General features: G+C 35.4%; 6 protein-coding genes and 3 long non-coding RNA genes across 34 annotated transcripts in view; 1 reads left to right on the top strand and 8 right to left on the bottom strand.

Annotated features, from left to right (window-relative positions):
* The window catches only part of LOC129922018 (uncharacterized), a 16,218-nt gene extending 14,429 nt beyond the window's left edge, over positions 1–1,789 (bottom strand). For 2 of the 4 annotated variants that reach the window (XR_008773980.1, XR_008773982.1), the window contains exon 1: positions 1,652–1,788. This is a non-coding gene — a long non-coding RNA (uncharacterized LOC129922018). Of the gene's footprint in view, positions 1–514; positions 714–1,651 lie in introns of those variants that run through there. The other 2 variants (XR_008773984.1, XR_008773981.1) reach the window with 2 other exon arrangements.
* A 16,425-nt stretch (positions 1,790–18,214) lies between these two features.
* LOC129922028 (uncharacterized) lies at positions 18,215–19,333 on the bottom strand. Its single transcript, XR_008774008.1, has 2 exons — positions 18,857–19,333; positions 18,215–18,682 (listed from the first exon to the last, which is right to left on the bottom strand). It is a non-coding gene; the product is annotated as an uncharacterized LOC129922028 (long non-coding RNA).
* Positions 19,334–32,075: 12,742 nt separating this feature from the next.
* LOC129921957 (mitogen-activated protein kinase kinase kinase 13-like) lies at positions 32,076–50,116 on the bottom strand. The gene is made up of 8 exons (XM_056005338.1): positions 50,085–50,116; positions 49,178–49,286; positions 48,016–48,117; positions 47,626–47,723; positions 39,500–39,576; positions 39,027–39,411; positions 38,730–38,841; positions 32,076–32,327 (listed from the first exon to the last, which is right to left on the bottom strand). The coding sequence occupies exons 1-8, from the start codon at positions 50,114–50,116 to the stop codon at positions 32,076–32,078; spliced, it is 1,167 nt and encodes a 388-aa protein (XP_055861313.1).
* Positions 50,117–55,817: 5,701 nt separating this feature from the next.
* On the bottom strand, positions 55,818–61,421 carry LOC129922015 (uncharacterized). 2 transcript variants are annotated; one of them, XM_056005895.1, is made up of 3 exons: positions 61,177–61,421; positions 57,191–57,298; positions 55,818–56,505 (listed from the first exon to the last, which is right to left on the bottom strand). In XM_056005895.1, the coding sequence occupies exons 1-3, from the start codon at positions 61,376–61,378 to the stop codon at positions 56,495–56,497; spliced, it is 321 nt and encodes a 106-aa protein (XP_055861870.1). In that variant the 5' UTR covers positions 61,379–61,421; the 3' UTR covers positions 55,818–56,494. The 2 variants fall into 2 exon arrangements, with proteins under 2 accessions (XP_055861870.1, XP_055861869.1); XM_056005894.1 differs by lacking the exon at positions 61,177–61,421 and adding an exon at positions 59,221–60,243.
* Positions 61,383–63,605, bottom strand: LOC129921956 (probable peptidyl-glycine alpha-amidating monooxygenase pamn-1). The gene is made up of 7 exons (XM_056005337.1): positions 63,379–63,605; positions 63,212–63,279; positions 62,697–62,781; positions 62,363–62,436; positions 61,687–61,737; positions 61,486–61,542; positions 61,383–61,397 (listed from the first exon to the last, which is right to left on the bottom strand). The coding sequence occupies exons 1-7, from the start codon at positions 63,392–63,394 to the stop codon at positions 61,383–61,385; spliced, it is 366 nt and encodes a 121-aa protein (XP_055861312.1). The 5' UTR covers positions 63,395–63,605.
* A 211-nt stretch (positions 63,606–63,816) lies between these two features.
* On the bottom strand, positions 63,817–66,282 carry LOC106066264 (probable peptidylglycine alpha-hydroxylating monooxygenase 1). 8 transcript variants are annotated; one of them, XR_008773967.1, is made up of 8 exons: positions 66,211–66,282; positions 66,050–66,100; positions 65,883–65,935; positions 65,337–65,556; positions 65,123–65,181; positions 64,787–64,841; positions 64,049–64,139; positions 63,817–63,896 (listed from the first exon to the last, which is right to left on the bottom strand). XR_008773967.1 is itself a non-coding variant. In XM_056005898.1 (7 exons), the coding sequence occupies exons 3-7, from the start codon at positions 65,359–65,361 to the stop codon at positions 63,859–63,861; spliced, it is 240 nt and encodes a 79-aa protein (XP_055861873.1). In that variant the 5' UTR covers positions 65,362–65,556; positions 65,883–65,935; positions 66,050–66,126; the 3' UTR covers positions 63,817–63,858. The 8 variants fall into 8 exon arrangements, 3 of the variants coding, with proteins under 3 accessions (XP_055861873.1, XP_055861874.1, XP_055861872.1); XR_008773970.1 differs by having other exon boundaries at positions 66,050–66,087; positions 66,211–66,275; XR_008773966.1 differs by having other exon boundaries at positions 65,883–66,087; positions 66,211–66,275.
* A 28-nt stretch (positions 66,283–66,310) lies between these two features.
* Positions 66,311–70,014, bottom strand: LOC129921954 (peptidyl-glycine alpha-amidating monooxygenase B-like). The gene is made up of 7 exons (XM_056005336.1): positions 69,608–70,014; positions 69,391–69,452; positions 68,908–68,962; positions 68,688–68,778; positions 68,405–68,490; positions 67,009–67,085; positions 66,311–66,409 (listed from the first exon to the last, which is right to left on the bottom strand). The coding sequence occupies exons 1-7, from the start codon at positions 69,630–69,632 to the stop codon at positions 66,311–66,313; spliced, it is 495 nt and encodes a 164-aa protein (XP_055861311.1). The 5' UTR covers positions 69,633–70,014.
* Positions 70,015–71,019: 1,005 nt separating this feature from the next.
* LOC129922014 (peptidyl-glycine alpha-amidating monooxygenase B-like) lies at positions 71,020–143,447 on the bottom strand. Of its 15 annotated transcripts, XM_056005889.1 has the most exons (14): positions 142,682–142,830; positions 93,238–93,292; positions 92,362–92,452; positions 91,678–91,763; positions 91,391–91,468; positions 90,479–90,530; positions 90,309–90,369; positions 88,335–88,407; positions 85,221–85,306; positions 77,230–77,399; positions 71,664–71,918; positions 71,427–71,510; positions 71,185–71,258; positions 71,020–71,078 (listed from the first exon to the last, which is right to left on the bottom strand). In XM_056005889.1, the coding sequence occupies exons 1-9, from the start codon at positions 142,688–142,690 to the stop codon at positions 85,293–85,295; spliced, it is 519 nt and encodes a 172-aa protein (XP_055861864.1). In that variant the 5' UTR covers positions 142,691–142,830; the 3' UTR covers positions 71,020–71,078; positions 71,185–71,258; positions 71,427–71,510; positions 71,664–71,918; positions 77,230–77,399; positions 85,221–85,292. The 15 variants fall into 15 exon arrangements, 6 of the variants coding, with proteins under 6 accessions (XP_055861864.1, XP_055861863.1, XP_055861866.1 ...); XM_056005891.1 differs by lacking the exons at positions 71,020–71,078; positions 71,185–71,258; positions 71,427–71,510; ... (3 more) ...; positions 88,335–88,407; positions 142,682–142,830 and adding exons at positions 88,448–88,812; positions 94,870–94,959; XM_056005892.1 differs by lacking the exons at positions 71,020–71,078; positions 71,185–71,258; positions 71,427–71,510; ... (3 more) ...; positions 88,335–88,407; positions 142,682–142,830 and adding exons at positions 88,448–88,812; positions 94,482–94,664.
* LOC129922025 (uncharacterized) lies at positions 98,336–102,232 on the top strand. The gene is made up of 2 exons (XR_008774004.1): positions 98,336–99,189; positions 101,449–102,232. It is a non-coding gene; the product is annotated as an uncharacterized LOC129922025 (long non-coding RNA).
* Positions 143,448–144,179: the final 732 nt, after the last annotated feature.

Below are 144,179 nucleotides of genomic sequence, written 5' to 3'. Positions count from 1 at the left end.
ATTGGTTTCCCTTGCTGATTTAGGCAACCCATATAAGGTAGGCATTAGAGTTTAGTGGACTCTAAGCCTTTTTCCAATTAATATCGAGAGAAGATTCTCCCGACAGAATAATAATTGTTTTGCCATTTCTTCACTAAACATTGTGTAGGTTGATGCTATGTGTTCAAATTGATCCAAGTAATTTTCAAGAGTTTCCTCTTTGATGTTAAAGTTATGGAATTTGGAGATGTTTGTTGGGTCGATATGTTAGGGTTTACTTTGCTTCTACTTTTGCTAATTCTATCCATTCCTCACTTTCTTTTTGTTTGGTTTCTAATTGTTTTTGTTTGAGTTCTAAGTCTTTTAATTCTTTTTGATGAGCTCGTTGAGCTGCTCTTTTATCTCTTTCTCTTATTCCCCAATATATGTTTCTAGTTTATCCCTCTCTTTCTTTTCAGCTTTTTCTAATTCTAATTCTAATTCAATAAATTGTGAGAAATTAGTGGAGGGATCAACAAAGGCTATGGCACCTTACCCGAAAATAAAGGCAGCTATCCAGAGAGATGAAAGGGGCAGTCCCCCAGAAGGTTGTGCGCAGGGCTAACTACTTTGTCATATAAAAAACAAATACTGTCCTAAAAGCTTCTACTCACAAGAAAACCTGGACAGATCTCAAAGGAAAACAGCCTTGGCCTGGAAAAGACATGATTTTTGTTTTGCAACATGGAACGTGCAAAGCCTTTATAGAGTAGGTGCGCTAGCCCAACTTACTGAAGTGTTAAAGAAATAAAGGATACCTCTTGTAGCCATACAGGAAACCAGGTGGAAAAACAAAATCATTCTCAGAACTAAGGAGTATACTATATTTTATAGTGGTGGAAGCATTAACTTAGGTACAGGTTTTGCTGTAAAAAGAAAATGGCAGGTAATGTCATTGGACTTAAACCTGTAAGTGATAGACTCTGCTCACTACGTTTGAGAGGAAAATTCTTCAACATATTATTCATCAATGTCCATACCCCTACTGAAGATGCAGATGATAACACAAAAGAAGCCTTCTATGATGGACTGGAAAGAATTTATGATGAAGCACCAAAGCATAACATCAAAATAAATCCTAGGAGATTTTAATGCAAAAATTGGAAAAGAACCAGCATACAGGCCAACAATTGGCAAAGAAAGCTTACATGAATAGTCCAACAATAATGGCATAAGATTAGTGAATTTTGCATCAGGAAAAGGAATGTCTATCTGCAACACTAAATTTTAACATGAGAGTATTCACAAGGTAACCTGGATCTCACTCGATTTAACACCCAGAATCAAATAGATCATATACTCATAGATAAGAGACATGGATCGGATATGCTAGATCAGAAGTGTGCAAATTACGGCCCACAGGCCACATGAGACCCGCCTAACTGTTTTATGCGACCTGCGCATACCTAGGTCTAGATCTTGAATCTTCATCTAGTCTATCTCTATAGTCTATAATTTATTTCGTAGAGTTATTTATTATATAGTAATATACTTATTATATAGATCTAGATCTACTCTATAAACTATAACTCTACTACTAGATCTAACTAGATCTACAACTACTACAAGTTACAAGTAGTACAAGTGACTAGTCTAGTCTACTACTTCACTACTTACTACTAGAATTACTTACCCCAATCATTATTTATATCCATATTCTACAGCTGAAGCATTAATATTCCCATTAGAATCTTATTCATAAGCCTAAATATGTTTCATTTTGAAGGCTTTCAAAAAATCCATTCCAACATGTTGCGGAGATGAGATAATCATAAGCCATGATAAGCACCTAAAAATAGCTTCACTATCGCTCTTCTAGGTCAGAGTTAGTAAAGGTATAAATCGTTATTTAAAAACTAGCAGTGCGTGCGTAAACGAAACAACCCAAAATCGGCGACTAATCGGCGCCTTCGACATAGCGGTCACGCTCTAGTTGTCTACCTACAGTGAAGTCCAGAAGGGCGTAGGCGCCATTATCCCATTGGTGGTTAGAAAGGCTTTTATCTAACTACCAGTCCTGGACGTAGGGCTCTTCACCTCTGTCCTGTCTGAGGCAGGGGCGTAGCTAGGAATTTTTCATCGATTGGGGGCCCGGGGGGCTTGGCCTCTTTGGGGGCCCCTGCAGTTGCTTAATATTAAACTTTCAATGTAAAAAACACTCATTAGGGGGCCCCCCTCAAGTGGGGACCCGGGGGGATTTTGAAATGCTCCCCCCTCCTACCCCCACTTTAGCTACGCCACTGGTCTGAGGGCTCCCAACGGTAGACGGCCATATCGATTGACTGGGCCAGACCAGACCTAGACGTGTACACAGCGCACCGTCCCCGTTCCTGGGCCCCACTCGCTACAAGTGGCCGAGAACACTGCTAACTTGGGGAGCTTGTCTCATATTCCTATACTGTAACCGCCACTGTTCCGTGCAAGGACCGCCACTCCAGCTAACGAGACACTGATGACGGCCCCCTTGTGGAACGGCGTGACGGACTTTTTGGACATTCGCAACTATAAATTTCAATATTGTAAAAGGAAAGTTTCTCTTTCAGACCTTGCGATCTATGGGGCAGATGATGTTAAGGTCATCTGTTTCTATGGCCAACTTTTAACGAGCAGGATGTCATGTGGCCAGCACAACGACCAACCGCCTTTAATTTCCCAAATTAAGTCAGGTCACCATTAGATTTGGGTGGACCGAAGTTCAAAATCCCACTCTTCACAAAGCCGAGCGCTTAACCAATATGCCACCGCGCCCCCCTCCCCAGTACAAATTTGTTATTTTTTTTTTTTATTGATTCATGTATTTTCTTCGCCAAAGAATAATTGTGCTAAAGTTTCAACTTGATCCAAGAATGGGAATGGGAGAAATGACGTGTTCAAACTTTTTACCAGACAGACAAGATTTGGTATACGCTTTGTAAAAAAACAGGTCTATTGTGTAAGTGATGTGGAATTTTTTTTAAAGTTTCGGACACTTCTTTCGAAATGAAGATCATTCATTCCAGGCCAAACCTCATGCGTGACGTCGGGGGATGACGTCATTGACGACGAGCATTGAAGTGCATACCGCTCGAACAGGGGCCACCAGGGGCGTAGCTAGGAATTTTTCATCGTTGGGGGGCCCAGGGCTTGACCTCTTTTGAGGCCTCCGCATTTTGCGTAATATTTTTTTTTATACAAAAAAAAACACACTAATTTGGTTGCCCTCCAAATTGGGGGGAGGGGGGGGTCGTGGGAATTTTCAAATACTCCCCCTCCCCTTCCCCAATTGTTTTTACAAAGCTTATATCAACTGTCTGTCTGGTCAAAAAGTTTGTAGTTTTGTTTTTCTAAAAGTATTTTTTTTTTAAATTTTCTTGTTCATATATTAATTTTTAAGCGATGGGAATTTCAAGTCACTGTCCACTGAAAGAAAACCTAGATAAAAGTCAGCGCTATTGTGTCGCTAGTGCAATGTTTCCCAAACTTTTTCCTTAAAGGAACACTTCGCACGTTCTGAGTATTTAGCGAAACTTTTCGCTTATTTTTTTTTCACTTGGTGGCCTTAATATGGATTGTGTATATGTGTGTGTTTATATTGTTACGATCTTCTCTATCAGGCCTTTTGCAAACACTGCCAACAACACAACACATCTAAAACAACTTGACTACAAAAGCTTCAATAAACAAAGTGGCGGTTTAATGACAAATTACATCAACAACAGCCAATAAACACAATTGGCTACACTAACTGAAATGCTTTTCTTCACAACAGAACTGCCTAACTAATCCCTACAAGTCTCTCTAGCTCGCACAGCTACATCTTAGAGGACTCTCAAGGTACTGCACAGTCTTTCTCTTGCTGTCTTGGACTCAACTGTCTTTCTTTACACACGAGTCTCTCCCCCGTAAAGGCTATCTGTCACATGACCTCAGCACAGGTCATACTTGCGTGCACTAGCCCTTGACCTGTGTGATTGGCATGAGTAATGTATGTCAGTAGGCCGCACACACATTAACCCTTTCAGTCCGCCACTAAAGTTACTACAATATGGTGACGGTGGGAAGAGTTTAGCGGTTGTCCCTAATTAACATGCGTAACTAGATTAACACATGTATTTGATAAGGACGTAATTATATTTTTGAGAAACGTCTGTAATTCATAAGATAAAATAAGAAGTATTCTTATAGCAACCCAATTCATTATAGTAGAAGTAAATAAGAGATTGTTACGTAAGACTTTGGTCCTTTTTTATAAGATGTCCGGCTAGATTAGGGTCACTTTATACATGCAAGCCCAAGGAGCACAGAAAGAAGGACAAAGCCTTCAAAAGGAGGACAATGAAAATAAAACTTAAAAAAAAAAAGTTTTGCAACTTAGTTAATGAAACGTGTCATTCAATCTTAAATTGCAAAAACAACTCATAGGTAGCCTACCCATTTCAGACCTTGCTATTGATAGGGAGGGGTAGATGACGTTAAAGCTCATCTATTTCAATGGCCGACTGTTTCAACGAGGGTTTTATATGACCAATACAACGGTCAACCGCCTTTACCTTCCCCAACTAATGTTAAGCACCCATTAGAGTTGGGTGGACTCAGCAGGGGCGTCCTAGGAATCCACGTAGAACGCAATTTTTCTGTTCTCTAAATGATTTGTGTAGTTCTGGTCACACACATGATTATATTTCACACCTATCTCCCATTCAATTCATCATTTGAGAGTGAGTTTATGTGATTAAAGCAGAAGATATAAAGCAGTGGTTCCCAAACTTTTTTGTCTCGTAGACCCCTTGCCATTTTTTTCTGGTTTTCGGTAGATCCATTGCTTAACTTGCAAATTTTTTGCAAATTCATAAACATTTTTTAAAAATAATTTCTAAATGTTGTTAGTTGAAGAGTGAAAATTGTAAAAATACATATGAAGTCATATAGAACTATTGCTGGCTGCCTGGTCGTGCGGTTTGCGCGCTGGACTGTCGATCAAGATTTATCGATGGTCCAGGGTTCAAACCCTGCCCACTCCCATCCCTCGTCTTCCTGCGGTAGGTTTGGACTAGGAAGTAATTATCTTCAACTCTCAAGAAACATCCGAAACATATAAAACAAACATTTATATTGAAATTTAAACCAATTAAAATAACAATTTATATGTATTGCTGGAATCACTAAACACACTAGAAATGTGTTTTTTTTAAGGCTTATCCTCCGTTGCTATGAATATAATGTTTCATATAGGAATTTGTTGTTCTATGAAGTAGTCCTTCCAACATTAAATATTAATTAGTTAATTTTCTTGAAATATCATTGTAAAAGGTTTCGCAAAGAGCAGTTTCTTATGTATTTCTTGATTTTCACGTGTGGCACAAATATTGAATCTGCGGAACTGTTTTCATTAACCTTGGTTTGCTACCCACCTAGCAGACGGAAAACAGAACTCAAACCTTTGCTGCCTTGTACCTATACCCAAACGTGGGAAAGGTTTTGTGGGTCACTGTGACGAACCGTTTTAGCTCACTCGAGGTATCACTCAGGTCTAAGCATTTAATTAATTTATTTACTCGCTATTAATCATCAATTTTATTAATTTAGCCAATCAAGCGCTAAAAACACCGCCACCACCCCTCCAATCAAACCCCACCCCCTTTGGCAGCGATGTCACATTTTACTATCCCCACCTTGACACGTGCCACACTAGACTCTTGACAAGAGTACGCTCCCCTTTTCCTATCTTGGCAAAACTCCGTTGACCCCCCCCCCCTTGTTGGGAGCGGCTGGTCACTTCAAAGTGCCCATTCAACTCAACGCCTCGGGCAACACTGTTCGTCTGGCACTAGCCTTTATCAAGGCATAATCTCCATTGATGTACCCAGCTCTGATAATCTCCCCTTCATGATCCACCTGACCACCTTGACTGATTTCCTGGGCTTTCAACTCGCGCCCTCGCGCAATGTCTATCTCCCGGAAACTCTCGTCACGGTCAAGCGTGGACCCCTTTTGCCAAAGACGTCAAATAGTCTAGACCACCTTTGCACCTATCTCCCGCCACTCACCCCCCCCCTTGGCTATCCACGTGTATATGGACAAACTTCATCGTCCGATCTCATTCACGCTGGAGAGCCCAGAGGGAGCACGTCTATCTCTTGCTTGAGCTCTAGACTATTTTCACTCCCTTATTTCACTTTGGATTGGTGGTATGTAACTTAGTAAAGTGCTTGAGAACCATTTTACTTAGTAATGTATATATGTATATTTGTGCATTTATTACTACATTACTTGTGTATATATTTGTGCATTCTTATCATGGATAATGTAAGTAGATTACTGTATACATATATTTTATATCATGACTTTTGTGGCTAAATGTTCAAACCATCTGGACTAGAATTTATTAACAATTCTTACCAGATGTATTTAGCTCTTTAACTATTATTAATTTAACTCTGATATATTAGCGCTCAGCACGAGCCTTTATTATATTATCATTGATTAACTCCTTGGCAGGGAGTTATCAAAGCATTTCTGTAAACATGTCTTATTACTGAGTATGTATTTACTTATGCTCTATGTTTACTTATGTGAGAGCACGGGCGAGTATCACACGTTGATCCCCCCTTCTCCTTTCATCTCATTTATCTTAGTGATGTATGTACTTGCTATTCACCGTGATTGGCTAGCGTCACTTATATTACTAATCACATATCACTTATTACTGTTTGTTATTTCCCTTTATGGGAGTCCCCATTATTATTGTTATCTCCCTTGATGGGACACTATATTCATTTGTTAGGTCCCTTTGATAAATATGAAACTAGCTTATGGTTTCTACACATCAGTCTGAAGATGTCCTTCACGGAAAGGCATCTACCTCCCAGTGTTATCATTATGGCTAAACCGACGCACACATCGTATCATTGCAGCTTTTATCTATAGGCTACATCCGCCTGAAATCTTAGCAACCTAAAGCTGATAGCAGATTTGCTGGCACCAGATCTGTAGACATCAGACCTACTCATCCTTCAAGAGTCCAAGTAACAACGCTAGCCACAGACTCGTCACTGGCTTAACTGATTGGTAGACGCAGCTTAGCTCTGCAACCATACAAGTTGGACTGCACACGGAGCCTGGATCCACTACGCCAGCCCACCAGCAGACAGCATCAGTATCAGCCACACCAGTCTCACCAGTGCAGCACCGGACCAAAAGCTAAGCAACCAGCCTGATGACACTCAGACCATTTGGTTCTAATATCTGATGATGATAGTCTCCTAATGTAAATACACTAGATCCCATTCTAGCATCTGTACAGCATTTTACCTTTTAACTATCCTTTGTATAATAAACTGTACATAATTTTACATCTAAATATAGTATTTGTTGCCTGCATTATAACGCTGTGCTTGTAGTTTATATGTGCAAGTAAGGATTCTCAAACTATAAAATCCCCTAGACACCCAAAACGGCCAAATCTTTAATCCGACTTGTCACAGTCACCCTGTGGAAAAATAAGGAGACGGCGTAGGCGACCATTAGGCAGTTTGTAGCACACAGCGCTACACTATATCAAACCTCTTAATGTTGATCCCAAGCTGTATAGGCCTACCAGTGGTTTGGACTTCTTTGGTGTGAGGAAATATTTCAATCAGGTTTTTCGTAATAGTGGCTAGCCCTAATCACACTGCACACGTGCGTCGGTATGACTTCCCCCTCCCCTGCATTTTGATAAAATAATTGATGGTATTACCGCAATTGGGGGGAGGGGGGGGGGTTCTTGTAGTCTCCTTTGTTCAAATGTTCAGTGTGTTCACGTGTTATTAGTGTGTTGGCAATCTTCTGTTAGTTTTTTTTTCTCTTCTTGTTCATGTTAATAAAATGGAATTGTATCTTAAACATTTTTGGTTGTAATGGGGTTGTTCCGAATCTCGATCTACTTTTCAAAAAGTCACGCTGTGGCGTGTTTACAGAGGCTAGGCCTTGTTATTTCCATTACTTTTCAACTGCTAATATCATAATATATAACATGCTAAAGTCAACTGAATAAATGTATGAATAGTTCAATTATTTTAAGCGTATTAAAGAAGGAACAACTGCTGCTACAATTAGTTTTTTTTTGTGGTATATCTCAATGTCACTTTACCATTGAGATGTAGGCAGTATAAGTCAACTAGCCTCTGTCAAAAGTACTGATGCAACAAACGATAGCATATTTGGTCTAAACCCAGTTAATCTATTTGAATGGAAGTTCTTTTTCTTTTTTTTTATTTATTTAAATTTTTTGTGAAATCTATATCCAATAAATCCAGAAATACGATGTTTACAAACGATCTTGCAAGATAAAAAAAAAAGGCTGGTTGTAAACTACACACACACACACACAAAACACGCAAATATATATATATTCGCGCGTGTGTGTGTGTTTTTTCCGGTCCTATCCCCTTTTTTTTTATAAACTTCAGCTATTAGTTCAACTTATGTATTTCATATACCGATAGTTCCTGATATATTATGCATATCAATGACATAATAAGAATTATTAAAATGTGTGTTGTATAGGCCTACATGTATTAGGCCCTATTATGTTTTTTTAAGAAATTCAGTAAGTTACTTTATACGAAATGTTACAGCAAAGTTTAAAAAATGCGTAGACGAAATAGATCTAAAGACATTGTAGGCCTACTTGGCAAGTAACAATGAAAGGATGGGGTAAGACAAATTTGGCCTGTGTTGTAGTCGATCTATAATTATCCTTGACCTTCAGGTGTGCTATTTATTCGCTAGACAATCAACCCTATTATGCACAAGGAGACGGCAGTCTTTTCATCATTACAGCAACTAGTCGACATATCGAGACACCGACTACACGATAGACTAGGCCTATCTGACCAATCCAACACAAACTAATGGTCAACTCTCCACCGTTTAGCGATCTAGCCTGTTTATTTTAAGGCAGAAAGGGATGGGTGTGGGTGAAAGTGTTACTGTTTTTTTTTCTAGGTTTGATCACCTGAATGCTCTGAGCATATAGCTTTAGTAATGTCAGTGTATGACCTGTATGACCTATAGACCAACGCTTCCGAACCATCTGTCAATTGTTTAACTATCTTTTTAAGTGAAATTATAAAAAGATGTATATCTTAGATTTTCCTATTATTAAAATATTAACAAATTATAGTTTGGCGCTAATTAATTAATTAAAAATTAAAACCACTAAATATTGTCATAAAACACTTCATATTCCCACTATAAACAAACAAAAACTAAGTACGGGGTGAGATGTAAACACAACCACGACGTGACTAGGAAGAAACATCCCATTAGATCATAAGTGATACTATGGTCTATCATCATTATCATCTTTCCTTTGCGTTCCTCATGGAACCTAGGGCCTCAGTAAAAGCACACCACATCCACGGTCTCTTGCTAGTTTTTTAATGGCTTCCCAGCTCTTCCCGGTCCTCTCGGCTTCATCTAGTACACTGCGTCGCCGCACGTCTTTTTTGGTCTCCCTCTACGTCTTATGCCTTGGGGGTTCCACTCTTAAAGCCTGTCTAGCTCTGTTGTTGGTATCTTTTGTAAGGGTGTGACCAATCCATCTACTTTATTTCTAAGATCTGCATATCTTGATTTCTCTGTCAACCAATCTCACACAGGTGTTTTTTTAAATTTTGTCGTACAGGTATATTTTTAAGATATTTCTCAGACATCTGTTGATGAAGATCTGTAATTTTTTTTTTGTTGATGCTTCAGTTGTTCCCCAAACATGGTCTATAGACTATACTACTCTATACCATATATACGCATTTTGTGTTTTCCAAACACTGTCAAAGCCTGTTACCGTTTGTTCAGAAGAGTGGTCATTCCGACGTGACAACTAGCTATTGATCTGCACTGTCCACAGGTTGTGACGTTGCAGGTCAGTGTTGAGGCTTTTTATAACGAATGGCCTCGGTCATTCTCGAAGTTGAGAGAAGTAAAAAAGTATATAACAAGTTCTAGGACACAGAACAGGTTGACTTCACTTGCTGTTCTATCCATGAGCGATGTTCTGTTGTCACAGATAAATAAATAAAATACTGTAGACATCAATTATAACAATAATACTAACAGAGACTTTGTGTTTATACAAGTAGACATAGAAGACTTTCCTTTTTTTTATTTCGTAATATCCTTTCCAGTACTTTCTCACAAAAACATTCACAACAAACATTGACGTAATATAAACATATTAGCACAAGCGAAAAACAGCAAACGTTTAGAAATAGATTCACTGGTTTCTGAATTATTTCATTAGAAGACCAAAAGAAAAAAAAGTAAATAAATGTTAGATTGATCTAATATTAATTGATAGACATTAAAATAAACATCGCTAATTATCAATGTAAACTAGTTTTAATTAACTAGATTGGTTAGATTTATTATTACACACAAGATAGATGGCTGCTCGGTCATGTTCTATGCGCTCCACACTGTCGTCTAGACTAGCGGTTCTCAACCTTTTAAGCTCGGTGACCCCTTTTTACAATTCCTCACTTTGCCACGACCCCTCCCCCCTTACACACACACAGCAATAGAAGAGTAGACAATAACAATCCATATTTTCGATGGTCTTAGGCGACCCCTGGCAAGTCGTCAATCGACCCCCAAAGGGGTAGCGATCCACAGGTTGAGAACCCCTGGTCTAGACGATCTTGGTCTCGAATCCTGAGACCACCAATCCCCCAGCCGTCACGCGTGAGACCATGACCTCCGTGACTCCATATCGAAGGTGCGGGGAGACAGAATTCCAGTAGTGAAGTTTCAACTTGATCAGAAAATAGGTGCTGGAGTAATAACGTGTTCAGATTTTTTTCCAGACGGACAGAGTCAGTATGTCAGGAGAGAGGGGTGTAAGATGTGAGACTGTGTGCAAGTTGTTTTTTATTGTGAGACATGAGAATTGTGTTGTTAACATTTTTTTATTCAGGGGAGACTATGTGTGTTGGGCCAGAAGTTCGAGTGCTAAGCTGGTCTTTGTTAGGAGCGGGATTCTGTTTGTTTATAAAGAAGTGGTTCTCAAACTGGGTTTTTTTTTGTTAGGAGCGGGATTCTGTTTGTTTATAAAGAAGTGGTTCTCGAACTGTGGTCCACATACGACCGTGGGGAGGTCCGAAAAAAAAAAAGAAAATAGTTTACAATTAAAATAATTTCTTCGCTGATAGCCAGTTAATTCGATCGGATAATTCGAATAATAATCGACTCGCCCATCTCTATTGTTTATTGTCTTTTACGAACTATTTTATGACGACCTAGGCAACAGATTTGAAGACACTCTTCACCTGATATACCCTATTGGACTCTACTGAACTCTTTAGCGCGTAGACAAACTCTAGATCCCAATAACAGATTGTAGTGTAACTGAGTTGATTTTCTGCGTGCGTCCAGCGTGTCTGAAGGTCATGGCCATTGTGTATGTGTGTATAGACTGCATCAGTGGTATGCTAGACGTGCTGGTGTCATTCACTGTTTACTGTAGTCTAATTTTGTCGAATAAAGCCATGTTATTGGTATTCTAGTCGTTATCATTTCATTACACAGATCAATCCATACTAATGCAGGAGCAGCTAATTGAGATATCAACACACACACACAATAAAAACACACACAAAAAGAGGAACTTACAACCAATGTTTGAACAATGATATGAAAGATTCTGGTTTCAAAAATAATTCCAATTTTATACCCTGCATTATGGATCATTCATTGTACAAAGTTGTTGGCTGATTTCCCGTCTTTTATTTGGATACATTGCCGCCAAGAATCTCATGACATTAAAAAAAAAAAGGACTTGAAATTTGCGGTTGCTATTTATAAAAACATTGACCCGGACACAAATACACTCCTAAAATCTCGTGACAGTTATCCAAGTATTTATTTTAAAACTTACTTTTAACAAAAGTTACAATTTCATAAATCAATCCTTCCCCTTTACTTTTTTTTTCTACATTTTAAAAATTATCTACTATGTAGTTCTGTAGCTTTGTCACTTTAAGATTCGAGGGCAAATTTTGACTATTCAAAGGAGTCCCCGGATCAAAAAAGTTTGAGAACCTCTGTTATAGAGTATGAAAGGGATATTATTTTTTCTCTTTTATTTAGTTTGGTTCTTATTACTGGTAATGATTAGGTCTGTTGACAAATTGTTATACTTTAAAATATTATTACATAAATTGCAATATTAGCCTAGGCGCCCGAGTACTATATGTGTATGGGTGTATTTACTATCTTGTTATCGGTTTTAATGAGATAGGCCTACTTGTATATGTGAATCGGCTGATCTGTAACTAAATCTAAGTTTGTACTCCATTGGGGAGTGTTGATATAGTCGTCGTTCACATTCAAGCAATCTAGAATGGTCAACCCATGTACCATCTCTTTCACATTTATATGTACTAACCGCTATCAGAATCCTACTCTTTATCCAGTGTGTTGTTGCATTCACCCACACAAAGCCATTTGTCTACACAATACACTCAGCTCATCCGCATCTTTACACACGCTTTAAGGACCAGCACCCGAATTGCTCTTTCTTTTTAAAAGATGAAACGAAGTTAAAATAAAAACATTTGTAATACATGAAATATCATTTGGCTTGGTTAATAACAAAACATGGATTGATATACATGGCTCCTTCTGTCTCGTAAGACAATGGATGCGCCCAGATGAGTCAATGGCTTTGGTTACGTCTTGAGACGTGGCAGAATCTGGAGTGGCTGATCAAGCCAATTCTGGATCGGCAGAGTTTGCCACAGTTCGAGCATTTATATTCATCTGTCCTAGGGCTCACTGACAGGGCAGCTTTCTTTTTCTTTCTCTTGACCGATGCAGCTTCATTTCTTGTGCATTTAGCAAAGTTCGTACCAGCACGTACACTCTGTTTCCATGCTGTCCGGTCTTGGGCTATCTCTTCCCACATACTTTGGTCGATGCCCATGGCTCTCATGTCTCGCTTGCAGACATCTCTGTAAGTTAGTCTTGGGCTATCTCTTCCCACATACTTTAGTCGATGCCCATGGCTCTCATGTCTCGCTTGCAGACATCTCTGTAAGTTAGTCTTGGGCTATCTCTTCCCACATACTTTGGTCGATACCCATGGCTCTCATGTCTCGCTTGCAGACATCTCTGTAAGTTAGTCTTGGGCTATCTCTTCCCACATACTTTGGTCGATACCCATGGCTCTCATGTCTCGCTTGCAGACATCTCTGTAAGTTAGTCTTGGGCTATCTCTTCCCACATACTTTGGTCGATACCCATGGCTCTCATGTCTCGCTTGCAGACATCTCTGTAAGTTAGTCTTGGGCTATCTCTTCCCACATACTTTGGTCGATGCCCATGGCTCTCATGTCTCGCTTGCAGACATCTCTGTAAGTTAGTCTTGGGCTATCTCTTCCCACATACTTTGGTCGATGCCCATGGCTCTCATGTCTCGCTTGCAGACATCTCTGTAAGTTAGTCTTGGGCTATCTCTTCCCACATACTTTGGTCGATGCCTATGGCTCTCATGTCTCGCTTGCAGACATCTCTGTAAGTTAGTCTTGGGCTATCTCTTCCCACATACTTTGGTCGATGCCCATGGCTCTCATGTCTCGCTTGCAGACATCTCTGTGAGTTAGTCTTGGGCTATCTCTTCCCACATACTTTGGTCGATGCCCATGGCTCTCATGTCTCGCTTGTAGACATCTCTGTGAGTTAGTCTTGTGCTATCTCTTCCCACATACTTTGGTCGATGCCCATGGCTCTCATGTCTCGCTTGCAGACATCTCTGTAAGTTAGTCTTGGGCTATCTCTTCCCACATACTTTGGTCGATGCCCGTGGCTCTCATGTCTCGCTTGCAGACATCTCTGTAAGTTAGTCTTGGGCTATCTCTTCCCACATACTTTGGTCGATGCCCATGGCTCTCATGTCTCGCTTGCAGACATCTCTGTAAGTTAGTCTTGGGCGGCCCTTGGGTCTGGCTCCCTCTGCTAGCTCAGCGTACAGGATGTCTTTAGGGATTTTTCCATCTGGCATGCGAGTGGATCTGGCATGGATTGATAACTATACAAAAATATTACGTTTTTTTTTCTTCACTTGAAAAAGAAAATGACTTGCTCCACCTCCCCCACTTAGTCAAGAGCTCGCACCCCCTATCGCGAGCTCCGAATTTACGGCTGTGCTACACAAACTCACAAATATGTATATATTTTTTTAAAAACTAAAATTACACATTGAGTCACTATCTCTTCTGTAGAGGTCTAGTAGCAAGGTAATGTAGGTGTTATCCCCTGGAGTTACACATGAACAGGGCTAACGTAACACTAACGATTAACATGGCCAGGGGAAATGTCCCTTTAATGGGTGTGTGTGTGTGGACAATGAAAACTCTGGTTGGACCGTTATAATTTTTAAAAATATAATAATCTTACAATTAAACATTGCTTTTGAAGTTTTATTTTTAATACATGTCGTGGGAAATTACCGCAAGTATTCAAGAGTTGTATATATAAGAAACCATAAACATAATCTTTTGAGGAAATATAAATTAAAGTGAAATCACAGATTTAATTACAAAGTAATATTTGGACCGTTATATTGGAGCATTTAACAAGTAACCCTTATATTTTAATGTTTCCAGTGATATATAAATAAAATATAAATACAATTTTTAAGTAAATAATTTTATGTTAAGTCAAATTTTCGAGAAATTCTGGCTGTCATCCAATGGTCTGTAAAGAGAAAGTAGCAATGTTAAATTAGTCTAGTTCTTGAAATATTGATAGTAAAATTACGTTTATTTTATAGTTAAGTTGTTTTCAGTTCGTTTACATCGGTTATAAACTGAACAGCTTGCCAGTAGAGATCACAATAAAATAAGAAGACGTGTATTTCTATTGTAGACTGTGTGACATAGAAGTAGTCATACACACCGCTTAGTTCAGCAGCTCGAGGTCATTCTTAATATGCATCAGGAAATTGTTTTTTCGAAGGATTTAAAATTTGAGTCGAATAGAATGGACCTCACTTACCAATCGTAAACAAACAACATTTAGCCACGTGATAATATTGATAAAATATTGAAAAAACTGTCAGCCTGTGTGTATTACGTAATTTGTATAGAAGAGATAGAGAATCACGTGGCTAAATATTGTTTGCTTACGATTGGCGAATAAGGTCCATTCCTTTAACTGAGCGCCCTAAGTTAGTTTGGAAACATTCTCATACACATGTATTCACTTTGCCCATTCCATTATTCTATAAATGAGATTGGACCCTAGTGCACTAAGCATGTTATAACATTAAAAACGCGCAATGCAAAATTTTTTGTGAAGGTCTTTATAGAATAGTAATAGACATATTAAACAGTAATGAGGAAGGAGTCGATTATTTTTGAAGTTATCCTATTGTAAAAACTGGCTTTTAGAGAAGAATTTATTTTAATTGTATAGTTTTCATCTTTGTGTGGAACTTCCTTCGTCACGTGGAACTTTGAGATCCCGGGAATACAGTATGAAAAACACTGAGTTAAGTGCTATGTGAAATAACAATGCTTGACTAGTCACCTTTTGTCAAGTTTAATGTACAGCAACACAGCTAGTTTCTAAAGGCTAGCCACGCGAGCGAAACTCGTGCACTAAAATCCTAGCCTATAGCACATGATAACAAAAACACGACCCAAAATACACATGTCGACATGGCGACTTGAAACATTTGCCCGTATAGGATCATCACACACATGCGCATAAACACAAATACAAACACACACACACACACAGATACGAACAAATGAAATTATTTCTTATGAACAAAATCATGTTTTGGTTCTATGATGAACTAAGAGAGGCAGAACAAAAATTGATAATTGAAGAGACCAAGCAGTACACGTGCCCTAGACTGTTGGACCGCTGGGATACCACACATGATCTGTCGACCATCTTTCTCCATTCCTCTCTATCTTTTGCCTTGGCTAGAATCTCTTTCAATTACAGGCCCGTCCATTCATTTACGTTGTCTTTCCAGAGTCCCATCGCTTTCTCCGTCTGCCTCTTTCTTTTTTTCTGGTACTGTTTAATAAAGGAAGGTCTTTGCAAGAAATGGGACCTTGTGATATGGCCATAAAGTTTAGAGGGTTTTTTTTTACAGTTGTTAGCAGGTTGTCTTGGAATCCAATCGCCATTGTGATCCTAATTCTTATCGGTTCTTTTGTGATGCTGTCTTTGTGTGAGCTGCCTAGGATCCTTGTATATTCAATATTTACCATCTCAATTTCATTGCTAGGATCTTCCTCTCTAGTTCCGCAGTCAGCGTCCAAGATTCACACACATAAGAATGTGGCAGTGACCAGGGAGCGTGTCGGTCTGAATTTTTTTGTTGAGGGCTATGCCTTTGTCTTTTTAAGTTGTTTCGCGTTTTTCAGATGCAGCTGCCATTTTTCTCCACATTTCTTCACATTCCCATATTAACATTCTTATCTTCACAATTTCATTTCCACATTCTTATATTCACATTCTCATATTAACATTCTTATCTCCATTTTTTCATCTCCACATTCTTATCTTTGCTTTCTAGTCTTCACATTCTTCACTCTACATTCGATGTTTTAGTTTTTAATAGGCCTACATCTAATAAAATGTGATTGAAAAGTTTTAATTTAATGTATTAACTGAACAAAATAAATAAGTATTTTAAAACATCTTTAATAATGCAATGCAACGCGCATTCTATTCAAACTCTTTCAGTATCCATTGGGATTCGCGTAGGCTACCACACTTTGGAAAAACTGTGTTAGAAGAGACAATTTGCTGGCCGAGTCTAGATGAAACATTGAGGAATGTGTATGACCATTTCAAAAAGTGTAACAATTACAAAGTTGTTTTTTTTTTTAGGGAGAAGTCGTTGACCGTAATACCCTGTAGACTACAAACGTTATTGTCACGTGATTTAACTTTTATTACACTGTGCTAAACGAGGGAAATAGGGAAGATGATGACATTGACCTAATTCGTGTTGGGGTGGGAAAGTATCACATAACAAGAAAAATAGAAAAAATCACTTTAAAAAAATAAAGCTTATATTTAGAATAATTGTATCAATTGTTTTGTATTAGTCATGTAATCCAATTTGTAATAGATCTAGATTTTTCTAGACTAATAATAATAATAATTCTAAGCGATTAGAAATATATGTGAGAATTAACGTGTGCAGGCTTTTTACCAGACAGACAGAGTGAGTTGATATAATCTTTAAAAAAAAAGAGTTGGCCTTCCATCTTTTAACAAAGACATCCAAGTGGCTACACATTTTTTTCAAATAAATTTACTAATATCTAAATCTGCAAGGCAATAAAATATATGTTTGAGAAAATATCTATCAGCATTTAAGAAGGCCTTTTGTGTGTCTATGACATTCGACAAATATAATATAATAATACAATAGATCTATAATTTTCATTTGGGGAAAGTTCTACTTTTAGAGTTTGAACCAAGTTTCTTAAATTTTGTTAACAGAGTATGACGTAGATAAATCAAAAGAGACTCGATCGGATAGGGAATTATCTCATTGGGAACAAGAAAAGGCGCTAAAAAGGGCATGTGTTAAATGAAAAGGGCTTTTGTTTTGACTTATTGTTACAAAACTTTTTTTGCTGTTGGCGCGCTTGGCCAAATCACCAGGAAGGAGGAGACGGGCCGCAGTCTGGATCTCATAGATGTGATGGTGATGTGTTTGTTGTGGTGCGCCAAACAGGTCATGAGGAGATATCATTTTTATTGCTTCACTCTTACGGTGTCTGTTTAGCTTTGACACGGCCTAGTCCATAGCTATATGACAGTCACTGGTACAGTTATATTTGTAAGGTGGTCCTTTCGAAGTAAGCCTATTTAAGAACGGAGGCCCCTTTGATTGAAGAACTATTCAAAATAGTGGTGACAACCACAGGTTGGTAGTCGTCATTTATTTGTAGGCAGCATGAGTGAAAGAGGTACTTGCAAGACGATTATCAACTTCTTAATGCATTGGTTCAGCAGTTATCTTCACATTTGTATTTAGTTTATCTATGGGCGACATGTAGCTTCTTTAATGCTAAAAAGGAATACAAGACCTAGCTACCCCACCTAAATGTCTTTGAATTACTTCCTAAAACATGGGGTCTATTTTATTTTTAGAATGCACATTTCTTAAATGAAACGAAAAAAAGACATCACAACTAAATTCAATAATTTCTAGTTTATTAGCTTACAGGCCTATTAGTTTATAACAAGTCAGGTTCAATGCCTAGAAACCCATCATTTATTAATGGGAAGCATTATTCAGATTGTCTTTAGAATAATCATCAAAGATTTTAAAACCATATACACACAATACATAATAACCGTTTGCAGCACTAATTGACAACAATAACAACTGAATCATAGTCCTACAAATAACAAGAAATAAAATGGCTGCCTCTAGAATGATTGTAGCAATCAGGAGAACACAAAAGAGTTCTACTGTCAATGTACAAGTGTTTGAATGTAAAAAAAAAATGGATTATGAATAATAATGTAATATAATATATACAAAACTGTTTTTTTTAAATGTACTAATCACACAGCAACTTTAAAACTTAGTCAACAAGAAAGGCTTTAAAAAAAAAAAAAAAAAAAAAAAAAAAAAAAAAAAAAAGCCAAAGAGTGCTACCTGGTCGTGCGGTTTGCACGCTGGACTGTCGTTCGGATTTATCGACGGTCGAGGGTTCAAACCCTGCCCGCTTCCATCCCCCGTAGTCCTGCGGGAGGTTTGGACTAGGAAGTAAACTATCTTCAACTCTGAAGGAACATCCGAAACATGTAAAACATTTTACCAAACATTTACCAAATATAATTTGTAAAAAATAAGTATTAAGCAGATGTTCACTCAGCTTGTTTGGTTTCTTCAGACTTATAAAATGAGAAGCAAGACAAACTAAATGTAAATAAAACAAACCAAAAAGCAAACATAAAAAAAAAAAATTAATTAGAGGTCCACAGAGGACATTTTTGTTCCCCCCCCCCCCCCACACACCTTTTCCCCTAAAATTGTAACAACAGTATGGCAAAAAAAAACAACAATTGTTTCATGATTTTCCTATGATTAATGTTTTGTATATTTGAGAGTGCAAAAGTCAAACAAAAGCATAAAATAACATGAACTCTTTTCAATAAGAGGTAGAATCAAGGTGATAGTCCAGCCAGCGAAACCAATGTTTTGAAGAAGCAAGTTTTATCCAGCAAAACTTGAGTTTTTCTAATGAATGGAATAGTGACAAAACTATGTGGCCAAATTAAACAATTATAATCTGGACATGTAATACAAATGTGAAATGCCTTAAGACCAGTTCCAGACTGTCACTGTGTTATTTTATAAATGTCACTGGGTTGTTTTATATGTTATGAATGTGGCTGTGGTTATCAATGTAGGCGTGGTGGTGACATTGGGTTCTTGTTACAAATCACTGAATAATGAAATGACGCTGGGTGTAGCAGATACAATAAGTAGTTTAATATAACACCACATAGTGAATACACCATACAATTCGACCCAGGAATGGTCAGTATTAATCCAACAGTAATATACGAATATCACAACTTAGTACTTATTCTATAACCAACTACTTTAAACATCTAACTCTACTGCTTATATCTTAAGTGACTCAATACAAGTGCTTGCTACAAGATCTCTATGTGGACTGACTTTCTTTTAACTCTCTGGTTCACCTAAGGTCAAAAGTGTTCACCTTAGTGCAACATGGGTTGTGAATAAGATTCACAATATGGAATTAACATACACAATACAGAATTAGGGTTTCTACTCTATGGCACCAACTTTGAGGTGGTGACATTACCTATCACCCCCCTTTTGAAAAAAATTTTGAAGAAATTTTTTTCAGCTTGACGACATAATTATCATAAGTAGGATCAATTGGAATTCTTGGGGTCTATCAAATGTACAATTGCAGAGTTCAAATAGAACTACAAACTTCAAATAAAATATATAATATGACAGTGTTACACAAAATATTTGCTGAATCAAAAAAAATTCATACAAGGGCAAAATTCTCTAATTCATCATATTCTTGTAAGGCAATTCAAATAATTCTCTGAGTCAAATACTTAACATCCCAAATAATTCTTTACATGTAGTTCTAATATATACATCAATATTCAAATGTGTTCAATATTTACAAGTCTTTTTCATAATAATATGTGCAAAGTGTGACGAAAATTTCAATGACAATCTCCTATGTCACAATGTGAAAAATTAATACAAGTTTTTATTCACAATATCTATTTATAAAAAATAAATCTTTGACACTATAGAAATGTTAGAAGTCTGGTTTTTGACACCAATAGTACAATATGTACATATCATGTAGAAAATGTTACAAGTAAGTCTCAATATGTAAGTGATAAGTATAGAAAAATTCAATATATGTGTCAAAATTCAACATCAAATTGTTTAATGATCATTGTTACAAATTCAATGTATCCATTTACTTCAATATGAGGTTTGACATCTCCATAAAAAATTGTTGTGCATTAATATTACACAAGTAAATATGTATAATTCAAGTATCAAAATATCTGCTCAAAAGTATGAACATCAAATCAAAATCATAAGTATCCTTCATAGTGCTTTTACATGCACCTTAGGTTTCAATTAAGTATTTCTCTATATGCCAGTTCAAATAATTTGTAGCTAGTAATGGCAAAAGTTTAATGTTACATTGTTTATCAAATAGTTATTGAGTACAAAGTTCAAAAAATCTTTGTCAAAAAATTCAACTGAGAAAATGTGTCAGTTGTGATACAATCTTTGAGTTTACATTAATTTGTTCAAGCATATATATACAAGCATAACATCATAATGGTTTAGTTGTATTTATTTTAATCTGTTGTGAAAAAATGTGTAAGTCCGATTTAAAAAATAATATCAAGTGTCTCTTTCAGTACTTGAAATATCAAAAAGTTTGTACAACAATCTTCTTGTTTACATCAATGATTGTTACAAAAATATATAGTCCATAAGAATAGTTTGACCAAAATGTTTTCAAAAAAATACAAGTGTATGTCAATATTTAATTACACTAATTGACATTGAATAAATAAGTTACATTATGAATCAATCTCCTTTTTCAATAGTATTGAAAAATGTGACTAAGTTATATAATTGTGATAAATGACATAGTAAAAAAAATTGCAATCTAGTTTACAATAGCTGTGGAAAAAAATTTGTCAAAGTTGTTCTCAATACAATGAGAAAAAATAATGTTTACATTGCATGGAAAAAATTAAGCTAGGTACTGAATAAGTTGGGAAAAAAATTCAATGTTTGTTTACATTGTTGAGTACAAAAAATGTTATTCTTGTTGACAAAAGAATGTGAAAAAAATTGTTGGTTACAATGTAGTAATCAAATTCCAAAGTTTGTTTACAAATAGAGTTTTTTTTTTTGTTTTTTTTTTAAATGGTTTCTAGTTCAATGTTTAAAAATAGTACTCATTGTTTACAAAATAATGCTCAATATTTACAACATAATGCTCAATGTTTACCAGATGCGATGTATTAAGTCAACAACACTGATATTAATTGTGAGTCCCTTAATTGGTGTTCCATATATTTTATGTAATAACTCTTTGTAATGGCCAAAGTTTTTTATTTGTACCCACATTGATTCTCCAAGTTCTGGATGTTTCCAAACTTTTTTATATCCAAAATCACAAGTTATATCTTGTACTATTTGAAAAATTTCTTTCTGAAAATCAGAATCAGACAGGTCATAAAACCATATTGTTTTATGTATTACTGGCTTTTGATGCACTTTAACTTTTGGATAAGATCCAATAATTACTGGACTGATAGTATTTTCAAGTACTACAACTTTTATTTTTCCTTTTATAAATGGTGATTTGATTTCAGCAATGGCAGTTTTACATTCTATCTTTCTAGAGTTTGGTAAGGTTACAATGGCTATATCATTCAAATAATCTTCTTTTTCTACTAAATTGGGCTCTACAAAAGTGATTGTGGATTCTTCATCAACTATGCATACAACATCCTGATAATTGACTTCTAGATCATATACTTCTATCTGTTTGCTGTTTTTAAATGTCAAGGCTAATATTTCTTCTGTTATTATTACTTTAGGTGAGCTAGTGTTAATGTCATTTTGTATTTCTTGTTTTTCAGCTTTATCTTTATCATCTATTTGTATTTCATCTGTTTGTATTTCACTATCATTTGTTTGTGTGTTAATTGTTTGGCAATCTTTATTTAGTTTAGATGCTTCTGTTAGCAAGTGAGTTTGACATTCTACATCTATTTTATTTGTATTTGTAATTGACTGATTATCTTTAGTTGCTTCATGTATACTGACATTGTTGTAATCATGTGAATTAGTAGTTGATGCTAACTCAATGTTTTCTTGATTCACACTATTAGCCCATTTTACTAAGGCTTCTTCTGATAGTTCAACTATATTCTCTATGTTCCCTATAATTAGTTCTTCAGCTGGGTTGTTCATTACTATGGCTTTGTATTGACCAGTGAACCATGGTGATTCAATGAAAACTAATGCTGTTTCACATACTTCCCATAAGTCTTTATTCGCATAAGTCAGTGTGACCTTGTCTTCAAGTATCTGTTCAGGTTTTACTAGTGATTTCTTCACAATGATTGAGGTGCAGCCGCTGTCACGTAATGCATATACCTTAATGCCATCCACATAGGCAGGATACACTTTTAATTTGGCTACCTTTGTCTGTATATATGCTACTGTTTCATATTCTATTGGTCTTTCAGTTGCTACAGCTGCCATGTTTTGTCTGGTATGATTGTTATTGTGGTAAGTATGTTGTCTATCTTGAAATTGATCTCTTCTAGACATTCTGTTGTTTTGCCATCTTCTGTTTGTTTGATGTGATCTACTGTTAGTTGGACTGTAGCTTTGCCATGTTCTTCTGTTATATTGTTGTTGATAGGATCTATTATAGTTAGGACTGAAGCTCTGGAAAGTTCTGTTATCTCTTCCATATTTATGGTTTCTATTTACATATTGCTGTTTTTCTGATGCCATTCTCTTTCTGCACTCTGCTTTGGTGTGACCCAATATGCCACAGAAAAAACATTGTATGCTCTTGGCATATTTAAATTTATTTGTAGTTCTTGGATGGTTTTCTGTCACTGTTGCAGCTACATTGTACAATTCCCTTTTGTCAATGGTGATGTTTGGGTGTGAGTCTTTGTATGTTGTTAAGTTTGATATCAATTCAGCTTCATTTTTTATTTTTCTCTCCTTCAGGAATGAGAATGCTGCATCTGTAACATTAATTAGCACATTCTCAATGAGAAAGAAATCTAATATCTGTTTGGGGTCATCTAAGTTGCAGTTTGCGAGTTGTAGCCACTTTGTCATGTTCTGGCGCATGTCATGTATTGTTCTTTTTAAATCTGCATTCTTGGCTAGTTTTATTTCCCTAAAAAGTTTTCGATAGTGCTCCTCCGTTTTGCCAAAATGTTCAATTAGTCTTTGTTTTACTGTGTTGTAGTCTTTTCTTTGCTCCATAGTTAGTGTGTCGATGATGTTTAGTGGTTCACCTCTTAGGTTAGCTAGCAGTTGTTGAGCCATTTGTGCACTATTCATATTTGCTGTTTGACAGATGTATTCAAATTGAATAATGAAATTTTCCAATGTGTCTTCTTTTGGGTCAAAGTTCCTAAATTTGCTATGATACTGATGATGAGATGAAGTTTGACTTGCTGAATTGTCTTTATTTTCTTTTGCTAGCTTGGCCATTTTTTCTTCATGTTCTTTTAATTTTATTTCATGCTGGCGTTCTTTTTCTTTCTCTAAGTTTTCTTGTTCTTTCTCTCTCAGTCTTCTTTCATGTAGTCTTTCTTCCCGTTGCTTGTCTTTTTCTACTCTAATTCTATCTATTTCAATTTTTATGAATGCAGCTCTATCATCTTCTTTTAACTTTAGTTTTTCCACTATCTCTATTAGTTTTTCATACTCAGCCATTTTCAAAGATTCAAATTAGTAATATAGTTTAGTAATAGATATGTGTACACTAGGTAGTTGTAAATGAATATTGTACGATAAATAATTATTATAGCTCAAATAGTAATTGCAGGTAATAGTAGATATATATTTTGTGCGAAACAATTGAGGTTATGAGGTATCTTAAGTTATTCTTGGTACTTTGTCTAGTTCGTAATGTAATACTTTACTGATCAATTATATGATTATGTTTTTCTAGTATCTCCCCTTGCAATGTAAAAATTTATTGCAACAAATAATTCACAATTATGTGAGCCTTATTAGTCTGATAAATAGTGATCAATGTATCAATAGTATCAAAATAGTTGAATGTGCTCAAAGTATATTATATACAATCAATCTTGTCACAATCTCAAATCAAAATATATCCCATAGTGTATCAAGTGTGTAGTGTAGTGTTGATAATAATAAAAAATAGGTTGAAATAAGAAGTAAAATAAATATATATATTAATAAGTAATTAGACAAACATAAATACACTATAGATACTAAACAGTCTGCTTTAAAGAGACATTACAAGATAGTAGAAATAGTAGACAAAAGAATTACAATGAGAAATAACTATGACGCAAAAGAAATTCAACAAATGTAAACAGGACAATATCAATACAAGAGTTTAACAATATGATAGATACTTAACGAAATACAAACTTGACTAATACAGCTATACGATCAAGTATTTACTTTATCTAAAGAGTCCCTACCAATACCTGGATGCTTACTTGAAAAAAAAAATATAAATGCTCAGACTCAATAGATAATTAAATTTAGTCCCTAAAGTCAAATGTATATATAAATACAAATGTAAACAATGAAAAAAAATTGTGGTGTAGTTCAAAGAGAACTAATCAATATTCATTAATACTAAAGGGTAATTAAAGTTACTTCCCTTAAATATTCACTTGATGCTTGACTTGTACATAAAGTTCCGGTGATGCTCCACATAAAATATGTCCACAGTACAGTTCATAAGTAATCCACTTGCTAAATCCGCAGCACAACGGTACAGTTCATAAGTAATTCACTTGCTAAATCCACAGCACAATGGTACAGTTCATAAGTAATTCACTTGCTAAATCCACAGCACAATGGTACAGTTCATAAGTAATCCACTTGTTAAATTCACAGTTCATAAGTAATCCACTTGTTAAATCCACAGTACAATGTTACAGTTCATAAGTAATTCACTTGCTAAATTCACAGTTCATAAGTAATCCACTTGTTAAATCCACAGTACAATGTTACAGTTCATAAGTAATCCAATAAATACTTCATATGTTTGACAGATAATTCATTAAACAATTCATATAGTTGACAAGTAATCCAATAAATAATTCATGTGCTTGATAGGTAATCCACTGTTTCGTACAGTTGCTGAAACAAATATAAATAACTAAAAATGACCTTAGGTAGTGACGACAAGAGAGGTCTAAGAGTGAGAGCGCTCTCTTATTAAATGTGCTGTTAGACAGCGACAATAGGAGTGTGTCATTAGAATTATGACGAGCACTCGATGTAGATTCTTGAATATGTCAGCTACTTCGACTGACCATATATCAGCTGTCTTCAAACGATGACTTGAATGACTTGTAGTACTAGATTTTCACCCACACCGGTTGTAGTATCACGGTTGTCTAGTTTCACCCACACAGGTTGTAAGATCAGGGTTGTCTAGTTTCGTCCACGCAGGTTGTCTCAGCATATCATGTTAAAGTGACTTTGAACAATGCTGTCATAAATGTCGTTTTCGGCCGCTTCTGACACCAAAAATGTCACTGCGTTATTTTATATATTATGGATGTGGCTGTGGTTATCAATGTAGGCGTGGTGGTGACATTGGGTTCTTGTTACAAATCACTGAATAATGAAATGACGCTGGGTGTAGCAGATACAATAAGTAGTTTAATATAACACCACATAGTGAATACACCATACAATTCGACCCAGGAATGGTCAGTATTAATCCAACAGTAATATACGAATATCACAACTTAGTACTTATTCTATAACCAACTACTTTAAACATCTAACTCTACTGCTTATATCTTAAGTGACTCAATACAAGTGCTTGCTACAAGATCTCTATGTGGACTGACTTTCTTTTAACTCTCTGGTTCACCTAAGGTCAAAAGTGTTCACCTTAGTGCAACATGGGTTGTGAATAAGATTCACAATATGGAATTAACATACACAATACAGAATTAGGGTTTCTACTCTATGGCACCAACTTTGAGGTGGTGACACAGACAAATGAAGCAATGTGTGTGTTAAAATAAATAAAAGGATCTATACAAAGAAATAAACACTTACAAATGTATGAAAGAAGAGTAATAAGACACAGAAAAACTGACATAAAAAATTCATTAGTAAAAATCAATAAGATAATGTAATATACAATATTTAACTTTTTTTTTTTCAGGTTATGTAGTAATAAATGTTTCTATGACAAAAATTTTTTTTTCAGATTGAGAATAATTCAATTTAGAGATGATGACAATGAAAATTGATCTATTAAAAAAAACAAAACAAATTTAAGTCTCAACAAAAAAATTTTTTTTTTGTAGGACCAAAATGTATTTCTAATAACTAGAGGCCCCCCCCCCCCTGAAAAGAAAACTTAAATCTATTTTTTTTCTTTCTGTTCTATCAACATTTTAAAAAGCCTACAAGTTTGTTTTTTTGGCCTATGAAAAGTTGGACATGAAATAAAATCATGCATTGCTTAAGAAAGATGTGGACAAAACTCACAAGGAATGATTTAGATCAGCGCTGCCCAACCTTTTCCAGCCTGAAGGCTGAATTTCTAATACAGGTCATGGGCCACATTTAAAAACAAAATGAAATTTGCCTCTGCAGTTTAATTGATTATGCACTATGAGCAGAAGCTTCAAAAGCCAAACAGCACTGCACCATGGGCCAGATATGGCCTGCAGGCCCTATGCTGGGTATCACTATTTTGGATTTTGGATGCATACATGCTTTTAGGAATGCAAAAATAGACTTGAAAAAATGTGCATCTATTTTTATTCTTATCTCGGAATGACAATAGTGGTTACCATGTTATAAGATACATAAAAAAACAATTAAAAAAAAACGTGATATGTTAATTTTAAATTATTTTTGATATTTTAAAGATTTGATAAAATATTGTCATTAAATAAATAAACTTGAGCTAAACAAATAAATGTAACATTAGCAAAGATGAAAATGAGGAGAAAAGAAGCAAAGAAAACTGCCAATGAAATCATTGTTTGTAGTTATTTAGGAGGACTTTTCCCCTCTTGAAAACATGCACTGGCTGAAAATCCTTTTCATATTGGCTGTTAGCAATAGTCATCAATAAATACTATTTTCCTGTGCTTTAGCTTATTACCAATATGCAATAGTTCCTTGTACATTGGCTAAGCCAATATAGCTACACTAAGTGCAGCAATCGGCCACGCAAACCTTGAATGCAATTAGGTTTTGAAAATGAGTCATCTTAAAGTTCAAAGGAAATTTTTTTTTTTTAAAGAGACAAAAGTTCCTAGTGGCTGGCTTAATTAAACTGAGCTCCCAATAAGCAAACAACGCCCAAGTGGACTTATTAGATATTTGAAATACAAACTACTGCACCTGGTTAAAATTCATACTGATGAATTCACTCAGTTTAATTTTTATTGTGTGTTTTGAGATCAAACACACACACACATAAAAAGTTGACTATTTTCAATAAAAAGAAAACAACCATAAAAAAAACAAAACAAAAAAAAAAACAAAAAAAACCTAGCAGCTCTATAATCACAATTGAAACTTGTAACCAACTTTTGAAGAAGCCTATCACTAACTTCATCTTTTAATATACAGTATTTATGATTAACAGGTTATCTTTGTAAAGAGTTTGAGAAAGTAGGCCTCAATTTTGGTAGACATTTATGTTTTTCAAATACAATAATAACAAACTGTCTGTTTGTTATGTCATCATTGAAATAAAGGTTTGGCACCACTGAACTCTCTCAAGTCTAATCAATAAAGGTTAGGCTTCAGTGATACTTTGTTGACACTCTTTTAAGTCCAATGGCTACTAGACATCTGAAGGGACATAGCAGCTAGAAATCATTAGTGCTAAAGTTAGTTCACTTTAAAAATAAATTAAAATTTATAGCAAGGAAATGAGCATCATACACTTAGAAGCCTTTCTTCACAGGCCCACTTAGTTTTATTTCCAAATGTTCCCACAAACATCTGATGATTCTATCATTGGCTCTATCCCCATATGAAGTGCCACCATTCAAAATGATCATATCCCCACAGATGTAGTGGATCCAGTAGGCCTACTAATTATAAAACTGATCTACAATGATTTTGGTAACTCATTGAAGTTTAAATATTATTGACTCCCCTGATAAAACTAAAAAAAAGGGAGGGGGTTGAGAGGGGATTTTGGAAGGTAAATTTCATATGCACAAGATTCACATAGACTTATTCAAATTGATTATTTATACTAGAAACAGAAAAAAAAGATCTATGTCATCAGTGTACATTATCTAAGAAGCAAAAATCAGAGAAATGGGAAAATGTGTGAAAATCACTAATATTTGGAGCAGGAATTTAACTAAATACATTTCAAAATTAGAATCTAAAGGTACTAATGTCCTTTGATCAAATCTCATTTAGATCAAAACAATTAACAATGCAATTTTAAAAAAAAATCTATTAATCATTAAGCAGTTAGTTCAATTGAAACATCTGGTATTTTAGAAAGGATGAGTTCACAGAACTGTTAGAATGGACATACAACAACAAAAATTAAACAAATACTGCTCATCCTCCTCCACACAATGCATCAATGGCCCAGGGTTAGCTTTGAAAAGTTATTCTAGACTTGTATAAACCATTGACAAATCTGATATAAAATGACAATTTTTGATTCATTGATTTAGTGCATGCTTTTATTTAGTTTAGATGAAGTTTCTATTGGCAGAAAATGCACAAATTTGCCATCATTTTAATATGATTTTCCCTAATAGCAATGCATTTTACTTTTTCTATATGTGACAAGCATAATACAATCAGGATATGGTGAGGTGATGCTTACATAAACATTTAAAGTTTTACTATTAGTATAAGATAATTAGAATCATGCCACAAAAAAAAAAATTTACATATTCGCATCAATGCAAAGAAGATGAGCATAAGTAGGGAAAATCAAAACTCTTTAGTCTTGATGTATCAGTGGCAATGACAGACAGTTTGTGTATGGTAGCCAAACTAACTAAATAGCTTATTCTAAGTGTAAAAATATACAATTAAAGTTTATTCTAAGTGGGAAGCGTGGTCCAGAGGCTAAGTACGCTTGAACTTGGCTTGGCTACCTATGAAGGGGGCTCGAGGTTCGACACTTGACTCAGGCATAGTTGTGTTTACTGAGCGCCTAAAGGCAGCACGGAAAACCTTCTCACAGATACCCCCTCACTGGTCCATGAATGAGATTGGACCATAGCATTATAAGCATGCTATAGGCATGAAAGTAGCACTATATTAAAGCAATAATTTATTTATTTATTTAAGTGTAAAGATATAAAATTAAGACATTTTCACAGAAATTCTGTTTCTCCTGACTTGCTGTAGTGGCGACATGTCAATTGTTGAGTTTTTTTTTAATTGAGATTGTTACATGACTTCAATTCAGATTTAAACTGAATGCATTCCATGAAGGTCCTCATTTCTAAAGATGGTGCACAATGATAAATGAATCCGTTTATGTGCAATTGATGGTGGTCTCAGACCAAGAGCAGTGAAAACATTGGTTTGATGCACTGTTACATCCTCCAAGTAATGCAATTCAAAGATGCTGTCTTTGTGTTTTAAGATGTTTTTGTTATAGTGAAATTTTGAATCCATGACGTCACAGGACTAGTTTACTGCTTGATTTAAACAAATGGCAAAACAGCGTAAATGGTAGTCTATCCAACTTGATGGATGTCCAAACAAAACATTGTAAATGGTTGTCTAACCATTTGTATCGATGTCCGAATGATGTTTATCTAGCACAGTTCACCGAACACACTAATTGTAAGTGATAGAACTGATGACTTCTGTCTGGAGGAAATAGAACTAAGAGAAAAACTACTACCAGTGTGTACTAGTTTCTAGAGATCTGGTTTTGTGTATAGTTGATGAGACAGTCATGTCAGAGCATTCATCAGAACTTGAACTAGTTTCTGTATCACATTTCTAAAATGAAATAAAAATATAGTTAGTAAGTGAAGCAGAATTAGAGTTACTTAGAGCTAATAGTGAATAATAAAAAATATTTGAAACTATTCATACTTTTTATACACAGCTATTTGACTGCAGAATTACTTACATTTTTCCAAGTTTACAGAGACAGCAGCTCATACATTATAGACCTCCCCCACCCCGCAGCTGATGGGGCAGATAATGAAAAAAAAAAACTACACTTGAATTGACTGGCAGAAGAGACAGATGTGATTAAATATCCACTGTTGAATCTGCATAACATGTAGTTCGCAATCTCAGAGTTTTCTTGAATCAACTGTATCTTTTGACCCACACATAATTCAGTTCTGTAAGCATCTCTGTCTGCAGCTGCACATATTGGGCAAGATTCTACCATATTTGACAAGTGTGTCAACAAAAAAGCTTGCTTAGGCATTCATACTTTTCTGGCTTAACTAATAAAATGCAATGCAAGCATGTAAAACTGATAAGCCGCAGTGAATTCAGAAACAAAACAACATGAGATTCTGTACACTCTAGCATACACTTGATTGGCTTTCTGTGAGTACAAGATCTACTACAGGGTGGCCATACTTTGTCATATTTGCATTTAGAACAAAGATATGCTCTTGTACCTTAGTGAACTGATCACTCCCTGTGACCCTCTAAGAGCCTTGCTTTGGGCTAAACACTTCTAGTTTTGCCAAGTTTCTTCCTCAAAAGTTGAGTTGTTTTTTTTCCAGTGCATGCAAGCATTGACCTTAGACAAGCAACATGCTTCATTACACTCAAAAAGAAAATTTTGACTTGTCTGCTCAAACCTTTTAAAAAAATTGTTTGTCATTTTAACTTTTTTCTTTAAGCCATGTTATCACAACACCTTGAGCCTACATTATGTGTGTTAACAGCGCTATAGAAATTGAAGATTTTTTTTTTCAAATGATTTTGTTCTACTAGATGCGCGTCTTTCATGCAATAGATAAACCTTGGAGGTGTGAGGCCCCTAAAACCACAAGGCCCTTGGCAGTCACCCACACTTTGAACCATGCTGGGGCAGATGATATAAAGGTCGCCTTGTTTCTATGACAGATGGTTAACAAGTGTGTTAAGTGGCCAGCACAATGACCAACTGCCTTCTGTTTAGAAGCCAAACACTCACTCTGCCACCATGCCCCCCAACCTATACTTTAGCCCTCTTAATTTTCTTTTCTATAACCTGAGGCAGTGTTTGCTTTTAAACTCTCTAATTAGCTGCATGAATGTTTTCCTTCTTTTCCCCCACAATTCTTCTATTTTCTTTTGAGCAGTACGCTACAACAGACATAGCTGTACATCTCTTTAAGGAAAGTTTTCATGAAAGAGAAGTAGAGATGGCACAAGTTAGTATACCCCAACCTTTCACATTTTAACATGTGCTTTTACTTGAGGAAAAATATGCAGTATATGTTCCAGGCCATTTCAGTGTAGCCTCTTGATGTTCAGAGATAATGCCTCTTTCTATTTTATTTAGTTTTTCAAATTTATTTATCGACAACTAGTTGGAATGGAAAGCAGGGCTGCCTAGTCATGTGGTATGCGCCCTGGACTGTTATTCCAATAATCCCTGGTTCAAACTTTGCCCGGTGCCATACCCTATCATCCTGCAGGAGGTTTGGAAAATAATCTTCAAATTTGAAAGTACATCCAAAACAAACAAGACTAATAGTTCCTACTTACTTCAAATATTCTGTCAGGGGAGTTGACTTTATTCTTCATCTTCCTGACAGTCTTCTCCCTATGACAACCCATCAGGTATATTTGTAAACTTTGTCAACTCTGCTTGTAAATTTTCTGCACTACCCGTAGACAACAAGCCATTATCGCCACTGCCATCTTGATGACCAGAGCGATTGCTAGTCATGTCCTCCTCAGACAACACACCTTCAGAACTGAGAGTTGAGAGAGATTGGCAACAGGGAGGGTGGCTACTTGATTCATCATCCTCACTAACGTCTCCTACTTCTTCTGAGCATGAATCTTCAGAGTGCTGTGGGGACAGTTCAAAATGGTGTGATTAAAACATACAGTTGTCATTTAGTTTGAAGTTATAATTACTGTGGATGAACTTATTTTTTTAACATTTGTCTTTAAACCTAATCTAAATTTTTCTTTAAACCTAATCTAAATTTGTGTTTAAACATAAAATCTCATCAGTTTTCTTCACAGATTTTATCTAAAGAGAAGAACTGACTCTCGTGTGGAGATTTTGATCTCCCATCGAGCGCCTCCCCAGGTGGCGGATAGGGGAATGCCCTCCAGATATGGTGGGTACCGGGGAAATAAAATACCCGGGGTGGACCAAAATCAAACCTGCTGCCTTGCAGGAAGTGGAGGGATCCATAAAAGCTAGGGTACCTTACCCGAAAATAAAGGCAGCTATCCAGAGAGCTGAAAGGGGCAGCCCCCCAGATGGTTATGCACAGGGCTAACAACTCTGTCATATAAAAAATACTGTTACGAAAGCTAATACACACAAGAAAACCTGGACAGATCTCAACGGAAAACGACCTAGGCCTGGAAAAGGACATGATTTTTGTTTTGCGACATGGAACGTGCTTAGCCTTTATAGAGCAGGTGCGCTAGCCCAACTTACTGAAGTGTTAAAGAAATATAGGATACCCCTTGTAGCCCTACAGGAAATCAGGTGGAAAGACTCGGACATTCTCAGAACCAAGGAGTATACTATATTTTATAGTGGTGGAAGCACTAACAACTTAGGTACAGGTTTTGCTGTTAAAAAGGAAATGGTAGGTAATGTCATTGGATTTAAACCTGTAAGTGATAGACTCTGCTCACTACGTTTGAAAGGAAAATTCTTCAACATATCATTTATCAATGTTCATGCCCCTACTGAAGATGCAGATGATAACACAAAAGAAGCCTTCTATGATGGACTGGAAAGAATTTATGATGAAGCACCAAAGCATGACATCAAAATAGTCCTAGGAGATTTCAATGCAAAAATTGGAAAGGAACCAGCATTCAGACCAATAATTGGCAAAGAAAGCTTACATGAAGAGACCAACAATAATGGCATAAGATTAGTGAATTTTGCATCAGGAAAAGGAATGTCTATCAGCAGCACAAAATTCCAACATAAGAATATTCACAAGGTAATCTGGATCTCACCTGATGGCAACACCCAGAATCAAATAGATCATATACTCATAGATAAGAGACATGGATCAGACATACTAGATGTAAGAAGTTTCAGAGGAGCTAATGCTGACTCAGACCACCTACTAGTAAAAGCTAAACTTAGACAAAGAATAAGTACCATACACAATTACCAAAGAAAGAGAGCACAGCAATATGATAGTCAAAACCTCATAAAGGATCCACTTGTTGCAGATACTTATAGAATGGCACTCCAAATGCAACTGACAACATTAGAAAAGGACAGCAAAAATAACATAAATGAGCATTGGGAAATAATAAAGCATGCTATCAAAAGAACAGCAGAAGAGGTAGTTGGATTTAAAGAAAAGAACAAGAGAATGGGGTGGTATGATGATGAATGCAGACAAACTATAGAAGAGAAGAACAATGCCCGAATGATAATGCTACAGAGAGAAACCAGGAACACTAGACAGCAATACAATGAAGCAAGAAGAAGGGCCACAAAAGTTGTAAGAAAGAAAAAACGGGAATGGGAAAAGTCCAAGATTACTCAAATAGAGGAACTAGCAAAGGAGGGAGACATGAGAGGAATGTATATGAAAATTAAAGATGAAAAGAACGGATTTCAAGCTAGATCACACATGTGTGAGAACAAAGATGGTCAGCTTATTACAGAAAACAGCAGGGTCATTGAGAGATGGGCTGAATACTTTGAGGAGATCCTAAATACCACTGAAGATGGAGACAATGGAGAATATGAACTGCCACATGGGGGACCAGATCCCTTAGTGAACCCTCCAACACTCATTGAAACATCAGAAATAATTAGGACCATGAAGAATCACAAAGCACCAGGAGAGGACCAAATCGCAGCAGAACTAATTAAATATGGAGGGAAAGACTTACATTCCCAAATACACAGATTAATATCAAGTATTTGGGAAGAAGAAGTAATACCAACAGAATGGGAAATGGCTCGTATAACCCAAATACACAAAAAAGGATCCAAGTTGAAAGTGCTGTAATTACAGAGAAATCTCTCTACTAAATGTGACTTATAAGATACTGTCTAGGCTTATAACTAAGAGACTTGGAAAATATTCAGAAGAAATCTTAGGTGACTACCAATGTGGTTTCAGACCCAACAAATTCACAACAGACCACATCTTCACACTAAGATGTATACTAGAAAAATGCCATGAATACAACATACCAATCCACCAACTCTTTATAGACTATAAAATGGCTTATGACAGTATCAGAAGGAAATACCTATATGACACTCTACAGGATTTTGGAATACCCAACAAGCTGACAAGACTTATACATATGACATGAAACAACTCAAAAAGCAAAGTCATAATACAAGGAGAAGACTCACAGGAATTTAGGATTAAACGAGGATTAAGACAAGGAGACGCACTTTCCTGCATGCTTTTCAATTTAACACTGGAGAGAGTTATAAGAAATATACACATAAACACAAGGGGAACTATTACTAACTACTTCAGGAGAGAAAACATGGGTCCACAACCAACAGAGATGATATACAGCCAACCTCTACAATACCTTGCTTATGCCAATGACATTGCCTTATTGGGTAAAGAAACCTCTGACATCGCTAGAGCCTTCACACAACTAGAAGAAGCATCTCGACCAGCAGGACTTGAGGTCAATGACAGTAAAACCAAGTACATCACAATGACAAGAGACAATCAAACAGAGGGACAAAATATCAAAATCAAAGACCACGAATTTGAAAACGTCCAAACTTTCAAATATCTAGGAAGTACTATTAATTTCAAAAATGACCTACTAACAGAAATAAGGGAAAGAATAGCAGCAGGCAACAGGGCATTTTATAGCACCCACCATTTACTTAAGAGCAAAACGATTTCAAGGAAAACCAAGAAAATAATATACAAAACCATAATAAGACCAGCAGCAATGTATGGAAGTGAGACCTGGACACTGACAAAGACATCTGAAAATTTACTTAACACTTGGGAAAGAAAAATTCTTAGGAAAATCTATGGTGCCATACAGGATGAAACAGGGTGGAGGACAGCACTAACCATGAGTTATATCAATTATATGAAGACCCACCAATAGTGAACGAAATAAAAAAGAACAGACTACGTTGGGCAGGTCACCTTGAAAGAATGTCAGATAACAGAGGGGCGAAAATCGTATACAGGCAGAAACCAAAAGGCAGGCGACCCAAAGGCAGACCCTGAATGCGATGGATAGATGACGTGGAAGCAGATCTGAAGCAGCTTGGGGTTAGGGCGTGGAGACGAAAGGCCCAGGAGAGATCTGAATGGAAGGATGTGTTAAAGCAGGCCAGAGCCCTCCATGGGCTGTAGCGCCACTGGGATGGATGGATGGAAGAACTGACTACTAAGTAAGTATGGCTTCTTAGCAGTGTGGTCTGTGCTTTGGTTGTCATTACAATGGCCCTGGGTTCAAACCTGTCATCCTGCAGGATGTTTGAACTAGGAGGTAATATGCTAAATTTCTGAAGAAAATATATATAAAACAAAACTAACCCAAGACTTATAATTTATCTAAATTATGTTAAAGATTTTAAAAATATTTCATCAAATCATTTCCTGGCTCAGAAAGTGGTCAAAATATTTTCTAAGTTGGCCCAGATTGTTAACAATTTGTCTAGTGCAATCCCAAGCTAGAGCTTATAAAAATAATGAATGATGATAACTAAAACAAAGTATTATGTGAATGAAATCTTACTTCACAGAAACTATCTGATATAAATTTTTCACAGGTAAATTATGAGTGAGTCTGTGTGAATGTACATTTTGGTTTTCTATAGTTATAATGTTTTGTTTGAAGTAATGCACCAATTGTAAGACAAGTGTCTTTACAGATAACAAAGATTATTATTATTATTTCATATCCACTGTACATTGAACACTAAAACATTTGGCAAGAAAATATAGAATGTTTCATTTCTGACAATTTTTCTCACATAGTCAAATAATTGTGAGGTGGAAGGAAGCATCATACTTAGGGTTTAATCCACAAAAGTGAAGGGGGGCAAGAGATCCTTTTTGATACCACCAGTTTGGAGCCTGTACATATGAGAAAGGCTTTACCCTTCAAAAGTCTTCAGAACAGGCAGCAGATCAACTCCAGCAGTAGCTCTAAATTCTGACAATCACAGCCCTTAAACCAGACAAGCATGCAAGAACCATGTAAGCCACAGCTCATTGCTATCCCCAAACAACCACTAGCATATCACCAGTTAGCCTGCACTAGCATATCACCAGTTAGCCTGCACTAGCATATCACCAGTTAGCCTGCACTAGCATATCACCAGTTAGCCTGCAGAGGCCAGCGACTGTCAGATGTTTCACAATGTTAGCTCTTTTCAAAACATTCAAGAGGGTAAACTCCCTCAAGTTACCAGAAGGTACCAACTGGAGTTTGGCAGGCAATGTCCCCCATAGAGGAAGAAAGTAAATTTGCATACATTGCAAATACAATAATTATTCAAAGGAAGTATGTAATCATTTAGATTTGTCATGTTCAAATGAAAGTTTCTAGATACATGTCTTATAAAGACTGCTTCTCCTCTTGTTTTTTGGGTGGCGGGGGGTGGGTAGGAGGAGCAAAGCCTACATACATTTGCAATAATTTGCCTTGATATCCCTGCTACAATTGAAAAGACATGGCAATGGATTTAATATTTAACAAATTAATCTTGATTTCATATTTTCATAACTCATGAGGAGCATTTTCACCTTCAGTTTTTTTTTATTTCAAGTGTTGTTGTTTTTTACAAACCAGATGAAATAAGAAAAATGATACAAACATAAAAATCTATCATCTGTGATTTTATAAGTATCCCACTAATAAACCATATAGGCTGAAGATAAAAATTCATATGAGGCTGTATAACCTTACAGACTTGTGTTTAATCTGACCGCACCAGGAAATGATCATTTTGGTGCTAATAACTGGCTGGTCCAATTACACTGTGACTGGTTATTTCATCCCTCTTACTTTTGGTCAGAACATTCCCAATTAAAAATGTTTTTAGTCATTGTATAATTGTTTTGTTAAGGGTTTGCCTTTAAGCACTCATTGCATATAATATATAAATATTCTTATTTAGAATATTTTTTTTTTATGTTTTGAACATGTTATTATAGTGTTTATAGTGTTCCCCCAATATATTGTAATGCAGGGTTTGTATTTAGTTATATAGTTTCTGTTTGTTGTAGGGATGTCAATATTATCCTGTGCATATTGCGTGATGTAATGACAAAAGGCCAAGGCGTGGTGGAAGTGGGGAAAATCTTTTTAGAAATAGAAGTACAATTTGAATAATTATGATCAAGCCACTCTGCTCTCATAAATTATCATCAAAGGCCAAGGTGTGGTGGAAGTAGTGTAAATCAAAAATGAGAATAGTAAGAATACTTATGACCATATCGCAGATAAATTATCACCTGACTGCCATCTTTCACTTTATCTTTCTTTGTCAAACTTTTTTTCTTAAATATGTGCGTGTCATTTCAAACCCTAATATATAACATTTTATTTATTCTAATAAACGCTGACTTCAAGACATATGCCACACTGGCCAAGAAATTAGGAACAATGTACAGCAATAGAAATCAAAAGATCTTCTTCTGTACCTACTATCAATAGACTATCTTATTGATTTCAATTAACAAGCAAAAACAATTTTTATATTGACATTATACTTTATTCTTATTTATTAATGTGTAATTATTATATTTATTATTATTATACTTATTATAATTATTATATTATAATGTGTAATAATAAAAATAAATATATGAAATATTGTTAATTTCATACTTTTTACAATTATAATTTGATGGATTAGAGAATGAAATGACTAGCGGATGAAATGACCATGGGATGAAGTGACCATTGGATGAAGTGACCTGGAACCAATTAAATGATTATTCTATGTGATACAAGAACACTTTGGCACTTCAGTCCTGATTAGTGGACTGGTGTTTAACCTTCGGTTCAATGAAATTTATATGGTTATGTCTTTTATTATCAAGATGGGGATTATCACCGCTGACACTGTGTGGAATAAATAATTGAGTCATGATCAAACTACAACTTTGGAAGACTCCCACTGACACAGTGTGGATCAAAGTAACAGGGAAGTCAGGATTTTACTAAGATCAGTGAAGATAAGACCTACATAACTACACAACAAAAATGGTCATTTAACATTGATACAATATTTTACTATACTAACCTTTGTATTTCTAAACTTCTTCGGAGCATTGGTCTTCTCTGGTGACTCATTTCTTTTTTCTATTCCACTTTGGAAACAGTTGGACTCTAAATTTCCTAGTGTATTGTATCCTCTAATGTTTTCATAACTCCTTTCTTTATCAAATCAGATTCAAGAATCCTTCTGGAGGGGCTTCTATTCTTCAGGTCAGGATGAGAGGTCAATATCCGGAGAGGATTTTTCACTCATAGTTTCAAAGTTCTGTTTTGGGCTGGACAGAGGGGATAGGTCACATGTGCACTCCACATCTGCACTGACCTGGGATGAGCATTTCTGCTACAAGTAGCATCACCGCAGCCACCATCACAGCCAAAGCAGACATCATTAATGTTATTGTCTTGATAGGATGAAGAGTTCTGTTTTGATGCTGGTAAGTGTTTACTTACAGGTGAGTGTTTTGAGATTGGCAAGTGCCTGGTGGCAGAAGTGGATGAGTTTCTGCTACAACACTCCTGACGTTTCTTCATGTTGTTTTCCATATGAGTTAACCTTGTCTCTTGGCCATCAGCTTCATCTTCACTTCGATACTCCCCGATTGCAGTGGCAGGTCCCAAAAATTTAAATGTCCCAGAATAGGGTGCATGGTCAGTAGGATGAAGCCCTGCAGGGTTAAGTTTGTCTGATGTTTGGGTGTCCAGTGATGCTTCATATGTAGATTGAGATTTGAGCAGAGGTAATGTCTTTCATAGACCCTCTGCTGTTATTCTGACGATGACGAGACTTTCTGGTACCCAATTTCATAGGAGACGGTGGTACCAGCTCAGAGCTAGTTGTCATGCTCCCTTCTGTGTTTTTCATAGAGTCTGGCCTAAAGTCAGAAGAGAAATAAAAAGTCTTTATTTTTATTATCTCATCTCCATCTCTTGTTATTCATCTTTTAAAAACCACATATATATTCTAAAATTAATTTCTTTTTTTCTTTTTCTAAATACCATTTTCATATTGTGACATATACATATTTGATATGTCAAACATTTATAGGTCTATGGCAGGTCATTTATCTATACAAAACTCAGCCTGTGCATCTTAATACCATTTGGTGAAGATATTCTTTATGATTGCTAGTTAATATTTACTTAACAGTGTTATAGATTACAAGTCTTTCCAGTTCCTCAATTAATGACCCTTACTTTGACATTATGTCTACCTTGTCATTTCCCTCTGTAAGACTGTGCCTTGTCATTTCCCTTTTTGTCCATAAATCTGTCTCTTTATTTCATTCTATACCTAAATTCTATCTTTTCATTTCTCTTTATGCTTTATATCTACATGGCCAAGGATCCCTTGCAGTATGATAGTGGAGTGTGAGCTATAGATTGTGGATATAAAGATACACTCACACAACAAGAAAATTTACTTACGTCGTGACTTCAGACCCTGACCTATGTGTACATTTTTTACCAAGTCGATCTAACTTTTCTTGAGCTTTTATGATTGGTCGAACAATACTCTTTCTATGTTTATTGTACAAAGTCAGTTGTTGTTCTCGTCTGATAAAAAAAATATTTCATGATTAAAATTCAATGTTCGCCATGATACAAAATAATCATACAGAAAATATCAACATCATGCATAAGTAACAAGAGATAGTCTCAAAAAAAAAAAAAAATGAATGAAGAGCTGAAAATGATCCAAAATTATTTTATATAACTTGAAATCAATCTTGGGTTCAAAATTCATTTTTAGCATTGAACTTACCAATACTGGGCCTGATTTAAATAAGATATGCACTTCAAGGACCCAAAATCATGTAGTCATTTTTTTTTTTTTTTTCACATTTTAACCCAATAGCTTCTATTTCCAGTTAGAAAAAAAAAACTTTCAAGGCCCTAATCAAAGAGGGATAACCCTGAATCCTAAAAAATAAATATTTTGAAAAAGTAATCAAACTTAAGATCTAATACTAAATAAACAAACAACTTTAAAAAATAGAACAATATGTCTAGTTTAAAAAAATATATACTTTTAATACCTTTAGAATATAAAAAAAGCTTAAAAAATACTAATTTTCTCTTGGGGGAGCTACCACCTTCTACCAAGCGCGTCCCCAGGTGGCGGATAGGGGAAAGACCCTTAGATATAAGGGTTAGCTGTGAATAGCAAATAAACAGCTGAGGACCAACTGGTTTGCAGTCATGGAGGATGAGGTGAAGTATTCCAGTGGTTAGAATATTTACTAAAAACATCTGAGAAATCCAGGGAAATTATTGCAAAAAGCAAGCATAGGGCGCTCTAACTCTAAACCCGGGTAGATGAAACCCGTTAGCTAGGGATAGCAGTTCATTTAGGAGAGAAAACTCAGAAAATAAACACCTGCTACCTTGCAGATGATCTTGGATGATCAAAGGCTATGGGAGCACACCCAGAAAGAAAAGCAGGCTGAAGTCGGAGTCAATGGGCCTCCTGGCACATAACACATTGACAAGCAACTTCATCTATGTTGGAGTTCAGTAACGATTCTAATAGATGTGGCGTCCTGCCGCGCAGGTAGGGGGCCGGGCTCTCCCCCTCGAAGGAGCCCACACAAGCGAGCTGGTGGTTCTTCTATCTCTGCCTGTGGAGCCAGGAGCAGGGACAAGAAAGTAAATACTACTGGCCAACACTCCAAGACCAAAAGTCTAAAAATCTTACAATGGAACGCAGAGGGCATCCAAAAGAAAAAACAAGCTCTAAAAATATTTCTGCATGAGAAAGAAATTGATGTAGCTTGCATCCAAGAAACTCATTTGAACAGTAATCTTCGTTTCTCCATTAGAGGCTACACCTGCATCAGACAAGATAGAGAAATCAGACCCAAAGGAGGAATCCCCACCCTCATTAAAAATGATATTCCTACCACAGACATAACTATGCCCAACTCCTCAGAATCAGAAATAATGGGAACTAAGCTAATTCTCCCAGATGGAAATCTTTATCTATTTAACTGCTACTTCCCACCAGACAAGGAAATCGAGATTGACCACATACAAATACCTGACCAAGAAGACTGTCTAATCTTAGGAGATATGAATAGTCACTCTCAGAGCTTGGGATAGCCAGACCTAAATGCCAGGGGAGAAGAAATTGAAGAATGGCAAGCAGAGAACAGACTTATCTTGCTTAATAAACCTGAGGATAAACCAACCTTTTTCTCAAGAGCTTGGCTAACATCAACCACTCCAGATCTAGCCTTTGCTACTGACAACTTATTCAAAAAGTGCACCAGAGAAGTTGCAGACCAGCTAGCCACCAGTGACCACAGACCCATATTGATCAGTATCGATACCTCCTTCAAAATATCAGAAAACTCCACCATCCCCAGATGCAACTACAAAAAAAAGCCAACTGGCACCTATTCTCAAAGCTCACAGACCTATACACAACTTCAATAAACTGCAAATCAAATCAGGTTAATAAGTCATTCTCAGCTTTCTCCAAAGCAATCCTCCTAGCAGCTAAGGAATCAATTCCTAGAGGAGCAAGAAAAGATTATATCCCCAACTGGTCTGATCACCTTCAACAACTCCTCAATGACACTATTGAAGCCAGAAAAAGTAGAAAATAACCCTTGTATAGAAAATAATATAAATCTAAAAGCATCTAACGCAGTTTTCAGGAAAAATTACCTTTCTGCCTTGAGGAAAAGTTGGCATGAAAAAAGAGAACAACTAAACGTATATAGAGATGGTCACAAACTCTGGCGTATAGCCAAATGTCTCAACCAGGAAGAAAGCAGAACAACTCCTATAGTAATAGAAAAGGACAACAAACCCCTGAAAGGCCAAGAAGCAGCAAATGAATTCATTAAGTTTTTCCAAAGCGTAGGACAAATACAAATTAATGAAAGTAGAAATAAAGATGTAAACTCAGAAATCCCAGATAAAATTAAAGAAAACAATCCAGCTTACTCCTTGGGAATGACCACTAATCTTAAAATGAAGGAACTAGATGAATCCCTAAAAGTCCTCAAACCAAAACAAGCCCCGGGCTCGGACAAAATATCAAATGACATGCTTCTTCACTTGGGTCCTCAAGCCAAAAGAAAACTGCTACAAATATTCAATGCTAGCTGGAAATCTGGCAGAATTCCAAACATCTGAAAAAAGCCATTATGATACCTATACTAAAGCAAAGCAAACCAAGAAATAAACTGGATAGCTACCATCCCATCAGCCTCACTAGCTGTACTTGCAAACTGATGGAAAGAGTGATAAATAGAAGGCTGACATGGATCCTTGAGTCAAATAACCTACTCACTGAAGCCCAGGCTGGCTTTAGAAAAGGCAGATCAACAGAAGATCAAATTGCCTTCATCACACAAGAAATAGAAGATGGCTTTCAAGAAAAGAAACCAACAACAATTTTGTGGGTTGACTTAGAAAAAGCATTTGACAAAGTCTGAGAACAAGGTCTCTTGCTCAAGCTAATCCAGCATCACATATCCCAAAGAATGTACAACTGGATAAAGGAATACCTAAATAATAGAAAAGCCTTAGTTTGCATGCAAGGACAAAGAAGCCACAAAGTGGGTATAAAAAATGGCGTCCCCCAAGGAGGAGTCCTATCCCCAACACTTTTCCTAGTATTCATAAACAATCTAAATCAAAACCTACCAAGAAAAGTTAAAAGCAGCATGTATGCAGAAGACCTTGCCATAATTAGCACAGAAGAATATGTAGGAACATCGAAATTTCGATTACAAGATGCTCTTGATAAACTCAATAATTGGTCCAAAGACTGGGGCATGTCCATCAACACAAAAAAGACCACATATACCATATTCTCACTGTCAACAAAACAATAAACAATAAAATTAACATTAGATAAGGAAGCTTTAGAAAAAAATGACAGCCCTACTTATCTTGGAGTCACCTATGACCCAAGACTAACCTAGAAAAACCAAATAGATAAAACACAGAGTAAAGGCATTCAGAGACTATCCCTCTTGAAAAAATTAGCTGGCACAGATTGGGGAGCTAATCACAACATCCTGAAAAAGACCTATACCAGTTATGTAAGACCTGTACTAGAATATGGTGCCACAGCATGGGGCTCAGCAGCCCAAACCAACCTAAGAAAAATAGACAAGGTTCAAAATATTGGTCAAAGGATAATGACAGGAGCAATCAAAACAACACCCATAAGAGCTATGGAGGAAACCGCTGCCCTGATCTCTCTAAATGAAAGAAGAGAAATAAAAATCCTTTCCCAATTCACTAAAGTTCCCCACCATAGTTTGCTTAAAAAATTAAAATATTTCAGCATTAATGGTCCACTGCATTAGTGGATTAAGGACTTTCTGATAGGGAGAGAACAAACTGTAATAATAAATGGCTCTAAATCAACACCGATAACAGTAAACTCAGGTGTACCTCAAGGAACAGTCTTGGGTCCACTACTATTTTTAATTTACATAAATGATTTACCAAATTGCATTACTTCAGGAACAAAAGTCAGATTATTTGCAGACAATTGCATAATATATAGAACAATAAAAACAACACAAGACACAGATATTTTACAAAGAGAATTAGATGAATTACAGAAATGGGAATCAAATTGGAGCATGTCTTTCCACCCAGAAAAATGTCAGTTGTTAAGAGTAACAAAAAAACTAAAACAAATTAATTCCACTTATCTTATTCATGGCAAACCAGTAACACAGACTAAAAACGCAAAATACCTAGGTGTTATAATAAATGAAAAACTGTCATGGAATCCACATATTGATGAAACTAAAAAAAAATCAAACAAAGCATTAGGATTTATTAAAAGAAATTTCTATAAATCAAATAAGAACATAAAACTAAAATGTTATTTAACCTTGGTTAGGCCAATAATAGAATATGCATCCTCCGTTTGGGACCCCTCAACTCAAGAAAACATTAAGAAACTAGAACAGACACAAAATAGAGCAGTGCGATTCATAACAAACGAATATTCACATTTGACTAGAGTAACACCTTTAGTAAAATCACTAAATTTAGAAAGCCTTCAGGACAGAAGGCTCAAAAGTAAAGTAGCAATCATACATAAAACACTGAACCATAATCTTCAAATACAAAAACAAAATTTAATAAAATACTCTGAAAGACACAAAGATAAAGGCACATTCCTCGTCCCATATGCTAGGACAAATTTGTACAAATACTCCTTCTTTCCTAGTGCTATTAGAGCATGGAATGGGTTGCCTGAGCTAGCCAGGAAAACCAGTGACTTGGCAGAATTTAAGTCATTGGTTAATATGCATGACTAAATGCATGACGCGTAGGACGTAATCATCTTCTTTTTTGAAGTAACGTCTGTATTATATAAGATAAGATAAGATAATTGGAAACCTTGAAGAAGCACCCACTCAGAACAAAAATCCACAAAACTGGCACAAAAAAATGTCTCAAAAGAACCAATTTCATACAGGAATCTCTAAGCCTAAAAAAGAAACACCAACTTGAAAAAATTACTCTGGAATCCTCGATACACTATAATGAATCTCCACCCTGGGACGAAGGCCCTCTTCCTACTATAAGGGACCATATTGAAAACATAAAAAGAAAATCTGATTACAGACCAACAGAGCTCAAGGAAATAGTGAACTGTTTTCTACATACCAATTACCCTAGCAATCAGTGGATCAGAATTTACACGGATGGCTCATCCCATAAAGCCACCACAAATGGAGGAGCTGGAATACTTATCGAATGGCCAGATGGAGGAAAACTAGAAAAATCCATTGCAACTGGAAAGCTCTCTGACAGTCACAGAGCAGAAAGGGAAGCACTAGCACTAGCTGCTACCATGCTAGCAAATCATCCAAGTTCTCCTCACAGTCAGATTGTCTTTCTAACAGACGCGAAAACAACCCTCCAAAGCTTACAAAACTCTGATTCCCCTTACATTAAAAACCTCAGAACAGCACTTACAAAGCTCAACAACAACAGCAAAAAAAAACTGTTATTCAATGGATACCAGCTCACATACAACTAGCAGGAAATGAGAAGGCTGACACACTCGCCAAGAGTGGGAGAACAAACTCACAAGTAAACTCTGCACTCTATCCAGAAGAAATGAAGAAATTAATTGTAGACAAAATAAATGAGAAATGGACGAGCTCCCATCCAAATCACAAGAAAGATGACGCTTACTATAAGCTATCCCGACAAGACCAATGTCTAATCTTTCGACTCAGGACCGGACACAACAGAATACAACAACAAATGTACCGGAAGCTCAAAATTGGAACCAGTGAAATCTGCCCATGTGGAGTATCACCAGAAAATTATTATTATAGCTTTTATACAGCGCTACTTTCATGCTTTTAGCATGCTCAGAGCGCTCTGGTCCAATCTCATTTGTGGACCGGTTGGGGGGGGGGGGGGGGGGGGAGGGGGGGGGGTATCTAGGAGTTGGTTTTCCGTGCTGCCTTTAGGCGCTCAGTAAACGCAACTCTGCCCGAGTCGGGTGTCGAACCTCGAGCCCCCTTCTAGGTAGCCGAGACAAGCCAAGTTCAAGCGCACTTAGCCCCTCGACCACGCTTCCCACAAAATGCCGACCATGTCTTCCAAAACTGCTCTCTCTACCAAGAGGCCAGTATAAGACATTGACCCCAAATCACCCCAATAGAAAGAAAATTATATGGAAACCACTGCGCAGTTCATCTCTAGTCATATGAACACTACAACATAACAATGAGAACGAAGAAGAAGAACTCATTTTCTCAGGTGGGGGCTTATACACTGGGGTTTATGGGCCATTTCATTTGAAAAATTATTTAAACAATAAAAATCTTCCAGATTTTACTAAAAATAGAATCGATAATCTTCACAATGATTTATAGTCATGCTTGCAACGAGACTAGGAGAAATCTTCTATTTAAAAAAGTTTATAGCAAGTAGGCCTATGAAAAGGGGATTTTAGAAACGTTCTACAACAGTTTACGACAACAATGACAGGAGAAAACGTTTTAGATTGCAGAAGGAGCTAATGGGTTAATTATAATATATATATATCTTAGCATAAATTCTAATACAAAACAGAAAGTGTTTTACAAATTATATATTTTACATGTAAGGAATATTCTACCTTAAAAATAAGATAAATATTCAGCTAATTTTTTTTTCCAATGTGCAATATTTATATTCCAATATTTGGGAAACACTTATTTAGATACATCTATAATAGAATATACTGTGCTTATGCTGTGGTTCATACAAAACATCTATATCAATAGTAAAATAGTAAGGCTTTCCAAAGTGGTAGTATACGCAACATTAAAGTTACTTTACTTGTATCTAAATGTGTATCCATTGAAAAAGAACATTAACAACAAAAATTAACATAAATATAATATAAATAAATATAACTGATATATAATTATTGTAAAATTTAATTGTACAATATAAAGTAATTTTATTAATACTGCCATAAGAACGTTTTTTTTAAAAAAAGGGACCAGATATGTGACTGCTCCTTGTCAGCAATTTGTGGGAGAGAATTAGACTAAAGCCCATAGCCCAAGACATCACAAAGCCAAAGTGGAGCTGGATAGGACACACCCTGCAAAAACCAGCTACCGATGTTGTAAGGTACGCACTTGATTGGAATCCGCAAGGAAAGAGGAAAGTGGGCAGACCCACGCAAACCTGGAAGAGGTCAGTCATCAGTGAAGCTGAGGGTACTTGAATGACAAGTGAAGAAAGCTGCTCAGAACCGAGTTTGGTGGAGAGGTGTGATTGTGGCCCTATGCTCCCCTGGGAATGCACAGGAATAAGTCAAGTCCTTGTCAGCGGGTCCTTTTGTGACATGGCCCACAGGTTGAGAAAAGCACCCCTAAAACATTGTAAAGCATGACTCACATTAACACCAAAGAACATGTCCTTACTTGATGAGCTCCCGTTCCCTCTTTTCCAGTTGCAGCATACAAGCCGTTAATTCTATATACAAATTGTTCAACTTGCTTTCATAATGCTCTCTGACATCCTGTGCATGTCTAAACAAAATAATTAACATATTGAAACATAACAGTTAACACTTCATAGCAACAAATAATGGAAATATCCAAATTTACTATATGTTTAGTCAAAGTCTATATAGATACAAGTCAGGACATGAGATAATTAAAAATATAATTGTCAAGTCTATTATGTCTTACTTAAAAATAAAACAAAGTACTTAAAAGTCAAATGAAAAAAAAAAAAATTCAGTCGCATAAATAAATGATCTTAATTTCATGAGAAAGAAAAAAAACCCAAATCTTCTCCATACAAAATACCTTAATTCTTCTTTTTATAAGCTCTTCTTCCAGCTGGAGTAAGTTGGAACCTTCAGCTTTCATTTTTTGGAAATTTTCACAAATCTCTTTCCTCCAAATTTCCTAAGCAAAAAAAGGTTTAAATATTTTCTTAACATTTTTTAATATATATAGTAGAAAAAAAAATGTATCATGAAAAAATATTTAGATAGGAATTGGTTCACTTTAAGAACTAATGACATTAGAAGATAAGCCAGAGCTGGAACAGAAAGGAGTTAAATTTGCTTTATTTCTGCATTAGGTCAAATTATTTCAACGTCATTCTTGGTCAGAATAAGAAGTTTGAATAGAGTCTGAAAGATGGTCACCATTACTACCATATAGCAGCAGGGATACTTGCAGTGTAAAAGCTTTTCTCTCTCAGAGTGTAAAAGAAGGCTAGAAAATAAGAGGCTGTCTCTTTTTTTTTGTATGAAGAAAGGTTAAGCTTAGAAGCTTTGCATTGGTTGAAAAAAGTTTTTTTTTAATCATTCAAAGTTCACTTCTGGCTCTAGCATTGCTATCACACAGCTACATTTAGTACAAAGCCAACTTCTGATGACAAACCAAGATGCTGATACTAGAGTAATATCAATTCTTTGTACCCACCTAGGAGAAGGAAACTTCTGAATTGAAACCTCTGCTGCCTTGCAGCTATACCCAATCATGGGAAAGGTTTTGAGAGTTGACCCTGAGAAAAAATCAGGAGACTGCAACCATTAGTCAGTTTGCAGAGACTGCATCACCACTGATACCAAACTGTATCAGCACTTGCCACTCCTTTGGATACATCAGCTGCATGGAGAAAGCAATATCATTCTGACCACAGCTGATGCCCAGGCATTCATCTTATTTCAATGAGATGATCCATAGTTGCTTTGTGACTGAAGGAGGCCATGATGTATTGTGTACTGTTAAACGTTAAATGCCATAAAAAGACAAATTTTCTAGCAGAATATGACAAGTCAGGAAGCCATCTGCTCTTTGCTCAAATAATAATGTATATATATCTATGCATAATGCACAAAGGAAGGTTTTTCATCTGTATATTTTAATTGGGAAAATGAGAACACCTCAGATAATTTCTTAAGAGTTTCTTGTTGATAATGACAGAACCCATAGTGTCAATCAGTAAAGGACTTACTTGAGATTCAGAAAAGTCCTCCCGACTGAATCGAAGTAATTCAGCAGAGGCAATCTCAAGGTGCATGAGAATTTGTCTAAATGATGGTCTATTTCTGGGCTTTGCACTCCTGAAAAAAGAAAAAGATATTTTCCATTAAAATAATTTTTTGGTGATATCTCTTTATTTTTTTAAAAGAGTAGGTTGATGATTTATTTTTTAAATTTCATGTATATAGAGAGTGTGGTAACCTATGCATACAAATTTTTGCCAGTAAATACAAAGAAAAACATTTGAACAGTTTACATTAAGATATAAAATGTTGATTAGATTAAAAACCTGAATAATAGTTATAAATTAATGTAAGCAATAAATTAATGTAAAATATACTACAACAATGCAATGAAGTTGATAACCAGTTCCCACTTCATAAACTTTCCTCAAGATCTTACTGTGTGTAATGTTATTCCTTGATTTATTGTTTGTTTGTTTTAAGTGGATCCTGTTAATTTTTTAACATAATTATACCATAAGAGATTATTAAAGTACCCAGAGTTCCAATCAACAGATCAACATAGCTTTATCTTTTTGGTATAAGGGGCAACTGCTATAGTCAAGGCTGTGAATTTTTTGCCTGATGTGTTTCAAATAATAAAGTCTGCTCTTGTGTAAATGTAAATCTTTTATAGTAACCTTTATTTCAATATATGTGGACTTAACTAAAACCTTTGACACTGTGAACAGAGAAAGTTTCTTGAAGATCATGTCGAATTATTATAAATGCACCAAAAAAACAACAACATTAAACTATGGTGATACTCTTTCGTTATAAATTTGTGTGGATTGTTCTTTCAGAATTGAAGATTACTACATCCTAGCCCAAATCTCCTGCAGGATAGTGGGGGATGGCAGCTGGCAGGGCTCAAACCTGGTCCATTGATATGACAGTTCAGAGCCCATGACCAAACAGTCCTCTCAATGGCACGAAAGCATGTGTTCAGGAGAGAAATTCATCAAATATTGATTTGCAAAACAGTATCCAATGGGTGCATATATACTTAAGGAAAGTAATGTATGGAATAAATATAAGATTTAAATCCTATGATGGTTGTTTCACAGACATCACAAAGTAGCTAATGATTGTTATGAAGGTTTAATTTACTCAAGATGAATTATCTAATAGAAGATTGTATTAATTTAAAGTCTCGTATTAGTATTATTACTCACAGCTTAAAAATAGAATAAAATCTGCTAAATTTTAGAAACAGTATAAAAAAATCCCAATCAATAAAGTAAAAAAAGTTTGTTGTACTCCTTTTCAGACCTTGTGATCTATAGAGCAGATGATGTAAGTATCATCTAATTCTATGGCCAACAGTTAACAAGGGTGTCAGGTGGCCAGCACAACAACCAACCAACCAAATTTACTTTCCCCAACTAATGTCAAGTAGGCCTACCCATATGATTATGGTTGGGTGGATTCAGAGGCGTCCTAAAAATCCAGTTCAGAAGTAAGTTCAAATTTCAGCCTTTACTGAGATTTGAACCCAAAACCTCTTGGTTCAGAAGCCAAGCACATTAAAACTCAGCTACCACACCGCTCAATTATAAAATGTCTAATAAATCTAATGAAAATTGCAATTTAAAAATTAATCTACTATCATATTATCTAGACCTAGATCTTGGAGTATCCTGTCTAGTCTCTACTCTAGATTTTTCTACTAGATCTAGAATCATTTAGATTACATTTCTACAACTAGACCAGACTTGAGACTAGTAATATTTAATATGATTATGAGGATAGTAGTAGTACTACTACTCACTCACAGTACTAGATCTAGTAAGTAGTACTACTTAGTTATTAGTAGTACTACTAGATCTACTTAGTATTTAGTTTATTTAGAGTAACTTACATCTATCGAACACCTTCGTTTTAAGGTACTTATCGAACACCCCATTGTATTTTTTAAAATTCTCCTTTATTTTGATGATTAGAAACTAGTCCATTCCTATTGTGCATCGTCCATTTCTTTATAGTTTAGTTATATTTAGTTTCATTTTCACCCGAGGATAATTTTTTTACTTATATTCAAAGTGCATTGGTAATATTGGTATAAAAATTTCACTTTTTTTGACCTCTTGGGAAGAGTGAAGTGAGTCTCGGGTTAAGGGTATTTTTTAATGCCAATGATGTTCAGCTCAACAAAACCTATATAATACGCTTCTAATTAGGCTGAGAAATATTTGCAACAATTTTCATTAAAGTGTCCTTTGCTACCTAAACATGAAAATTGAGGTTTAAAAAGGGGGTGTTCGATAATAGCAGTTTTTATATAAGCAATCTCAGCTTCGTAAGATATCGAACGCCATTTTAATGTTAAAAATAAACATCAAAGGGATATAACCCAAAGAACACAAAATATTTAAATTATATATTTTTTAATTGTTATTTTTAAAAATAATGTAATGCAAAGTACATATATAAATTAGCCATGTGTTACAATTTGTATCAGCTATTTGTGGTTTACCGTAAATGTGCTATATTTTTCTACGTAAATAGATTTACATCGATATGCACTAATTGTACCCATTTTAAAAGCTTGATTTTATGACACATATAGTTTGATGCTATTATCATCGTTGTGCTACCATAGGTGTAAGGAATATAGAATATATTATGAACAATGAATTTAGAATATATCCAGTTGTGTTTTTTTTTAGATGCCCCATTCTATTAACTTCTGAATTATGTTTTATAAACCAATACCTAGCGCATGTGCTTGATGTGAAGTTATATTAATAAATGAAAGGGCTCAGGGGGAGGTATAGAATGTAGTTATGGTATTTTGAAATAAAAATGTCTTTGGTAGGTACAAAAAAAAAAAAGGGGGGGGGGGGAGAGAAACAGTCCAGACACTGTATCAAGAGATCATCAATAATTGATCGACCATTAAAATGTGACGTCAGCCTCAAATACATAGTCAGTTGTGCTTCTCGATCTAGACGTGTGGCGCAGGGTCTAAAAAAATTATATATAAAGTACCATATACCATAAAGTATGATAAAGCTCATAATGCGCTACAAAGACACTCCTTTGAAACATCACAAATACTCAAAATAATAACAATAACACATTTAACCACTCTCTTATTCTGCCTACACCCCCTTACCCGCGCTTTCTTACGCAATTCCACTCTCCAACATTCACTCTTTTTCAGTGCAAAGTAACAACGTAAATTTCAAGACTCAATCCAAACGCAGCCACCAGATTAACACACAACAAAAAAAAATGGTCAGTGACAGCCCAACACACAGGTGTAAACCAGGCCACCAATGCAGCCCCAAAACATTGTTCAAGTTGTAGTAAGAACAATGTTGAGGGGAAAGGGGGAGGAGCCATCATTCGAGTACCTAAGGTCAAGCTGCTAATTAGGTCACAAACACTAGGCGTGATAGATATATAGATATGTTGTTTGTGTGTGTGTGACAAATACTAAGCGTGCTCTAAAATACGGTGTTTTTTTTTTTTGGTCAACCAGGTGGTTTAGGGAGGGCGGATCTATCTACATCTATAGGTAGCACAGCTCGCAAGCTACCATAGCTTTTCAGCAACCCCCCCTTTCCCGCCCAGATCGAAAAATATCTAGCACTGACTTTTGGGCTGTTACATACACTGAGCGTGCTAGATCGGCGGCTAGTTACGTAGGACCGCGTACCGTATGTTTTGTTTTTAGGTGAACCAAGTAAACTGTTGTGTCCTGCAATGACTTGGGGAGGATTATCTATTGGCTACCAAAGCTTATTAGGCTCTCCCTCAAATAGATAATATCTGGATTTAATTTATTAATGGCCTTATGACTCAAAATAGCTTAGACCTAAATAAGTACTACGATAATGCGTTACTGGGCTTAGCACCGTCAGTTTCTAAGCAGAGCTGATCAGTGATAGATTATAGATTCCTTCGATGTGGACCATGTGGAAATGACTAAAATCTGTCTGTCTTGACATGGCGTAAAAAGAAAATGATATAAATAAAAAAAAATATAGATTATAACACTTTTGAAACACCATACTTTTCACAAAATTTTAAGATTATAACACTTTTAAACACCATACTTCTCATGTGTTAAATAAGTTCTTAATATGTTCAATAAGATAAGATAAAGGTAAAAAAAGTGTTCGATAATTTAAGCTTTTGAAATCATCGACCTGACTCACTTTAACATCAAATATAAGTTTAACTTTGAGTAGTAATAGAATAAAACATATCAACTTTTTAAGAAAAATGGATGAGGAGTTCATAGATATAATCAGTTTTTTTCTAGGTCTAATTTTTACGGAGATAGCACAAATTCAAACATAAAAAATGTCAGCGAATGAGCTTAACTTGTTCGATAAACGTAAGTTACTGTAGATCTAGATCTAGATTAGATCTGAATCTAGTTACTACTACTAGAGTCTAAGTAAGAGTGCTACTAAATAACTAATAGTACTACTACACACTGAGTACTACTCGGAGTACTAGTAGTAGTCTAGTAGTACTAGGCCTAGCTCAAGATCAAGAGACTCAAGAGTTAGTCTAGAACTAAGAAATAAAGAATACTAGACGTCTAGAGTCAGAGTAGTAGAGACTAGACTAGCTAAGAGAGATGTCTAGAACTTATAGTATTCCCTGTTAATTGTTATAGTTATAGAACTAGAAGATCATAGATCTACCAATGAGTACCAATCTACCAGATTCATTTAAAGTATTTTTAACTATTTATAAAAATTTTAGGTTACCGAAATCGTCAGTTAGAATCTGTTTACTAATTTCAATTGCAAGAGAATCAACAGAATCATCTAGATCTAGACTTGATATATGGGAATTTGAAATCTATCAATTTTCCCTCAATTTCTACGACAAACATTGAGTGTTGCCATTTCCGTGATTTCAAAACAAATGAGTAGACTGTACGTAAGCTTAAAAAAGTTTTTTTTGAAAAGCCACGAAATCAAATAAACTAAATTATCAGTTACCAAGGATATTTTTCAGTTTTCTGTAGTTCTATTCTTCTTACATAGATTCTAGATTTATGGAGCAACTAGATCTAAATCTTCCCCACCCCCATTTTTTCCCCGCGGAAACGCTTCAAAGACCAGCTTAGGCGTCAACTTTCCTTGGCTGACAGAAGAGAGCACCTGGTTGCATGCGGCCTCAGAACGAGACAGCTGGAGGTCACTTACGAAGGCCGCGGGATACACATTTTAAAACCAAAAGAAAATCTGCTGTCGACGGCGAAAAGAAAATCTAAATCGACCACATGCGGACAATGGTTATGCTTGCCTTGGATGTGGCAAAATATGTAGGTCACAGCTGGGACTGCGCAGCCACGGGAAATACTGCATTCCTCACTGATCTTCGGACTCGAAGACTAGCCTTATTATTATTAGCAGCATGTCCAAAGCGTGGCCTTTTTTCGTTGTGCAGCCAGCTTTGCTTTGGACGACAATTTCTTTGTGCTCCCTTCAGTGCCTCTCGACTTTCGACCCATAAAAATGTTTTGGATCTGCCTTTGAGCTGCTTACAAAATTAGTGCTGAATGTAAAGTAAGGATCCTGTTTTGAAAATTTCGATTTCAGCAATGCCCATTGTCCTTTTCTTTTTAAAGCTATATTATAGGCAGCATCACTTAGGGAATTTAGGTGCCCTTACTACCAAGGCATCAGCATGCCTACTTTTCATTGTTTATATGCTTGTGAGTCTTGGATACTGACTGCAGAGCTAGAGAGGTGGATCCTAGCAATGGAATTGAGCTGCTACAGAAGGATCCTAGGTATCACATTTAAAACCACATCACAAAGATATTAGAGGCAGGGCTACTGCATAAAAAACTTGAGCTAAAAATCTATGGCCATATTACAAAGTCTTCGAGGCTCGCTAAGACCTTCCTTCAGGGAACAGTATCAGGAAAAAGAAGAAGAGGCAGACAGAAAGCAATGGAAAGATAAAGTACATAAAAGAATGGATGGGCCTGCCATTGAAAGAGGTTCTAACTAAGGTAAAAGACTAGTGGAAAGGAGAAAGATGGTGAACAAATCTTGCATGGTGCCCCAATGGTCCAACAGACTAAGGGATAGGTAAAGAGTTTTTTCAGCAGCAGGTATCAAAACTCTCATGTTTCAAATTAAATCTCTTTTTACATGTTTTACAACTAAGAAATGAAAATTTATCATTCCTTTTTGTAAAATAAATCTAAAAAATTACTTGATATTTGTCTGCATTTATAGATTCCTTGCTTTGTGGTTCAAATATTTAATTGGTGAAATGAGAACATTACTTTCTCATTATGATGTAGGTATGAAATTTCAAAACATAACTCCACTCAGGTCTAAGAGCTATTTGATCTTGATTATACACACTGCACTGTCAACATAACCTACCCTCACATTCATTAACTATTAACCAGATATTAATTTCTTAACCTCAAGAGAAGCATGATATTATTTTTTTTAAAGCTAAATGATCAAGTTTTTTTTTTTTTTATCTCAAGATTAGCTTTAATAAAGTCAGTCTGAGGGAACTTAAATTGTGTTTAAGCAGGTATGATTGGCAGTTTCATAATGGTGGATTTATTGAAGTCTGGTCATCTATTTAAGAAAAATGAAACAACATAATGAGTTTAATATTTTGTATTTTATTCTCTATACCCATAACTGTTACATATGATCACTTACAATACATGAAACACACATTAAGATAAATAGACCACACAGTCCATGTTTTCTATGCTACTAACATTTGAGAAACAAATAACATCACTATTTTGAAAGTGCAAGGTGGAGTACAATGGAAGTCAATGAAGGATGAGAAATTTTTACCAACAGCATAGAACCAATGTCTTGCATACCCCACCAACAAGAGACAATGTTTCATCTTTAATTGAAATGATTTTCAGTTTCTGTGTCAAATTAAAATTATGTGATGCATTCAAAAGTTGCTAACATAAATAATTCTATTCAATATAACTGTAACTAAATTTACAAAAAATACAATTTTTTTCATTCATAACATTTTTACTTTGTAAAAGTTGAATAAGAATAAGTAAATAAAACATAACTTTGATAAATTATGATACAATGAAACAGAGAGATTCATGCTTATAGCATGCTCTGAGCACTTTGGTCCAATCTCAGTTGTGGGGGAGGAGGGGGTATCTAGGAGAAGGTTTTTCTGTGCTGCCTTTAGGCGCTCAATAAACACAACTCTGCCTAAGTCGGATGTCGAACCTCGAGCCTCCTTGATTGGTAGCCAAGCCAAGTTCAAGAGCCCTTAACCTCTCGACCACGCTTCCCACTTTAAAAGTTTCCTTTAGGAAAAAATATAGATTCATTTCATTTTCAACATGCATTTACCAAAAAAAAAAAAAAGGTTTTTAAAGAGTAAACAAAAAAAAATTATTTTTTCTATATTAATATTTCATAGGGTGATTATTTTGGATAGTGACCTCAAGACAATTAATTTAAATGTTTTATATATTTTAAGTGTTAGATATTAAGTTTTGTGAAAATATGAATAACTATCATTAAAATACTTTTAGTTCAATTTGGATCATTAAATACTGCCTAGATATAATCTAGATCTAGTTCTAAAGAGACTTGTCCTCAGTTGAGAAAAATGGGATGATATATTCCATTCCTATAAAAAATTATTTTTTAAAAGAAACCTTGCACCTGTACTCCTTAACTCTTTCTCTTCTAACTGACGATACCAGCGTTGATTCCACCAGAATGTGGTAAATAATTATGGAGAGAAAGAGTTAATCCTTAACAAATAGCTCAGTCAAATTAATTATTTCCCCCCTTTTTCTCTGTATAACTTTGATTTAGAGGTTAAGCCTACAAACCAGTTTTGCATTACTCTCTTTTTTTTAATTTTTTTATTTTAAAGAATAGAGGACTCCCATTAAAATAAAGAAATCTTTAATTTAGCTCTTGATGTGATCATTATAGATCTGTGACAGGAAGAAAAGACGATCAGGTTCCAACACTTACTGTGCAGTCCATTTTCTTGAGCCACTTGTGTCAATAGCCACACCTGACCAAATGTAATAGACTCTTCTGGCCATGATGAATTGAATATAGGTTTCTCCAAATGAACATCTGAAGAACAGAATGAGTTAAAAAGAAACGAGTTAAATAGCTAATATAATCCATTATATCTATTATCTACCAAAAGTGCAAGTGTTTTTTTTTTTTTATTCCATTTTTATATTAAATGACCTTAACACCATCTGCCCTACAGATCAAAGGTCTGAAAGGGGAACTCAACTTATTACTTTACTATATTTTAAATGATATTTTGTCTTAATACCATTATCTGATGAAGTTTTGTAACTTTAAACATTTATTGCATCCTAATTTGATTTATTAATTTTCTTTTTTTTTTAAATTCTATGTTAAGGTATGATATAAGGAAATCACAAAAAAGAAAACAGTAAACAAATATCATTCCAAAGTTCTATTGCTTGTGCAATTAACAAATCTACACAACAGGATCACAACTATGCAGCTTCTACATACAACATGTGCTAAATATTTTTTGTTTACAAGATTGAATGACTAAGGATTAAGTTAAACATCCACTCTCCAAACAAAATACATGTAGAAAGTCAACAAATGTATCACACTACAAAAGCAAAAGATAAAGGAGAACTCATGTGAGTTTTTAATATTTCTATAATAAGAGAGAGAGAGAGACACCAGAGTCATAAGCTAATAACACTGACAAAGGTACATGTAACATATCTAAAGGAAGTGAATCACAGGGTCTAAAAGTTGGACTTAAATTTATAGGAAAAGTGTGTACAAACTATCTGCCTTTGTCTATCATCAAGTTACCAGCTAATGATAATTATGAATATAACTAATACCACACCAATCTACATATTATTCCAAACACATTTTGAAGCAGGACACTAAGGAAAACAAAATTAAGCTATTGAAATGCATGTCAGTACTCATTTTCCTTCTATGCAGCAATGGCAAATGGCAACAAATTAATATTAGGGTTTCAGTTCACAAATGATTGATCCAATCATTTATATTATATATGTATTGAATCAAAGTATATCACAATGAGTTAGCTAATTTAATATCACAGTAAACCATTGTAATGTGTTCAAACATTATTTAATCTATATTTCACATTTGAAAAAATTATGTTTCTGTTTTATACAAGGTAAATGAAATCTTGCATGTTATTTTTTCTTTCACCAATGTCTTACAAGAACTAGCTAATACAGAATGTCTATAAAGTTCACTATCAGTGTATGCTAGAATAGCAGAAAGATGCCTTGAGATATGTGTGGATGGTAAACAGCAAATCTTTAGCTTTCGATTATCTTCAAAAAGCTTAATGCACATTTGTTTACAGATGGAGTCCAAGAACAAAATCATACAAGCTGCTAAAGGTTTGAAAAGATTTACTACATAAGAAATAAACAGTGCTAGAAATGTGCTCTGCATGTATGAATCTACAAAAAATGTAGATGATAAACTATGAGGAATAACTGAATTTATACTTTAATTGAAATAATTATTTGAAGAAAAATGTGAATTTATGTTGCAGCTTAAAACTATACACATGTATGTCCTCTGAATGTAGACTAACAAAGGGCAATCTTTTATTTTCAGATATGTTATTAGCATTCTTAAGGGTCAACATATCACTACATATTCTCATTATTATACAAGTTAAAAAGACAAATATTTCCAGTTTAATTTTTAACCACAATATTCACTTTGCAGTGTGGCTATAATTGCCATGCATTTACTAAAAAACTAGATCCATTGGTGTGCTACACTCATATAAAGCTTAGAATAAAACAACAACACATATTGTGTAAGTTACATAATACATACAGCAAACATAAATTTGTGAGCACACTGCAGCTGCTTACTCATGCCACTTACAGCTGTGGGAACATAGTCAACACACAATGACAACATACATAGTGCAGGCCACAATAACAAAAAAAGGTACAAGATAATGTTGAGGTGAACACAACTTCTAAATCACTCACAACTATGTGGTTTATGGACTGCTTCTGACTGACCAACTTCTATAGCTCTAACTGAGTTAGGGAGTTTTCTGAGCTCACTGTTTTGTCTGTTGATTGAGGCATGATTTGTGTTCTCTGACAGAGGCTGTTTCTCTTGATTCTGATCCAAACGCTGGGATTGATTGATCCGACCAGCTGCGTTCTTGCGAGGGAAATGCTCTAGCTGTTGAATGATGGCTTCAAAACCCTTGTTCCTATTCCGACTGATTCCTTCCTCGCTAGAGGTGGCAGTTCCATACATTCCTTTCTCTCTCATATCATTGGCAGCATATTCATCATAATATTCCTGAGCATGCGTCATTGTTACTATTCAATTGTTATTCCTTTTTTCAATTAGTTTTTATTTTTAAAAAAAATTTTCCTTAAAAAAGAGAAATAGAAAAAGAAAGTAGTTGTCTTTTAGCAATATACAAGGGGTTCTAGAGTTTCGACATTGATCCATTGTGTCGTAAAACAATTTTCGGTGTAAAGTTGGAAAATGCATACCCACTGTATGTAAATACAAGAAGAACTTATCCTATCCTAAAACCAATCCTAACAGAGTATCCCACATAATTATCAAAAAACACATTAAGAAAATATATACGTTTAGTAATGAAATGAAACAGCAATAAAAAAAAAAAAAGAAGGGACTGACTTATTAAGAGGAGGAAGTAGCTGAAGATACTGGGGCAGGTGAATCTGGAGAGGCAGCTAAAGTAGAGGGCACAGACATCAGAAGAGTTGGCTGTAACCTTGGGAGTCATATTAATGAGCAAAAGGTTAACAAAATCAAAACACACACATGATAGAGAGACTGACAAAGCAGCAAGCCAAAGTTGCCAACAAAGCGACTGGGGTGATGCACAGCTGCATCACTGCGTATTCTTCCGCTGCGCACACCAACTAGTTTTCGCACATGAAGTTTGCATTTACAATGTGATTTTTTACTAATGTTTCAACTCAATTCAACTAAATAAACCAAGGTGTATTCATCAACTGTACAGGACTATCACTATGATGACTGATAAGATTTGGATGTAATGAATAAATGAACTAGACTGGACAATATGGGGTTGATAAGATTTGATTTCTGAAAAATAAGGATGGTGTATGTCGCACCTACTGAATTGGTTGCTTAGCGCCGCGTTCATCACTAGGCGATAATGTCATTTGCGCTAATTAGTTTTTGTGCAGTGGAATGATCTCCCATTGTTGCTTGTCATTATTTCTTGTGACGTAGAAAGAGTGCGCATATGACTTTCGTCATAGATCGTCTGTTTCATTCTCTCCATCTTGTATTGTAGAGACAAGTTGTATTTTGGGGAGCTCTTGAATTTCTCCTTGTGCTTATGTTACTGGACAGCCTTAGCATTTGCCTTGGATAAAGATCTAATCTTAAAGGATTATCTTGACCCCTGTTTAGGGTGAGTTTATTTTCACATTGTATAGTTATTACTATTTGGATTCGATCTATTTGTAATTCTATAAATAGACTAGAAGATTAGAAGAATCTTTTCTTTTGTTTTTCTATAGGGTCTTAGTTTTAGTGTCAAGACTCAGTTTCAAATCTCAGTGATAGACTCAGTGTCAAGTCTCAGTGTTAGACTCAGTGCCAGTCTCAGTGTCATCTCAGTTCCAGTCTCAATTTTTCAATATTGAGATTTCAGCTTTAGTCTACAGGACAGAGGTCTTCATCTCGGTTAGTCTGTCTGACATTCAGGTATGTTTTTCACGAGTCTGAGGTTCCAGATTCCAGACTGCGGGTCGTTATCTCAAGACCTGGTGGTACAGTGTGAACTATGAACTTTTTATAAATAGTCCTCGGTGAACAGTATCTGAGCCAGAAGCTAGATCTACGGGGAATCATATGTTTTCTGGTCTGTGCAGTATAAATAGAGTAACTAATTAATAAGTCACTACATCATAAAAACTCACCATTGTTTCCGCCTGCCATGCCACCATGATGGTTGTGAACACCCTTGGCTTCTTCTTCAAGGGCAGGGTTTGGCGGTAATGGAAAACTCACATCAGCTGGGAAGTTGTTGCCAGTTAAATCTGGTTCTGAATTACCTAAACATTCTCCATAAGGCTCCTGCACAGAGCTGTCTGTGTAAAACACGATGTAGAAATTACACATCTCATCATTGCCAGTCGACCTGCAACAGCAAATAAAAAAAAACAGTTTATATTTGCAATCTTTGTCTGGTACTTTTGATTCTGAAATAAACTTAAAATTGTTGTAGCCTCCCCCACATTCACAGGACAATCCATGGATGTTGAATCATAAGTACATCTTCCAAGCTAAAATAGTGAAAAAAAAAACAAAATAAAATAATTTTTTATTCAAAAATTGTTACAATAATATGTAATAAACAATATAAATTTATATTTTAAAAACTTCTATTGTTTTTTTGAAACATTAGTAATTAAAAAAAAGCTTATTACCAAATAGTCACCATTTTTGACCTCAATTTTATTTGTGACTGGATAGAAAGTCTGCAAGAAGGAAAGTAGACTCAATAATAAATGTATGTTAAAATACTGTTAGCTTGGAGAAAAAAAAATCTTGTGGCAGGAGAAATAATCAAACATAAAACTAAATGATAGGATAAGTCTTTTTTTTCAGAATTAAATCACAGCTTCTTCCAATTAGCAGTTTGATACTACAATTCAAATGAACCAAATATTCTCTGTATTTTAAGACATAAGATTGGAAACCTAATTATTAAAATGTGCTAGATACATATGATTGTTGTCATGTGCTATATGTTTCAGGCTATCATCACAATGGTCCTGAGCTCAAACTCAGCCCTTCCATCAACCCATTATATTAAATGAAGTTTGACCTAGGATGTAAAAGATATAATAGTCTTCATTTTTGAAGGAATGTCTAAAACATATTAAACAAACAAACCAAACAGCAGTCCAACATAAGGGTCTCAAAAGACTGTAATTGACTATCACAATTTGAAAAGGTCACCAAGTAATTTTTTTTAGTTTCCCATGACAATGGTTTCAATTAAAACTAACTGCAAGAAATAGTTAATTTTTACAAACTATTACAAATTTACAGGGATACATTGAATGAAGTATTTAGATAAGTGAATGGACTAGTACTGACCTGTGGCCACTGAGGGTGTCCTTTGTCAATCTCATGGTAGGATCCATTATATTGGTAGCCTGTGATGTCTCGGGCTAACAAAATATGACAGTTAAACAAGAACAAGTATATTTAGAATTGTCATTTTAAAGATAACAAAATTTGACATGACTAAAAAAACTTAACACCATTGTGTCATTAGTACACACTGAAAACCTGAACCATGGGAATGTATTGTACACTAAAAACCAAGATATTCTCCTCTAAAACCATGGGCACATATTTTACACTAAAATCATAACTATATTTTTGCCTAAACTATTTATATTAGACTAAAAAACAAAGATATTCTCACCTAAACCATGGGCATGTGGCTTGTAGGCAAATGGAAAAATACTTTTTTCTTTTGAAAATCTACAGCCCGACATCCACAGGGAAGGCTGTTAATAAATTTAATACAAATGTTACAGCCTTTTTTTCTATAAAAAATCTTAAATATTATTAAATTATTATTAAATATTAAATATTTAAAAAAAAGAATAAAAGTTAACTGCAGGTCTCTGAGGGTTAAATGTTAACTGTAGGTCTCTTGTCATTTACTGTGGAGAACTGTGGGTAATTGTAATTGACTGAGTAAAGTAATTGTTGGGTCAAGGTTGTTTGAACTTCAACCATGTGGATAGCCTTGTAGAAATGTCAAAAATGACTAACAGAGCCTAAGAAATGGCATAAAACAATGATGAAGTACATTTCTGAGTCTTGTTTAATGCTGATATTCTACATTATGGGAGAAGTTTTAAGTGACCAGATAAAACCATGCCACTAGCGAGATATATTGATAGAGACACAACAAACTAGGCTTGTACTTACAGGAATGTCCTTGAGGTATCGTAAACGATGCAGATGCCAAGAAAAAAACTCCTGCAACATATGGCTGCCTGTGAAAACACAAAATGAAGTTTACAGCCAAGTTAGCTCTAAAAAAAAGTTCTAATTACAACAGCCTATAATTAATTATTTTTATCAGATTGACTTACTTTTTGTGTGTGACATAAATCTTCAAACCTGAGTGGTCTTCATCTTCAGCATTTGTTCAATTAATAAGAAAGACATTTTGGTTTTTGTTTTCAGTTATTTAACTAAGAAACAGAGAGTTGATAAAATCTCTTTACACCAAACAAAACAGTATAACTATACAAAATAAAAAGTATAGACAATACATGTTACAAAGTTTTCTATAGTGAAGTATATGGTTACATTCTCTTTCCTCACCAGTAAATATCCTAGCATAGTGAACTTGCAGTACTAATGTTTAGTAATGTTTTTAATAAATGTTCTGTTGCCAAATCTCAAACCAACATCTAAGATAATACAAAGAACATTAAGTAACCAAAAAAAGTTTCCATTGCATGTATTTCTCCCAATACCAATAACTAATAATTAAAATAACAATGAGTTTATTAATGTACCTTTAGGCAAGATAGTTGAAGGAGCATTTTTAGCCCGAGCAAATAAAATCACAGGATGACTATTCTTGCACATTGCAGGACAGTTCCTAAAAGAAACATTTTTAAAAATCTTAATGAATAATGAACAGATATAACAGACCACCATTTCACCACCGTATCACAACCAATACACCACTACACCCACACACTACAATGACTATCCTTGCATTACCTATCATGCACAAATGAAAATACTAACCAAACTGGCTACTGAGAATAGGCTTCACCTTCACATCCATACAACAGCATGTGATGAGCTCTGTTGGCGTCAGCTACAGCTTCAAACTTATCTGAAATAAAAAGCACCAAACTCATAACAGTAACTACAGAGTTCCCAGAGTTAAAATAGGTCTTCAAAACTAACTTGAGGTATCAGCAAAAAAAAGGCCTATGACATAATGTACATAAGATCCTATATTAAGTATATACTTGTTTCAATTTTCGCTAAGAAAGATGTTTCCATTATACTTAAAAAAATAAGCCAGCAGTAGGTTTTGTCTGGACAAACAGCAACTTCAAGGTATGCGATGATTTAAGCTCTTTACTATACAGAATACCAATAAAAGTTTGTAAGAGAAGTTTTATCTTCTTGTTGAAGAAATGGGAATGATGGGGAGAAGGCTGGCTTCAGAGCAAAGATAAAAACTTAGGCACCCAAAAGTTAATGCAAAACAAGGAAAAAAGAAACATAAACTTTGAACTCTATTTCAACAACAAATCAGACTTTATGCCTTCATCAATAATAAAAGTCAATTGCTTTCATCATGATTTTTTTTTAAATAACATTTTCTGTACTTAATAACCTTTCAGTCACTTGTTTGCTGTATTGCTTAACATACAATTTAGCCTATACTGTATTATATTAAATAAGTGAAATCTTCTAAAGAATAGAAAGAGGCTATGTTTATCATTAAAAAAATGTGGATTATACACTCACAAATATATGATTCCAAATCCTGTGCATGGTAAGCTGTGCATAAATAAGAATCCGGCTGAAAACACAATAAAGATTTTGTAGAAATATTTGTTTATTTATAAAGGCAGAAACTAAAAGTATGAAAATAGAAACTAAATTTGTTAAGATATTCAACTATTTCTCTTTTGTTGACAACTCCTAACTCAGTTGTGAAATTACACATTTTGATTTCCTTATTCAATTTCTTAGTATTTTAGAGAAATATGACTAAATTGATCCAAAAGGTTATTAAAATAGAATCCTTGTAAGCATCTTCACTCTCTTCTTATGTCCCATGAACAATTACAAAGAGTTTACCTTTCTAGGGCTTGCTCCCAGCATCAATATCTTTAATATCTGTGTGTCTTCAAAGTCAACTACAGATAAAAAAGAATCAGAAATAGTGAACAACATTTTAAAATTTGCTCTGTTCATGTACAACACAAGCCAACAAACAATAGACTGAAAACATAACAAGGCTATGCAATCTTATTGGAAATATTGTGTTTAAAGCTTTTGAGAAAAAATTTACCATTGGCTTCACCTGGATGATTCATGCCAGCATGATTATGGGATCCTATAGCTGCTTCTTCAAGGGCTGGATTGGGTGGAAGAGTAACGCTGACATCTATGGGAAAGTTTTTTCCAGTCAGCTGTGTAAGTTCATTGAAAGCACATTCTCCTGATGGGTCAGCCACAGAACTGTGTAGAACATGATGTAATAATTGCACATCTCATCAATGCCTGTTGACCTGCTTCAGAAACTATCATCAGTAAGTGAACAATGCTAAATTGGTTTAATTGAAATAGATTAATCTTTCTTATGGTTAAAGTTAATATTAGAGATGAAGTTTTTCAACAAATATATTTTTCTTTACTTTTTTTTTTAGTCAATTTTGTTTCTTTCTCCAATTATTTATTAGGTGTCCATATTACAGATGAATGTTTTATTAAAAAAATTTTTTTATGTTGCTGATGACAGAATTTGGAAACAGAAATCACATTTCAGCAATTTTGACTACTTTTAGTTAGTTTGTTTCAATTTTAGAGTTAAAAGCTAAACCAACAAGAAACTCACCCAACACCAACAGGATGATGCATCGAGCTTGAGTTATAAGTGCATCTAACAGCCTGGAACATAAGTCACATTTCAAATTTAGACAAAAAACACCATAAGAGCTTTAATAATAATTCAGAAAAAGAAAAGCTGACATTACAGTTGGTAAATATTTATATCAGACTTACTAAAGCATCTCCTGGTTTGACTTCAATTACTTCCTTCACTGGATAGAAGGCCTTTAGATTTATTTCATATCATAAACATGTGGTATTTTAATTGTAAGTTTGTATGAGATCATATAATGTTAGAATAATTTAATATCAAATATGGTAACTTTAAGACTTACTTGTGGCCATTGTGGATTTCCTTTACCGATTTCATGATACGTTCCATTGTATTGATAACCAGTTATGGCTGTACCTGAAGAACATTACAATTAATAACAATTAGAAGAGATATGATAAAATCTTAGACATTACAAAGAGATATTTTAAGACAGTGTTTTGTGTAAAGTTTAAGTCCAGAGTGATCTGCAGGTTCTGAGTCTGAAATATATTGGTAGTTACTAAAGAAAATAAATTGAAGTGTTACATAAAACATTATGGAATAACATCACTGAATGAAATATTGTTTAAGACAAACATAATGAAATAAAATGTTAGCAGAAGGAGAAATAATAACAATTTAGTTGACAAAATGACGTCTAATCAATTTCTATGACTAAGTTCATATAAGGAAAAAAATCTGAATTTGAGTTTTCAAATCATTTCAATGATGCATTCTAATAAAGAAAAGTTTCCCTTTCAGACCTTGTGGTCTATAGGGCAGATGACATAAAGGTCATCTGTTTCTTTGGCCAATGGTTAATGGGCAGCACAACTGCCTTTACTTTCCCCAACTAAAGTCAGATACCCATTAGAGTTGGGTGGACTCAGGGGCGCCCTAAAAATCCCGAAATTAAAAATCACAGTCTTCACTGAGATTCGAACCCAGGACGCCAGGTTTGGAAGCCAAGCACTTAACAACTCAGCCAACTCACCCCCATAATGCATTCTAATACATTGTCTAAATTTTTTTCCAATAATTATATAGAATACAATTTTATAGGTTCATCTACATTTATATATTAGTAAATAAAACTAACCTTCAAAATCTTTGCGTAGTGTACCTGGAGTACAATAGTCTTAATTGATGTTTTCCTGCCGACCCTGAGACCTACACCTTTAAAGAAAGAACATGACATTCTTGATAACATTTTAATTCCTACATGTTGTGTGTGTGAGTATTGACAAGTAATGGTAGAGACAGGAGAAATCTGATCTTCAATGACTATTTTACTGACTTTAAAGTCTAGATTTTTTTTTTTTAGCAATAGTAAGGAATAGGTGAAAAGGAACCTTTTGTAAAGGTGATACAAGCAACATGATGGATTATTAATAGAAAGAATTGCAGAATAAGTTCTCCCTACTTAAACGTTCCCAATGAAACACTCAGTGTATCTTGTTGAGGTGTTCTATTTCTTTTGTCAATGTTAACCCAGATGTAAGTTAATGAACCTCCTTTCAATGTTTTACCACTAAGTTGGTCAGGTGTTCCTAAGAACACAACTCAGAACTTTATCACAGATCATGCAGCTTATATCTTGGAAATTACATTTGCTACCTTGAGCCCTTACTTGTGTTAAAATACTTTCAATGGAGAGCAGGTGGGCATAATCTGATCTGTAAAGTTTCAGTAATCTTCTCATTTCAACAATAGTATGCCTAACTCAAATTCTTCACAGATAAATCCCTCTGACCTGTCATCATGTGATGATGATAATATAAAAGGACTACTGAGAGCTTATATCTGAGTTTCAGCATGCTTGTAATGTTCTTAGCCTAACATAGTTCTTGACAGGTCATTAACCTATTGTTAAACCTTTCCAGCTGGTTTTCACCAATTGCATTTATGCTTAGTACATGCCTCAGTGGCAGCGAGAGATAAACAAAAGAATGCATGTCTTGAATGCCACATTAAAAGTGTCTGTCTCAGGTATTTGTGCAAGACTCTGGAAATAAAATGGCAAGGCGCAGTCACCAACACAAAAGTGCCAAGAAGAAAAAATACTAAAATGGTTTATCAAAGATCTCAGAATATTATGTAATCATTTTAAATTGTCAGCTTGCTGAAGAGAAATATAGCGTTTTTACAAAAATTATTTTGAAATATATTTTATGCAGGTTTTTAAAAAATGGACCATTACCAGGCTCTTTTAAGTCCATTACTGTCAAAAACATAAGCAAAGATCCTAACTGAAAATCACTTTCAGGTACATAGAAAAAGATTTCTAGGTTATAGTATTAAATTTTTAAAAAGTGTTACATATTGATGGGGTGAGAGGATATTAACATTTAATAACAAGTTCAATTCCACCATCAATTAACAAGTGAATTGCTCAAACAGAAGTCTTCACTCATCACTGAATTTTGAAAAAAACAAACTTGTTTCTTTCTAGTCAGTTTGTTAAGCTTAAAACATGTCAACTGTTTATTTGTTACCTTTAGGCATAACTGTTGGAGGAGCATTCTTAGCCCAGGCAAACATTATTGTAGGCTGACCATTTTTACACATTGGTGGACAGTTCCTGAAAGAGAAAAAGTATAATTCTAATACAGCAAAAGCTGGAGGCCATTCTTATTTATTTTTAGCTACAAACTAGAAGGTCAAGCACTTTGTCACAAATAAAATATATTAATTATCTAGAATCATTTTATTACTATTTGAATTTTATTTAAAAAAAAAAACAACTTTACCATTAAAAAATTAAAGCTTCTTACTTACCAGATGCTGTCTGTAGAAAAAGGTTCACCATCACATCCATACAGCAACATGTGGTGTGCAGTGGCAGCATTGGCCAGAGCTTCAAATTTATCTGATTAGCAAGATAATTGAATACCATTAAATATATTACATGATTTTTTTTTTTAAATTAACTATTCAGTGTATGTCATATACACCACTGTAACTATAGTTTAGTCAACAAGACTTGGAGATGACTTACAAATATAAAGCTCCTCTTCTAGAACTGGATAGGTTGTACATAGATAGGTGTCAGGCTACAGGACAAGAGAAACAACATCATCTCACAAACACATTAATTGACTAGATTACTGACACACTTGTATTAATAATTTTTCATGGCTAGGTAGGACTTCATTGTTTATTTATTAAATACATTTATGTTTAAGCAAGTTTAATAAAAATATTAATTAATATAACCCAATACTTTTATGATGAGAAATGTTCAGATGCTACTGTAATAATTCTTTTAATTTAAACTTCAATATCTTGATTAAGAAAAAAATGTTTTCCAAAGTTAGCCCATGTTTAAAAAATTTGGTTTTGGATAAAGAATTGTTTAGAAATAACACAGGACTGAATATAAAAAATACCAGCAACCATCACAATATTTTCTTAGTACATCTAAAACTTGAATGTCAGCTTGTGGGATAAGCTTTTTTCTTTATGTTTCATAAACACTTACTGTATTAGGCTTAGCATTAGGCATCAATATGTCTTGAGTTTTTGTGTCTTGGTACAAGTTCTCTGGAAAGTGACAGTGTATTCAATATATCACTTGAAATACAAATAAATGATGATTCTAATTGCTCAAGAAAAAAATCTATTTACAACAAAACAAAATTAAGGTTTAACAATGCAAAACAATTAATTGAATTGCTTCTATATGCTACAAAACTAACCATTGGCTTTATCTGGATGATTCATGCCAGAATGGTGGTAAGATCCTATGGCTGCTTCTTCAAGTGCTGGATTTGGTGGAAGTGGAACGCTGACATCTTTGGGAAAGTTATCTCCTGTCAGTTGTAGAAGTTCATTAGTGCCTTCTTCTTCTTTTTCTAGCCAGCTTTATTGCTGCTGAGCTGTGAGCTCTTTTGCAGGTGCCACATTGCCATGAAGGATTAGCCACAGAGCTGTTCGTGTCGAACATAATATAAAAATTGCACATCTCATCATTTCCTGTAGACCTGCAAAAGGATATATTTATTGTCAATAAGAATTTTAAATAGTTGGGTTTATTTAGTTTGCTTCTAATTATGGTATACAAACTACAATTTCAATAGTACTTATTAGTACCTTAAATTAATGATGATGACTGGAAAGAACAATTTACAAGAGGATAAATAAAAATAAGGTCATGTGGCACATTTTTTTAATGAGTGAAGGAACTTAATGGTCTGTCAATCATTAGATTCATACAAATACTACAGTCAAGTCCCTTACTAAGTTGTATATTTTCTGAGGACTAATTCTTTTAAGTTTTTCCTACATAAAAATGTAGTGCCTTTCAGACCTTGTGGTCTATAGGGCAGATGATGTAAAGGTCATCTGTTTCTGTGGCCTCTGGTTAACGATGGTGTTATGTGGCAAGTATAATGAAAACCGCCTTTATTTTTCCCCAGCTAACAACAGGTATCCATTAAAGCTGGTTGCCCAAAGATCACAACATTAAAAATTCCATTCTTCACCAGGAGTCAAACCTGGGATTCCTTGGTGCGGAAGTCAAGCACTTTATCACTCAGCCACCCTGCTGCCCCCTCTTTACTTGTAAAGAGATGGAATAGGTTGCCTAAAACAGACATGAAAACCAATCACTTAGTATACAAGAAATAAACAACTAGTTAAACATATGAACATAACAATGTAGTTTGTTTTTTTTAACATAAAATATCAGTACGTTCTAGACATTGCTTAGTGAACTTTTCTCATAAAAATTCTTTAAAAAAAAAACAATCTTTCTTTTACCAATTTTCTAGAGAATGAATGTGATGTAATTTCTTAAATGATTAGGTCCAACAATTCAATTTTCAACAAATAAAAAAAACCACATTAACTGAAAATTTCATTATCTTATCTTATATAATACAGACGTTACTTCAAAAAAGAAGATGATTACGTCCTACGCGTCATGCATTTAGTCATGCATATTAACCAATGACTTAAATTCTGCCAAGTCACTGGTTTTCCTGGCTAGCTCAAGCAACCCATTCCATGCTCTAATAGCACTAGGGTAGAAGGAGTATTTGTACAAATTTGTCCTAGCATTATAGAATAATGAATGTATAACAAAAAATAAATGTAGTAGGAATTCTAAAAACATACCAAAGCATCTCCAGGTTTGACTTCAATAATATCTTTCACTGGGTAAAAAGACTATACAAAGGATATAATAGACAGTGCTCGATATTGTCTTGAAAATATTGCTTAGTCTTTACATATAATTTCTTAATGTTAATATAATATTGTCAAGCTAACTCACTTGTGGCCATTGTGGATTTCCTTTGCCAATCTTATGATAAGAACCATTGTGTTGGTAACCAGTGATGACTCGACCTGGAACAATAGTTATGGTGGAAGAGAACTGAAAGGCACAAGGCTGTTACCTAGATCTAGTTTGAAGACCCTAATCCATTTTCTAGTTAGTGTGTGAGACATGAGGAAGTGAAGGAAGTGAAATAGTTTATCTTGAAGAGGAGAAAAGAGAAAAATTCTAACTCTTACCTAATCCATGAGAATGTGTTCTGTAGGCAAAGGGAAAGATACTCTTGTCCATTCTGAATGTACAGCTTATGTCTACAGGGTACACTGAAATTTAAAAAAAAAATGTATGTCCTTGGGTGTTTATAATGTTTTAAAAAAAAGATTCAACTATTATTAAATTTCATTAAACAAAAAAAAAAGCTTTTTCTTTGGAATAATATCTACTGAAAATAGTCTATAGAATTTAAGAATTCTTACAATTTACATGTGGTGGGATGGTGAAGCCAGCAGCCAACAAAAATATACCAGCAACATACTGGGGCTGTCACCTGATGCACATACCTTGCCGTGGTGTGACAGCTTGAGTGCCTCAATGACCCTCAGAGCTATACCGGCGGGAGCTCATCACTCCTGGCAGGTACTACCAAGCCGGACAGGTCTGTTAGGAAAGAGGCCAGACAAAAGGTGCCTCCCCCTCCCCGGGACACAGGGGTTGTGCGATAGGCTAACAACCTGTCCATGGAAAAAAAATAGTGTTATAGAAACCAGAACAAAAACACAAACACTAAACATTGTCAGAGGCGAAAGTAGAGCTCCACAAAGGAGACTTATGAAGCTATGCAGGGAAAGTCGAACGAATCCTGTGAGGCCGACCACTCTACTTAAACCAATGAAAAAGAAACACTTCCTTATTCAGAAGGCAGCATTTAACTTGGGAACATGGAATGTCCATACTTAACTAGAACCAGGTAGATGTGCACAAATTGCCAAGGAAATGGCCAACTACAAACTACAGATCCTGGGAATGAGTGAAGTTCGATGGAACACATTCGGTGAAACAAGACTGCAATCAGGAGAAACCCTTCTCTTCTCTGGAAAGGAAAAAGAAGATGACTTACATGAAAATGGTGTAGCACTACTACTAAACAAGGAAGCTTTCAAAAGTCTTTTAGAATGGGAACCAGTTTCAGAACGAATAATTAGAGCCAAATTTTTGTCTAAGTTCAAAAATGCTCACATCATTATGTGCTATGCTCCCACCAACCTTGCAAGTGATACTGACAAAAATACATTCTATGACCAACTGCAAAGTATAGTTGACAAAATACCTACAAGAGATGTTTTGATCATCATGGGAGACTTGAATGCCAAAGTGGGAAGTGACAACAGAGAGAGAGAGAAAAGTATGGGCACCCATGGACTTGGCACCATAAACGAAAATGGAGAAATGTTTGCAGACTTCTGCACATTTAATGAATTAGTGATAGGAGGCAGCATTTTCCCCCACAAAAAATGCCACAAAGTAACATGGGTTTCACCAGACAATAAAACAGAGAATCAAATCGACCACATTACCATACGGCGGAACTGGAGAAGCACATTACTAGATGTACGAAACAGAAGAGGAGCAGATATTGGCTCAGACCACCACCTAGTTGTTGCCAAACTAAAAATGAAGCTGGCCAGCAATAAAACAGAAAGAAACAAAAGGAAAAGATTTGACCTAGACAAGCTCAACAACACCCAGATTAAAAAGGAATTCCAACTATCCCTTCAAAATAGATTTGCTGTGCTACAACTAGATGAGGCCAAACAAAACGTCGATAAATCTTGGCAAAATTTCAAAGAAATTATTACTGAAACAAGCAATGAAGTACTAAGCCTTAACCCTAAGAAGAAAAAACAGTGGATTAGTGACGAGACATGGAAATTAATCGAAGAAAGGAAATGCGCTAAACAGGCAAAAACAAGAAACCACAAGCAACAATCAAAACAAGACTACCAAGCAGTTTCACAGAAAGTCACCAAAATGCTTAGACAAGACAAACGATCATTTTACAATAATCTGGCAGAACAGGCAGAAGAAGCAGCAGGTAAAGGAGATATAAAACAACTATACAAAATCACCAAACTTCTCAGTACCAAAAAGGCTAATTGCAATGTTCCAGTCCGAGACAAATATGGAAAACTACTTTCTTCAATAAATGAACAACTTGAAAGATGGAAAGAATATTTTCAAGAAGTGCTCAATAGACCTAAACCACGAAAACCAACAGATCTAAATGCAGGACCAACACTAGACATAAACATGGAAGAAATAACAAAAGAAGAAATAAGGAATGCAATCAAACAAATGAAGACAGGTAAAGCTGCTGGAATTGACAACATATCACCCGAAGTCCTAAAAGAAGGAGGAAGTGAAATAGTTGACCAAATGCACAACCTATTCAACAAAATTTGGTTAACAGAAACACCTCCGGGTGAGTGGAAAAGGGCTTGCTAATAAAAATACCAAAGAGTGGAGATCTATCACAATGTGAGAAATGGCGAGGCATCACTTTGCTGTCAGTACCAAGCAAGATTTTTAGCAGAATCATACTAAACAGAATAAAGGGAGCATGTGATGAACACCTAAGGGAAGAACAGGCCGGATTCAGAAAAGGGAGATCTTGTGCTGACCAAATAGCTACACTCAGGATAATTGTAGAACAATGTGTTGAATGGCAATCTCCTCTCTATGCAACTTTTGTCGACTTTGAAAAAGCTTTTGATAGTGTGGACAGAGAATCTATTTGGACTGTAATGAGACATTATGGGATCCCCAATAAAATAATAACCATAATCAAGAACCTTTATGATGGTTTCACCTGCCAAGTAACCCACTGTGGCAAGCTGTAAGAGGAATTTCCAGTCACAACAGGAGTCAAACAGGGAGGAATCCAATGGACTCTCACACAAAAGCTGGAAGATCTGGAATTCGCTGATGACATAGCCCTATTATCACACAGACTACAGGATATGCAAGAAAAGGTCACAGCTTCAAGCGAAGTAGGAAAAAGAGTAGGCCTAAAAATAAACCATTAAAAAAATATTGTACTCAAAATATTTTACTCAAAGTAAACAATAAACAAATCGGAGACATAGTATTGGATTCTCAGACAATAGACCAAGTAGAAAATTTTATATACCTTGGGAGTGTAGTCAGTATATCAGGTGGAACAGATGAAGACATTAAATGCCGTATAAATCTAGCACGTCAGACATTTACACAGCTAAAACCAACCTGGAAATCTCATTACATCTCAAACAAGACTAAACTAAGAATCTTTAACTCTAATGTCAAGGCTGTCCTACTGTATGGTTCTGAAACATGGAGAACAACTGAAGCCACAACAAAAAAAATACAGACCTTCATCAACAGATGCCTGAGAAATATCCTAAAAATATACTGGTATGACAAAGTAGAAAACACCAAACTGTGGGAGATGAGTGGACAAAAAAATATAGAAGTGCAGATCTTAGAGAGGAAGGTTTAGATGGATTGGTCACACCCTTAGAAAAGATACCAGCAACAGAGCTAGGCAGGCCTTAGAGTGGAACCCCCAGGGAACAAGACACAGAGGAAGACCAAAAAGAACATGGCGACGCAGTGTACTTGAAGAAGCAGAGAAGACCGGGAAGAGCTGGGACACCATCAAAAAGCTAGCAAGAGACCGTGGAGAGTGGCGTGTTTTTGTCGAGGCCCTATGTTCCATGAGGAACTCAAAGGAGTGATGATGATGATGAATATACTGGGGCCTAGAAGTGAAGGTTGTAAGTAAGCATTGAAGAGTATATAATAAGATAAATAGAAAAAAATCCTTGATTAAATTAACTAGATTTAGAACAATTTGAAGATAGAACTTTAAAAAGCAAAATGTTAATTATGCTAAGAGCCTTCAAATGCTAAAAGCGTTTAAAAATATAAAACAAGCTGTTGAAAGACTTCTGAAGATTCCAGCTCCCATGGTATCAACGAGGCGGCTCGGAAACATTTATTTTGTGGAAAGTGGATTTGCAAGCAACAGGTGAATATGGTCCCAATTGAGTTCAAACAAGCCACCACACTATTCCACAAAGAGGCTGCCATAAGAGAGAGCTAAGGGCAGGAAATTGTGCTAAACAAAAACAATAGGTAGAAATATTTCTAATCGCACAGACTTATTGTTAGTCTAGATCTATTACAAATTTAATTACATGACCGATCCAAACTAATTGATACAATTACACTTAATATAAGCTTGTTTTTTTTTTAAAAGTATTTTTACATATTTTTCTTGTGTAATATTGTTTGTTACTTTACTTCTGAATTGTCTCCTAGTAACTTTACTCTTGGTATTACTCCAGTAATTGTAAACATTCATTTGTTAGAAACTAAACAGCTCTATTTTAGACCTGATCAACTTATAATGCTAAGATTAAATAGAATTTCAGTTGTATGTTCCTATTGGATTTCTAAAAATTTCTTTTAATAATTTTTAAGCTCTAATGATTTGTTTGATTTCTAAATTAATTCCATAATATGAATATAATATTATAATTCCAAGGTATTTTGAGCTTTGAGATATTGGTTTTGAATAATAAGGATAAGCAGTTTTCATTTGTTTTGGTTATCTCTATTAATAATAATAATAATAATAATAATAATAATAATAAATACTCTCCGCAAGAGGTTCTCGAGTCTACTGAACATCTGCTGTACTGGGATAGGCCTATTCTGACCTACAAAATGGTAGATTTCAATCGCCCGGATCTGCTGTTCATCGATAAAAAAGAAAAAACCGCTACCATTATCGATATCGCCGTACCACTGTCTCATAATTTAAGAAAAACTGAGATAGAAAAACAAAGAAAATATGGGAACCTAGGCTTGGAGATTAAGCGTCTATGGAAATTGTCCAAAATAACAATATACCCCATTGTTATATCAACCGAGGGGATAATAACAACTGACCTCACAGACACCTTCAAGGCCCTTAACATTCCTAGGAACATCTTCGTTGCCTGTCAGAGGGCGGTACTGTTGCAGACCTGCCACATCACCAGAAAATTCCTCAGTGGAAACTGTTAAAGGGACTACGATGAATTTTGTTTCTCTTTAGCGAAAGTTGACCCTGGCAGCGCCAGAGAATGACTACTCGTTCATTTCTAACATAATAATAATAATAATCTTTATTGTCCGTATGGAAATTGGTCTTACAATTTGTGCATTACACCAAACAAAAACATTTTAACTATAAGAAACCAAAGTGTACATTCACACCAGACTCACTCATAATTTACATGTGACAAAGTTTATACCAGATTGTTCTTATTTAATGATTTGATTGCCAGGGGAACAAAAGAGAGTTTGTGTCTGTTAGTCTTTGCTATCGGTGTCTTGTATCTTTTTTGTGATGGTAAAATCACAAAATCCTGACACAAAGGGTGATTCTTTATTTCGAGGATCTTTTATAGATGGCTTTTTTATAGATGTTTGTCTCAAACAACTGCCCAAATGGGGTTTGTTTTTTGCAAATGATTTTACCAGCAGTATTTAGGATTCTATAAAGTTTATTTTTATTTTTAATGCTCAGATTGCCATATCAGGCAGTGATATTGAAACTTAAAATATTGCAGATATGAGCGTGATAAAACATAGCCAAGGCCTTTTCGCTAACATTAAACGAGGACAGTTTTCTTAGTAATCATAATCTTTGCTGCCCTTTTTTGCTGATATAATCAGTATTTGCAGTAAAATTTAGTTTATTGTCTAGGATAGTACCAAGGTATTTAAAGGTTTGCACAATTTCAATAGTCTCTCCAGCTACAGAAACTATGCGGTCTTTTGAAATAACATTGTTTACCCTAACCCTCTGAGATCTCTGGGTCAAAAATTCATTAGTCCATAGTATTATGTATGGACTAATCTTCAACGCTTTCATCTTTTCAATCTCTCCCTAGATATAGCTTTTGTTTTTTAAACGGCAGTAGGTAGGAAACTACACATATTGAAATTTCTTACTTCTGATGTGTTGTGTAAAATTTTAGTCAATTTTGTACAAGGTTCAAGCTGTACACGTTGTACAAGATAAAAGTTCATCACATCACAATAATGTTGTTTACGATGCCAAGTACCATCTCACTGTCCATCTTCAAGAGCATCAAGAAGCATCACAACTTCATGACATTTTCCTATTATGGATACAAACAGTAAAAATCCATTAACAACTTATTACAACGTTTAAACAGTGATACTTGAGGCATCCCTAAATTTCCAACCCATCAATAGATTCAAGCTTATTTCTTCCTTCGCTTACCATTTCCTCAGGAATCTAAAATTTACAAATGATCGATGTGATGATACACACAAAGAAAATATAATACTTCTGCTCATACTTACTTTCCAATAAGCTTTCAATATATATTATCTCCCTTTAAAACTATAACTCTTCAAATTATTTCCCTTTCTCATCAACACAGTCTTATGAGTGCCATACTATAGCATACAAATAAATATCATAACATATACAACTTATTTACAATCTAAAAGAACTCAACATGTTCATGCACTATACAATTAAACCATTGCTAGTATATATATCTATATATACTTATAAGTAAACCATCAAGAATTTACTTTCTCCAACTATATTCTGCTTCTCCATTTCTTCTTTGGTAAGGTCTATATGACCTACAATTGTCCCTTGTACCCTGGTGTCACAGATTACATTATAGAATTGTGTGTACATTTCTTATTTGAAAGAAATATAAGCCCTCGACATGAGTCTCGGGATTTAATCCTCAAATTTAGACACTTGACATTCAAGTCAGGATTTACCCAAGGGACGTAATTAGTATGTTTGAAATCTATTGGTTGATTTGAATTTAAACAAAGACATTTTTGAAAAGAGTTAGCGCCAGAGAATTGGCGGGGAGTAAGAAGGTAAAGGGAGTCGAATAAATAATGTCCTTGTAGTCAGTCACGTTTCTAAGAGCTCTGTTTGAAAAGCCTTTGTAATATGTTCCATGCTCATTGATTTGTAATTTGTACATAAACTGTACTTACGTTGTGTTTGAATAAAGTTCCAGAGTTTTGTTTTATCAAAGAATTGTCAATTGTGATTCTAGATCTTCATTTTTTGTTAACTATTGAATTCAAGTAAAATCCCCGGCATCACAACACATCATACCATCAAATGTTGTGACATATTTGGCACTCTCCGACTAACAAAAGTTCATGGACAACTTTTAACGAAATTTATTCAAGATCTAGATCTGGGACCAATTTCTAAACTCTTCAAAGGAACTTCATTCTTATTTAACGGAGGACAGAATTTCTGTGTTTAACAGGTCAGTTGGTTATCGATAATTCTTTTATAAAGATTTTCGTTAGAGTTACGTCTAACTCACGAAATCTATTATTATATGTAATTGGCAAAAGGAATAAGACCAATATACATAATATCTGGCATTATTAAAAGACCAGTAAAGCAAATAACTGGCATTATTAAAAGACCAGTAAAGCAAATAACTGGCATTATTAAAAGACCAGTAAAGCAAATAACTGGCAATATAAAAGACCAGTAAATCAAATAACTGGCATTATAAAGAAGACCAGTAAATAATCATTTGAGCAGCACAAAGTAAACAGAAGACCAGATTTAACCAACTGTTAAACCAGTAAAAAGTACATCGGCTCAATAGATCTATATTATTATTATACCTGAGATAAAGCCAAAATCCAGATATCGAACATTTTGCTCCAATACAAGAAACTAACAAAAAAATTAAATATGGCTTCCAGTTCTAGAACACAACGATTCTTCGAATTAATAGAATTTGCCAAAGAAAAGCAAATTTCAAAGCCAGACCAGTGGGCAGAGAAACAAGAAGAGAAAGAATATCAAGAGCAAGAAGCTGAAAAACAAAGGCAAGAAGCTGAAAAACAAAGGCAAGATTCTGAAAAACGCATGCAATTAGAAGAAAAAAAATTGCAAGACGCCGAGAAACAAAGGCAAGAAGCCGAGAAACAAAGGCAACATGAAAAAGAAAAAATGGAATTCGAAAAACAAAATAAAGAAAATAAAGAAAGCATTCCAATTCAAGGTCAATCAAATATGTTTGACAAATACAGATTAATGAACAAAATATCGGCTTTCAACGAAAACATTGACAATATGGACTCGTATCTCATAAGATTTGAAGAAATAGCTACAACATCCGGTCTACCTGAAGCACATTGGTCGAGCTCACTCCTCACCCTTTTGACTGGCAAAGCTGTCAACATTTGCTCACAACTGTCCATCAATGAACGCAGCACTTACTCTGATATCAAGGAAGCTTTACTGCGCCAATACGGAGCAACTTCAGCCAACTATAGAAAGAAATTCTATACTGAAAGGCCACAGCAAAATGATGATCCTCAAATTTTTGTAGCTAATATGTCAATGTGGTTTGATAGATGGGTATCCATGGCAAAAATAGAAGAAAGTTACCAAGCTCTTCGTCAACATATCATTATCGACAACATCACCCATGCTCACTCAGAAGATATTCAATCCTACATTATAGAGAGAAATCCTACTGATATACAGACATTAACCAAGATCATCAGACAATATAGAGCAGCCTATCCAAACAAGTCAGTCAAACCATCTGTTGAAGAAAATTTTGTCTGCTTTGCTCAAGACAAAAATGCAAGATATAAGTCAGATGACAAAGTCAAATGCAACAAATGTCATAAACTAGGGCATTTCACGTCTCAATGCCGCAGCAGAACCACAGAATGTTCATTTTGCCATAAAAAGGGTCACCAAACTCATGAATGTTGGAAAAAACAGGCAGTCTCCAAAAATCAAAATTTTGATAGACCCACATCACCAACTCAAAGATACAGCAATAGAGAGCAATACAATCTCAACAAAGCACCTGGAAACAATAAACCAGATAACAACAAACCTCGCTACAGAAGTCATTCACAGGACTCCAGACCACAATATATGCCAAACAGAAGCTCATATAACAGAAGCTATTACAATGAGCACTCAACTATGACAGTCATTGCAAAGTCCAATGGTCTCAAATTTTATCCAGGCTTTGTAGGAGACAAGAAGGTGGAAGTTCTTCGTGACACCGGAAGCACGTCCACATTAGTACATGAACGCTTCGTACACGCAAACAGTTTCACAGGCAACCACGTCCAAGTCACTGCATTCAACGGAACTGTCAGCAAGTTACCTGAAGCCATCATTTATGTTACTACACCATTCTTCAGTGGTCAAACAAAAGCATTAGTAACACCCAATCTACCAGTGGACCTAATCATTGGAAACATAGAAGGAGTTAAAGAATGCACTCCTCAAGAACTTGCTGAATGTACAAATGCCATAGAGCAAGGTCAAAAATGTTTAGCAGTAATGACAAGATCCATGACCAGACAACAAGAACATTTGGCACCTGAACAAGTTAGCCAAAATAATCACATGGCTACCTCAATTACTCAAGCTATGCAGAATGCAACAGAACCAGTTACTAGTCCAGTAGCCAGCAACAATCAAGAACATTCAACATGGACACCCCCAGTTACATCAAGCCCATCCCTACCGGTCATAAGTCCACCTCCAATTCCCGAATGTCCATTGTTGAACTTTGAAGAACAAGACGACATGCCCAGAGTCTCTAGCAATGATACAAGAACTCTAACTGGTCAAACTGAAGTCCATCAAGACAAGTCATATTTCACACATGATGACTTCATGCATCAAGACTTGAATAAGACTGCATCTGCATCATTATCTACCAATACTATGGTATTCATTGAAAATTCTTGCTACAATCAAGACAAGTCTCAAGAACCAGAAGCAGAAACTAAAGAAACTTATACTCAATCAACTTTGGCTATACCAGACAAAAGAAAAACTTTTCAACTTGACTCTACCACTCATACAAGTATTCCTCATCTGAAAGAATGTGAGTCAACTCAAGAAGCCATTACAACCAAGAACATTGAAAGTCAAAGAATATTACATCAACACATGAAATCAAGATATTTTGCTCAAGGAGATCAAGTCAAATTACTGTTACCATATTTCAGTAACAAACTGTTTTACAAATGGCAAGGTCCATTTACCATCACCAGAAAGATTTCCAACCTGCTTTATGAAATCAATGTCAACAAGTTTACCAGAGTATTTCATGTTCATATGTTTGAACATTACCATGAAACAGATAATGAAGACATCAAAGCAGAAGTTGAACATTTTACAAGCTTAGCAACTATTCCTGAGGAAGAAGAAACATCATCAACACCCATTCCTGAGATAGATGTTTCATTACCAACATCAAATAACATTGACATTCCAAAGGTCATCACTCTGAATGACATAGCAGCATCAAATCAAATTGACAGTCCCAAAGTCATCACTCTGAATGACATAGCACTACAAACAGTGAAGAACATTAAAGTGTTTCCAGACCATGCAGATTTCTTTACCAGTGTTTCTGAAACATTTCCAGTACTGCAATTTGAAAGAAACTCAGAAAGCAATAACATTGACAACACCAAGTTTCATCCTTCGTCCACTCAAGGGGCAACTTTTCTTCAGAAAGGAACAAATGAACTTCTTCAACATTGCCGTATTGACCGATTGAACTCAGACATGTTCTATTGAACATTCTAATGCAAAGCATTCTGCTACCATTGTTCTACAGCGTCAAAGTTCATCAACCAGAAAATTGAGTTTTGGTTTCGGACAGTTCTTATTTTCACCAAACTCAAACGCGGTTCAATCAGACATTATCTGTGAGATCATTATGACATGGAGACAACAGCTTCATAAACTGAAAGACCTTTTCTTCAAGTTTAGAAAATGCACATCCATGTCGGCAATTCAGAAGGGTTCCGAACTTTACATTTCTACTCTACATATGTACTATAGCATATTTAGTGCCACTTGATCCATTATCATTCATACTCGTCAAGGAAGAACAGTATTCAGTTGTACTTAATCAATTAATTTGTCTACTTATTTTTTCCACAGGTATTCTATATCTGATGTTACATTTATTTTAGCACCAAGCAACCCACTGAGGAAAGTCACTCATTCAAGATACTTTGTTTATTATGTTTCAGCATCTTTGCATATGACATGCATCAGACATTTTAATTTTTAAATCATGAGCATTTTATTTCAGGTATTTTATTTCAGGTCGAATATTATTGCATATATCCTATTATAACACTACAGATACATGACATATAATTGGAATTTTTCATTGCTTCACACATATTGAGATTTATTTCACATTGAGTATTATTTTTCAGAAGATTGTCATGTATACATCATTTTTTTTTCTATGTCAATTTTTCATATGCAATATATTTTTCCATGTACACATTTTCACATTAGCACTAACCAAATGAGTTATGTCATATTTTAATATCATCATGAAGCTTCATAACCTATTCAATTCAAGATTTAATTTATCCAAGTATTATGCTTTGTACAACTTTTGATATTGTCTCATTTTCATAACCACTTGAATAGTGAGACAGGTATTCAAAGTCATCAATAATTTTATTCACTGCATTTACATATTTTTTATCTCCAAGTTGACTTTATTTTGTCATATGTTACCTCAACCATTTTTCTATAATTTCATGTATGGTATTTTGTGTATATTTAAATAATTTTAATACATATGAGCATTTCTATTATCATACAAATGCTAAATGGAGAGGGGGGTAATATGTCACAGATTACATTATAGAATTGTGTGTACATTTCTTATTTGAAAGAAATATAAGCCCTCGACATGAGTCTCGGGATTTAATCCTCAAATTTAGACACTTGACATTCAAGTCAGGATTTACCCAAGGGACGTAATTAGTATGTTTGAAATCTATTGGTTGATTTGAATTTAAACAAAGACATTTTTGAAAAGAGTTAGCGCCAGAGAATTGGCTGGGAGTAAGAAGGTAAAGGGAGTCGAATAAATAATGTCCTTGTAGTCAGTCACGTTTCTAAGAGCTCTGTTTGAAAAGCCTTTGTAATATGTTCCATGCTCATTGATTTGTAATTTGTACATAAACTGTACTTACGTTGTGTTTGAATAAAGTTCCAGAGTTTTGTTTTATCAAAGAATTGTCAATTGTGATTCTAGATCTTCATTTTTTGTTAACTATTGAATTCAAGTAAAATCCCCGGCATCACAACACATCATACCATCAAATGTTGTGACACCTGGTACTCATCAGAGTTACATCTTCTCTGAGGGTTCCCTCTATGATACTGTCTATCATAGGCATTGCTATCAAAATTTCTGTCATACTCATAATGGTCAGATCTCCTATCTGAATAGTCACAACTTCTGCATTGCCTGGCAATATGTCCCTTTCTTTGACATTTAAAACAAATAATGTTTCTTCTCACTTTACCATAAGAATTTCTTTGTCTCATTTTGTATTCATGTCTTCTATTCCAGCTATCTATCTCTCCTTGAGTCAGTTCCTTTAGTCCATGTATATTGCCTAAAAGCAAATCATGAGACAATCCTGGTATTGCTAAACCTTTACAATAACCAGTATAAAATGGTGTTTCTAAGAAAACTTTACAGGCTTGATAGCGCTTGATACTGCCATCTATCAACCTTACTTTTTTCTCATAGCCTAATAAACAATCTGGTTTAACTAAGTTACTCCTAATTCCAACTGTACTGCATCCCGAATCTTTGACAAACCTCATAGGTTTCCCATTGATAAAACCAGAGTGTACTCTCACTCTGTTGGTTTCATCTTCTGCAAAATTTATTTCTTCTACACCCCAACAATAGTTCATCTCTTCTACTTCTTCATTATCACTACTTTCTCTACTGTCCCTATCATTGGTGAAATATACTCTACTTTTGTTATTTCTGTTTCTGTTCTCTTTAAACTCAACTTTCCTACTCTGCTTTCTGTATCTCGTCGGGGTCGCCAAAATAATGTTGTGGGCTAATCTAATCTGACTTCGACTATGTATCAATAATTACTTAACATTAGCCACAGAACATTATTTTAATTTCCTAAACATTTTTTGATCATTTTAAGTTCACATGGCACTAAGAAGCTGCAACACATATCAATGCATCAGTAAAGCAGAAAAAAAAAAATCCCACACATTCTGGTCTTCATGCACCAGTTTATCAAGTAGCAATCAAATCAAAGGTGTAGAAAATAAAAATATTAATACAAGTTATTACTGTATATTATATAAGGGTCTTTAGTTAGATGATGACCTGGAAGTAAAGAAAATGTTGCCTTAATGGTTTCAATAAAAACATGTAGATAGCTAACTATAGAACTAAGGAATAGTCTTATGTATTGTTACTATTCCTGGCTAGCTTAGACCACTGAGCTATGAATGTTTTTGCGGCAAAACCAAATCTGTAAACATCAAGTTGTCACTAGAAATTAGTTAAGTCTGATAAAAAGAATTAGCTTATTGTTAAAGGGTTTAACATTGTTATGACATGATTAGGAATTAGTTATTTGTTTCGGGAATAAGGGGAAAGTTTTAATTAGCGACAAGTGACGTGACAGATCTTAAAAAAATAAGAACGCTCTAAGTGAAGCTAAAAGGAAGACGCTTCTTGTAGAGTAGTAGAATTGAGTACAATAGATATACGGATTTACGACATAACTGACATCGGACGATTCCCTTCTTGAGTATTAAACATATTTGTAGAACAACATATCAGCGTCGACTACATATTTGATTGTTTCGGCCTTTCGCCAGTGTTACTGAAGTAGTTGAGTTCAGCGTTACTCCCAGTCAGATCTACACTAGACAGATTACCAAGAATCAACACCGCGCGGAAGCCTTAACACATGTATAAATAAATGGATGGATTATAAGACCTCAGTCAGTCTTCCCTTGTTCAATTCATACAAAATGTGGTTTGATAGAGCACATTGGCATTAATAATTAATTAAATAATTCATCAACGCAAATATTTATTTAAAATTTTCCTTACCTTTGGGCATGACAGTTGGAGGAGCATTCTTAGCCCAGGCAAACATTATTGAGGACTGACCATTTTTACACATTAGTGGACAGTTCCTGTTGAGTAGAGCAGAATAGAAACTTAACATCCACCAAACTTTTTTTTCTAAAGATTATTTCTTTTATATTTAAAACTTTTACATGATTCAAATAAGTCAGACTAAAAAAATAATAGTTGCTTTTAAAGTATGGAGAGCTCATTTCACAGATGAATTTGACATAAGCATTGCAATGGTTTGAAATGAACACAAAAGATTTGCAAGACCATCAATAACTTTTTGATGTTTAGTTTTTATGAATAGTTTATGGAAGTCTCAAGGAAAAAAAATTTAATAATGTCCACCACTTAGAAAGCCAACTATGTTCCAGTAGGGGGATTTATATTTATAAAAGAGAAATATTTCTTTAAAGACAAATAAAGGTAGACTAACTAGGAGAGAAAAAGACATCAAAGTATTAATACTAGTAGATAAATTTGAGACAAAAAGAAAACAAAAAAATAATTAAACAGTAATGAAACACAAAATTATTAGTGGTTTAAGATCACGTCCATTTTTGTATAAACATTGTTGAAAACAAAGTTCTGTTGATTAATTGTACATTTTTGTTTGTATTATTATTTGTATTATTTGTATTAAAGAGTGTTGGTATTTTTGTAAGAGTGTTGGTATTTTAAATATCTAGAAAATTGCTCAAAATATTAAGAAGTCAATAAGCCTTTCAGTAAGTCTCTTTTACTGAGCTATGCCATTGAAAGAATCCTCTTAATGTCTCCAATGTATTCTGCTTCTCGAGAAGAAGACTCAACTCCAAGGTCTTTGTGTGCAAATAAATTACATCAAGTTCATCTTTTCTTAAAGGAGAAAGCTTCATTCTTTTATAAATTGCCTTTATATAGTGCTTGCAAAGCATGCTTAGTGCACTACTGTCAAATTTCTTGTATGGACAAGGGGGGGGGGGGGGAGAGAGAAGGTATTATGGAAGTTTTCATGCTGCCTTTAGGCAGTCAGCAAACACAAAGCTCAGTTGGGATTCAAGCAGACACTGCTAAGATATTAATCAATAAAATCCAACTGACCATTGTTTTGTTCTGGGGGATTTACTCCTGGACGGTTGTGAGATCCTATGGCTGCTTCTTGAAGAGCTGGATTGGGTGGAAGTGGAACACTAACATCTTTGGGAAAGTTATCTCCTGTCAGTAGTGTAAGTTCATTGAATTTACAATCTCCTGATGAGTCAGCTACAGAACTATTTGTGTAGAACATGATGTAATAATTGCATATCTCATCATTGCCTGTTGACCTGCATCAGAAATTATCATCAGTAAGTGAACAACTCATCATTTCCTGTTGACCTGTACAAGATTAAAAGAAAAAAATGTTTTGAAAATCAACAATAATACAATTGAGAAAAAAAAAAGTGTTTACTTAAGGTTTAAAACTGAAAGAGTTTTATAATCATTATTTCTTTTCTTTAACAGATGTTTTGAGACTATCAGATATGGAATCAATTTAGACTGGTTGAAAAATGGAATAGTAAAATAGAGAAATTTGTGGAGTTCCCACTAAGACTAAAACTGTTCAAAGGGTTTGGATTTATATTTGTAAACATGTGATAACTTTATTTTTAAAGAAGTATCATTGTGGGCCAATAGAATGTAGACAAATGAAACTCCTCTTTAAATACATGAGGCTTAGATGTAAAAATTGATCTAAAAAGGAAAACTTTTTAAACAATAATTTTTTGTTAAATAACCTAAAAAACTGCTATTGCAAAAAAAAAAGCAGCAAATTAATATGTGGATTCATTTTTTTGTTTTTAGTATCCAATTTTTTTAGTGGTTTTTGTTGAATATTTTAAAAAAAAAAGCAACTTTGTATTTTAAGAATTATGACTAGAAAGTAATTCAACCTCATGTACTAGATAAAGAAGTAAGAGTAGCTTCTTCAGCCATAATGATCTTTCTTAGAACTAAAGCTATTCAATAATGATAATAATAATAATTTTATTTATAAAGTGCTGTTAACAAACAAAATGTAGGCTCAAGGCGCTATAATAAGATTACAAACACAAACATGACAGCTAAAATGACAGTTAATCTAAAAAAGTTTTAAACAGATAGGTCTTAATGTTCTTCTTAAAAGTGGTGTAGCATGTTGTCTGTCTAAGATCAATGGGGAGTGAGTTCCAAACCTTTGGTCCGTGAACTGAAAAAGCCTGCAGACCGTAGCTTTTGAGGGAGAAACGTGGCACTACTAAAAGCGTTGAGTCCATTGAGCGCAGGGTTCTCTGGGGGACATATGGAGTAATCAGTTCGCTAAGGTACAAGGGCATCTCGTTGTTATATATACACCGATGACAAAGTGTGGCGACCTTGTAATCGATTTTCGCTTTCACGGGAAGCCAATGGAGCGTGCGCAAGAGTGTAGTAGTAGTAGAATCTTGTCTAGTTTTTTAAGGACTATTCTAGTGGCGTTGTTCTGTATACATTGCAGCTTGGCTATTTTGTCATCAGGTATACCTGCTAGCATGGTGTTGCAGTAGTCAAGGCGGGAGAGTATGAATGCCACAGCTAGCGTTTTTGTTGACTCCGTTGTTAAATATGGTCGGATCTGGCCTAATCTGTGTAGCTGCAGATAAAGACCTTTGCAGAGCTGACTTATGTGTGGGTCGAAAAATAGTGTTGAGTCGAAGAAAACTCCAAGATTCCGCACTACATGGACAAAAGGAACATGGCAGTTCATGATAAAGAGAATCTGTGCTTTCAACTTTTGAGACATTGCTCCTAGTGCCAATCTTAATTATTTCTGTCTTGTCTTCGTTCATCTTGAGTTTATTTTCAACCATCCAATCGCTCACCCTTGCAACGGTACCACTGATTTTCTCTGCCAGATGCGACACCTCTGAGGGTACTGATGAATCATATAACTGTGAGTCATCGGCAAAGAAATGGTATAAGATGCCGGTTGGCTGTATGACACCGCTGTAAGTTTACACTTGCAGACTTTTGTAAGTTTACACTTGCAGAAAATAAATCAAACTAATGCTGGTGTCACTAGTAGTGTCAATATTAGAACTAACTCACTTGTGGCCATTGGGGATTCCCTTTGCCTATTCATGATAAGTCCCATTGTATTGATAGCCTGTGATAACTTTGCCTAAGTTTAAAAATAAAAATATTTAAGTTTAAATATTTTTTATTTTGGAGTTTAATTGTTTTAGGTTAAAAAAAAAGATAATCCATGTGTAATAGACTAAAACAACACGAGCTTCAATAAACACAATGTTTTTATTCGTCCATCTTTATGCTCTTTACTCCAGCCACTTGTTCTCTATACTCTGAATTCCTTTTACACACAGTTCCTGACACACTGCTGTTCACTCAAGCATGTACACTCAAGGTCCACTGGTCATTTCATACACAGGCACACACACTGCACTACCAGCCACGCAAAACACATACACTTACTATCACAATGAGCATGTGTTCTATATGCAAAGGGGAATATACTTTTCTCTTTTTGGAAAGTACAGCTGATATCTACAGGATATGCTACAATATGCTAGAATATACAAAGAATAGCAAACAGTTTACATTTATCAACAATTCCAAAAGACCAGACATTAGGACTCTTACATTTTATGGTCATTAATAATTTTGAAAATTATGATTACTTCCCTTACATTTAATCATAGACATATCTCTCTTACAGTGCTATCACTTCTCTAACACTTAATCATATATCTCTCTTACAGTGCTATCACATACTTTTCTTACACTTAATCATATATCTCTCTTACAGTGCTATCACATACTTTTCTTACACTTAATCATATATCTCTCTTACAGTTTCGTCACATAGATCTGTTACACTTAATCATATATCTCTCTTACAGTGCTATCACTTCTCTAACACTTAATCATATATCTCTCTTACAGTGCTATCACATACTTTTCTTACACTTAATCATATATCTCTCTTACAGTTTCGTCACATAGATCTGTTACACTTAATCATATATCTCTCTTACAGTGCTATCACATACTTTTCTTACACTTAATCATATATCTCTCTTACAGTGCTATCACATACTTTTCTTACACTTAATCATATATCTCTCTTACAGTTTCGTCACATAGATCTGTTACACTTAATCATATATCTCTCTTACAGTGCTATCACTTCTCTAACACTTAATCATATATCTCTCTTACAGTGCTATCACATACTTTTCTTACACTTAATCATATATCTCTCTTACAGTTTCGTCACATAGATCTGTTACACTTAATCATATATCTCTCTTACAGTGCTATCACATACTTTTCTTACACTTAATCATATATCTCTCTTACAGTGCTATCACATACTTTTCTTACACTTAATCATATATCTCTCTTACAGTTTCATCACATAGATCTCTTACACTTAATCATATATCTCTCTTACAGTTTCATCACATAGATCTCTTACACTTAATCATATATCTCTCTTACAGTTTCATCACATAGATCTGTTACACTTAATCATATATCTCTCTTACAGTTTCATCACATAGATCTCTTACACTTAATCATATATCTCTCTTACAGTTTCATCACATAGATCTGTTACACTTAATCATATATCTCTCTTACAGTGCTATCAAATACTTTTCTTACACTTAATCATATATCTCTCTTACAGAGCTATCAAATACTTTTCTTACACTTAATCATATATCTCAATTACAGTTTCATCACATAGATCTGTTACACTTTATCATATATCTCAATTACAGTGCTATCACATACTTCTCTTACACTTAATCATATATCTCTCTTACAGTTTCATCACATAGATCTGTTACACTTAATCATATATCTCAATTACAATTTTATCACATAGATGTTACACTTAATCATATATCTCAATTACAGTGCTATCACATACTTCTCTAACACTTAATCATATATCTCTCTTACAGAGTTATTACATTCTTCCCTTTTAATTGGTTCTCTTATAATGTGCATATCTGTTGAACTGTTACATTGTTACCATTAAATGTCAATACTTACATGACACTTGGGGTGGAATTTGAAACCAGTAACTAGCCAAAAGAAATATTCCAGCCACAAACTGAGGCCTAGAAGTTGGAGCAGAAAGAACAGTTGTAATAAGAGTGTTGACAATTCAATAGAAATGATTACACAAATTAAAATACAAGAGTAAGGGTTTAAAAACTTACTTCTGAAATGTGGTGTATATCTTAAGACCTGAATGATCAGTAGGCTCAGAATCTACATAAAATATTAAGAGTCAAAGTCACAACACTACAGGCTATATTAAGTAGATAGAAGGTAATTATAATAATAAGTCCAAAGATGAAGGAAGAATGCAGTATTTCATGAGACAGAAAGTAAGTGACATTCAAACACAATACAAAGTAGTTGAGTAGTAACATCAATCAACAATCTTTTAGTTAGGTGAACTTTTAGCTTTTGTAGCCATTGTGTAGTTATATAATATGAATATTTTTTTTAGTGTGTAGTCATAGTGTAGTTATATAATATGAATATTTTTTTTATTGTGTAGTCATAGTGTAGTTATATAATATGAATATTTTTAATTGTGTAGTCATTGTGTAGTTATATATCATTACTCTGATGTTCTACAGTCATTCTGTATTTTTATCCTATTGATCATTTGTTTTGTTTGTTTTACAGGTTTCTTCAGATTACACACCAGCACATAACATTCCCAAAGAATGATGGGGGTTTGCAGTGGACAGGGTTCAAATCAGGGACCACCAAGATCACCCAATGACAGTCCACCAAGATCACTACACCACCAAGCAACATATTGACCATCTTAAAAAAATGTATTGTTAAAATGCCAAAGCTAAATAGACCAAAGTTTAGTTATAGGAAAAGGGGCTAAAAATTTTAATATGAAAGTAGTTCTGATCACCTGGTAATCTTTGATTAGCATTTTATTTTTCATGCTGACCTCATAAACCTTTCAATTTTTTTTTTTACTTTATAGAATTTATGATAAATGTTTATTACAAAATGAAGCATTACATTATGGAAAACAAATAACTTTTTTTTTATATTGGAATAAATAAATAAAAATTTAAGTCCTAAATAATTTAACTTACCTTTGAAAATCTTTGCATAGTGTACCTGGAGTACAATAGTTTTAATGGAAGTGTTCTTGCCGACCCTCAAAGCTACACCTTTATAAAGAAAAACAATGCATCAATGTTTTACTGATAGTTTTAAATGTTTTGTTTTTTTGTCCAATGGTCGATCTATATTGACTAAGATCTGCTTATGTAGATATAAAAAGGATTTTAAATTGTTTAAATCTTCATAGTGCACATTGTGATTATAACAGCACACTATTTAAAAACTTTCATTTTGATTTTTAAAAAAATGTTTCTACCTTTATGCAAGACAGTTGGAGGAGCATTTTTGGCCCAAGCAAACATAATAGTAGACCAACCATTTTTGCACATGCCTGGACAGTCCCTGTGAGAAAAATTATTAATAGTATTAACTTTTCCGCAAGTTAATTAATATAAAAGAAATGATTCCAGAAAAACTAAAACATATTTTCACTTTTTTATTAGAAAAAGTGAACAAAATCTTTACTTTTTTGTAGAACATAATACCATTGCTAGCCAACATGTTTATTTTTATAACCAAAGTTTGGCTGTTTTTTAAAAACAAGAAAAACAAAATATAAACAGAACTTATATGGGCGCATTTTTTGAAATGTAAAAAGAAAATTCTAATTTCCCAAAAATTTATGTAAGTACTAGATCCCCGAAATAAGATAGTTTTATGTCAATTTCATCAAGTTTTTGTATCTTTTCCATCATGTGGCCCATGACACTAGTGTTGGAATTAAAATGGCCCGCAGATTGAATTAGGTTGGGCATCACTGGTTTAGAATTTGTTTGAAGTCTGTGTAAATAACAAAAATTATTTTTCTGTTGATCACTAAAAAAAAAGACTATGCTAAACTAGTATAACCTTATTCCAGCTATATTTACACAAAAGACAATTTCCTTCAACCAACAAAACCTATTCAAAAATGTAGCAGTTTTGAGCAGTATACATTTACCAGATGCTCTCTGTAGATAAAGGTTCACCATCGCATCCATACAACAACATGTGGTGGGCAGTGGCTGCATTGGCCAAAGCTTCAAACTTATCTGATGGAAGGAATTTTTAAAACCAATCAATCAAGTAGAACTCAACAAAAAGGTTTGGTAATTGTACTTAAACAGGTTTCACTGTTTATGTTACCAGGTAAATTATAGTGAGATTATTTTGTCTATAATAAAAAATTCTAAATGTAATGCTGATGTGACTTAGATTCAGGGCATAACTATATCACTCTCACTGACAGCTGAATACATGGTGCTAATTAAATAAGGAGCTTTAGGGCAGACACCTTGTCAGCCTAGTAAGATTATTTATCTAGTACTCCCAATTCCAAACAAGCTGCAGCAGTTTCAAGCCACAAGAGATTGAGGGAAAATCCTGAGAGGACTCTATAAAACTTAAGAACTAGCTATGGTATTCCTTACAACAGTTTAAGTTATGCCCTGAATCTAAGTTACATTATCATGACAGGTGCTGGACTGGACTTGGATGTAGTAACAAATTCGTACAAGTGCTTCTTCTTCCTAGAGCCATTAGAGAATGGAATGGGCTGCCTGAATCAGCTATGAAAACCAATGACTTGGCAGAGTTTAAACCTTTGATTAACATGCATGACTAAATTTACACATAAAATGCATTGGATTCTTCAAATTCAACTTGTTTCTTCAACTGAATTGAGATAAGCATTTCTCAGAATAACACTTGCAAATTCAAAAGAGAGACAGTGAGCTATGAGATCTGTTTAGATCTCCTGTCTTAGAATGAGTCAGGCATGCATATTACAGTAATATATTAACATTGTCAACACAAAGTAAAAGTGTGACTGACTTACAAATATAATATTCCTCATCTTCAACAGGATAAGCTGTACATAAGTAGGCATCAGGCTATAGGGAAAATTTTTTTTAACAAATTTAAACTATGCAAAAAATATTGGAATGTGAAGGTCACATGGCTTTTATTATTATTATTATTATAAAAAATTATTTTGTTTTTGCAAGAAAATAAATCAGTATAGAATAACAATCATCATGTTTTATTTATTATTATCTATATATAGTTATAACCCTGCCATGCACACCACCATTCAAGTAGTGCAGTAGGTGTGCACTGTTAGAGACTAGACTGAGAAGGAATGTTGACATTGAAAAGAAGAGAACCAAGTCCCCGCCCCCCTCCCTCCCCAAGTCTAGGGCTGATGAACAACCTATGCTCAAGACATATTGTTATTATGTGTTTGTGATGTCCTGTGAATTAACATGTGAGCAGGTCAGGAGGCGCAAGAGAGACCTTTTCTCTCTGCTCAACATTAAATTTTATAACAGTAGGCAGATGTTAGCGCTACTGGATGGGCTCAATCTGTGCACATCGGTCTGCGACCAAGGGGCTAGAGTCGCCTAAGTAACCAGACAACTAGACTACACTAAACTAACTAAATTTAAAATGAAAGCAAGAACAAAAACTTTACTTGAAATACTAAAAATAAAACGATACTTTATTTACATGAAAAATAAATCAATAATAAAATATAATATATATACACTAACCACTACAACTGAACCCAGAAATTAACTAAAACCCTCTAAATCTACGCCACTACCAAACACCAACAAACTAACCAAACCAACTATCTACAAACTGATAAAACCAACTATCTAACTAAATCACTACAACTACTGTGTACTATACTAGACCTAGATACTAGATCTACTAGACACAAACACACTACAATAAACTAGTCTAGATCTACAATATTCTACTACTACAACCAACCCATAACACTAACACTAAAACAAGAACACCTTAGTTAGGCTTAGTACCTTAGCCTTACTATTAATAATAGTATTACTTCACTAAGACTAAGAACAAACTAAAGTTACAGTATAAGCCACTAAGCCGACTAAATCCTTTTTTTTTCCTGACAATCCATTCAGATCAGATCTAGTCAATTCTAGTCAAGCTAGATCAGATAATTAGATCGATCTTATATTATAAGAATATTAGACTGTCTAGTCTATATAGATCTAGAATCTAGGTCTACCATCTAGATCTAACAGTGAGTAGGCCTAGTCTAACCTGTTTCTAAGAAAAAGAAAAGGATTTTTAAAAATACGTTTAAATCATAGCATGATAGTAAAGGCTACTATAGAATGAGATCTAGATCTATATAATCTAGATCTACGTATAGATTACAGTCTATATTAAGTATATAGATCTAGATTCTAGATAATCCCGCCCTCCCCTAGGCATTCGAGGACACATCAGTTTACCTGGTTGACCTAAAAACAAAACATGCGCTGATCTAACTTACTCTAAGTATCTTTAATTTTAATCTATGTAGTCTATTATCTCTATAGTCTATATATAACACAGTCTGACAAAAGAAAAAGGCCCCAAAGTCAGTACTGAATATTTTTTCCGGGGAAGGGGCTAAAAAGCTATGATAGCTTGTGAACTGTGTTACCTATACATCTAGATTCTAGATAAATTCCGCCTTCTCCAAGCCACTGGTTGACCAAAAAATAAAAACGTATCTTAGAGCACGCTCAGTGTCTGTTGCACACACATACAAAAAGCATCAACGTACTAGCATGCTTAGTGTGTGACCTAATTAGCGGCTTGACCGATCAATAATTGGCTCCTCCCCCTTTTCTCTCATCATTGTTGTCAATAAAACTAGAGCAATGTTTTGGGGCTGTGTAGATGGCCTGGTATACACCTGTGTGTTGTGCTATTAATGAACTTTTTCTAATGTGTGTTGGTCTGATGGCTGTGATTGGATTGAGTCTTGAGATTTGTTACTTGATAGTATCTTCCCCTCACCCAAAGAAATTTTAAAATACCATATCTACATTCTATATCTCCCCCTTTCTTTTTATTTTAAACTAATTTAAAAAGAGAGAACTATAGTATTTGGATATAATTACTATTATATTGATTATAAAATAAATACTAGATTCATTATTAATTTATTAACATATAAAAAACGAGACCTATTGTTATAGCGATAAAAACGATTGGTCTTTTTTAAACCTCTCTGCGTCATGCATTTATTCTGCAACCCATTCCATGCTCTAATATCACTAGGGAGCATTTGTAGAAATTTGGCCTAGGAATGTGCCTCTATTGTATCTAGATATAATCTAATGTAAGGTGTAGTGATTTGAAGTAATGAGCAATGATGATTTGAATATGATCACCTAAAATTTTGGCTGCAAATAATAGACATTAACAACTACACGTGCTTCTAGAGTCTGCCTAACTTGAAAGCCTAGGAAGATTTGATTGGTTAGTCTGTGAAACACGCCTTCCGATTTAGCAAAAACATCACAAGGTGTTCTGTGCATTTTAACCGTGACCTCCGTGTATGTCGAAGGCGCCGTTTTAACGCGGAATACGGCAACTTTTTACTCCGCCCCACTGTGTAGTCAACTGTGCTGGTAGGAGGTGCTAACAAAGGGGAAATGCGTGGTCTTTTTTTCAGGACGCAAAGTTTTTTTTAATGCGTATTTTATTTTTTAAATCAGTTATAATTATACAGTTTAATAATAAATAATTATCTTATAGTCAATATTAGAGCGGTATTATTAATAGCTTATATTAGAATAGTCACAAGTAGATATGAAATTTACAAAAATCCTACACACACGTAACTGGTGCACGCTAGATCCATTTTTCAAAAATAGGGCGGGGTAAGACACATTTGACCTGTGTAAAAGTGTTGGCCTCATTCAGTCGTACAACGACTAAGGTTAATCTCGCAGAACACTTTTTCGTGTATATAACTGTAGAGCCCTATTGTGGAGAGACACTCTAGTCCACATTTTACGCATTAACAGGTGGCCTATTTCGCTTTATTGGTCTATCTAGATGAGCTGGACATTTTTCGTATGGCACGCTTTTCTTCCAGAGCTGAGGCCCGTGATTTTTCACTGTCCATACATTTCTTGGTCACCATCTCTCTCCGCGTAGTGTTCTAGGGCTATGTCTTCCCAGTATCAATGTTCACTGTTTTGAGGTCCCGTTTTATCTTATCTTATATAATAATACAGACGTTACTTCAAAAAAAAAAAATTACGTCATACACGTCATGCATTTAGTCATGCATATTAACCAATGACCTAAATTCTGCCATCACTTTTGTTACCTTGGCTCCATCATATCCTACAACACTCTACTGGATAAAGACATAAACAACAGGATAGCCAAGGCAATGGCCACCATGTCACGGTTGCAGAAAAGAGTCTGGGACAACATATTGCTGACTAGCAGGACTAAAGCCCTAGTCTACCGGACCTGTGTGTTGAGCACCTTGCTGTACGGAAGTGAAACATGGTCAACCTACTCATGGCAGGAAAAAAAGCTGAATGTCTTCCACCTCCGATGCCTAAGGCGGATCTTTAAAATAAGGTGGCAAGATAAGATAACAAATGAGGAAGTGCTACATAGAGCAGGATGCCAGGACATCCGCTCTGTTATCAGCAGCAGACGCCTTGGCTGGCTTGGCCACGTTCGTAGAATGCCAGTAGGTCGACTTCCACAGGACATCCTGTATGGCGATCTAATTGAAGGCAGGAGAGCCGCTGGTCGCCCACTTTTACGTTATACGGATGTATGCAAACGTGACATGAAGCTCTTCAAAATCGACACTGGCAACTGGGAAGAGGTGGCACTGGACAGATCCACATGGAGAGAGAGCATAAAGGAAGGGTCACAGATTGCAGATGTCATACACAACAGAAGCAGAAAGAAGGGTGAAAATGCAATGGCGCCTGGTGATTTTATATGCCCAACCTGTGATCGCAGCTGTGTATCAAGGATTGGCCTCTTTAGTCACACAAGAAGTTGCAAAGGGAAAAGATCGTCTCGCGAGACGTAAAATGCCACAGAAATTCTGCCAAGTCACTGGTTTTCCTGACTAGGTCAGGCAACCGTTTTATTACACCCAGATCTAGATTTTTCATTGACAGATGTGTTATTTGATCGCTAGACAACTCAACGCTATTAGTATTACGCACAAGGAAAAATACAAGGCAGTCTTTTCATCGAGACATCGACTATACAAGCTAGGTCTATCTGACCAATCCAACACATTAATGGTTTACTGTCCAACTTTTAGTGTTCAGTCTAGGGCAGAGAGAGGGGGGATGTGAATGAAAGTGTTACATTTTTTTCCCCTAGGGTTGATTACCCGAATGCTCTGATAAAACAAAAAATTACAACACACTAGCTATTGCAAACACGAAACATTCAAATTGCTGCAGTTAAAGTACACATAGCAGTAAAAGGGATGACTATTGATATAAAGTAGCTAATTGGACTACTGTCAGTTTATCAATCAGGGCTGCATGTTGTATTTGAGAAATATCACTATTTTTATGTTTCTGGCTTAGCTTAAGCCTTCGCTCACTGATTGTCAATGTACATTGAAAATACACTTCCACTGGCAGTAAGCCTATTTATGGCAGGAAGGGTTAGGTTTCAGCAATCAACTCAAGAAAACATTAAGATAGGCTGAATTGATATAAGCTATGTAAGAACACTTACAGTTACAAATGATGATACATAAAGTAAGCTTAAAATAGTTTCTCAATTTTTTGAGATGACAAAATAGTTTTAATCGACTTTGATTTGTTTTGCCTTAAAAAAAAGTGGTTTATTGTGCTGTTATTCATAGTATGCGAATAGTAGAATATATGCATCTGTTTGGAACCCCTCAACTCAAAGAAAGTGAACAAACTGTAACAGACACAAAATAGAGCAGCGAGATTCATAGCAAACGAATATTCTTATTTGATTAGACACCTTTTGTAAAATCACTAAATTTAGAAACCTTTAGGATAGAAGACTTAAAAGTAAGTGCTTTCCTTGTGCTATTAGAGCATTGAATGGGTTATTTGAGTCAGTCAGGAAAACCAATGACTTGGCAGAATTTAAGTCATAGGATAACATGCATGACTAGATTGACACGCGTAAGATGTAATCATCATCTTTTTTTTTTGAAGTGACGTCAGTAATTTATAAGATGAGAATCAATGCCATCGTCAGAATCTTTTGCTCTCTTTGTAATGCAAATAATTGTCGAATTCATGTCTTGTGTCAATAATGTACTATAATAGAACAATAAGCATTTCACAATGAAGGAATCACGGCTTTTTTTTTATTAAAAAAAAAATAGGTGCCGGTACTCAGTGATTGATTGCCTAACTTTTAACTACTAATAAATTAATAATATAGATCTACGTTAAAATACAAGAAAAGTAATAATTTTTCCCCCACATTCCAAAAAGGTGCCGGTACTCCGTAGCGATGCCTTCCGTCACAAAAAAAGCCCTGCGTATATAGATCTATATTGTTATGTCTCTCCTACTGTTCAGGCTCTCTTCTAACTGCACCTTACGACACAACGAACTTAAAGAACCTCACAACTCAGTGCTCCAAAGTATCAGATCAGTCAGTTTAATGACAAATACATCGCAATTGGCAACAACATTAACACTGTCTTTACAAAAACCTAGTCTTGTTACGCCTGACTTCACACACCGTGCTGGTTCTCGCCTCGTACTGGTCACATTGCGAGGTAACGTGAAGTCAAGTCTTTCTAACACACTCGCTCTTATATAGTGTCTCTACTGGCCTACTCGAACCTTCTTGACCACTCCAGTTGATCACTTTCGCCGTGACTTGCGTGCGTAATATTTACACACAGGTCGTTGCCGAACTGGCGAGTACTGTCACTGGTCACAGTTGACCGCTCTTCCTGCGCTGGACAGTGGCGATTTGGGTATGCTAAAAATACACAGCACTACCTCCATCTGTGTCACCACCAGGTTTACAACAATATATATTTGCTTTATATAGGCCTATACATAGAAAGAGAGACAGAGACACTTATATAGTATTATTATTTTTTCATTATTTGTAAGTTGTCTTTTTTATATGGACTTAGGCCTACATTTTTTAATAGATCTTTTCATGAAGTTGGATGTTCATGTCATTTCTTTTTTCTTCTAAGAAAAAGAATCTTACCTTTGCGTAATAAATAATCCAAACTTTGCCTGTAATACCCGTATGATTATAATAATCCAATCTGTTGAAGAATCTAATTATTCCAATATCTGAACTTCACTGAAGCATATTTCTATACAAAAAGTAAATGATCGAAAAGAAATATGTGCGCGCATGAACTGCAATGATAACACGTCTACTTTCACTAAAAATAGGTCAAACTTTTTTTTCCGTGTCTGAAACAATTCATGTAAAAATCAAACTAACACATTAAGAAACCCGGTCAATACAATGTTTGGTATCTCTTGCATGAATGACCTTTATTGTAAATTTACTATAAATATAGAATCTACTACCAAAAACTACTGCTACTAGAATCTACTACCAAAACATCTGGCACAGTGAGTACGCGATGCCGTGTGTAGGATACTATCTTGGATCGGATGCCTTCCAAGTTACTATTATGAACCAACAGCATGAGTCTCAAAAGAGTCAAATCAGATACAATGGTGACATATCAGCTTATTTCTCTGTAAAGAATGGCGTGAAGCATGGCTGTATACTTGCTCCAAAGACTCCAACCATCTTTCATCTTACCAAAAGATTGCGTTTGGCATACGGTCGTCCCCATTGCGATATACGTGCCATGCCCAGCGTCGCTGTCAAACTATTATAAGCAATACCTATATCATGTCCATACCGCATTCACAAGAACAATACTGCTCTTGCCAGCGTATGTTCCTGGAGGAGCGCAGAAGTCATTGGGAAAAGCGTTCAAGAAGTATCTGCTTTCTGTATAGTACCCATTTCTCCGATCTTTATAGAAGAGTTGGGAGAACCACTTCTTCGAAGTTCTTGATAGACACTGATCTTTGTAGGCAGCCAGGGCGATTTATTCCATTTCCGCCACACTCTCGCTTGGAGGCTTCCAAAAACATACAAAACATTGAAAAAAATCATTTTTTAAAAGACATAATAAATGAAAATGTATAATGATTCAAATACATTTAGCACCAAAATGTCCGGTGTCACAACGTTCTGCTTCGCACGAGCCGAGGAATAACACTAACAATGAAACTGCAGTAAAACACACACACACACACAGATATCGGGGGCAGGGCATTTTCTTGAAAAAGCAGCAAGCTGAAAATTATCGTTACAGCAATACCTAACAGACTTGAATCCGCAAATTGGGTATTGGCCAGGGATTCTCCGGCATTTTGCGAAGTGGCCGGCCAAAGTAGAATAAACACTTTTAGTTACAAGTGCATCGAGTAATGACCACACACCTGAACTGACCAGTTTTAATTTTGGCCGAGTTGTGAGGTCCTTTACAGCTGGTACGCTAAGTTTTTTTTTTTTACTGTTTTTGTTCAGTCCCTCCTAAATTTCGTGACATTTTGTTTTCCTATTCGCTGCTTCGCTTTTTTGTTTAGTATCCTACATTTTTACTTGCTATATCTAGATTCTATATCTCTATTTATTAATTCTAAATCTAGACTTTTCTAATTTGATTATTATTATAATAAATGATTCTTAAAATGCAATCTTATAGACTTGTAAACAAATTTCAACTATCTTCACGCATAAACAATTGTTTTTAAAGAACTACACTTAGTCTAATGGACCGTTGGGGCACCATGAAAGATTCGTCGAACGTCTTTCTCCATTCCTGTCTTTTGCCTAGATTAGGTATTTAGTCGAATCTAGGCTCAGATCTATTTTCTAGAGTATGACTCATGTTGTACTGACTAAAAACTGACTTGAACTTTTTTTGTTTAGTATCCTACATTTCACTTGCTGGTCTTGCTAGATCTAGATTCTATATCTCTATTTATTAATTCTAAATCTAGACTTTTCTAATCTGATTATTATTACATGATTCTTAAAATGCAATCTATAGACTTGTAAAAATTTCAACACTCTTCACACATAAACAATAGATTTGTAAAGAACATTATATTTAGATGTTTACTTTAAGACAAATGAATTATTTCTTTTATTAACATTTTGTATTTCATTTTCTTGATTGCAGCCCTGTTTTGAATACAACTAGATCAACAACTTCTGAAACTCCAATAATACTACCTGCAAGTGCTGCTGAAAGAAAAATAACCATAACAGCCTTTAAATTTACTACATATATTCTAATGCTGACAACATCATTTAGATCTAGATGCTGCCTGAAGATTTCATGTCTGTGGCATTTTACGTCTCGAGAAAAGATATTTTCCCTTTGCAACTTCTTGTGTGGCTAAAGAGGCCAATTGATACACAGCTGTGGTCACATGTAATCACCAGCCACCATTGCATTGTCACCTTTCTTCCTGCTGCTGTTGTGTATGGCATCTGCAATCGGAGACCCTTCCTTTATGCTCTCTCTCCATGTGGATCTATCCAGTGCCACCTTTTTCCCAGCCGCTAGTGTCGATTTTGAAGATGCACACTATGATAAACTCAATGCAGTTGACTACAATAATCTCCATGACCACATTGTTTCAACAAGAACCTGTGTGCATCACACATTGTAAGGGTCGAAATTGAAAAAAAAATATTTGTAAGCTATGTGCCAAAAATGCTCCTAATATTCAATGATGAGCTCTGACCAGGATAACAATCACACATTGTGTCCGGATGGCACTACATCTGGGTATCACTTCAAAATATCATAGCACGAGAGCAGCCATAACAAAAAGTACAACCAGACCATTACTATTATTATGGATACAGTGATGGTCAATACTGTTGTTGTGTTTTCAATAATAGTTTAATTGCTTTTTAGTTAGTTACAATGCTATTAATATTAAAAGGTATTTTTTATCATTTTTGTTTTTTATATTAGAGATAATGGTAGGCCATTATTTGCTACTAGTAGATTATGTAATTTGTTGAATGCTATTAAAGAGCTTCCATATAAAATATGTCTTAACATAATTCTTTAGTTTTTATTTCATAACACTATTACTACTATTAATAATAACACCTAAAAAACAAACTATCTACATTGGATTCTAAAAAAATAAATTATACTCACTATAGCTTTAAAAATATTTTACTTAGTTTTTTTTTTTACAGTGACCAATTAAGGTGTAAAATAATATACAATACAGTACTAAAAAAGACATTGTCATCTTGGCGTAAGTAGGACTGGTTCATTGAAGTATGTCATTACTGCTAACTGTTGATCATTGTGCAGGCCATATGACACCCTGCTTATTAACTAAAGTGTGCTTCAAGATTCTGCAGGCTTTTCAGGACTTTGCTTATTTATCGTGCAATAGTAGATCATTAGCAGAACTAAGAACACTGATCTGGAAGCAGTCAGATACTTGTTCTATATCAGCAGCATGTACATTCCTTTGATCTAAAAAAAAATAATGATAAAATAAAAATAAAAATTACATTTTAAAATGCAAAATATAAAAAGTATAATGCAGAAGTTAAATAAATATAAATGATGGTATCCATATCTTGAGTCCCCACTTCCCCATTAATGTCTTGTCAGCTACCCTTATGAAACTTTAAACTGCATCCTCTTTGAATGCCCTCTACAAGACAAAGATGATAGTGCCTAACATTTGGTTTGGCAGTTTTTTGGATAGCAGTCAATCTTGGTACTGATGCCAAGGTGGCTGGCTGATGACATTTCTCATCATAAACTATTAGCTGGTTCAACATTGTTTTTTTTTAAATACATTGACAAAGTTTAGTTTGTCTTTCCATTTTTCTCTTTTCTAGAAGTCAGCATATTTTTATATTTCTATAAGTATGACAGATCTTTTTGGAGACAGCTTGCTACCCAAAGTACCAGAGGGGGAGGATCTAAGTCTAAATGTATGTCCCTTGTGTCGGTGGGCTGAAATCAATCACAACTGAAATTTAATGTCTAACTTTGTTTAAAAAACAAATTATTTCATATAAAACTTTTGAGGAGTACACATAACACTTTCTGTCAACATTGTCTAGCAAGAGTGTCATGTGCAAAGCACAATGACCTGCCACCTTTACTTTCAACAACAAATGTCAGGTACGTATTAGGGCTAGGGGTCATTCTAGAAATTCCATCCCAGTCTTCGAACCCAAGACCCTTAGATTCAGAAACCAAGCCCTTTACAATCAGCCAACCTTTTGAGAAGAATACTGAAATTATTACAGTATAAACCTTATTCATTGAGCCAAAATATCAAACTACAGCCTATGGGAAACAAAAAAGTAAACAGAGATAGAACAAGAAATCAAATGATGCACATGGGGATGCATTGGGCACACACTGGGAAGAACAGTAGACAACATTGCAAGACTGGACTGGAACCCAGAGAGGAAGAGAAAGTCTGGTAGACCCATGCAAACTGTCACGGATGAATGTGTGTATGTATGTATAATCTAGTTTATGTGTTTGATCTAGTGGTTTCATTGTTTTATTTCGTTAACTAGAATTGAACCAGGGACAGCTAGACGTATTGAGAACTAAGGTAGATTCTATAGAGTTATTATTATAAATATAATAAGGAATCTGTGACATATTTGGAGGCTCGTTTATCTAGTTACTTGACTTAGTCTTGACTTAGTCTTGGAAGACATTAGGCAGAACTGCGGTTCGCCATTGTTAAAAGGTCAAGGACAAAGAAGGCTGTGAAGTCGTGAAGAGTGTGCGCTCATGTGCAATGGCGGGAAAAAAAACTAAGTCAATCAGCCGAGACGAAACCAGGTCAAACACAGTGATAAAACTATTTGTGTTGTGTATATTGTATGCTAGAGATATAAACAAAATGTCAGAGAGATTAACACAGTTAATAGCTGCTGGAAAAGAGATGGGATTGTGTGGGACAGCTCTACAGGAGTGGGTGAAAGAAAGAGAAGTCAAGCTGGAAAAGAAAGAAAAAGAAAGAGAAGACAGAGAGCGTGAAGAACGTGTTAAAGAGAGAGAAGAAAGAGCTAAAGAAAGAGAGGTGGTGGAGAGAGCTTAAGAGAAAGAAGCTGAGGTAGAAATACACAGATTGAGAGTCAGAGAGTTGGAGCTTAGGGAGACGAAAGGAGAACTTAAAGAGCATATAAAACCTGTATGGAAACCAAAGTTGCCACCTTTTAATGAGAATGTGTATCAAATGGATGCATATTTGGCAAGATTTGAAGTACATGCTCAAGCTACAGAAATACCTAAAACTCAGTGGGGAAGTCATCTATACACATTGTCACAGGGAAAGGCACTGCAAGCTTGTATCAACTTTTCTAAGAAAGATTTAGAGGAATATGACAAGGTGAAAGAAGTATTAATGAAAAGATACAACTTGACAGATGATGGGTATAGAGAGAAGTTCCATAAAGCTAAACCAGAGAGAAACCAGCCATTTCATGAATTTGTTGAGGACATTAGAAGATACTTAATGCGTTGGGTAGAATTGTCTAATACTAAAAAGACATTCGAAGGTCTCATTGATCTTTTCATCAGAGACAAGATCCTCACATTTTGCAATCCTCAGTTAGTGGCTTTTCTACATGAAAGGAAACCGAAAGATGTGCCAACAGCAGTCAAGTTGTGTCAGCACTATATTACTGCACATCCAGAGAAGACAATTTGCTGCAAAGACTAATGATAACAGAAGTCGATTTAAACAAGAATGGAGACAGTACCGTCTGCAGAAAAGAAGTGTTGGTGAAAAAAGAAAATGTTTTAAGTGTTTCAAAACGGGTCATTTAGCAGTCCAATGTAGAAACAAAAGCCCCTTAAGACAAAATGAGACTATGGGTTCAAGCAGAAGTCAGGAGTTTAAAACCAGCAACAGGGGAAGACCAACTGGACATCCATACAATGCGTCAGTTTGCATAGACTATCAACATGGTGAACAACTCCATGAATCTGATCAGATCCAGATGGCTGGAGCTGTAACTTGTGACGCCGGGAAATTAAAAATGTATCCTGGATTCGTTGGGAAGAAATCTATTTGGGTCTTGAGAGACACAGGAGCGACCACAATTGGAGTGAAGAGGCTACATGTGCACCCTCACCAGTTGACGGGTAAGAAAGTCTAATGTATGACATTTGGAGGAACAATTGAAGAATATCCCACAGCTGTCATTGACATTGATACGCCATTTTTATCTGGAAAAGTTGAAGCATGTGTGTTAGAGAGGCCTGCAGCTGACTTGATTCTCGGAAACGTGACTGGCATAACTGAGCCTACCATCACAGATATCTACAAGTGGCAAAGGTGAGCAATGTCAGAAGTTACTATTGTGGTAACTAGATCTCAATCTGGTGTAATAGAAAACATGGGACAACCGATCCTACATAGATTGAACAGCCAGAATCAGAATTAACATCCAGTTATGCATTGAAACAAAAGGAGGACCAAACATTGGTTAAACTTTTTGAATTGGCAAAGCGTCCCACCAGTAAATTTAAAGTGAAAAATGGACTTCTGATGAGACAAGATAACAAAGAGAAACTACAGCTAGTCATCCCTGCCGCCGAAAGATAAAGAATTTTGGAGTTAGGTCATGACTCACCTTTTGTGGGTCATATGGGGACAGCACGAACAAAGATACAGCACAGTAGAAAGAGAGTGCTTGGCAGTTGTTTGGGCAGTAACCAAGTTGGCCAGATATCTATTGGGCAGAACATTCGTACTGTGCACAGATCACGCACCCTTACGCTGTTTAAACACAAGTCGGTGAATTCCAGGGTAACTCGCTGGGCCCCTGATGCTTCAGGACTTTCAGTTCGAAGTGCAGCATATTCCAGGTAAAGGAAACGTCATAGCGGACATTCTGCCACGCTTATCATAGATATAAGCCTACGTGGCTTCTCACAAGCATGTGTTGCTTCATCAAAGACTTTGTGTCTTCAACAGTTTAGACTTTGTTGCTTGATGGTAGACTTTCTGTCTACAACTAAGACTTTGTGTCTTCATCTTTTAAGACTGTGTGTCTTCATCTTTTAAGACTGTGTGTCTTCATCTTCTAAGACTGTGTGTCTTAACTATAGACTGTGTGCCTATTACATTGCAGTCTGTGTGACTACATTTAAGTCTGTGTGACTACATTAAAGTCTGTGTGACTACATTAAAGTCTGTGTGACTATGTTCAAGTTTGTTTGGATACATAAACGCCTGTGTGGCATATTCAGAGCCTTTGTGGCCTATCGAACGAACATTTTTGTTGTACTGTGGTGTAATGTTTACTATTTGTTTTATAATCATTTTATTTAGTAATCTTTGTAAAAATCGATTATAATTTTAGGAGGGGCGAGATGTCATGGATGAATGTGTTTATGTATGTATAATCTATTTTTACAATCTGCGCGAATGACTGGAAGTGTGTTGGTTGTTAGACAGAGACCAGCGTGTGTGATATGCAGTAAAGCTGATTAAAGTTTATGTGTTTGATCTAGTGCTTTCATTGTTTTATTTCGTTAACTAGAACTGAACCTAGACGTATCGAGAACTAAGGTAGATTCTATAGAGTTATTATTATAAATATAATAAGGAATCTGTGACACAAACATAGATCAAACCTGCAGACCAAGAAGGAAAGTTGGCAGGATGGAAATGGATGGGGAATAGCCCAGAACAGAGTCAAAATGTAAAGCACTGATGCGGATCTATCTAATTTATGTTGCCTATTTTTTTTTTATTATGCATTCATTCAAAGATAGAAAGTTCTATTTAAAATAGCTATACCATAACCGTAGGCCACAGAAACAGAGATGACTTTACATCATTTGCCCTTTGGACCACAAGGTCTGAAAGGGAAACTATATCATAATGCTTTAAAAAATCTACTTGCCATGAGGAAGAATAAAAACAGGCCATCTTTGCTGCAGTTCTTTGTTTTCTATCTGTTCCTAAAATATGGTTTCATTAAACTGTGTGCAGCTCCTAATTCTTGATCACCAGGAAATTCTCTGCATCATTATCTGAAAAACATTTACAATTAATGACCTAGACAAAGAAGATTAGTGTAGACACTGGAACTGAAAGCTATTTTTTAAATAGTTTAATCAAATTAGTACTTAAAAAGAAAGTTTTAGTACAAAAAAAAAAAAAAATAATTAGAAAGTTAATTTCCTGAATTAACCTGTAAGTTTTAGCTAACCTATTATGTATTATCATATTAACCTATCCCTTAGTTATTGGACCATTGGGGCACCACACAAGATCTGTTGGCCATATTTTCCATTCCTGTTTGTAATATTATCCAAAAGAAAAAAAATTTGATGTAGACTTTAAGTTTTGCCTGTAACTCATAGGAGATTATTTCATTAGTCTGTATGCTGATCTAATTTAGAGAACTTGGTCTGCATCTTGATCAGAACAATTGTTAATGAGATAATGAAGGGATTCAGCTGACAAATAAAAGATAATGTGTTTAAAGTCTTAGTGATAGGGGAATTCTTGTGTGTATTAGCTTTCGTAACAGTATTTTTTATATGACAGAGTTGTTAGCCCTGTGCATAACCATCTGGGGGGCTGCCCCTTTCAGCTCTCTGGATAGCTGCCTTTATTTTCGGGTAAGGTGCCCTAGCCTTTGTGGATCCCTCCACTTCCTGCAAGGCAGCAGGTTTGATTTTGGTCCACCCCGGGTATTTTATTTCCCCGGTACCCACCATATCTGGAGGGCATTCCCCTATCCGCCACCTGGGGAGGCGCTCGATGGGAGATCAAAAACTCCACAATGGAAAACGACCTAGGCCTGGAAAAGGACATGATTTTTGTTTTGCGACATGGAACGTGCTAAGCCTTTATAGAGCAGGTGCACTAGCCCAACTTACTGAAGTGTTAAAGAAATATAGGATACCGCTTGTAGCTCTACAGGAAATCAGGTGGAAAGACTCGGACATTCTCAGAACCAAGGAGTATACTATATTTTATAGTGGTGGAAGCACTAACAACTTAGGTACAGGTTTTGCTGTTAAAAAGGAAATGGTAGGTAATGTCATTGGATTTAAACCTGTAAGTGACAGACTCTGCTCACTGTGTTTGAAAGGAAAATTCTTCAACATATCATTTATCAATGTCCATACCCCTACTGAAGATGCAGATGATAACAGAAAAGAAGCTTTCTATGATGGACTGGAAAGAATTTATGATGAAGCACCAAAGCATGACATCAAAATAGTACTAGGAGATTTCAATGCAAAAATTGGAAAGGAACCAGCATTCAGACCAACAATTGGCAAAGAAAGCTTACATGAAGAGACCAACAATAATGGCATAAGATTAGTGGATTTTGCATCAGGAAAAGGAATGTCTATCAGCAGCACAAAATTTCAACATAAGAATATTCACAAGGTTACCTGGATCTCACCTGATAGCAACACCCAGAATCAAATAGATCATGTATTCATAGATAAGAATCATGGATCAGACATACTAGATGTTAGAAGTTTCAGAGGAGCCAATGCTGACTCAGACCACCTACTAGTAAAAGCTAAACTTAGACAAAGAATAAGTACCATACACAATTACCAAAGAAAGAGAGCACAGCAATATGGTAGTCAAAAACTCACAAAGGATCCACTTGTTGCAGAAACTTATAGAATGGCACTCCAAACGCAACTGACAACATTAGAAAAGGACAGCGAAAATAACATAAATGAGCATTGGGAAATAATAAAGCATGCTATATTACAGAAAACAGCAGGGTCATTGAGAGATGGGCTGAATACTTTGAGGAGATCCTAAATACCACTGAAGATGGAGATAATGGAGAATATAAACTGCCACATGGGGGACCAGATCCCTTAGTGAACCCTCCAACACTCATTGAAACATCAGAAATAATTAGGACCATGAAGAATCACAAAGCACCAGGAGAGGACCAAATCACAGCAGAACTAATTAAATATAGAGGGAAAGACTTACATTCCCAAATACACAGACTAATGTCAAGAATTTGAGAAGAAGAAGTAATACCAACAGAATGGGAAACGGCTCTTATAACCCCAATACACAAAAAAGGATCCAAGTTAAAGTGCTGTAATTACAGAGGAATCTCTCTACTAAATGTGACTTATAAGATACTGTCTAGGCTTATAACTAAGAGACTTGGAAAATATTCAGAAGAAATCTTAGGTGACTACCAATGTGGTTTCAGACCCAACAAATCCACAACCGACCACATCTTCACACTAAGATGTATACTAGAAAAATGCCATGAATACAACATACCAATCCACCAACTCTTTATAGACTATAAAATGACTTATGACAGTATCAGAAGGATATACCTATAAGACACTCTACAGGATTTTGGAATACCCAACAAGCTGACAAGACTTATACATATGACATTAAACAACTCAAAAAGCAAAGTCATAATACAAGGAGAAGACTCACGGGAATTTAGGATTAAACGAGGATTAAGACAAGGAGACGCACTTTCCTGCATGCTTTTCAATTTAACACTGGAGAGAGTTATAAGAAATATACACATAAACACAAGGGGAACTATTACTAACTACTTCAGGAGAGAAAACATGGGTCCACAACCAACAGGGATGATATACAGCCAATTTCTACAATACCTTGCTTATGCCGATGACATTGCCTTATTGGGTAAAGAAACCTCTGACATGGCTAGAGCCTTCATACAACTAGAAGAAGCATCTCGACCAGCAGGACTTGAGGTCAATGACAGTAAAACCAAGTACATTACAATGACAAGAGACAATCAAACAGAGGGACAAAATATCAAAATCAAAGACCACGAATTTGAAAACGTCCAAACTTTCAAATATCTAGGAAGTACTATTAATTTCAAAAATGACCTACTAACAGAAATAAAGGAAAGAATAGCAGGAGGCAACAGGGCATTTTATAGCACCCACCATTTACTTAAAAGCAAAACGATTTCAAGGAAAACCAAGAAAATAATATACAAAACTATAATAAGACCAGCAGCAATGTATGGAAGTGAGTCCTGGACACTGACAAAGACATCTGAAAATTTACTTAACACTTGGGAAAGAAAAATTCTTAGGAAAATCTATGGTGCCATACAGGATGAAACAGGGTGGAGGACATGCACTAACCATGAGATATATCAATTGTATGAAGACCCACCAAAAGTGAACGAAATAAAAAAGAACAGACTACGTTGGGCAGGTCACCTTGAAAGAATGTCAGACAACAGAGGGGTGAAAATCGTATACAGGCAAAAATCAAAAGGCAGGCGACCCAAAGGCAGACCCCGAATGCGATGGATAGATGATGTGGAAGCAGATCTTAAGCAGCTTGGGGCTAGGGCGTGGAGACGAAAGGCCCAGGAGATCTGAATGGAAGGATATGTTAAAGCAGGCCAGAGCCCTCCATGGGCTGTAGCACCACTGCGATGGATGGATGGATATGGGAATTCACACTAAACTAGTTTGGACACAACTGAATATATCAAGCTCTAGAAATCTTATAAGAAGAGAAATATACCATATATATATAGAAATATATATATAATTACAAAAATATATGGACAATGTTTGACATGCCAGTTCTACAGACTAACTGGATTTCACTAAAGCTGCACCATGTAACAATATAAATAGAATCTTAAATTCTACCAAGTCTTGGTTTTACTGACAACCAGTCGACAAATGTAGTTAACAATATTTATTAAAACCTGTAGCTTGTATTTATTAAATTCAAAAGAGCATTTTGGCCTACTTCAAATACCTAGGAGCTATTGTCTCAGATGAGGGAACGAAACCTGAACTACTGACAGTCCACAGCAGCCCTTTCAAAACTTAAAATAATATGGAAAGACAAAGGCTTAGCCCTAGGCACCAAAATCAGACTGATGCGCTCTCTGGTCATGGCCACATTTTTATATGCTTGTGAGTCTTGGACGCTGACTGCAGAGCTAGAGAGGAGGATCCTAGCAATGGAATTGAGATGCTACAGAAGAATCCTAGGTATTACAACTGAAGAATCCTAGGCATTACATAATAATAACAATAATAATAATAATTTTATCTATAAAGCGCTGTTAACAAACAAAATGTAAGATCAAGGCACTGTAACAACATTACAAACAAAAACAATTATTTTTTAGATAGACATAATGAAAGACAGACAAACATACCCATACATGTTTAGCCAGCAGAAAAACATCTTTCTCTATAATTCTAGTCTGGCTGCAAGTCGTCCATACATTGAGTATAGTTGATAGATAACTTCTTTAGTGTCTTGTAAATCTGTGCATAGCAAACAAACAAAACATATTTGTAGAATCATAGTAGTTACACATAAACTCAATTTTTTAACTGAATAAAGCTTAGCAGGATTTAATTTGTAGAATTCAAAGTATACCATCTTGATCCTTTCTCTTTCTTCTCAAACTTCATTTTGTGTACATATCTGAGGGCACGTGATGCATGATTACCTGATTAGGGAATAAATTCAAAAGATAACATTGCAATGTCTGTGAAGATTTACCATTTCTAAATACAACAGCAAACATTCATCTTAAAAAATATTATGGTGTTAATTTCTTTAAACAATATTTAGACAAAATACAAAAAATATTCAAATAAAGTTAAGTTTCTATGTAGTGAGTGGATGGCAAAATTCTCGTGCTCAAGAAAAAAATATTTCCTGTGTGGTATTGGATAAAGCTGAAATATAGCCTACTGCATTTTGTCTGTTTTTAACCTAATATTATAGAATTTTAACACTGAAAGTCCTATTTCATTCAGCCACTGGGCCTTTGTATAATTCTTAGGCACTAAAATCACTTAATTAAGAAAGCCTTCAGGATAGAAGACTTAAAAGTAGCAATTATACATAAAACACTGAACCATAATCTTCAAATACAAAAACAAAACCCAATAAAATACTCAGACACAAAGATAAAGGCACATTTCTTGTTCCATACGCTAGGGGCAAATTTGTATAAATGCTCCTTCTTCCCTAGAGCATGGAATGGGCTGCCTAAGTGAGTCACAAAACCTAAGACTTGGCAGAATTTCAGTCAATGATCAACATGCATGACTAGATTGACCTAGAAACATGCATAGGCCTTAATCATCTTTTTTAAAGTGACATCTGTAATTCATAAAATTAGATTAATTTTTACCATTTCAATTAGACCGATTTCTTAAAATTAAAAGAAATAATGGCGATACTTTTTCTAGTATAATGAAAAACCCATTGCAAATAAATCCCTTCCTACATTGAAAAGAGATAATATATACCTTAATATGAAATATACTTCAAAGAACTATAGAAGGTCTATGGAGGGACAGATACACAGGGAATGTGAGATTAGTGAAGCAATCTTATGCAATAGCTATTTAAGGAACAAAACCATTTCTATTTCTTATGACATTCTCTTTCAATGCAATGCAAAAACAATAATAATAATAACAATTCAATATGCATTTTCAGCATTACTTATAAAAAATGCATCTACATAATAGTAGTAATTTAATTTAATCAGCTTTGTGTAAAACACGATTTAGGCTAAATTAGAGCAAAACTGACATAAAACAAAGAAAAAAATAACATTTTAAATAAGTTTTCAACAAGAAGGTCATCATTTTTCTCAACTTAGTGAAAGAAAATTATTTTCCCTTTTGGATTTCAGTAAAATGTTACTATCATTCAATTTTGTTTTCTTCTGTTTTACTGGGCAGTGAAAAGTGAAACAAATCCTGTTAAAAAGATATTGAATGTGATTCTTCCTTTGCCCTGATTTTAAAAATATGAAAAAATTATTCAATTTACTTAGGCTACTTCAAAAGATTGGTTTAAAACAGTTTGACAAGGAAGATTGTTCTACTCTTAAAAAAACTTAGTCTGAAAGATAAAAGCCAGTATTGAGAAAATTCATTAAAATTATGTAATACTATACATACATTCTATTTATTATGCTTTTACTTTAATTTGTTCAAACTCCAATTTGCTTTGCAGTAACTAAACAACAAAATGAGACAATCCATTTCAGTCCAAAAGAGAACATCATTTTGCATGGCTACCTTTTTGTAAGAATACTTTCAAATTGAAATAGAAATAAACTTAAAGAATAATTTAGTTTTTGTTTTTTAACAAATCTGAACTAGTTATTGCAATATGTGTTAGTATTTTGTAAAGAATTAACTTGATATTGATTTGATTCCTGGCCTTCATGTGTGGCTCAGATATTGAGTCTGGCGGAACTGTTCTCACTAACAGAAGGGGCAAAGGTGAATAACTGGCGCCATAACCAGTAAGCTTCGAGCAGGAGGGGCTCATTAGCCATGGCTGGCTACCCACCTAGGAGAAGGAAAACTCTGAATTCAAACCTCTGTTGCCTTGCAGCTATACCCAATCATGGGAAAGGCTTTGGGAGTCAACCCTGAGGAAAAATCAGGAGCTGGCAACCTTAAGGCAGTTTGCAGCACCCAGTGCTACACTCTGGCAGAACCTGTAAGGCCACTGACCCCAAACTATATCGGCACTGCCGTTCCTTTGGATACATCAGCTGCGTGGAGTGGGGGGAACTGATGTGTGGGCGACATCGTTCCAACCATAACTAATGCCCAGGCACTCATCTCATAGTCGCTTCGCCACTAAAGGAGGCCATATATACATACTATTTCTAATGTGACAATACATACCAGGTTTGATGTGACAACATATATGTAGTGTATATTTATTATTAATTTTCTGCATGAGTCCAGTGTGCCAGAAGGTCATGTTCAGTGTGTGTGTCTATAGTATTTCAACAACTAGAGATGTACTTATATTTGTTCATTGTTGGCTGTAGCTTAATCTTGTTGAATAAAGCCAATATAGTGGTTTTCTAGTATTGGTTATTTTATTACAATATACTAGACTATTCTGCATAATTCTGGGGCTATGATGAAGATGCTGTCATTCATACAGATGGTGGTGACTGATAGTACCATTCGTACAGATGGTAGTGGCTGACAGTACAATTCATACAGATGGTGGTGACTGATAGTATCATTCATGTAGATGGTGGTGACTGATATTACCATTCATTCAGAATGTGGTGACCGATAGTGACATGCAGATGGTGGTGACTGATAGTACCATTAATGCAGATGGTTGTGACTGACAACTCCATTCAAACAGATGGTGGTGACTTATAGCACCATTCATGCATATGGTGGTGACTGATAGTACCATTCATATAGATGGTGGTGACTGACAGTACCATTCTTAGCAATTATACATTAAACACTGAACCATACAGATGGTGGTGACTGATAGTATCATTCATACAGATGGTAGTGACTGATAGTACCACTCATACAGATGGTGGTGACTAATAGTACCATTCATAAAGATGGTGGTGACTAATAGTACCATTCATACAGATGTTGTTGACTTAAAGAACCATTCATACAGAAGTTGGTGACTGATAGTATCCAGGGTTCACCCACCATTCTGAGATCAGGATTTCTGGAGATTTCCAGGAGTTTTTCAGGAGAAAATATTCAATTTCAGGAGCAGAAATAAATATTGAATTACCATAAACATGTATAAAAATGTATTTTTTTTTCCTTTTCAATTTAGCAAATTCAAAAGTAACTGATTAAAGAGTAAAAAAGTACTTGTAAACCAATAAGCCTATTTGCACTACTCTCTCTATATATTTTAGGAATTAATTAAAATCTCTAAAAACAAATTGCAATGTATAACACATTATCAATATCAGTTACCTATTTCAGCGGATATCACTTTCATTGATTGTTTTTATTAACAATAGCTGTCTTTAAATCTATAAAATCTAGCTCTGAATCATAAAGCTAGAAGTGAATTTGAAAGTAAAACCATGAATAGTTTAATTTTATATAGCAGCTTATACTATATAGACCATATTACACTATACTCTAAGCCCCATCTACTTCACAATCTAGCTAGATTTATAAAACTAAAACTAAGAGAGAGATTCCAGAATCTAAGTAGATATTCTATTAGATCTAGAATTCCAGAAATATAATGTATACCATATATCATATATAACATACTCTAAGGCCTCCACCCTAAACTAAAGACAGTAAAGTAGAATAGTAGGCCTTATATTCAATAATATTCAGTATATTGGCTATATCACTATCTATATATCTGTCTCTAGAGTCTATCTAGATTCTATCTCTATCATTAATAATCATATCTAGATCTGACTAGAGATCTACTAGTAGTAGTACTACTACTAGAAGTCGATAATTAGATCTAGATCTAAGATTGACTAGTCCACTAGATAGATCTAGATCATAGATAGTTCATACTGATCATAGTAGATCTAGTAGACTAGATACTAAGATATAGAGACAAGATCTACATCATATTATAATATACATAGAGTAAAGTGCGAAGTCCGAAATTATTAAGCCAGCAGGCAGGAATTTTCATGTTTGGATTTTTATAGCACCGTAACGGTCTGACCTATGAAAAAACTGATGGTATCTCTGAATTTCTCATCCTTTTTTCTATAAAAATAGATCTAATTTAATGTATCATTAGGCTTAGTTAAAATTAAATAAATGAGTTCTTAGTGACACTCTCATCTGATCTGACTCTAGTCTAGAATCTAGCTGCTAGATCTAGCTACTAGCTAGATGAACTCTAGACGATAAGAAAAAAATTTGATGCCACATTGTGTTCTAACAGGTTAATTTTGGAGACATTATATTTATGAGACATGGATACAATAACAAAAAAATATATTAATACTAATACAGCTTTAACATTTCAAGAAATATAAGAAGATGAAAAAAGACTTTAACACAAGTCTTTATTAACTGAGGTGGAAGGGATAATGGGAGTTAATATAAAAAAGTTAACCAGGATAAATATAATGGGCAATACTGATGAGCAAAATTGAGCATTGGTAGCTTCTACCATCTGATATAGAAACTTGACTATTAGCCAAATAGAACACTAAGATACTATCAAAGAAGAAAATTAAAAGGTACACCACACTCAGCTCCATAAATAAAAGGTACACCACACTCAGCTCCATAAATAAAAGGTACACCACACTCAGCTCCACAAATAAAAGGTACACCACACTCAGCTCCACAAATAAAAGGTACACCACACTCAGCTCCACAAATAAAAGGTACACCACACTCAGCTCCACAAATAAAAGGTACACCACACTCAGCTCCACAAATAAAAGGTACACCACACTCAGCTCCATAAATAAAAGGTACACCACATTCAGATCCAGAAATAAAAGGCACTCTACTCTCAGATCCAGAAATAAAAGGAACTCTACTTTCAGATCAAGAAATAAAAGGAACTCTACTCTCAGATCCAGAAATAAAAGGAACTCTACTCTCAGATTCAAAAATAAAAGGAACTCTACTCTCAGATTCAGAAATAAAAGGAACTCTACTTTCAGATCCAGAAATAAAAGGAACTCTACTTTAAGATCCAGAAATAGAAGGTATCCTACTCTCAAACCCACTTACTGTTTATTGTGAAATGCCATGGAAAGAGACTGAGCTAGTTTCAGAGTCATTTTGTTGAAGTCCACTACCTGTGGAGGACATGGCACAAGATAAAACAGTTTTTTACATGAAAAGAAGGTAGTGAAAGAACAGGACTAAATTTAAAGACTTTAAATAAAAGCATCAATAAATGTTAATTTATGGGTGTGATGCTAAATAATTCTGGACATATTTTTGTTTTTGTTATTAAATAATTTGGTCTTCATTATTTTTTTGTTCTAAAAAAATTCATGCCTTCCACTAGATCAGCCAAACCTACTCAAATACTTAGATCCACAATGATAGAGGCCCATATCTTACTCCATAGGCTAGGTCCTACAAGTGCTTCTTCTTCCCTAGTGCCAGTAGAGAATGGAATGGCTTGAATCAGCCAGTACAGGAAACCCAACCACTTAGCAGAGTTTAAGTCACAGATTAACATAAATGACTAGAAATGTGATGAATGTAATTATCTTCTTTTTTGAGATAACATCTGTAATCTATACAATATGATGTAAATCACTACAGTCTGTAAATGTCAAGCGGAGATTAAGAGTATTACTAAATAAGAAGGTTAATTAACTTAAGACATTTTATGAGCCTAAGAGACAGTCTCTGGATTTATCCTAAGTTAATCAACTTGACATACTTTTAGATCAATTATTTCAGACCTTTGAAAGCTTTGAAATTGATCCGATTCTTTTTTATTTTCTTGTCTATGTGTTGATTCTTTTAGCAATCTTTAAATCTGATGACAATAATTTATAATTATTAATTTGATATTTACCTGTGTTTAACTGTTGTGGTCAGCTTTATGTCCAGAAGAACTTGAATCATATACCTCTAGGTTGTCCACTGACTGGGTTCTGTAGATAGCAAATGGTACTTGCCTACCTGTCGACATAAGACTTCGTACAGGTGACCATACATCTGGTACTTCCTGACAGTAGCTTTCTTCACTAGAATCTGGGGATAAAAAGTTCAGGGATTTTATAAAATATATTCAGGCATGACAGATAACAGCCATGGACCTAGAGTTGTTGTTTTTTAAATTTGAATAAGAAAATTTCCTAATCTCAGGATTCCCTTTGAGTATTTTTTTGTTGAAGAAATTAAAGACGGATCATTATGTTGATCAAATGTCACCTACATCAGTAACAGGTTAAATAGCTAGCTAGGGAAACTGTAGGCATAGTTAGTCAAATTAATGAAACATCGATATAAATGATTTGCATAACCACAAGGACGGAAGAATTGATGACGCGCGGTGGTTGAGTTCATAAGCACTAGGGTCCTGGGTTTGAATCCCAGTGAAGACTGGGAGTTAGAATTTCGGGCACTCATGAGTCCACACAACTCTGATGGGTACCTGACTTCAGTTAGGAAAAGTAGAGGCGGTTGGTGCTGGTCACATGACATCCTGCTCTTTAATCATCATCTGCCCTATAGATCACAAGGTCTAAAAGGGGGGAACAATAAATAAGTCATCCCATCTCCAGTAGAACAACCTTGATGCCACCTCCAGAGAGAGTTAAGTATATTAAAACTACAAAAATAAGGAATTTAGAAGGAAAAATAAGTGCCCCTTTCAATTAATAAATGACTAATGCTATATATAGTAACTTTGACTTTGAATAGTCATAAAGAATATTGGTTAAGCTAATTTTTATATAATGTAGGTTTGAAAATATTTCATTGGTTGAATTCAAACTTGGAATTTTATTTCAAAATGTATGCAGCCTTTGAGTTTGTTTATAGTTCAATTACTCATCACCGCGGAAGCGCATAACATATATCACAGTACTGTAGTCTGGACTACTGTCTTTTAATGTTGCCATGTCTGGATCTGCATCATCAAGCTAGAATTTTATACACTCTAGATTAATACTTGGGCTTAACCAGGATTTGTTTAGGTCAGAGTGAATAGAATAAACAAGAAATAGACTCATCTGAGTCACAAGAAAGACAATGCCTATTCCAAAAATATCAACGTCTAGTCTTTCACCTCAGAATCAGACACAACAGAATGAGACAACATATGTTTCAGAAGCTAAAAATTGGAACTATCAAAATCTGCCCATGTGGAGTATCACCAGAGAATGCTGATCATGTCCTTCAAAACTGCATACTTTATCAAGAGGCCCAATCAAGACACTAGCCCCAAAACTCATTAGTTATTAACTTGGGGGAGTTACCACCTTCTACCAAGCGTGTCTCCAGGTGGCGGATAGAGGAAAGACCCTTAGATATAAGGGTTAGCTGTGAATAGCAAATAAACAGCCGCGGACCAACTGGTTTGCAGTCATGGAGGATGAGATGAAGCATTCCAGTGGTTAGAATATTTACTAAAAACATCTCAGAAATCCATGGAAATGATTGCAAAAAGCGAGTATAGGGCGCTCTAACTCTAAACCCGGGTAGATGAAACTCGTTAGCTAGGGATAGCAGTTCATCTAGGAGAGAAAACTCCAAAAATAAACACCCGCTGCCTTGCAGATGATCTTGGATGATCAAAGGCTATGGGAGCACACCCAGAAAGAAAAGCAGGCTGAAGTTGGAGTCAATGGGCCTCCTGGCGCATAACACATTGACACGCAACCTCATCTATGTTGGAGTTCAGTAACCATTCTAATGGATGTGGCGTCCTGCCTGTGGAATCCCACTGCGCAGGTAGGGGGCCGGGCTCTCCGCCTCGAAGGAGCAGGGACAAGAAAGTAAATACTACTGGCCAACACTCCAAGACCAAAAGTCTAAAAATCTTAAATGGAACGCAGAGGGCATCCAAAAGAAAAAAGAAGCTCTAAAAATATTTCTGCATGAGAAAGAAATTGATGTAGCTTGCATCCAAGAAACTCATTTGAACAGTAATCTTCTTTTCTCCATTAGAGGCTACACCTGCATCAGACAAGATAGAGAAATCAGACCCAAAGGAGGAATCCAAACCCTCATTAAAAATGACATCCCTACCACAGACATAACTATGCCCAACTCCTCAGAATCAGAAATAATGGGAACTAAGCTAATTCTCCCAGATAGAAATATTAATCTATTTAACTGCTACTTTCCACCAGACAAGGAAATAGAGATTGACCACATACAAATACCTGACCAAGAAGACTGTCTAATCTTAGGAGATATGAATAGTCACTCTCAGAGCTGGGGATACCCAGACCTAAATGCCAGGGGAGAAGAAATTGAAGAATGGCAAGCAGAGAACAGACTTATCTTGCTTAATAAACCTGAGGATAAACCAACTTTTTTCTTAAGAGCCTGGCTAACATCAACCACTCCAGATCTAGCCTTTGCAACTGACAACTTATCCAAAAAGTGCACAAGAGAAGTTGCAGACCAGCTAGCCACCAGTGACCACAGACCCATATTGATCAGTATCGATACCTTCTTCAAAATATCAGAAAACTCCACCATCCCCAACTGGCACCTATTCTCAAAGCTCACAGACCTATACACAACTTCAATAAACTGCAAATCAAATCAGGTTAATAAGTCATTCTTAGCTTTCTCCAAAGCAATCCTCCTAGCAGCTAAGGAATCAATTCCCAGAGGAGCAAGAAAAGATTATATCCCCAACTGGTCTGATCACCTTCAACAACTCCACACTGCCACTATTGAAGCCAGAAACACAGTAGAAAATAACCCTTGTATAGAAAATAACATAAATCTAAAAGCAGCTAACGCAGTTTTCAGGAAAAATTACCTTTCCGCCATGAGGAAAAGTTGGCATGAAAAAACAGAACAACTAAACGTAGATAGAGACGGCCACAAACTCTGGCGTATAGCCAAATGTCTCAACCAGGAAGAAAACAGAACAACTCCTATAGTAATAGAAAAGGACAACAAACCCCTGAAAGGCCAAGAAGCAGCAAATGAATTCATTAAGTTTTTCCAAAGCGTAGGACAAATACAAATTAATGAAAGTAGAAATAAAGATGTAAGCTCAGAAATACAAGATAAAATTAAAGAAAACAATCCAGCTTACTCCTTGGGAATGACCACTAATCTTAAAATGAAGGAACTAGATGAATCCCTAAAAGTCCTCAAACAAAAACAAGCCCCGAGCCCAGACAAAATATCTAATGACATGCTTCTTAACTTGGGTCCTCAAGCCAAAAGAAAACTGCTACAAATATTCAATGCTAGCTGGAAATCTGGCAGAATTCCAAACATCTGGAAAAAAGCCATTATGATACCTATACTAAAGCACGGCAAACCAAGAAATAAACTGGATAGCTACTGTCCCATCAGCCTCACTAGCTGTACTTGCAAACTGATGGAAAGAGTGATAAATAGAAGGCTGACATGGAACCTTGAGTCAAATAACCTACTCACTGAAGCCCAGGCTGGCTTTAGAAAAGGCAGATCAACAGAAGATCAAATCGCCTTCATCACACAAGAAATAGAAGACGGCTTTCAAGAAAAGAAACCAACAACAATTGTGTGGGTTGACTTAGAAAAAGCATTTGACAAAGTCTGGGAACAAGGTCTCTTGCTCAAGCTAATCCAGCATCACATATCCCACAGAATGTACAACTGGATAAAGGAATATCTAAATAATAGAAAAATTTTAGTTTGCATGCAAGGACAAAGAAGCCACACAGTGGGTATAAAAAATGGCATCCCCCAAGGAGGAGTCCTATCCCCAACACTGTTCCTAATATTCATAAACAATCTAAATCAAAACCTACCAAGAAAAGTTAAAAGCAGCATGTATGCAGATGACCTTGCCTTAATTAGCACAGAAGAATATGTAGGAACATCGAAATTTCGATTACAGGATGCTCTCGATAAACTCAATAATTGGTCCAAAGACTGGGGCATGTCCATTAACACAAAAAAGACAACATATACCATATTCTCACTGTCAACAAAACAACAAACAATAAAATTAACATTAGATAAGGAAGCTTTAGAAAAAAATGACAGCCCTACATATCTTGCAGTCACCTATGACCCGAGACTAACCTGGAAAAACCAAATAGATAAAACACAGAGTAAAGGCATCCGGAGACTATCCCTCTTGAAAAAATTAGCTGGCACAGATTGGGGAGCTAATCACAACATCCTGAAAAAGACCTATACCAGTTATGTAAGACATGTACTAGAATATGGTGCCACAGCATGGTGCTCAGCAGCCCAAACCAACCTAAGAAAAATAGACAAGGTTCAAAATATTGGTCAAAGGATAATGACAGGAGCAATCAAAACAACACCCATAAGAGCTATGGAGGAAACCGCTGCCCTGATCTCTCTGGATGAAAGAAGAGAAATAAAAATCCTTTCCCAATTCACTAAATTGGAAACCTTGGAGAGACACCCACTCAGAACAAAAATACATAAAACTGGCACAAAAAAACGTCTCAAAAGGAACAATTTCATACAGGAATCTCTAAACCTAAAAAAGAAACATCAACTTGAAAAAATTACTCTGGAATCCTGGATACACTATAATGAATCTCCACCCTGGGATGAAAGCCCTCTTCCTACTATAAGGGACCATATTGAAAACATAAAAAGAAAATCTGATTACAGACCAACAGAGGAAATAAAGAACTGTTTTCTACATACCAATTACCCTAGCAATCAGTGGATCAGAGTTTACACGGATGGCTCATCCCATAAAGCCACCACAAATGGAGGAGCTGGAATACTTATCGAATGGCCAGATGGAGGAAAACTAGAAAATTCCATTGCAACTGGAAAGCTCTCTGACAGTCACAGAGCAGAAAGGGAAGCACTAGCTGCTACCATGCTAGCAAATCATCCAAGTTCCCCTCACAGTCAAATTGTCTTGCTAACCGATGCAAAAACAACCCTCCAAAGCTTGCAAAACTCTGATTCCTCTTATATTAAAAACCTCAGAACAGCACTTACAAAGCTCAACAACAACAGCAAAAAAACTGTTATTCAATGGATACCAGCCCATATACAACTAGAAGGAAATGAGAAGGCTGACACACTCGCCAAGAGTGGGAGAACTAACTCTCAAATAAACTCTGCACTTTATCCAGAAGAAATGAAGAAATTAATTGTAAACAAAATAAATGAGAAATGGACGAGCTCTCATCCAAATCACAAGAAAGATGAAGCTTACTATAAGCTATCCCGACAAGACCAACGTCTAATCTTTCTCAGGACCGGACACAACAGAATGCGACAACACATGCACCGGAAGCTCAAAATTGGAGCCAGTGAAATCTGCCCATGTGGAGTATCACCAGAGAATGCCGACCACGTCCTCCAAAACTGCTCTCTTTACCAAGAGGCCCATATAAGACATTGGCCCCAAATCACCCCAATAGAAAGAAAACTATATGGAGAGCTCCCTGATTTGGAAACCACTGCGCAGTTCATCTCATGTATTGGTCTAGTCATATGAACACTCCAACATAACAATGAGAACAATGAAGAAGAAGAAGAAGAATTAGTTATTAAGAGTTACGAGCAAAGTAATCATTCTTACAAAAAGTTGTCAGCTTCATAAAGGAGGAATTGTCTTTTTTTTTTTTAACTTTTTTTTATGTTACTTGCATACTTAGAATGAGAACAATAAACTGACCTAGACAAGAATAGTGAAAGAAAGAGGGACAGAAGGAAAAAACAAGAGAGACATAGAGTGAGGACAATGGAAAATTCAAGCTAAACTAAGCAACAAGACCTAAAAGACAGTGGTCTATGTCTAGCAGAATAGAACAAACTAAATGTTGATGACTAGCGTGTGCCTGTGATAAGTCAGCTTCTGGAAATAAAAAACAGACTAGCAGCAAACACCTAAACCTTTTGCAACTCAACATCTTAGGCCTACAAAACAAGACAACAGAACTCCAACACATACACAAGAAGCATGATATACACATAGCGCTATTGCAAGAAACACTACTGCCCAAGAAAAAAATAAACATCACAGGCTACACACAGTACAGATGCCTTTGCACCAAATGCCAGGGAATTATGACCCTCATAAGAAACGACACACAAGCCACAGTAAAACAAATACAGAACACTACAGATATCGACATGCAGGAAATACTTCTATGGAGAGGAGGAACAAAGTACACCATCAAAAACTACTATTGCCCACCATCATCAACAGCAGAAATAGACATACAACTACCACACTACACAAGGACAATAATAGCTGGCGACGTCAATGCACACACACCTTCCCTAGGCTATCCACACTACAACAAGCGTGGCAAAGAAATATAGGATGTAACAAATGCCTCTAACCTACAACTTCTGCAAAACAAAACTTTACCTCCAACTTTCCTCCACAGAGCACACAACACAACTAGCAGACCTGACCTAACTTTTATCTCTACAGACATTACCGACTCTTCTAAAATAAAAGTGCTTGAAGACATAGGTAGTGACCACAGGCCTATACTCCTCAATATTGGAACGCCAGGTAGATACCAATCCAACAAAACAACTAGATGGAACTATAAAAAAGCTAACTGGGCAGCTTTTTCACAAGAAACAGACACAAGACTATCAAGCATAATTGACACAGACGTCAAATCAACCTACACAACTATAGTCTCCAACATCTTACAAGCAGCAAAAAAACACATCCCTCGAGGCCAAGTTAAGAAATACAAACCTTTTTGGACACCTGAATTAGATAAATTAGTAAAAGAAAGAAACATGGCCAGGAAGACTATAGAAAAAAAACCTACTAGAGAGAACAAGACAACATACAACAAATTGACAGGGCTTATAAGATACAAAATTAAAACAGAAAAAAAGAAAAAGTGGATCACAACATGCGAACAACTAGATCTAAACAAGGATGGTCGAAAGGCCTGGACCCTTCTGCACCGGTTAACAGGAAAGAAACAAATAACAAACCCCCAACCTATAAAAGGCACTGACAACATAATAACAGAAAACCTTAAAAAGGCTGAAACCTTCAATAAATATTTTGCCAGCATTAACAAGTCAAAGCCAAGAAAACAACTGGACCAGGCCTTCAGTAATATCTTAAAGAAAGAAGAAAAAGCTCCAACAGTCAACTGTCAGATCTTTGACACTCCCTTCACTCTACATGAGCTCAATACTGCCCTAAAAAGCCTCAAGTCAAGAAAATCCCCTGGACCCGATAAAATAACAAATGAAATGATTCGGGGACTAGGACCACAGGCCCAAAACTGTATACTTAACTTTATCAACCATACATGGAAAACTGGAGACATACCACAGGAATGGAGAACTGCAAACATAATACCCATTTTAAAGAAAAATAAACCACCTGGAGACTCAAAAAGTTATAGACCAATATCTCTAACATCCAATATTGGCAAAATGGCAGAAAAAATGATCAATAACCGACTTTATTGGTGGCTAGAAAGTACTTGCTCACTCCACAATGCACAAGCTGGCTTCAGGAAAGCAAGTAGAACAGAAGACCACCTCTTTCGTTTTATCCAGGACACAGTAGAAGGGTTTCATGAAAACAAGCACACTACAGCAGTGTTTATAGATTTGCAGCAAGCCTATGATAGAGTGTAGAGAAAAGGTCTATTTTTGAAGATGAAAAAAATGGGCATCCATGGAAAAATGTACAGCTGGATCAGGGCATTCTTAAAAAACAGAACCATCCAAACCAGAATCGAAGGTGTCATCTCTAGTAAAAAAAGTTTGGAAGAAGGACTACCACAAGGTTCAGCCCTTAGCTGCACTCTCTTTCTGACCTTTTAATTTGGACTACAGAGAAATATCCAGTGCTGACTAGATCCAAACTAAATAGAGCCCTCACAACTATCTCCACATATTCAAAATTATGGAAAATGGAAATAAACAAAGAAAAGTCAGTTTATTCAATCTTTAGCCACAGCAACAAAACAGCAAAAAGAAACTACATCCTAAAAATAGACTCTCAGCTAATAAATAAAGAAGGATGGCTGCCTGGTCGTGCGGTTTGCACGCTGGACTGTCGTTCAGATTTATCGATGGTCCCGGGTTCAAACCCTGCCCGCTCCCATCCCCCGTCGTCCTGCGGGAGGTTTGGACTAGGAAGTAATTATCTTCAACTCTGAAGGAACATCCGAAACATGTAAAACATTTTACAAACATAGAAGAAAATCCAACATATCTTGGTGTAAAACTAGACCAAAGACTGTCTCTAAAACACTTTATGTCAGATTTAAAAGAAAAGGCATCACAAAGATTAAACATAATAAAACACCTAGCAGGAACATCCTGGTGAGCTGAAAAGAAAACCTTAAGACAGTTATACACTGGATATGTCAGATCTGTAATGGATAACTGTCTCTCCATACAAGTAGCTGCCAACAAAACCTATCAATCATCATTAGATACAATCCAAAACCAAGCCTTGCGGCTAATTAGTGGAGGTATGAGAACTACTCCCACAGCAGTCTGTGAAATAGACTCCAATATTGAACCTCTTAAGTTAAGGCGCAACAGAGCAGCATTAGAAGCTATTGAGAGATACAGAAGGTTGGAGGAAATATAGGAAAAACAACCAAAAAAAAGCAAAGGACTCTGATCCAACTTACTGACGAACTAGCCCTAAAACACCACATACCCAATAACAGAGAAAAAATTACCAGGTTTTCAAACATTACACCCGGACTAAACTACAAACAACCAACCATCAAAACACATTTACTAAATAACACCTTAACAAAAGAATCAAATCCACTGGAGCTCAAAGTAGGCACGCTTGAAACAATCGAAAGCTATCAAAAAACAGCTTTCCATATTTATACAGACGGATCGGCTTTCAAAGCTACCATCAATGCTGGTCTTGGTGCCTTCCTGGTCTTCCCTAAAAATAAACACTTTGAGATAAGCGCACCCTGTGGCGATTACTGCTCAAACTTCCAAGCCAAAATTGAGGCAATTACCATAGCACTTCAGACAGTGGAAAACAAATTATATGAAGGAGTGCAACCACCATCAGATATTGTTGTCTTTACAGACTCCCAATCTACTCTGCAAGCACTTAACAGCAGCACCTCAAACAGCCCAAGAGAGTTGACAACACTCATTGTGATAATCGACCAGATGATATCAAAATTAAATATCAATATCACACTACAGTGGATCCCTGGACACATTGGCATCATGGGAAATGAAAAGGCAGATAAGCTATCAAAGGCAGGTTCATCTATGGAACAACCAGATAGACCTGTTAACTACCTCACCCTAAGGTCAATGTTAGTCAACAATCACAAAGAGGAGTGGCTCAACCAATGGGCATCAGGAAACACAGGCAGAGCCATGTACAGAGAAATGACTACGCCTAACAAACTGGACAGTATTAACTTCCTCCCCGCAAAGAACAACCTACAATCTTCCAACTAAGAACAGGACACACACCACTATTAAATTACCACCTGAAAAAATAAACTCCACACAACTACCCCTTTGCAGACACTGCGCCAACCCCTTTGAAACCGTAAACCATATCCTCTTTGAATGCCCCTCCCTAATCCACCTAAGGCAGACCCTACTTCCACTACAGCCCAACATAACCAACAGCACACTTTTTTTCCTTGGCAAAGTCTGCAAAAGAGCTCACAGCTCAGCAGCAATAAAGCTGGCTAGAAGAAGAAGAATGTGAAAAGTGAAATAGAACTAACAGTATTGAGATATGTGCCTGTAAATGTGCAGCTATTTAATAAGCTTTGTTTATTTTTAATTTTGCTTGTTACATTTCTTTCTTATTAGAGGCTCAATGTATTGAGAAACTATATTGTGATCTTATATTTCTGTATTACAACATTGTTTCTTTATAAAATCAACTTGTCAGGATGTAACCTTATAAATTGAGAGCTTTAATTCATTCTTCTTCTAGCCACATTTTTGTTGCTGAGCTTTAAGCTCTTTAGCTGCCCACTTTTCCTCATTTAGACCTTGTGATCTATAAGACAGATGATGTATAGGTCATCTGTTTCTGTGGCCCACAGTTAATGAGGGTATCATGTGGCCAGCACAATGACCAATGGCCTTTACATTTCCCCAACTATTTCCAGGTACCCATTACAGTTTTGTTGACTCAGGAGCGCCCTTAAAATCCTGAAATTAAAAACCCAGTCATCACTCGGATTCAAACTCGAGACCCCTCAGTTTGAAAGCCAAGTGCTTTACCACTTAGTCACCACAACCTGTCCCATAGAAAAAAATGTGCTGTTTACTTTTTAGCTGTTCTACGCTGCCATACAGTCTTGGTTATTTTGTGGAAATTGGTTCTGTCTGCGATGAATTAACTTCTGTGAAATTTCCTTTATTAATTCACTATTGTGTTTATTATATTTCTAAGTAAAAAGAGAGAATGGTGTCAGATCATGTCTCAGTGGTTCAAGTGTAGTTACATAAATAATTTAGTGCTCTTGCCACTAGCCTGGAGCATAAAATTGAAAAAATTTCAGTAACTCAATGAAGTCTCATACAAACTAGAAAATCTTGATGAATTTTATTTTTATTTAATGTACATAATCCAGCTCAGGCTTTAGAACAGTCACAAAAACAGTGTTTCTTGTTTTAAACACCAAAGAGTTTTTTTTAATATTTGGCATGTTCAATAGAAGTGGAAGAAAGAGAGAAAGAAAAATATTGTGGGGTAATAGGTTGAACAAATTTGCTTCTTTAATTCTTAGTTATTTTTTTGTTGCCAGTTTCAACGTGATGCTAAATGCTGAAACAATGAACAATGCATACATATAGCATATGTGAAGCACTAGGGTCCACATTTTTATAAGAGAAATTAGTGAATTATATAAACACAATGAGGGACTGTAACAAGCAGGGCAATAACCAGTAACCCCAGAAACAGTCTTTATATATGCAATATATATATGCATCATTCAGTTTCGAAGTGAGACTGCAATCTGTGTTTTCAGTTAACCAGGAGATTATTGCAAGCTTCATTCAAAGACCAATGTCTGAGTACCACTCATGGAATCAAAGTTTTAGACAGTCGTACTTACATGAGGTTGAGTGAAGAAACATGAAGTCAATCTTAAAAAGAAATTTAAAACAAAAATCTAACATAAAATGGAAAAAAATCTTACAGTCTGTACTTTGTCTTGTGTTAAACGAACAGCCAAAAGAAGAAAGCAAAAGCTTCATCAGCTTGACACCACATCAGGTCCACATCTTTTAGTGCTGATCCCTTGATGTACATGACTCTATCAGACCTCTATTAGAAGACTTGCTTTCTGGTTTCCAACTCACGGGGACACAGCAGAATTACATCTCTATTCTTGAAAAAAAAAAAGGTATATAAGGTTAAGCATTCTGATAGCTGAATTGAACATTTTTAAGTTTCTTGGGTTAAATTTTTTCTTTACAACTAATCAAGTTTTCAGTTCAATTTCTTTTGAAATATAGACAAATGGTCAACATCTTAACAAACTATATTTATTACAACTGTTTCTTATTGCTTTAAACTCAGATCTCAAAAGTGAAGTTTAGGAGATAGGTACTTGCAATCTATGAGAGATGATATAAAGCTCTTCTGTTTATGTGGTAATGGTTAACAAGGGTGTCATGTGGCCAGCAAAATGACCAACTTATTTCAGGTACCCATTAGAATTAGGTGGATACCCCCTTTTGCCAGCACTGCTGAGGAAATGTATGTATTCCTATTCATTTTTTATTGATAAATTCTTAAAGTACAATGAGTAAAGATGTGAATACACTTAAAATAAAACCAAAACCTTCCACTTTAATTTTTGGCCTAAAGTGACACTTTTTGTCAGCAGTACTGGAGAAACACTCATATTATATATATAAATATATATATAACATATAGTTCGTCCATCGTGGTTCGATGATGACCACTTTGTCATCCAGGGGGCTGAGGGCTTTGCACTGGGGTTTTATGCCTCCTCATGTGGCTGGTGAGACCTATGTGAGCCCAGAATATTCGGACGCACACTGGGCAGGTTATTCCAGCTGGAGCTAGTGTCGTTTGCCTTGCTTTTCTTTTCTGGCGTTTTTCTTCTGCCAGCGTTGTTCTTTTTTTCTCAGCAACCTGTGCGCCAGGTTTTCACAGCACGACGCCATGATGCTCTGTCATGTGCCTCTGTCTCCCAGGTGCCTGGGTCTATGCTGAACGCCTTCAGAGAAGCTTTGAGGGTGTCCCTGAAGCGCTTTCTTTGACCACCTTGAAAGCGCTTTCCTTCACTTAGTTGGCCATACAAGAGTCGTTTAGGGATGCGGTGGTCTTCCATTCTGTTAATGTGACCTGCCCATCGCAGCTGGGACTGCATCAGGATTGTGTGGATGCTTTGCAGACACACTCTTCGAAGAACTTCTGTATCTGGTATTTTGTCTTGCTATTTGACATTTAGTATTTTTCTCAGAGATGTCATGTGGAAGTGGTTCAGTTTCTTTGCATGTTTACTGTACACTGTCCATGTTTCTGAGGCCAATGTAGGGAGGATGACGGCTCTATAGACCCCTAGCTTTGTGTTTGTGGTGATGCCACGTCTGCTCCAGACAGTTTTAGACAGCCATAGGATGCACTGGCCTTGGCGATACGCAGATCGATTTCACTATCGATTTTTCCATTCCTGGAGAGTGTGCTGCCAAGATATGTGAATTTGTCCACTGCGTTTATATCCTGTCCATTTATAGTGACGCTTGGATCCAAGTAGGCTTTCCCAGGAGCAGGTAGATATAAGACTTCAGTCTTGTTCGTATTGATGGTAAGGCCGAAGTCTGAGCATGCTCTTGAGAAGTCACTGACGATGCTCTGCAGATCGTTTTCAGAGCAGGTATTTAGGGCACAGTCATCAGCAAATAGCAAGTCTCTGATTACTGCTGCATTTGTTTTTGATTTTGCTTTAAGCCACCTCGGGTTGAATAGGCCACCATCAAATCTGTATGATATATTTATCCCGTTATTTTCTCTATTTGTGAATGCATCTGTCAGCATAGCGGAGAACATGATACTGAACAGTGTAGGTGATAGGACACAGCCTTGTTTTACCCCGTTTGATACTTCGAAGGGCTTATATATATATATATATGTTCCATCAAAAGACAAGATAATTACTTTGCAATTCTTATGTCAATCTAGTCGTGCAAGTCAATCAGTGAATTACTCTGCTAAGTCATTGGTTTCCCTTGCTGATTCAGGCAACCCATATGAGGTAGGCATTAGAGTTTAGTGGACTCTAAGGCATCCTTGATTCCAGAAGTTCAAAACACAGTCTTCACCTGTATTTGAACTCAAGATCCCTCAGTTTGGAAGCCAAGCATTTTACGACTCAGCACCCATGCTCCCAGGTATGTTTGTAACTAATTTTTATTACATGGTTCCCTGGTCATATGTTATGCACTCTGGGATCCCCACCACCCTAGAGGAGGTTTGGATTACTACATAAACTTCATTTTTCAAGGAACATAAAAAAAAACTTTAAAAGAAACACTTTTTTTGATAACTAAAATCAAATTTTTCAACTAATTAATTAATTAATTTATTGCTTTTATATAGTGCAACTTTCATGCATATAGCATGCTCAGAGCGCTTTGGCTCAATCTCATTTGTGGACCAGTAGGGGGTAGTTATCTGGGAGAAGGTTTTCCGTGCTGCCAATCTCAAGCATACTTAGCCTCTAGATCCCACATCTAAAGGCAAAGATTAGTTTTAAATACTGATGAAAATAAATATTTATAATGTCAAAAGGTCAAGTCAAATACATGCCCATGTGTACCTTTCTAGATTATTTGTGTATAGTTAAAGAACAAGGTATAACTAAGAGACATTACAAAATATTATTAACTTAGCTTCATAATGAAATATGTATATGATTGATTAATAAGATTATGAAATACATTAAGATTATTTATTTGATAATGCCCAACTATATAACATTACATTGAGACATGGTGGATGAGTGGCTTCCGAACCAGGGGAAGTTCTGGGTTCAAATCCTGGTGAAGACTGGGATTTTTATTTTGGGATCATATGGCACTTATGATTCCATCCAGTTCTAATGGGTACCTGACATTAGTTGTGGAAAAGTAAAATCGGTAGGTCATTATGCTGGCCACATATCACCCTCATTAACTATGGGCTACAGCGACAGATGACATTTACATGATCTTCCCAATAGATCACAAGGTCTGAAAGGGGAACTATAAAATAACATAGCAAAATTATGAAATAACTGTAAAAATACTTAGCTAGATTATGAACTAATCCTAAAAATACTTAGACTAGATTATGAGACTTGAGTATGATTACCTGGCTAGGTATAAAAACATGCCAGGGAAATGGTTAGAATCATTAAGAGTCAGCCCAGCCAAATGTCAGAGGAAACATCTCCATAGCCAACAGTGGAGAACGTGACAACAGCAAAATTGAAAGACTCAAAAATGTTGAAGTTTGAGCTGCTGCTTCCTCTCTGAATGTGTTGAATAGTGCAGATACTTGAAGGAAGGAAATCAAAAAGAAAACTTAAGTTAACTCATGTAAACCTATGTATATTTTATGTTTATTACTGACAAAGAAAATAAGGCAAGCTATTAACTCAAGAAACTGGGTCAGAGAATACATGGTCACTTAATTATAACTAATTATTTATTCAATTTAACTCACACTCTGTCAAAAACTAACTCTACAGCACAATTTCTAGAGGCTATATTTTAGATTCTGATAAAAACAATATTTAAGCTATATTACATTTTACACAGCACTATATCTAGTCTAGGCTACATAGCACATAGACACACACACACAGAGATTTATTTATTATTGTTCTTTGGAATATACATATATATTATAATCAATAATAATAATAATAGCTTTTATATAGCGCTACTTTCATGCTTATAGCATGCTCAGAGCGCTATGTTCCAATCTCATTTGTGGACCAGTGGAGGGGAGGGGGTATCTGAGAGAAGGTTTTCCGTGATGCCTTTAGGTGCTTTGCTAAGTTGGGTGTCGAACCTCGAGCCCACTTAATAGGTAGCCAACACAAACGTACTTAGCCTCTGGACCATGCTTCCCAACATATGTCAAGATCTGAAAGTCTGTTAATAAGAGTAATACTATGTGTACAGAAACAATCAATCTTCTGATCAACACAAACTCGACAGACCCAGATTAGACATATTATTGATCTAAATCTGACAATATGAATAATAATAACAATTGCTAGAGTTCTTAATGTCAAATGTGAAAAAGCTAATGAAAACATTGTTGCTTATGTAATGTGTCTAGAAGAAAGTGGACTCTTCTAATAAACTTGTTCTGAAGCAAATAGTCAAACAAGTTTGTGATACTCGCTATAGCTCTGCATGAGCAATTGTACACAAAATAAAACTAAATGAATCTGAAAATTTACATAAAGAGATGCAGTGATAAAGGAACTGCAACATCAACAAAATACAGATGACATCATATGTAGCATCCTCTTGAGTGATAGTTAAAAAAAAACAGATTAGATTTTGCTGTGTTATTAGAGATCACATTAATGTGAGACACTAGAGACTTATTTAAAGAGATAGGCAACTCATTTATTAAATGTTTTTGAGTTTAATTATTGTGCTTTGCAATATGTGCTTTGTAGCCTAGATATAGTGCTGTGTAATATATATTCTGTTCTACAGAATCTAAAATATAGCCTAAAAATAGTGCTATAGGGTTAGTTTTTGATATATTATATTGAATTGAATACTAGAAATACAGATGGATGCCTGCCTGTTCATATGGTAATCGATCCGGCTGACTGTGTATTTTACATGTTTCTGATATTCCTTCAGATTTGAATTTTAAATGTATTTTTTCCAAGCCTAAGGATTGCAGGAGATGATGACAGGCTGAGTTTGAACTCAGGACCATTAAGACCAGCAACCAGGCAACCATCCTGTCATCTAGATGTTGTTCCAAGTTTTAACCCAGCTCATCCTCTGCCATCCAGCGAGAAGTTTGGGCTTGGTTGAAGAAATGGTTATTTCTGAAAGATGCGATAGGGTTAACTGTGTGTAATAACCTGACAAATGTGACCCAGGCCAGTAAAACAGTTCAGCGTACTGTGTTGGTGTACAAGGGACAGTACTGGTATGAATGTTACACATAAATATGACCCATGTGATTTTTTGGGGACCAAACTGTCAGTCTACCGTGAAGTTGGTCTAGGGACAGTGAATCCTTGAGTGAAGCAGTCACAAGTCCAGAATGAGATAGAGAGAGAGCTTAGTATGGCAATTTTGAGTTTATTAAGCATTTGTAGTCAGTGTATCCTATAGCCAATTGTGTAGTTGTGATGTTATTTGTTTGTTATTAAAGTACCACATTATTTTGGAACTCTTGTTGTCAAGTTCTTGAGTTAGATGTGTTCTGTTGAGCAGTGTTTACAGAAGGCCTGTTAGAGAGAATCAGAATTATTACAATATACAAAACGAAACAAATATATTTTTTTTCCAATTAATATCGAGAGAGGATTCTTCAAACAGAATAATTATTCTTTTGCCATTTCTTCACTAAACATTGTGTAGGTTGAAGCTATGTGTTCAAATTGATCCAAGTAATTTTCAAGAGTTTCCTCTTTGATGTTAAAGTTATGGAATTTGGAGATGTTTGTGGGTCGATATATTAGGGTTTACTTTGGCTGCTTCTACTTTTGCTAGTTCTATCCATTCCTCACTTTCTTTTTGTTTGAGTTCTAAGTCTTTTAATTCTTTTTGATGAGCTCCTTGAGCTGCTCTTTCATCTCTTTCTCTTATTCCCCTATATCTGTTTCTAGTTTATCCCTCTCTTTCTTTTCAGCTTTTTCTAATTCGAATTCAATAAATTGTGAGAAATTTGTGGAGGGATCCACAAAGGCTATGGCACCTTACCTGAAAATAAAGGCAGCTATCCAGAGGGCTGAAAGGGGCAGCCCTAACTACTTTATATAAAAAACAAATACTGTTATGAAAGCTTCTACTCACAAGAAAACCTGGACAGATCTCAAAGGAAAACGGCCTCGGCCTGGAAAAGGACATGCAACATGCAAAGCCTTTATAGAGCAGGTGCGCTAGCCCAACTTACTGAAGTGTTAAAGAAATAAAGGATACCTCTTGAGGCCATACAGGAAACCAGGTGGAAAGACATTCTCAGAACTAAGGAGTATACTATATTTTATAGTGGTGGAAGCATTAACTTAGGTACAGGTTTTGCTGTAAAAAGAAAATGGCAGATAATGTCATTGGATTTATACCTGTAAGTAATAGACTCTGCTCACTACGTTTGAGAAAATTCTTCAACATATTATTCATCAATGTCCATACCCCTACTGAAGATGCAGATGATAACACAAAAGAAGCCTTCTATGATGGACTGGAAAGAATTTATGATGAAGCACCAAAGCATGACATCAAAATAAATCCAAGGAGATTTTAATGCAAAAATTGGAAAAGAACCAGCATACAGACCAACAATTGGCAAAGAACCAGCATACAGACCAACAATTGGCAAAGAACCAGCATACAGATCAACAATTGGCAAAGAACCAGCATACAGACCAACAATTGGCAAAGAACCAGCATACAGACCAACAATTGGCAAAGAACCAGCATACAGACCAACAATTGGCAAAGAAAGCTTACATGAATAGTCCAACAATAATGGCATAAGATTAGTGAATTTTGCATCAGGAAAAGGAATGTCTATCTGCAACACTAAATTTTAACATGAGAGTATTCACAAGGTAACCTGGATCTCACTCGATTTAACACCCAGAATCAAATAGATCATATACTCATAGATAAGAGACATGGATCGGATATACTAGATCAGAGGTGTGCAAATTACGGCCCACAGGCCACATGAGGCCCACCTGTTTTATGCGACCCGCGCATACCTACAGAAATTAGGTGAGCTCATAGATTATACATATAAAGAATGTAAATATATAAAAAATAACTAATTTTAAATATCTATATAAATTATTGAAATTTCTGATTCTTATCAGTTATGATAAAGAGGTGAAAGAAATAGTCTCTACACATCATTCTAAAAAGCCTAAACTAAACGTAGCATAAATTCTTATTTGCAATATTTTAAAGATCCAGTTAAAGATTCGAACTCAGAGAAGTACTAGAAGATTTGGAAATAAAACATTCCAATGTTCGGTACCACAGTAGTGTCCGCTGGCTTAGCATGGACAAGATATTGAGAAGAATATAGGATTTCAAGGAAGAAATTGTTATGTTCCTTGAAGGACATTGACTATGACTTGCTACTAATATTTCTAATGAAGAGTGGAAGACTCAAACTTTTTTTTTCTTCGGAGGTAATGCACATGAAATGTATGTGAATGCTAAATCTTTTCAAACAAAACTTTCCCATTTTTCCAGGCAAGCAAGTGAAAACAGATTTTGACATTTTCCTTTGCTGAAAGGTAAAACTATTTCTAGTAAAACGGTTGAATTATTTAAATTCTTTGATTGTGGAATGGGCTGAATACTTTGAGGGGACAATGAAGTATATGAACTGTCACATTGGAGGACCAGATCCCTTAGAGAACCAACACTCATTGAAACATCAGAAATAATTAGGACCACGAAGAATCACAAAGCACCAGGAGAGGACCAAATTACAGCAGAACTAATTAAGTATGGAGGAAAAGACTTAGATTCCCAAATACACAGACTAATATCCAGAATTTGGGAAGAAGAAGTAATACCAACAGAATGGGAAACAGCTCTTATAATCCCAATACACAAAAAAGGATCCAAGCTAAAGTGCTGCAATTACAGAGGAATCTCTCTACTAAATGTGACTTATAAGATGCTGTCTAGTCTTATAACTAAGAGGCTTGGAAAATACTCAGAAGAAATCTTAGGTGACTACTAATCTGATTTCAGATCAGATAGATCCACAACTGATCACTTCTTCACACTAAGATGTATACTAGAAAAATGCCTTGAATACAGCATACCTATCCACCAACTCTATTTAGATTATAAAATGGCCTATGACAGTATCAAATGGAAATATCTATATGACACTCTACAAAATTTTTGAATACCTAACAAACTGACAAGACTTATACATATATATATGACTTTAAATAACTCAAAAATTAAAGTCATGATAGAAGGAGAACACTCACTGGAATTTAAAATTAAAAGAGGATTAAGACAAGGTGACTCACTTACTTGCATGCTTTTCAATTTGACACTGGAGAGTTATAAGAAATAAACACATAAACTTGAGGGGAAATATTACTAACTTTTCAAATACTTCAGGAGAGAAAATATGGTTCCACAACCAACCGGGACGATATACAGCTAACCTCTACAATACCTTGCTTATGCAGATGAATTGCCTTATTGGGTAAAGAAACCTCTGACATTGCTAGTTTTTTCACACAGCTAGAAGCATCTCGACCAGCAGGACTTGAGGTCAATGACAGTAAACCCAAGTACATCGCAATGACAAGAGACAATCAAAAAGATAGGACCATATATTAAAATTATAAATCACAAATTTGAAAATGTCAAAGCGTTCAAATATCTAGGAAGTACAATTGATTTAAAAAATGACCTACTAAACAGAAATAAAGGAAAGAATAGCAGGAGGCAACAGAGCATTTTATAGCACCCATCATTTACTTAAGAACAAAACAATATCAAGAAAAAACAAAAAATAATATACAAAACCATAAGACCAGCAGTGTATGCAAGTGAGACCTGAATGCTGACAAATACAACCGAAAATATACTAAATACTTGGGAACGAAAAATTCTTAGGAAAATCTATGGTGCTATACAAGATGAAACAGGGTGGAGGACATGTACTAACCATGAGATATATATAATATCAATTGTATGAAGACCCACAGATAGTGACGGAGATAAACGGCTAAGGAGAGATCTGAATGGAGGGATGTGTTGAAGCCAGCTAAAGCCCTCCATGGGCTGTAGTGCCATTGGGATGGATGGATGGAAAGTGTTTCCTGCAAAATGACTGAAAAATAATGACAACATTAAAAAAAAAAAAAAATATTTGCTCTATTCATATTTTACGATGTCTTAAGTATTTCTTTCAAAATAACTATTTTGTATTAAATAGGTAAAATAAGATCTAGATGTAGTGATAAATCTCATCATCTTGACATCATATGTGATAAATATACATGACTTGATCATCATATACATAAATCATACAGGAATGGACTGGATTTCTAGATGCACTAAGATTCTACATCATGCAACAATACATGATTACAGGCAGCACTTTGGCTTTCTTACTGTCACTAATACCGTGGTCTAACTGTAATACTTGATCTAGATTCAGATCTAGACTCTAGTAGACTGTCACTTAGTTTACTCATAGTCATAGTCACCATATAGATCTAGATATCATAGTTTCGGTCAGACGTGAAGACCTCCCGCAGGAGGACGGGGGATGGTAGTGGGCATGGTTTGAACCCATGACCATCGATAAATTCAAACGACAGTCCAGTGCACAAACCGCACGACCAGGCAGCCATCCACAAATACTACATCTAGAGATATAAATATATCGAGAGAGATAGATCTAGAAACTAGAATCTATATATACTAATAATGTAATATAGATCTAATATAATTATATAGAGAGTAGTTTATTTATTTACATGAATTCGGACACTAGCTGTTTTTGTGGTCATTAAATCTTTATTTTGATATTTAATATGAAACTAGCATGTCCATTTCCAATGATTCTGACCCAATTTCCTTCCATTTAGCTGTCTTTTTATGTAAGAAAAAAGAATTTCAAATGTCTACATCAGGTTTTTGTTTTTCCCTATGTTACCCGGAAGACTTTACCTCTTCCTAGGATTAAGAGAATATTTTTTTGGTTGGCTAAGTCTAGTCTATGCTAATGAGTCCGGCAATACTTATTCTGTTTTTTGGAGCTGTTTTATTTGATTCATAAGCCAAGTTGTTTGATTTTATACAACAAAAATAATCTGTAGGGTGTTTGAATTAAATTACGATTTTCTTTACCAAAATTTATTTCAGACAGCCAGCTTTGGACATCAATGTTAATGATCTTATATTATATTTGTTTGTTTGTTTTTTTCATAGAGAATAAATGGGCAAATGTTTGTAGTGAGCTTGGTACATTGAATGTAGTTAAATGCATAGATCTAGACCTACTAGATAGATTTATAGAGAGAGAATATAGAGGATTCAGCTATTTAGGCAAGAATGGCTATCCTAACCTGTACTATACTACAAAAGATCATCTGTATTAGAAATTTATTAAATTAATTTAATAAACAAAAAACAAAAATTTAGTTAATGTTAATATAGAATTAAAATCAGAGTTTATTGATGCCTAAATATACTTATATAGAGACTGTCTGAAATAAATTAAATGGTCTCTGGAATAAAATAATGTGGGTCAAATTTGTCTGCATTAAATGAAAACACACGCCCTCTTTGCCCTTAAATATAATAACAAATATAGGTTAGGGGTACAAATATAAGTAGTCATCCTTATTCTCCTTAAACTTAAACTAAAGAAGATTTTGATACTTATTTCTTTTCTATGTCGAACCATTGTCAAATAATGCGCTGTCAAAGTCAAACTTTGAAATTTTGGCCTATAGGTGTCCAAATAGCATAAACTACTCTAGATCTAGTTTATAAAAGATCTATTATAATTTATTATTATTTATATAAAATATATTACTATAGATCTAGACAATCACAATAGTCATTATTATCATAATAATAATAATAATAATAATAATAATAATAATAAAACTGAGATAGAAAAACAAAGAAAATATGGGAACCTAGGCTTGGAGATTAAGCGTCTATGGAAATTGTCCAAAATAACAATATACCCCATTGTTATATCAACCGAGGGGATAATAACAACTGACCTCACAGACACCTTCAAGGCCCTTAACATTCCTAGGAACATCTTCGTTGCCTGTCAGAAGGCGGTACTGCTGCAGACCTGCCACATCACCAGAAAATTCCTCAGTGGAAACTGTTAAAGGGACTACGATGAATTTTGTTTCTCTTTAGCGAAACTCGACCCTGGCAGCGCCAGAGAATGACTACTCGTTCATTTCTAACATAATAATAATAATAATAATAATCTTTATTATCCATAAGGAAATTTGTCTTACAATTTGTGCATTACACCAAACAAAAAACATTATAACTATAAGAAACCAAAGTGTACATACACACCAGACTCACTCATAATTTACATGTGACAAAGTTTATACCAGATTGTTCTTATTTAATGATTTGATTGCCAGGGGAACAAAAGAGAGTTTGTGTCTGTTAGTCTTTGCTATCGGTGTCTTGTATCTCTTTTGTGATGGTAAAATCACAAAATCCTGACACAAAGGGTGATTCTTTATTTCGAGGATCTTTTATAGATGGCTTTTTTATAGATGTTTGTCTCAAACAACTGCCCAAATGGGGTTTGTTTTTTTGCCAATGATTTTACCAGCAGCATTTAGGATTCTATAAAGTTTATTCCTATTTTTAATGCTCAGATTGCCATACCAGGCAGTGATATTGAAACTTAAAATATTGCAGATGTGAGCGTGATAAAACATAGCCAAGGCCTTTTCGCTAACATTAAACGAGGACACCTGACGCACCAGTAGTTATACTGGGTGATTTTAATAAATGCACCTTGAAGGGTGACCTACCCACCTTCTATCAACACAATTCATGTCCGACAAGAGAGAACAGAACTCTGGACTTATGTTATTGTAACATCAAAGGAGCATTCACATCTCGTGAAAAGCCACCACTAGGATCATCGGACCACAAAACAATACAACTGCTGCCTACTTACCTCTACAAAACTTAAAGAAGGAAAAATCATTCAAAAAACGTACAAGAATGGACTCAAGACAATATTCTCAAACTACAGGGATGTCTAGACTGCACTGACTGGAATTTGTTTAAAGAGACCACTTCCAATCTGGAAGAATGGGTCGACGCAGTGACAAATTACATCAAATTCTGCGAAAACATGTGTGTCAGCACTAAGAGCATCAAGATATACCCCAACAATAAACCATGGGTCACTGCAAAAATAAAATGGGAAATAATAAAAAAGAAAAGAGCATTTATGAGTGGCGATGGACAGACAAGGAAAATTGCTCAACAAAATCTCAACGTCGTTCTTGAGGAAGGGAGGAGAAACTACCGCACCAAGCTGGAAGACTCAATTAATACAAGTGGCATGACAGGCGTGAGGCATCATGAACAAAATGGCAGGAGCACAAGTCAAAATTAAAAATAATCTTGCTACAAGAGACGAAAAAACATTGGCCAACGAGTTAAATGATTTCTATTGTCGCTTCGACACGAAAGATTTTAATTATCTAAGACTCAAAGCCCTTGAGGATGTCAATGTTAACAACTATTTTGAATTATACTATGACTATCTCATACTATCTGTCTATACTATTAGTCTGAGTATAGTCACTATAGACTAGTCACTAGACTACTTAATTATAATACTAAAATAGTATGACTATCTCACACTATCTGAGTATCTGTCTATACTATTTGTCTGACTATACCATCACTATAGTCACTAGACTATACTTAATTAAAATACTACTATTTAATACTATATTTTTTCATACTAAATAAAATTATAATATAGTTAATGGACCTTATTCACTAATTGTAAACAAACAACATTTAGCCACGTATATCTATATCCTCTATTACTATACAAAGTATGCCATCCATAGTGGCTGTCACGTAATACATATTTTTTTTTTGTTTTATCAATATTACAATATAATGCCGTGGCTAAATGTGTTTATTTACAATTGGTGAATGAGGTCCATTAATATTATTTATACTATATTTTTATATTATATATAGTACTTATAGAGTCTATACTTTATTAAATTATTATAGTATTAAATTATAGTTACACTACTAACTAGTTATAGATCTAGACAATGTAGTCATCTAGTCAGTAGATCTACTTATACACATTATAATAGTATTATACCATTTAGTCAGTTTAGTATAGATTTCTATAGATCTAGATCTAATCAATCTAATCTATCTCTAGAGATCTATAATCTATATATTATTATATTTTAGATCTAGTCTATATTAACCCTTTCACCACTAAACAGTTGTCAGAAACTATCTATCACCGAAGTCAGGCTTAGAGAAGGGATATATAACTATAACTCTGATGTATCAGTTATTTTAAAAAAATCAATTTTATGACTAATTTCACAGGAAAAAACTAGATCTAATTAGATCTAATAAAACCTAACAAAAATGTCAAAAACATTCTTTTTAATTTTATAATAGAAAAAAATACAATAGACCTAGGGTTCACATTCAGCATCATTGAATGATATTATTAGATCTAATTATTATGATGATTATTCACTGATTTTTTCATCATGTTTTAAGTCATAAATAGGCCTGCAGAGCTCAAAAACATTAAAATATCACGTCATATTTAAATCTAGATCTAGTTGCCTTCCAATCTCCCGTTTCACTTTCACTAGATCTAACATATTCAATACTGGATCTAGATCTAGTATCTAATCTACTCATCTCTAAATTATAGTCTAAATCTAATCTAGCTGCATAGCATCAATTTTTTTTATTATTCATTTTCACTACTAAAAAAAATCGTTCTGAACTCAAATTTGTCAAATGAGACAAATTCAACAAATTTATACAAATGGCTCTAGAAACTCTAGATTAGTCTAGATCTAGTCTAGACCCTGAGTAGACCTAGCCTATCCTAGTCCTAAGTCAATACTAAAGTTAAAGTCAAATAAGTAGTCGAGACCTAAAACAGTAAAACTTAGATCTAGTACTTAGTACTTACCCCAATCATTATTTATATCCATATAAACATTAATATTCCCATTAGAATCTTATTCTTTTAAAGCCTACACATAAGCCTAAATATGTTCCATTTTAAAGGCTAGCAAAAAAAATTAATTTTCAAAAAATCTTAACTCCATGCTGTAGAGATATAGATCTAGATAAACATCTAAAAATAGCTTCACTATCGCTCTTCTAGGTCAGAGTTAGTAAAGGTATAAATTTTTATTTAAAAACTAGCAGTGCATGCGTAAACGAAACAACCCAAAATCGGCGACTTTAGTCGGCGCCTTCGACATTGAGGTCACGCTCTAGTTGTCCAGAAGGGCGTCGGCGCCGTAGGCGCCATTATCCCATTGGTGGTTAAAAAGGCTTTTTTCTAACTACCAGGCCTGGACGTGGGGCTCTTTACCTCTGTCCTGTCTGAGGGCTCCCAACGGTAGACGGCCATATCGATTGACTGGGCCAGACCGGACCGTGACGTGTAGGCTACACAGCGCACCGTTCCTGGGCCCCACTCGCTACAAGTGGCTGAGAGCAATGCTAACTGAGGGGAGCTTGTCTCATATTCCTATACTAATACTGTAACCGCCACTGTTCCGTACAAGGACCGCCACTCCAGCTAACGGGACACTGATGACGGCCCCCTTGTGGAACGGCTTGACGGACTTTTTGGACTGGGTTCCGGGCGTTTTTTCCATCCCAACCCCTGAGTGAGAGAAAAAAACAAAACAAAAGCTCACCCAGGGAAGCCCGACCGGGCCTGGTTCGCTACACGTAAGCTACTTAGACTATCTAGTTTCCACCACTAGACGTTTCCTCCGGAGGGCCACGCTGAGGCGACGGGTAGCTGGAATTTCCTCCGGCTAGTTGACTACCAGTAGCGGCGACTCCCGGCAACTCTAGTTGTCAAATGGTTAAATATTGACTCTATAGCTTGCCATGTTTGTGTTTCAGACGTCAATAAGATAAACTTCTTGCAGAAGTAATCTTTTTTGTAATTCAAATTTATAATTTTAAGTTCTCACTTTCTGGTCTTCGCTTTAAATGCTCTAAATTTTAAATTATCTCGAATTATGTAATTTGAGATCGATCTAAGTAAGAAGGAATACTAATAAAACAAATATTGATCAATATGCTGACATAGTTTGAACGTAGAATTTGTGTACGCTATTAACTTACCCACATTTTAACATGTTCAGATGATTCGTTTAAAAAGGATTTTTCATTGAAAAAGTCATTGTGATAGATAAATAGATAAATTTAGATACAGGAATTTAAGTTTGTAATGAACATATTGGTTTTCAGAATACGCACATAGATTTTTTTGAGTGATCTTGCTCCTCGTCAGCAATGCAAATTACCTGAAACAAAAAGGTCTTTCAGAAGTACTGGATACACTATCTGGACAAGAATAGGAACATAAAAAAGGCAAAATATGAAAATACTTTTTAAAAAGCTTTTCTATGGTATGGGGAAGAACTCCACATTCGCAACTA

This window comes from Biomphalaria glabrata, chromosome 12 (assembly GCF_947242115.1).
Source record: "Biomphalaria glabrata chromosome 12, xgBioGlab47.1, whole genome shotgun sequence".
Lineage (NCBI taxonomy): Eukaryota > Metazoa > Mollusca > Gastropoda > Planorbidae > Biomphalaria > Biomphalaria glabrata.
The sequence above is the reverse complement of the archived record's forward strand: the minus strand, read 5'-3'. Positions and strand labels throughout refer to the sequence as shown.

Coding starts and splice junctions, on each gene's coding strand:
- LOC129921954 (XM_056005336.1), bottom strand. CDS start 69,632: ATGAATCATCCAGATAAAGCCAATG. Junction 68,963..69,390: donor CTAATGCTAAGCCTAATACA/GTAAGTGTTTAT, acceptor CTTGTCCTGTAG/CCTGACACCTATCTATGTAC. Junction 68,491..68,687: donor TTTTCTACAGACAGCATCTG/GTAAGTAAGAAG, acceptor TTTCTCTTTCAG/GAACTGTCCACCAATGTGTA.
- LOC129922014 (XM_056005887.1), bottom strand. Junction 91,764..92,361: donor TTATCTACAGAGAGCATCTG/GTAAATGTATAC, acceptor TTTTTCTCACAG/GGACTGTCCAGGCATGTGCA. Junction 88,803..90,308: donor AATTCCACCCCAAGTGTCAT/GTAAGTATTGAC, acceptor AGCATATTGTAG/CATATCCTGTAGATATCAGC.
- LOC129922015 (XM_056005894.1), bottom strand. CDS start 59,560: ATGACGCATGCTCAGGAATATTATGATGAATATGCTGCCAATGATATG. Junction 57,299..59,220: donor AGTCCATAAACCACATAGTT/GTGAGTGATTTA, acceptor TCTGTTCTTCAG/ATGTTCATTTGGAGAAACCT.
- LOC106066264 (XM_056005897.1), bottom strand. CDS start 65,361: ATGAATCATCCAGGTGAAGCCAATG. Junction 65,182..65,336: donor TCATCCAGGTGAAGCCAATG/GTAAATTTTTTC, acceptor TTTTATCTGTAG/TTGACTTTGAAGACACACAG. Junction 64,842..65,122: donor TGGGAGCAAGCCCTAGAAAG/GTAAACTCTTTG, acceptor TTGTGTTTTCAG/CCGGATTCTTATTTATGCAC.
- LOC129921956 (XM_056005337.1), bottom strand. Junction 62,782..63,211: donor GATACCTCAAGGACATTCCT/GTAAGTACAAGC, acceptor ATTTATTAACAG/CCTTCCCTGTGGATGTCGGG. Junction 61,738..62,362: donor GACACCCTCAGTGGCCACAG/GTCAGTACTAGT, acceptor TCCTTCTTGCAG/ACTTTCTATCCAGTCACAAA.
- LOC129921957 (XM_056005338.1), bottom strand. CDS start 50,116: ATGGGCTCTGAACTGTCATATCAATGGACCAG. Junction 49,287..50,084: donor CTGTCATATCAATGGACCAG/GTTTGAGCCCTG, acceptor TTCTTTTTTCAG/GAGTGCAAAGCCCAGAAATA. Junction 48,118..49,177: donor AGGACTTTTCTGAATCTCAA/GTAAGTCCTTTA, acceptor TTTTTTGCTTAG/GAAATTTGGAGGAAAGAGAT.